The sequence below is a fragment of the Leptonychotes weddellii genome, chromosome 10, assembly GCF_054177405.1.
Source record: "Leptonychotes weddellii isolate Sample4059 chromosome 10, ASM5417740v2, whole genome shotgun sequence".
Classification (NCBI taxonomy): domain Eukaryota; kingdom Metazoa; phylum Chordata; class Mammalia; order Carnivora; family Phocidae; genus Leptonychotes; species Leptonychotes weddellii.
The window spans coordinates 71,334,230-71,466,084 of record NC_138378.1 but is presented as its reverse complement, the minus strand read 5'-3'; the positions used below and the strand labels follow the sequence as shown (position 1 = coordinate 71,466,084).

The window sequence follows — 131,855 nt, the reverse complement described above, 5'->3', positions numbered from 1 at the left end:
TCGGGGCTCGCCCCCTGGCCCACAGGACGAGACGGAGGCTTCAAGGGCATGCAGCCCCAGACCACGGGTCCGGCCCCCGGGATCCTATCTCCGGGGCTGTTGCTCACAGCGAGGTGGCCTTCGACAGCTCCCTTCACCTCTCTGGCCTCAGTTTCTCCTGTGTAAAGCACCTGGCCTCGAGGGGCATGGTTTCTGAGGTCCCTTCCCGCTGTCCAGGGCTCTGACTGGCCACCTGGACCGTGCAAGTGGGTGAGGGGGCGATGGGGTCCGCAGGGGGGCGGAGAACAGGGCTTGAGGCTGGGCAGGGAGCTGTGCAGTGGGGGAGAGAAGGAGGATGAGGCAGGAGGCTGGCCTCCTGGCCTCCAAAAGGGGAGGTCCCTGTGGGAATCCCCTCACCATCTGGGTGCCTGGTTTACAGTTACGTGTTTGCGGGGGGACGAGAGAAGGAACAGGAAGGAACGTGCCGACGTGACTGGAAAATCCAGCTGGACAGGAGACAGCTCCTCGCTGTCCCTCCCGCTGAGGCCGAAGCCGGGCCTGCCCCTGCCCCTGCATCACAGGCAGGCAGGCCCTGCGGGTCCGGGAGCCCCATCCAGGGCTGCTGCTGCCACCGGGCTGGGAGCTCCTGAACACAGAGTCTGGGAGCCTTTAGCTTTGAGGCTTCGCACGTGCTCCCAAGACTGGGTGGAAATGACACTATTTTCAACTTAAATCCATTTTCCTCTAGATTTACTGAAGGAGTTTAAAGACACTAGTTCTTAATTTATAAGCGTGGCAGCAGCTTCCAACACGTTAACCCAGAGGCCTTCATGGGCTCCCCAGCCCACCCCTACCCTCCTCTGCAAGAAGGGAGGCTCTTACGAAATGTCCAGATGGCTCAGAGAAGAATAGAACACAGTCTGGTTGCAAGTGGCAAAAATGCCCCTGCAAGGAGCTTAAAGATATATGTACAGGGGCGCCTGGGTGGCTCAGTCGTTAAGCGTCTGCTTTCGGCTCAGGTCATGATCCCAGGGTTCTGGGATCGAGCCCCGCATCGGGCTCCCTGCTCCGCGGGAAGCCTGCTTCTCCCTCTCCCACTCCCCCTGCTTGTGATCCCGCTCTCGCTGTGTCTCTGTCAAAAAAAAAAAAAGATATATATACATATAGAATGTATAAATACGTGTACTATTTTGTATGTATATTTGTCTCACAGAATCTAGATAAAGGTCAAATGTTGGAAGGGCAGGGATGTGATGGGTCTTGAATGCAGAGGGACTCGGAGGGCAGCTCCCAAGCTTCGCGACTTGAGGTCTCACTGCTGCTCTTCTCCGAACATCTAGAGCAAGGGAATCCTTAGCAAACCACACAGAACATTTGAGAAAGGTCTGCCGGGGGCCCCTCCGGCTTCAGCCAGGCCTCTCCTGCAGAACTGTAAATAGGTACCCGGTCAGCGGAAGTGCGACAGCGGCCCGAGGAGGAGGGTTGAAGCGGGGGCAGGCTGGGGAGGCTTGTGCATCTCTCTCTCCCCATGGAAGGCACTCCTGGGAAGACCCTGCGCGGAAGAAGGAGCGAGAGGGGGTGTTAACCTTGACCCTGGGGCCCCACCTCACAAGTCATCTCTTCCAGGCTGGGGGCTCTGGAAGGAGGGAAAGCGATGGGGCCAGGGCGAGGAGCCCTGCCTGGTGGCCCCCAGGAGCTGTCCTGGAGGCACCCTCAGCGAGCTGGACGGCCTTCCAGTGTCCCATTGTTCCGTGCCCAATCTTCCCCCGGTCACCCCTGCCCAGAGTGACCTCTCGCCCCTTGGAATTTCTCTGACTTTCTTTTTGGCTCTTGGCCCTCCCAGCAGGAGGTCTGGAAAGCGTAAGGTGACGTCTGGCAAGTTACCCAACCTCAGTGTTCTCACCTGTGGAATGGAGATCATCATCGTAGATACTTCAAGGGGGTGGTGGGGCGGCTCAGAGGAGATCAGAGCTTGAGCAACGGCGCATGCACTCTAAACTCCAGGTTTCAATCCAGTCTGCTGTGCGCCTTGGGCAAGTTACTTGAGCTTTCTGGGCCTCAGTTTTACGGTCTGTAAGGTGAGATGAGAAGCGTGGCACCTATTTCCCAGGACTGCTGGGAGAGTAAGTGAGCGAACGCACGGAGGGCACTTTGAGCGGTGCCTGGCCCTTACCGCGTGCTAGGTGGGCGCCCGCTGTAGAGAGGGGAGCCCTGTGCTGGGCGCATGGCAGACCCGCAGGAAATGAGCCCTGACGCCCCAACCCCACTCCTCGCTCGGGGGCCTTCTCTCCCGGTTAGCTTGTGCTCCTGGGTGGGAGGGGCATGCGGTGGGAGTTTGACACAACTTTGTTGATTCACCATCCAGAAAGCTGCCAGATGCCCTCCTGTGTTTTTCTTACCTTTTTTTTTTTTCCCTTTTTCGGTGGAAGTGGAGGTTGGGGCCGTGTCACAAACTCTGCTGGGAAACTGATGAAAGCTCTGGACCATCTCCCCAGAAAGGTGCTCAGAAGCGAGTAGTCACAATATGTTGCACAGGGTTTTAGGGGATTTGCGGAGCCCTTGAAGGCCAGGGTGAGAAGCCCCTCTTAATTTTTTTTTCAAAAGATTTTTATTTGACAGAGTGAGAGAGCACAGCAGGGGGGAGCAGTAGAAGGAGAGGGAGAAGCAGGCTCCCTGCCAAGTAGGGAGCCCGATGCGGGGCTCCATCCCAGGACCCTGGGATCATGACCTGAGCCGAAGGCAGACGCTTAACGACTGAGCCACCCAGGCGCCCTGGGAAGCCCCTCTTTAGATGAGACACCCTCCACGTCTTGTTTGTTGGTTTTACTTCAACAAAACAAAGCTGCCCCTCTTCCTTTACTCATCAGTGGGAGGCACCTCGGCTTCCACCCTGGCTCCCATGCCCCCCCAATCCCTCTCCCCAGGCCCCCTGGATCACTGAGTGCCTACTCCAAGCCTCGACCCTTGGCTAGGAGTTAAAAACAGCACCTGTTCAGCATTTGAGGGCAAAGAAGAAAAAGAAGGAGAAGACTCAACTTTGACAGAGAAACAGAAGGAATCGTCCTCCAAGCCAAACGCCATAATTCATCACGCTTTTATTCGCTGAGTGGGACTAAATAGTATTTATGACCAACAGGCCCTGGACTCACCCTGAGTTGAGCGATTCAGGAGTTGCCCAAACTCTGGCAGCAGGGAGGAAAGACACGGGAGTAGGGAGATCAGACAACTTGCAGGGGAGATTTTATTGTTCACGATTGGTGTGATTTTTTTTTTTTATCTACTTACGGTTAAGTGTAGTTTCGAAATTTTCGTACAAGTTTCTGGGAAGATGATAACCTCAAACAAGATCTGTTAACTTGAGGTCAGTTGTGGGCTTGGAATAGGGCTGTGTGCTGTAGAGCCCAATTCATTCAGTCATTCAAGATTTATTAGGTGCCTTCCACACATGAGAGCTGTTCTAGGCACTGGAGTTAGAGCAGTGCACAAGGCAACAAAGGTCCCCGTCCTAATGAAGTTTTTGGTCTTGGCAGGAGAGCTAGATAACCAAATAAACAGTAAATATATGTCGGATGGTAATGTGTACTGAGAAGAAAAACACGGCCCCCAGTGGCTAGACAGGGTCGCGGGACACTATTTTAGCTGGTGCTCAGGAAAGGCTTCTTTGAGCTGAGGCCTAAAGGAAAAGACCTGGAGCCATGCAGAGGTCTGGGGAGGTCCCAGGGAGGAAGGAAGGCCATCCACCAGGTGGCCAATCCTGGTTGGGTTGGGACAGCCCAGCACGACTGAGGTCCCAAGGGCCAGTTCCCACAGCTGGGGGTTTCTGGATGGCCCCCCACCCTCTGCTGGAACCTTTCCTGGGGCACATAGGTCCTTCCTGGCTGTGTGCTTGGGTCTCTCTGCCATGCTGAGAGCATGTTTCTTCCAGAGCCTTACCTTCCCTATTGTACCTACACTTTGCAGAGCCCAAAGATTTCTACTGAAAGCTGGATGGAGTTGGTGATATTTCAAGATGTTGACCTTAAGAAAGACTACACTGTTTGCTATAGACTGAACGTTTTCGGTTTGTGTCCTCTCAAAATCCCTTTGTTGAACTTCTAAGCCCCAGTGTGATGGTATTCGGAGGTGGGGCCTTTGGGAGGTGATTAGGCCTTCGGGATGAGATTAGTGCCCCTCTAAGACACCCCAGAAAGCTCCCTCACCCCTTCTGCCATGTGAGGATGAGGTAAAAGTCAGCTGTCTATGAATCAGGATGCAGGCTCTCGCCAGAACCTAGCCAAGCTGGTGTCTTGATCTTGGACTTCCCAGCTTCCAGAACTGTAAGAAATAAATTCCCGATGTTACAAACACCCCCATCTATGGTATTTTTGTTTAAGCAGCCTGAAAGGACTCAGATGCTGATAGAGGATATATGGGGGACAGAGAAACCAACAAGCTACATGACACCAGGAAGAAACAGGTGCATCCAGAATGTGGGACATTCTGCAACACAACTGGCCTGGTCCCTTAAAAAAAAAAAAAAAAAAGTAAAAAAAATAAGAGGATGGGAGAACTGTTCTAGATTAAAAGGAACATATAGTCAAATGGGATGCATCCTCCTTGAGCAGACCCTGGTTTGAACAGGCAAGCTATGACAGACATTTTAGGGATGATTTGGGGAATTGAAATAGACTGGTTTTCAAACGGTGTTCAGATATTATTGTTCGTTTTTGTAGGTGTGGTAATAGTATTGCAGTTAGATGAGAATATCTCTGTATTTTGATATGACGGTGTGTGGGAGAGGGACATGGGATGATACCCACAATTTATTCTGAAATTGTTCAGCTAAGTAAGTAAATAAAATCTAAGCTATCGAAGGTTTAGGATGGCTCAAGGAGGGAGAATGCAATGTCCCACGGGCCCTGGCTCACCTTCCTGGAGTTGGCTGGGCCCTCCATGCTTGACAGACCCCTACCTGTGCACTTCCCATGTGTCCGGGAAGGGACTGGGCACCAGCACCTGGCGTTCACTTGCTTAATCGAAGATGAATGAGTGCGTGGATAGCCTCTGTGGGACTGAACGCCCCGCCTCCTTCACATTTACCTCACACCTGCCCTTGAAGCCCACCACAGGACATGGGCAGACTTCCACTTGTCACTTTTGATGGAAACGCCCTATGAGTTCTCTCTGGATGATTCTAGGCCCTGCTGCCCTCTGCCCTCCCCTGGAGCCCCTCTGGCATCTCCCGGAGGCCTGCTCATGGAGCCCAGTTATTTCTGGAGCCTCCCTGTTCAGGTGGAGAGGAGGTTGCTCAGAATCACCGGGACGTAGAATGGCCTGCTGGTCCCTCATGATTTCTTTGAACCAGGGGCTGCATCCTACCTAGCAGCCTGGGTCCCAAGTCAGGCAGGGCACCCAGCAGGCGCCCAAGAGAACTTGGCATCCTCAATAATAATACTAAAGATACCTAACATTTATTGAGCACTTAGTATTTCCAAGGGTCATGCTAAGTGTTTAACATTAACATTAACAGAATTAATGTCTTTAATTCTCCTAAGAAGCCTGGGTTGGTATTTTTTACTCGAGTTCCCATCCGCAGTTTACACACGGGTTCATGGTCTCACAATTAGGAAGTGCCAGAGCGGGATTCAGACTCTCAAACTCTGGTTGCCTGCTTGCTGCTTGTCTCCCGGGAGGAATGTGCGGGCCGCCTCTTTGGTGGCCCTGGAAGCCGGAGGAGTCCCGTGCCGTGAGGCTGGTGACCGCGTGGAGACAGCTAGCGAAGAAGGGCGCCAGCCCCCAGGGCCCCGGGGCTGCAACTCGCAAGCTCCGAGCTGCACCGATGAGCTGGAATGGTACAGCTCGTGCCCCTTCCAAGCCCTGCGGGAGCCGCCACAAGGCAAGGTCATCGGGCAGACGGACAAGTGTCACCTTCTATGGAAGTGTCTGGGGGGACCCTCTCCGCGGACGTCGGCCGCTGCAGATACGAACCCGTGGTGGCGGCCTCTCCCCTTCCGCTGGGAAAACAGCCATGTTTCAAGCACCCTGGGCTTTCTTGTCTGTCACGAGGGCAAGGCATTCCTGCCGGGTCCCCAGGAGCACCGGAGCGGGGACCGAGCACTGTGTTTCATCCTTGCTCCTCTCCTGGGGCCGGCTGGTGGGCTGAGGCCGATATTAGATAAATACCAGTTGTCACCGGTGGGCTCTGCCCTGATTTGCTACCCTTGGATGCGTCCTTTCAATAGGTGTTTGGTGACGCAGGCCCATGAGGTCCTGCCTGCCTCACAGATGTTAGGTTCCAGCCACAAAACCAGAATAAAAAAAAAAAATCTGGGGTGGGAAAGAAGAGTCCAGATTTCACTGAAAATGAAGCTCTCCAGAGCTGCTGACTAAGGAGTTTTCTTTCCAAACATCTGAAACAGCAAACAGATTGTAAATTAAGAGGGAGTTACAAGATAGTAGCTGCAGGCAAACAAGGCCTCCCTGTTCTCTGGGTCGGAGCTGGGGCCGCGCTGCGGGGCCGGGCGCCCAGGGACGGGATCGGAGCGCAGGGGGGCCCGCCACTGGTCAGAGGTGGCTGCAGAGGGTGTTCTGGCCTCTTCTCGGACCCAGGGAGAGCAGTTTCCTCTGACAAGAGGCAGAACGCTGGTCTGGGTCATTCTCTGGAGCCGATCAATTAGTGACTCCCGCCCAGATCAAAGTTCAGGCTCCCAAGGCAACTCAGCAAAAATAAAGTGAAACAAATTGTAACCCATCAAACAGATGCTTCCCATGAACAGGGCCTGAAGGGGGCAGTTGGACGGTCCTTGTCCACTTCTCTCCTCCCGAAGAGTAAAAGTACTGATTTCAGTGAAACGTCTGCTTTTCGTGGAGGCTCGAGTTTCTAATGAAAGGCGGGCCCCTGGGGTAGCTTGCTCTGGCGGCAATCCTGCTGGATTTGGGGTCCTGGGGCCATGATGGGAGCCTGGGCCCAGAACCACATGGTCAGAAGCAAGGCCCACACTGCCCACCAGGCCCGCGTGGCCGCCAGCTCCGGAATGGAAGTCCTGCTCTGGATGACAGGACAGAAGAAAAGGGGTGGGGTAAGTGGGAAAGTGGGTGGCCCTCCCAGCAGGTTTCATCATGGAGGATGCCTGAAGGCATCCTCGTTGTGTCCCTCGTGGGTAATGACTATCAGTGTGACATCCGCTTTCAGGGCTATCCAGCTTTGTCTGAGCACCCAGCACCCAACGGTGTGGTCATGTGAGCCCCTCTGAGTCATGTCAGGCCTTGCTCAGAGACTGAGAGACATCTTTACTGATTTCCCATGTCCCAGATAACCATCTGCTCAGGGCACCCTCCGGGAAGTGGTCAGGATGATTCTAGGTTTGGGAGTCTCCTAGAGAGCCGTGTACTTCTCAGCCAGGGGCCGCTGGTGGTGTAGGCCACAGAGCTGTGCTCCAGGAGTGGCCCGGATCCTCATATGTCCAGCCCTTACTTGCTGCTCGCCCAAGGCAGGGATGGAGGCAAAACCAAACCCAAACAAATAGCTTTTGGCAAAATGGAAGCCCCAGGGGGTTGGGGTAGTGTTTGGGGGTTGCTTCAGAGATTGAAGGATTGAGTCAGTGATCAATAGAATAGGGTGTGTTTTGGAAAAAACTCAGATGGGGCTTGAGGTGGGGTTTACAATATTTGCAGGCAAAGGCAAAACACAGATTCTGGAAGGATCCCCATCCATTTCACTGAGAGGCTTATGCATAAACTGGTTTAGGAAGCAAACCAGGTGAGAGTTTGCCTATGTGTCAGGCACTGTGCCAGGGGCCAGGGGGACAAATCTGGGCCAAACACTGACCCTGCCCTCAAGGACCTCACAGCCTGGAGGAGAAAGAAGAGCACATCGGTCATTATAAAGCAAGGTGACGGGTGCCCTAACGGCCCTCATCATGCCAAGAGGCTGATACCCTGCGGGGAAGCATTCAGCCTTTGGGATCAGACAGACTTGGGTTCTAGACTTCCTCTTCCTGGCTGAGTGACCTTGGGGACGTGACATCATGTTCCAAGTCTTGGTTTCCTCACCAGTACACTGGAGTCAGGGACTTCTTAGGTTCCTGGGAGGATTCGGGGAGAGAATGTGTGCGAAGCCCCCGTGTCTGGCACTCAGGGCTGCTCGGAATCAATGTATACTAGGTTTAGTACGAGTGTTACATCATCAGCGGGGCTTGCTGAGCACTCTGGGAGGCCGTAGAGCAGCTGTGTGGGGTGAGGTGGGGCCTGGGGTGGGGCCCGGGGTGGGGGGCGTCCAGAAAGGCTCCCAGAGGGAGGGGTGCTGGCCGGCTGGTGAGGAGGCGCATTCCCGGCAGAGGCGCGAGCCCGGATCGGTCCCCAGGAGCCTGGGGGCAGAGAGGGTGGTCTCAGATGCTGTGCTGCACTCACACATATTGCGTGATGTGATGGGAAATGCTCTTTTCCGCGACAGCCCGGGCCCAACGGATAACCGACGCGGAAGGCTCTGGAGGTCAGGCTGACTTACCGCCAGGAACACAACCGCAGGAGGCTGTGGGGACCCTGGCGTCCGCTCAGTAGGAGTCCTACCGGCCAGTGCTGGTCATCCAAGCAAGCGAGCTTCGGAGCTCGCTCGAGGTCCCCGCGAATGTTCACGGGCTGGCCTGGCCACCCCTTCGGAGGGGAGACGCAGGAGAGGCAGGAAAACTGCGGTCAGGTCCTGCCTCTCTGGTTATAGATGCACGATGCTGTGCAAATCGGTTTCCTGTGTAGGCTTCCCACTGCCTCAGCTTGCAGAAGGGAATCGTCCTTGGCTTTGTCAGATTTGTGATCTGCAATACCCCTGTCCCCCAACACAGAGGCCCAGGGAGTTAGTAGTGGCCATCCTCATCACTGCGGGGCCAGCGCTGCGGGGCTCCTGGGGGTGGTTTGCGGGCGCCCGACTGGCTCATCTTCCGGCTCTAGAATTCTATGATTCTCTAAGGTTTCTTCCTACCTTAGTTTTCAGTTCTGTAGACTCTGAAGTACCGGAGCCTTAGAAAAGGGATTTATTCAACATCTTCCAGCTGATTAGTGGAGAACTGTATTTAGAAGACACAACTCCCAGCCTAATCCGGTGTCCCTTCTACCTCCCCCGGCTGCTCCCTACCACCATCCACGATTTGTCTTAGCACAGGTTCCTCCCAGGGCCCAGGAAACCTGTGCGGCCCTCCATAGATTCCTTCCCCTCTTATTAGAAACCACCAGGAAGTCAGATCCAGCCCTGAGACAACAATCCCGGAATTCATTTCTCTAGGTATGACTTGAGCTCAATGAAATACTGTGTGTATGCAATGCAAAGTGAAAAGTGAGGCCCAGCTTTGCAGTGGTCCTACAGTGTCTGTCCACTCCTTCTTACTACGAGAACGCCGGTTAGATGGCTGCCCACAACACAGGTACTTCCCTGCCTCTTTTGTAGCCAGATAGGGCGCTGCAACGAAGTTCTGGCCGCGAGGTAGTAATTAGAAATATTTTGTATACCTTATGGAAAGTGTTCTTAATGAGAGGGAGAATGCTCTTCTTTGCTCTTCCTTCATAGATGGCTGGAACGTAGGCATGGTGGCTGAACCATCAGCAGCCCCCTTGGACCATGAGGTAGACACCATGTGTGGGTCCTGGTGGAACGAGGTAAGTCAAGAGCTTCAGTCACCGATGATCTTATGAAGCCCCTTCACCAGCCCTAGACTGCAAGAGAAACGAACTTCTATGGCTTAAGCCACCATTGCTACGTTGCATCAATTCTGGTCACTGCTGTAAGGCAGCACTATTTTCAGCACTAACAGAAAACCCACTGCGGGTGAAATGGAGCCCCTCCGATTGTGGGGCACATTCCAATCTCAGAGAAGTTCAGATGTGACGGAAGTATGAATCTTATTCCATGGAATGCAGTATTTTGGGTTTTTGTTACTCACAGCCAAACCTAATCCTAACTGATTCAAGAAACACGAGGGAACGAAAAGTGGCAAGTTCTAAATAAAGAACATGATAATCATGTAGAGGGAGGAACAAGTTTCTATATAAAAGAATGACTCACAAAAATAGTAGCGACACATGACTCAATTTAGGGACATTTCTCCTATACTTCCCAGTCTGGATTGGGCCATCAAGTGAGAGGAGACTCTAGGGGATGAGTTGAGCTGGCTTTAAGGTGTCGAGGACACAAAGCTGACTGCTAAACCAGTCTCCACTGCGCGTGACTGGCTTTTAGGGTCTCTGCCGCTTTGATGTCTTCTCCCCAACTCTGCAGGGCCCACCGGGTTGACTTTCAGCAGGACAAATGGGCAGCTGCTGTGTGCAGCCAACGGGCTCTCCCTTAGCTGAGATCCAGAGAGACGCTTGAGGCTCTTCCCTCACCAGCCACTGCTCCTGCTTTCGGGTGCAACCTGAGCCCTGGTTTGGGGCGAGCACTTCTTGTCCTTAAGGCGAGTACTGACTTTAACCCGTGATAATCCAATACTGATGTGCCTGTTGTGATTAAAACATCAAAGGCCAATAGGACAAGCAAGAGGGAAATCTGGCTCATCTAAACGTGGTTCTAAGATGAAATATCCATCCTGTGTGTCATTAAAGCAGGGTCACTTTCACGAGGAAGACCCACTTGACCATGTCTAAATAATGCAATCACTTATTTTACGGGATCCTTTCTCCCATGATTGCTTCTTGAATCCCCTGGGACTCCGGGGGCCATCACAGGTTTTGCTGACTCTACGTTCCTGCTACCATTTATTGATTCTTTCCTCACGTGACAAGTGTTTTACATTTATTATTTAATACATCAACCCCACAGGAAGGCAGTATCATTCCCATTTTCAAATTAAGGCTCAGAGAAGTTGATTAACTTTCTCTCAGTAATGCAGCTAATAGATGGGCTCTGAACTTTCGTTGGTAAAGGCTGCCATCATAGTCTAGTCGTACGGCAGAAGCAGCCCTTTCAGCCTCAATTACCGAAACGTGTAAAGTTCTGCTGAGGAATACTTTTATCCTTCCATTCGGAAGGGTCACGGGACACTGGGGGACTTGGGACTATTCTGAAAGAGAGCCTTCTCTGAAATCACGATGACAACAAAAAGGTCGGACAGGCACGGTCACTCCAGGCCATACTTCTAGTACGTTCACCAGCGGTTCCCACGGCCTGTGTGATAAGCTGGCAGCACAGGGATGTCCGTGCGGGAGGGGCAGGGGGTTCCCACAGCGCAGGAGGCCGGCAGGGACTACTGTCGGGCCGGCTGCCTGTTTCTAATGAACTATGTCTTGTGACTCTGCTGACGCAATAGCCGATAGCAATATTTAAAAATTACCTCGTAGAAATTTCTTGCTCACCTTAGTACCATGCATATATTTACTGGCAAAGAAAAAAATTCCCTAGAAATGCTTATTTAACTTTGCCAGTTCTGATGAAGATACATTATAGTGAATCATGGGAAATTCTTTTATGATCTCATGTTCTACATAAAAATAGCTCCGCCTCAGTACTGATCCAGTTCCTATGGGCCAGATCCCAATTCTTTCTGCTTTCAAAAAAGTGGAAGCCCGACCTACCAAATGATTTCCTCTGGATTGAAATACATTAAAATGGAATAAACCTTCCCATCCAAACTCATCATATTTTTCCCTCAGATACCAAAGTACAAAAACACCAGGCTAAATTTCTTTTAAATTATTTTATTTTTGTGTAAGCTAAAAGGAAATTTACACACTGAAATCTCAAAAGACCTTGGGCATGCACATTAACCTTGTCAGAGGTTCTTCTACGTGTCTTTCTTTTTTCCATAGGAATTTCCCCAAACATTTAAAACCCATAGTTTTTACTGTATATACAGCCTAAACCATAGCAATCTATGATTATGTCATTTTACACTGTGCAAAATCCTCAAAAAATAGTGGTACGATAAAACAAAAAATCATTAACAAGTGAATTTCATTGTAAGACATTCACGTAATTTGGTCCTTCTCCAAACCAAACTGATTTAAAACAGACACAATCTCTTTAAACCCCTCCAATCAAGTTCTGACAATGATCCACACCCTGTAACAAAAGAGCAATCGATAAAGTACCTTGCAAAAGGTCAAACAGCAATATGCCAGATTGAAAAGATTAAAAAAGAGCGCAAAAATGTTAAAAGCCAGATCTTAAACCCACTACACATAAAATTGAAAAAAAAAAAAATGGGGACTTTGGAGCTTATTTATGATAGCAAAAATTAATTCAACATACGGTATGAAAAATTAATAGGACATTCAATGCAATCTGAAAAAGACTGAAGGGGATTTCACAGACAGTGGAGATTTGAGTTTTTAATTTTCTTTTTTTTATTTCAAAAGTTTTGTAAGAAGGACACCACCAGTGTATTTCACAAAGACATAAATGTATACACCCCAGCAACACAAAAAGAATAAATCTTCAAAAATGTTCATCCCCGGTTATTTACATTTTTTTCTAATATAAATTTAGGACTTCAGTATGTAAATAAATATACATTACTATGTATACCTTTCTAGTGCGGCTTACCAACAAATCAGCTGAACTTTTTTTTTTTTAATTAGAGCAGGTATGCTTTTGATGGAAGGGAGAGAAGGGCTGGAGGTAAGGGAAAGCAATTGAAATTGTCCAATTCACATCAGTTATCAGTCTGCTTTCTCTTGGGACCTTGTGGAAGGTGTTAACGTGGCCGGGAACATCAACACCTTGGCATGCATGAACGTTAAGTCCGGAAGGCTAGCGATCACCTTGATGGCTTCGTCACTCAGGTGCTCTTCTCTTTTCGGTTTCCTATTGACAAATGAAAAAAGAGAACTGTGTTAATGTGACTTTGTTGTAGGTCAAATGGGAGAAAATCCACTCTCAAGGTAGAGAGTTAGAGATCTGTGGGGACTTCTCTGCCAGGTCCTGAACCTCATAATCCCTGTGTGTGTGCTTCCGTGCCAGATGCCGAATCTCTCACAGAGATGCATGCCCGAGTCGTGTGTGCTCATTACGGCCAGGCTCGGACCTACAGACATTCCTGTGTACCCATGTACAGCTCACAGACCTGCCGAAGGCTCGCAGCATCTACCTGGGCACACTTTTAAAATGTTACTAAGCAGAAATAGAATGCTGGAGCCCTAATAAAAGTTCACCCAACCAGATTTCTCCCTGACCCCCGTGAAACTACCAAAATTACTTCAACATAAAGCAATGTTTATGTCTGGCACAAGATCTTGTAAGTCATTTTAACCCGGGCTTTCTTCATTCCCCATGGGGAATTCCAGGAGAGAAAGCCCTCGGCTCAAAAACCCCCAGTCTCGGCCCCGCTGGGACACAGGCGGCAGGTCCAAGAGGGGCAGCACGGGAGCTGGTTCTGGATGCTGAGAATGGACACAGGCTGGAGTGCTCGGGGAGAGGGGAAATCTCAAAATCCTAGGGGTTCTGCAGATGAAGTCCATTTTACTCACTGCCCCGGTATCAGAAGTGAGCAGGTTAGCGCCTAACACAGACAGGAAGAACTCCTTTTCATCCAGGGCTTCCCAGGAGGTGAGCTGCAGAAATGTCAAGTGAGCCTCAAATGTGGCTCAAATTGAGCACATGACTGTAACCCAACCCTGATTTTTTCCAAGATGTTAAATATATTGAAAGAATAGTTGCGGTCATACAGATATTAATTTTAGACCAAAGTTCACTTAAAATTGCTGATTCTAAAAAGCCCAATTCTCTTTTATGGTAAAATAGTTGGTACTATATTAGGTGTGACACAAGTTATTTCTTCCACCTAATTATTCTCTTTGTCGTTGTGATGGGGAACGGAACGTCAGGAGAAGAAGCGAGAGGGGAAAGACAATATTTCATACCTAGATTTTCTGTTATCACTTTTGAATTCAGGCTGAAATGAAAAGATTTAATAGAATGACGGAAAAATCAAACATCAGAATTGTAAGACCGAAGTTCTTCCACAAGGGATGGGCTTTAGGCACACCGAAGCCATCAGATCAACCAGTACTCAGTTCTAGGGTTCTCAGAAGAATGGAATAGCAATCCAGTATTTTCTGCTTAAAATCTACAATTTTAATTACATTTAAATGGTGGCAAAATTATTAGGTGGGTGTTTGATGAAGAAAAACCAGACAATGGGGGCACCTGGGTGGCTCAGATGGTTAAGCGTCTGCCTTCATCTCAGGTCATGATCCCAGGGTCCTGGGATCAAGCCCCGCATTGGGCTCCTGGCTCAGCGTGGTGTCTGCTTCTCCCTCTCCCTCTGCCTCTCCCCCTGCTCATGCTCTCTCTCTAGATCTCTGTGTCTCGAATGAATAAATAAAAATACTAAAAAAAAAAAAAAGAAAAGAAAAACCAGAGAGTAAAGTGAAACACTGTAAGTGTCTGTATGATGGAAAAGGCCAGCCTCTCACCAGTGGTCCATTTTAGCATCACTAATGATGGAGTCAACCAGATTATTATGCAACTTCTGATGCAGTACAACACCTGTGCTGGAATCCAGCCAAAACGTTTCACCCGAATTCATTAAACTTGTGGATATAATTCCTAGCTTACAGGAAATAAGGGGAAAAGAGAAATATATTAACTACTACTTGAAGGAAGCCAACATATAAATGCCGAGGTTGGGATGTTCTGCAGGACATCTGGACTGATCTTTTTAATAAGCTGTTAAAACTGAAAACAAACAAAAGGGTTGGGGGTAGATAAGCTGGATTAAAGGAAGTTGAGGAGCCGTAACAGCCAGGTACAACAGTTCTCTACTTTGCTGAAACCAATATTGAGTTGAGGGGACATCTGAACATAGCTTCGGTATTAGATGGAATAAAAATGCACTGAAGTTGACAGATGGAGATCACAAACTGCAGAGGTAAGTTCAATTTGGCATGGACCATAAAATCTCATTTTTGGTTAAAACAACACACATACATATATTATTTACATAGAAAATGATCTGAAAGGAGTTATACTGATCTGAGTGGTAAGAATGTGAAGCTAAGTTTTAATTTTCTGTATTTTCTAACTTTCTATAATATATCTATCTTACTGCTTCTGTAATGATAGAAGGTTATTAAAAACAGTAACAGAGAGACTCTGGACTCCGGGAAACAAAAGGTTGTGGATGGGGAGGTGGGTGGGGGGATGGGGTAACTGGGTGATGGGCCTTAAGGAGGGCACATGATGTGATGAGCACTGGGTGTTATACACAACTAATGAATCACTGAACATTATATCAAAAACTAATGATTGTTGGCTAATTGAATTAAAGAAAAAAAAAACAGTAACAAATAGGGGCGCCTGGGTGGCTCAGTCGGTTAAGTGTCTGCCTTTGGCTCAGGTCATGATTCCGGGGTCCTGGGATCGAGCCCGCATCGGGCTCCCTGCTTAGCGGAGAGTCTCTTTGTCCCTCCCTGCTGACTCGGGCTCTCTCAAATAAATAAAATCTTAAAACAAAACAAAACCCAATAACAAAATCGCACCTTAATGAACTTTCTCATTTGTGAAACACAGTTGGGGTGTGGGAAAGGAGAGCAAGGTAGAAGCTTTTACCCAAGAAATGGTTGGTAAAGATTACTCTATAGACTTTCTACTAATGCCCTTACTTCAGAGGCACTACTTAGAGGCAACAGGAAATTGAAAAAGATTAGAGTTGACAGTTTGTGTATTTATCTGTAGTCACTGTGCATTGATGTGATCTAGTTTTCTTGGAATATAAGAAGAAAATGCTTGAGGAGAACCTGAAAATAAAAAGTTGTATCATGAACTTTTCTCAAATACAAAAGCAGGGACCTAATTTTGATTTACATTCTCGTTAGCTAACATGTATCCTTTTTGTCAGTGCAATACAACTGAGAGTCCAGAAACAAACCCATATATTAATGGAAAACTGATTTTCCATAAGGGTGCCAAGACCACCGATGAGGAAAAAGAGTCTTTTCATCAAACAGTGTGGGATATCTGCATGTAAAAGAATGAAGCTGGACCCCTCACAACACATTCAAATATTAAATCAAAATGGATCAAAGACCTAAATGTAAGAGTTGAAGCTATAAAACTCTCAGAAAAAAACATAGGTGTAAATCTTCCTGACCTTGAAGTAGGCAATGGTTTCTGGGATGGCTATAACCAAAAAGTCAGACAAAAACAAGCCTCAATGAGAATGTGGAGAAACTAGAATCCTTAACATATTATTGGAAGAATGTAAAATGGTGGCATTACTTTGAAAAACAGTTCAGCAGTTGCTCAAGAAGTTAAACATACTGTTACCATATGACCTGGTGGTTTCACTCTGAGTATGGAAAACATCTGTCCACACAAGAACCTGTACATGAATGTTCATAGCAGCATTAGTCAGAAGAGTCAAAAAGCGAAAACCACCCAAGTACCCATCAACTGATTAATGGAGAAGTAAAATGTGGTATAATTACACAAAGGAATATTATATTATGCAGCCATAAAAAGGTATTAGAAATACTGATACACACAATATCGTGGCTGAACTTGAAAACACGCTAAGAGAAAGAAGCCAGGAACAAAAGGTCACATACTGTATGATTCCACTTATATGAAATAACCAGAACAGGCAAATTCCTAGAGAAAGAAAGCAGATTAGTGTATGTCAGGGGCTGGGAACAGTGGCAGACAGGGAGTAACTGCTACTAAGTATGGAGTTTCTCTCTGGGGTGATAAAAATGTTCTGGAATTAGGTAGTGGTAATGGTTGTACAATGCTGTGAACATACTAAAAACCACTCAACTGTATACTTGAGAAGGGTGGATTGTATGGTATGTGGTTATATCCCAACTGAAAGGTCAAAGGAAAAAAAGAGAAAAAAAAGACGTATGTATCCCTTTTGGCAAATAGTCGTTTGGCTTGTATAAACTTGAGTTAGAGGTCTGCCGTTACTAACTAGGTGGTCACCCACTGATTAAGGTGAGGAAGTAATTTTTCTCTGTATTAGAAAAGGTAAAGCAAGAAGGAACTATTTTACAACTAAGATCTTGCGGGCGCCTGGGTGGCTCAGATGGTTAAGCGTCTGCCTTCGGCTCAGGTCATGATCCCAGGGTCCTGGGATGGAGTCCCGAGTCGGACTCCTTGCTCCTTCCTTGGGAGCCTGTTTCTCCCTCTGCTTCTCTCTCTCTCTCTGTCTCTCATGAATAAATAAATAAAATCTTTAAAAAAAAAAAACAACAAAAAAAACAAAAAACAAAACTAAGATCTTGCATTTCTTTAAAAAGTGAGAAGTTACTTTAACAAACTGGGTACGGAAAGAGATGAGCACATTCATTTCTTCCTACATATGCAGCAAAGGCATTCAGAAAACAGTATGTGTTTGTTACACGTCAACTTCCTCTCCCTACTCCTCCGTTTCTTAACCTTGTGGTACCCTACAGTCACTCTACCTTTTGTGTACAGTTGTCAACAGTCAAGAAGATTTTGTTGAGCTTTACTTTCTGTAGTTTTAATTCAAAAACAAAAAGAAAAATAGAACAAAATGTAAAAACAACAAAGACTCTGAAATTTTCTGAAATGATGCATGCCATCCACCTTTCATCCACCCTGTACAACCGAGAATCATTCATGGGGACACCTTATGGTATTACCTTCTAATTGTAAGACGTGAATATTTGCATTTCTTACCATTTTCAAATAATTCCTCAAAACAAAAGACAGAGTTGGCAACTTGGTGGTTTTATTCCACCCCACCCCCCGCCCCGCCCCAATGTGTTGTGTTTTAAACACGAAGCTGGACAGATACTAGAGAGCAATTCAATGCAGTTACGACACTCACCTTAGGATACACACAATGGTTCTAGTTCATTCCATAATAGTACAGAATAAGGGAAACAATGAAAATAATTTCTTAAAGTGATAGGAGTTGTTCAAGTTCCCTGGTGTAGATGGGATGTTTCAAGGATGAGTTACAAAGTTAGGAGAGCAAGCAAGCTAACAATGTGGTGTAGAGCTCCTCCTAATGGCACAAAGACTGAATTCTCATCATGGGACTTGCAAAGTTCTACCACAGTTCCTTCAGTGAGACTGCAGAAGTAAAAAAGTTAACAAAATGGTAGGACTGTCCTTAGAAAAGGTTGCCCTAAAAACGGCAGGGGAAAGCCCAAACAATAAAAGCATCAGTATTTTTTTTTTTTAAAGTCAAATGTGCAGCAGCTTTTGGCTAACATATATAGAAAAAATGGACGAGAAACTTGTATGAGAAGAATTTCAATTTGAAAATATGATTTGGGGAGAGGAAAAATTAGAAGGTGAGCAAAAAGAATCCACAGAGGATTCATTTACAAATAGGTTCACTAAAGAGGAGGCTTTACCAGTGGCAGCAGGTGTTACCACAAAGACACGGGAACAATGAGAACAGGAGAATCTGTGGTGCGTGCATGTTGTAAATTATTCTAAGGAAAAGCTAAGGATATCCACAATTATAAGATAATAATGCCTTTTCATAATTATAAATATTAATAATAATACATATCTGTTGAATGAATGGATATTTAAGTACACAATACAGTTTGAAAGGCAATGGGATAATTCAAATCAAAGTTTTAAGACTGGTAAGCATTTATTCTTCGTAAGAAAAAAAGACTTTTAATAAATGGCTTTTTTTCTACAGAAGAATTGATTCAAAAGATAAACCTGAATCTGACATGGAAACAATGTATTTATTTAGGAGTAAGGGCTATAATACTTCTGCCAAAGTGGGCCACTAGCAGGTAAGTATTTCCACTTGAAAATGCTGATGACAATTGGTTTGGAACAGTGAAGCTGGCGCTCCTATCAACCAGTATTTGCTCCCGTGGCAGTGATTTCCTGGTTCACAATGACTACCTCTTATTAGGAACTGGCCTATTCTTACGGCTAACATGTCAAAGCAATGGCTTACTGTTCTGGTGCCTAGTTATGTAAAACTAAAGGTTTATCGAATCCTGAGCACAGGGCCCAAGTGACATTCCTTCTGTCTGGCTCCAACACTGCTTTTCTAAAGGCCACGTCCCTGAAGGGCCTCCCAGAAAGCTTGGCAAAGCAAGGCTTCACATCCCAACTCAGAGATGTTGTACATCAGCAAAAATGCAGAAAATAAAATAGTAGCCATCGCCTATTCCAGCTTAGGTCAGGAGTAGAAAGATTAGCCTAAGTGACTCTGGGGGTGTGAAAGTGGGTTCCCACAGATGATCATCTCAGGGTTATGAAGGGAAGAAGGGATTGTTTCTGCAGTGGCTTATGATCTCAATACTTGATCAGAATTCTTCTCCACAAAGTTTGGCGGGGCGGGGGGGAAGAGGGGGTAAGAGGAGAAAACCACATCTGTCAGCCCTTTCCAGCCTCTTATGAAATAGCTCCGCTCTAATAAAGTTCATAATTGAACATAATTTGATAACTGTTTTCTGGAATTAGGCATCATCTATTGATTTTTATAAATACAAAGTGAATTTTAATACAATTTATTGAAATACTGTCAACTTATTTGCTTTCCCATTTGGACTGTTTTCTTTAACACAGAATTCAAAACAGGGTGTAATGAACACTATCTGCTTACCTGGTAGATGTGCTTGTCTTCTCTACTGTGGACATGAGTCTTGCAAATGCATCAGTCACTTTGAGGCTTGAGGTGGAGATTTCCAGCTTAGAAGTTGTTAACTCATACAACTCTGGATCCACACCTTATAGTATAAAATGACAGTCAGTGAGGGCAAGCTGCAGTGCGTTACTCAGTCAGCCACGATCCAAGATGCAAAAGGCACTCGTTCTGTAAACATCTGAGTCTTTTACGAGCACAACACGTCTGTAGACTACTGTAATATTGCATTTATTTTTTAAATTACAGATTCCACCTTTCAGAATTTTTATAAAGAAGGAAAATACTTTTAAAATCTCACTCTGGTATAAATACAGCCTTAATTCATCTAACATTTATGTAGTAGATATCATGCAAATATTTCTAAAATTTCTATCTGCTGTAGAAAATTCTCTCAATTTTGGATTAGTGACATGAAAGTTATCAGTGTTTTATAGAGAGTGCACATAATTTGTTATATGATACCTCAATGTTTAAATGGACTGATTAACCTCATTTTTGATATTTTCTCTCCCTCTACACCTCTCTAACCATTCTATCTCCATTACACTCTCTTCCACACCCAAAGATTTAGAAGCTAAAGTCTCAAATATGGTAAATGACTTGGTTAAATATATTCTGGCCACCTGAGGACATGAAATATTCCTCAAAGCATCACATTATTACTAAAGATAAATTATATACCACATTGTTCTTTCTTCCAAGTAGGGAGGGTAAAATATTCCCAGAAAAACTAATAAAAGCACTACTTTTAGACAAAATGAAAATTGTCTCAGGGGTTAATTATATTTCTATGGTCTCATATCCAAGCTGGTTTTAAGGAATTCAAAATGAAGCTGAGTTAGATTTATTTGACTTCACTAAAACATACATATATATTTTTATATTTCCCTTGAATATAAATTTATATTAAATAACAATGACTATAAAAACACTTAAAAGAACAATTAAATATTTTCAACTCAGGCTCAGTTTTGGGTAATAGAGACTCAGATAAAAAAAAATTAATCCTCTGCTCTCTATGGTACCAGCAAATTACTTGAGGTAAAAAGTTTAGTAGTTTCAGAGTATAGCAGAAAAGCAGACTGTAAGGAAGAATGTCTTATAGTTTCATCAATTTTTTTTTTTAAAGATTTTATTTATTTATTTGAGAGAGAATGAGAGACAGAGAGCATGAGAGGGCAGAGGGAGAAGCAGACCCCCCGCTGAGCAGGGAGCCCGATGCGGGACTCTATCCTGGGACTCCAGGATCTTGACCCGAGCCGAAGGCAGTCGCTTAACCAACTGAGCCACCCAGGCGCCCAGTTTCATCAATTTTTATTTATTATTTCTAAAAAAGCTCTGAAGATCAGCAGAGAAAATTACACATATATGTAAATACTAATGTTATTAACAAGTTTCCTCCTTTTAAGATATTTTAAGGTTAAGAAAAAAATCAGGAACTGCCTTCTATTAACCAACTTTGCAGATGCCTGGCAGATGTAAATACAGACTCAGATGTTTACAGAAATCAAACAAGCAAAAGCAGCTTCCACAGTTATCACGTCCAACAAGGAAGGAAGGCTATAGAAAATGTTCGTTGACTCTCCCAAGTTCTTAATATTTCATTAAGGTACAGTTTCGAAAAATACTTAATGAGACCCTTTCTTTGTATCTCTGTAAGGATATACGTTTCAATTAAAATCTAAAAAATTGTAGATACCTGTAGGGGACCAAATGAACCCAAAGTACCTCCTTCCTCCACTGTGAAAGGTTAGATTCCAAGTAACCACAAAATTTAAGCTGATGTCTAACATACAGCACAGAATAAATAACTGCATTCTGACTGGCAACAAAAAGTGGTAGTAAAAATTTGGTCAGGTTTGTAAAATACTGGCCACTTGGCTGTCAAAGAATAAAGTGGGAGATCAAAAAAAAACAAAACAAAAACACAAAAAACCCAACCCCCCTTGCCCAAAACAAAACCACCACCATCACAAAAAAACCAAACCAAAAGAAAACAAAGAACCCCAGGAAAGTACCATGACTATATTTTATATTTTTCAAAAACAAGATAACTACTTACTCTACACTAATAATTGGAGAGTAATTCTTTTTTAATGGAAGAGTCTGCTTGTGTTTTTTTTTTGGTTTTTTGTTTGTTTGTTTTTTACATAACCTCAATGAGGCACAGTTTAGTTACATAACTAAAGCTAGCCAACCAAGTTCTATGCCAACCTCCTAAGTCTCACACACAAATAATTAAATAACCGCAAGCTAAGACAAAATGACTTTCCCAGAAACAAGTCAGAAAAAGTGCAAGCAAGTGGTGAAATGGAACACTGAGAAAGGTGCTGATACCTGTAGGTTGATGGTAAGTTTTAACAAAACCCAATAGCAATAAAAAGAAGCCACAGCAAATTTATAGTGATCAAGTTTATAGAGCAGCTAGAGCATATTAATGAAAATACGGAACAAAAATATTTAAAAGGTTCCAAAGTAAGGAGGACTGCATTTGAGCATGCTAATTTCACTTCCATTACAGCTCTAAGCTTCTGAAACCACTTGCTCTTCTTGAAGCTGTGTATACTGAGCCTGGTTATCACGTAATTTCTGTACTTCATTTGTGTTCTTAACTGAGTTTGAGATGTAACCAAAAATTAAACTTGAACCAGGTTTCAGGTGTCTAAAAATAGTGACCTCATGTAAATTATAGTACAGTTCATGACAAAACAAATCTGAGAGCAAATTTAAAATGGGAGTTTGGTAGTTCATTCTTGGGAATACAGTAATAAGGAAACTGATACACAAGTTTTTGTTGTCTTTTTTTCCCCCAATTAAGTATTAAAAACAGCTAATTAGACTTACCCCGGTCATTCCATAGCTCAAACATATTTAGAAGTAATTTGGGTAAATAGTAAAATATCATTTTGAAGTCAAAACCAGACAGAGATTGGTTTTTCATATGCTTGCAAAATCTTGGAAATAATGAAAATGATAACCAGGGGCTTAGATTTGAGAAATCCAGTCATTCTACCAAATGGCCTTGGAACTTCCTTACAGCAGAATCAGATTTCCATAACCAGATTTTGGAGAAGGATGTTCTGGGCTCCAGGCTCACCCTTATCTGACTCTTATGGTCTCCCCCATTTCCCACCATGGCTCCTGAACTGCTGGAAGTGGATGACAGGGTATCAAGCGGAATAGAATAAAACCAGCAAATTCTCAGGAACCAGGCTGGCTGTTAACTGGCTGCTAGTGGGGATAGACAGGGATCCTCGCTATGCATTCTGGGCATCAGCATCTATATAGTACCCCGACAGCTGTCCGGTGATCAATGGGCATGATGACCAGATCACAAGAAGGGATGACAGGGACTCATTAAAATCATATCAAATAAAATGTAAACATATAAATGCCATTATATTTTAATCTTTTATTCAGTTAAAAAATGACAAAGTACATTAGTCCTTTGGTCAATAAACTGAACTTCGCAGGGCTGAACATGAATTTAACAGGCACTCCAGGAAGTTTTAATTTCTAGCTTTTAATCTCATAGCAATTATTTTCTACTATTCTGTAACATTTCTTTTTTCTCCATGGAAATCTAACAGAATACTTTCTATTTGAGAGCTACATAAAAACTACATAGTAAGTTCTATGTGGGATCTATATAGAACTAAGTGCTAGACTCTAACGTTTTGGAACCCAATTATACACTTAGCATTAATAAACAACTAACTGAATGCTAGAATTTGTAGAGGTTCTATTACCACAGGCACTACAATGTAAAGTCATCTTTGTATACTAAAATATTCTTACATCTCTAAACCTGTATTTTTTCAAATGGCTTTATAGGATATGCTTTCAAAAATAAGCATATAAAATATCACATTTTGCATTTACAGGAGCCCCCCCCCCCCAAACCTTGCCTTTAATTGTCTAAGGACATTAGGGCTACTTTATTCCTAGAAACTACTTTCAGCTCTGACTGGTACACTGAGAAAGCTTTCCTTAAAACACATTTCACAGAAGTCATTTGTTATAGTCAGATACTAGAAAATAACAATAGATAGATAAAAGAAAAGTATCAGAAAGATATTATAGCGAATACAACTACTTGTTTCCTTGTTTATAGGAAAGTCAAGTGATGTGGTCATGCTTTTAGTAATTAAACTAGAATTGTGGTTTTAACACTCTGCTGACCTGGGATTGTGGTGCTGCTGCTAGAGCTACTGTCATCCACGGGCCCAAAGAAATCAAGGTTCAGAAGAGTGGAACCTCCACTAGCTTGAAATTCAGTGACCGTGTTGGTAGGCAGCCACACAGAAGGTAAGCCAAGGGAGGAGGGGTTATGTGTAAAAAGGGGTAAGACACACACTTGAACATGCAGGTTATAATTAGTAGTCATTACATATTTTAAAATCAACATTAAAACAATGTGTACAGTATTAGTTTTTCATTACTAAGGACATTTCTAAAGTAACAATTTAATAATTCAATGTACATTTTCTCATGTACAAAGTAAATAAAATTTAACACTTAGTAAGGTTTTAGTTAAGAGTTCAGTTCTTTCAATCAAAACTCAAAGCCATACCAGAAAGACCAAGGGGAAAGTGTACCCGTTAAAGGGAAACAATACTTTAATCTCAACCCAACAGTAAATCACTGTACATGCCCAAATCAATCTTCTGTGTTAGTAATGTTGGTTTCGAATTAATGATTTTTAAAAAGTGACAAAGTTGTCAGTTTCAGGACACACACCAATACATTAACTTGGTTTAAATTAAAATAACATTAATAAGGACTGTCATAACTGCCCTACCCTGATGTGCAACCTCAAGCTGTACTGTTCCCCTTTAACTCTGAAACAGTAATCAGAAATAGCATACAGTTTTAAAGAAGTTGTTTGTTAATAAAAAGCATGATGATTTGACTGAATATTCGAGACACCAGACAACAGCAAAAGGTGCATCCAGGCTTTCCTTCAGCACTGCTATTCAATTGGATGCTTTCCAGATGTCCTAGGACCCCCAGTCTAAGGCAAAGCTGATAGAATGACAGGTGTTTTAGACAATGGCTCAAATAACTTATGAAGTATAAAGAATAAGAATAATTCTATCTTAGGGTCCAATTAAAATTTGTGGTGTCAACACACGGGAAAACTAGCATTTTGTGTCATTTATTTTAAAGACCCACATTACTAGGATAAGTTATTCCTTTTCAGGATTTTCTCTTAAAGCCTTCAGAGAAACCAATTATTTCTGGAACTACCTACTAGTATTTTGAGACAAGTTTTAGAAAAGGATCATGAAAATCATTCATTTTCCATTTGCATAATAAGTGCTCTATAAAATATTATTAAATCTGAAAACTACTTTAAGTCAATAAATATGGATCTATTTGCACATTGTTTTTGGTTATATAATTGTGCTTTGTGCTTTTTTTAAGCAGCCTCTAGCCACAAGACTTTGCATCCAAGAAAATTCCATAAATTAAATCTACAGAAACAAATTTCAAGTAAACTGGTCCTACCTAAAATATCATTTCAACTACTTAGATACTTGTAAAACATAAAGGAGCTTGTTTTTGACTTAAGATAAAGAAATTAAAATTTTACCTAGCTACTGCTACCTACTTATGGACATTAATACTGTTAATAATAGTAACAGCTGTTGTTTTTGAGCAATTACTGTTCAGAAAGAAAGCCTGAATTTCCAAAGATAAGAATAAGAAGTTATGTTCAAACAAAAAAGGAAATCAGCAGAGAGAAGTTTGTCTGAACTTTGTAGCTTTCTTAACTCTAGCTCTGGTGCTAGAGGCTCTACGGAGAGACGTACCATCTAAAGGGTTAGTAAGGCCACTGCTACTCCAGTCAAACTGGACGGGTGGTAGAGACTCCTAGAGTTGAAAACCAAAAAATCAAAATTAATCAGTACAGGCTGTAGCAACATAAAGAATCCTTAAAACAAAAACAAAAACAAAAACAAAAACTATTATAGCAAGATCATTAGGCAATAAAGTACCTAAAAGACAAAATTGGGATAATTTACAATTTCAGAAGGTTACCTAAAAATATGAACACAAACCGAAACTGAAAAATTGACAAACAATACAGTTTATTGATATTAAAAAACTGTCTTTGAGAAATGGAATTCACTTTACATTTTCAAACAGATTTTTATGGACTGATTCTATGTCAAGATTTCAATCTAGTCTCAAGTTATGACTTAAACTATTGGCTAGATTATAATTCAAATATTAAAAAAATCACTGACTTTAATCACTAAAGAGTGATCTACTTTATATTAAATGACTAGCCACATAAAATTTCTCAGTGGACAGTCTAATGCAATAGAGAAGGTACCATATTGAAAATGAGATTTGAGTTATTCAAGACCAAATAACTACTAAATAACTAGTTGTATGACCAGGTGTAGCTTAATTTAGTTGGTCTCTTTGTATATAAAATGAGAAGGTTTAAAGTCCAAGGTCTCTGGTTCTTTACAATTTCCCAAAGTAAAAGTATGGGCCAGTAAATAGGAACTAAATTTAAAATTAAAAAAAAAAAATTTAAATCTTCTCTAGTTTTAGAAATTACTTATAATCAGTATCAGAATTTAATTTTTAAAATAATGTACTTAAAAGTATACTCAGAGCTCATCTGAATATTCTAGGTTTTAAATTTTGTTGACTGCCAAACACATAAAGATAAATTGAGTAAATGATACATGTAAGACGTAAAATAATACAAAACATTTAAAAAATGATCATTGCTTTAAGAACAAATTTTACAAGAAAAAATTGGGATTCCTGATTTTCTTCTTTTATTTTGGGGTGGTGTTGACAACACTTACTGAAATAGCCTGTGTTCTGACAGACTCTTAATACCAACATGTTGCTGTCCTTTTTTTTTTTTCCCGGTATTGCTTACCACTATGCTTTATTGTAAGGTAGGTACTATTAAAACTTTACATTCGTTTTTTGGTGTGTAGATAAAGACTTGTTCCCTGTAGGAAAGGAGCATGAACTGATTATTTTTGAAAGTCTAATTCCGTTATAATACAATTGTCTTGATAACTGGGTATCAATGACAGGCATGTTACTATTATGGATTTAGTCTTTCCTAAATCAGGTCAGGCCTGGAGGTTGAGGAGGGAGGTATAAACAAAGCAAAATCCTCACATTAGTGGTTGCCAGGGCGTTATAGGATAGTGGGGGTGGGGACGGCCATTAAGACAGTTCTTTATGGTGATGGAAGAGTCATATATCTAGATTGTGGTGGTGGTTACACAAATCTACCCATATGATAAAATGACATAGAGCTATACACACATATTGTAATACTCAAGTCACATCCCTTGTTTTAATATTATGCTATAATTAAGATGTAATTAGGGGGAGAAACTGCTGAAGGGTACAAAGCATCTCCTCTGTACGATCTTTGCAACTTCCTGTGAATCTATAATTATTGATTAAAATTGAATCAAATTAAAAGTGAATAAAATTAAAAATAATGCTGGTGAAAATCTAGTTTATAACTTACCTGCAAGACTAATAAGCATTTGGAAAATATCTTCCTTAGCTGATCTCAAAAACAAACAAACAAAAACCTCTAAGCATTCCCACAGATTCAACTCCTATTATTCTCCTTAGAGATCAGTGAAACCTTTAGTCCTACTGAATACTGTCAGGATGGACAACACCCAGGTTTATGCAATAACAAAACTTCTGGTTAAATGGAGCAAAGCTCTTTCATTAACATGTTTTATCTAAACGATGTCAAGTAGCTGGTTGCTTAGAAATATTTCAGTGATTTGCTGGAATTTAAGATTCTTATACAGGTGTACGGCATTTTGAAGACATAGCCAATATTGTAATAATGAGGTGCTAAAACACGAATCAACATTTAATGGAAATAAGACAGAAGTAAAACAGAAGACCATAGCAATTATAAGCTAACAAATGGCACTGGTGAGGAAGGCTACTTAAAGAGAAAGCACTAAATGAAGCATTTTAAAACAACCTCAAGCAATGTGGTATGAATGATTACTACAGCGACTAAAAGCACTAAGGAAGACAAGGTCATAATAAAAAAGAGCAAAAACGCTATATGTTAACTAACTGGAATTTAAATTAAAACTTGAAATAAAAAAAATGAAAGGAGAAACATTAAGTACATTTAGATTTATCCCTAAGTATTTCATGGTTTTGTCGCTTTAGAAAATAACATGCTTTTAATCACTTGTTTTTAGTATATATAGAAATATAGGTTCATTTTTATATATTGATCTGATATCCTGAAATTTTGCTAAATTCACTTATTGGCATTACCATCTTTTTTTTGGTAAATTCACTGGGATTTTCTATGTAGATGATCATGTCATTTATGAATAAAGACAAAGAATGCCTACTAAAAAAAAAAAAGAGCTGCCCCGCCCCTGCCCCCCCAAACCAATGGGGACTAGAGATCATAGACTTGGGTTCTAGTCTTAGATGTACCACTGATTAATGATTTTGGGTACATCATGTAGCCTTTCCAAATATGTTGTCTTAATGTAAAAAGAGAGCACAATGTTACATAATCATTTTTTTCTTTCTTCTAACTTTAAAATTCTGATTCACAAATGAAAGAACCACATCAAGTAGCAGGAAACTGGATAAGTAGTGACTAGCCAGATAACTGCTAGCCAGAGAGCTGACTCTACTCAGCCGTGGATAAAGTCTGGTTAACATACTGATCTTACCAAGAGGGGAATCAGTAATGGCACCATGAATGATGTGACCTTGAAATTCAGTGAATAAAGATTTTTTAAAGAACAAAACAACAGAAGTATCACTACTGCTTTTTGCCCATAAGCTGTCTTTCCAAGTAAGAGTATCCTGGAAAAAACACCGGAACAGTTGTTAGTAAGTCATCCAGCTCCTAAACAAGAGATGCAATGGTTATAAGAATAATGAGTACAAACAAATTTGGAAGAAATAATAAAAATCCAATGGGTACCAAAACAGACAGAACAGACAGATCAGAAAGCAGTTAGTCATAATGAGAATTAAACAATGATGCTAAGTTTGAAAGTCACAGTGGTGCCAATATAAAAACATAAAAGCAAGGTTATGGCTATTTCCTCTGGATATTATGACTAGGGGGAAGATGTAATAGTATTACTGCATGGCCAAAATGTAAAGTAAAAATAATATACACACTGACTGCCAAAGAATAGTGGTAAGAAATATTGCTTTAAGAGAATCTTACAATGCATTTTAGAGGTTTTAAAAATATTTTAACCTGATTCAGGGGTACGGAGCCAAGCAAAGATCATATAATTTAGTGAAGAAGGTCAGGCATCTCAGCACAAAATTCTGATATGGATACTGAAATGTTCAGTTTAATTGTGTGTACGTTACAATGAAGTCCTAGAGTGGCTCAAGTTGATTCAGAATCAGTTTGAACAACAACTTCCACTGGGAAATACTATTTTCATTGGTTCCCAAAAAAGCCTAAAAGTGAAAGCTAATGAGGATCACAAACTACCACAAAAAAGTACAGAATAAACTTTTAAAATTACACATAAGTATTGGATTAACAAGAGAGATGTGTGCACTAAACAGAATAAAAGGATGTGATTAAAAAGTTTTTTTTTTTTTTTTTTTTTTAAAGATTTTATTTATTTATTTGAGAGAGAGAGAGAATGAGAGACAGAGAGCATGAGAGGGAGGAGGGTCAGAGGGAGAAGCAGACCCCCTGCCAAGCAGGGAGCCCAATGCGGGACTCGATCCCGGGACTCCAGGATCATGACCTGAGCCGAAGGCAGTCGCTTAACCAACTGAGCCACCCAGGCGCCCTAAAAAGTTTTTTTTAATATAATTATTGGCAAGAGACCAAAGTTTCATCTTCCAGCAAAAGTTAGATATGCTTGCCTATGAATAGGGGGACAGTAGTCCTTTGATTATAAATCTAGAGGCGTGTGTGTACATGTAAAGAGATAGCAGCAGCTAAACACATATTATGGAGCTATGACTAACCTCCATTAAATTAATACACATTAATTTCCATTAAAAGTTCCACTAAATTAACATTTTTTTATTAGATCTAGACTTTTAGTCATTTATAATTAAATTCTGTAAGAAAGGTGATATAAATATGACGTGTGACTAGAATAAAATATATGAGATTGATTAAATCAGCTGGGGCAAAAATGACAGGTGAGAGCTAACAATGATAAAACAAGCAATAGCTTATGGGGCCGTAACACAGAGAAGTGCTTGGATGGGGGAGAAGAGGAGGCGTCGGCATCGGCAAGCAAAACTAGCAACAAGTGGCCTCAAATAAAGAGCGGCTTCATTTTCAGTAAACATACCGGGTAGCTTGAACCAGGTAGTTCAAATTACTTTCCTAACATCCAGTACTGCTGCAAGAAAAATGTTGCTTAAGGCTGAAGTAGGAATGTGCTATGGGAGAAGTAATTTTGGAATCTGCTTATGTAGGGCAGGCTTGGGAGGGAAGCTGATAGCTGGAGAACATACAAGGGCAATTAAAGGAAGATAACAAAGGACAGTCTACCTATGGAGACAAATTTGCCCAAACCTCCTTGCCTGCTGCCCAACTATCAACAAGGCCAGGCATTTTATGCTTCAGGCCTCCCTGCCCACTATTTCAGTGCTAGTAATAAATTGGCTTCAAAGGGATGTTTAAGCTATGCTCAAGTATAAACCACAGTGGTACACAGCAGTAATATTAGATGTTCCTTGAAACACACGTGAAAGGGTAGGACTTTGCTTTATATCATTATTTTCTAAAGTATATTCTTTAAAATACTAGTTCTATGGGTGTTATGACTCTTTTCCCCTGGTCCCTGTAGAGAAGGGTCCTGTGGCCAAGTAAATTTAAGAAATAATTAAAATTAAATAGGGTTATTCACTGCTGGATTCTCCAGAGTCCTTAATGTGTGCTGAGAATCTCCAAGGGTGGTTACAGGGTATGATGTGACAAATTCTCCAAACTTACTTCCCCCTGGAACCCTTCTTTAGTGGAGTATCTCTGGGGATTAGCATTCAATGGAACACTTTCTAGGCCCTAGTTTCTTTCAATGGAACACACATTTTGGGAACGGCTGTCCAAATATACATTTTTGTGTTAGATAAAACAAGATGATATTGAAGGTAAGAAGTGACAAACACAGAAAATGTTTTACAAATGGTAACGTTCACTTAAAAATATTAATCTTCTAAAAAGAATGCTTAACTAGCACTGAGTCAGTTTCTAATTTGATGTGGGAAGAGTAAGCAAATTTTTTCCCAGATAAAAAAGTGAGGGGCATAGCTTTGATAATAAACATACTAGACTGAAAAAAAAATTTGTGCTTAATGGTGCCAAGGTGGTGAAGAATAAGAAAGGTAAGACAGCTTTCTTTTTTTCTTAATCCAAATAATGTTTTGTAAAAGGCCACATCATTTTCAACTTAAGTAACTCTTCTATTCAAACTCTCAAAACAACAGTTTTGATGTAATAAACACACCTAATTTTATTACTTTATAAAATTTGCAGGCTTCAGGAAAAACACACATTAGCAGATTTGAAGAGCTGGTGTAAATGCAGTGTTTCCCAATTATTTTGAAAATCAGTACTTACCAGATTGGTGTGTCAGTAATTATGATTATACAATGTTCAAGTTGTAAGGGACTTTTAGAGATGCCTGCTTCAAAGTCTTCATTTTATAGGTAAAGAAACTAGGGCCTAGAAAGGTTTTAAGGACTTAACCGGTAACCAGCCAGTTCTCATATTGTGCCTTTTTTGAAAATTAAAGATGGCTTGTTTATTGTAGTCCAAGGGATGTTAATAAGTAATCAAAATAATGTCCATCATTAAATCAATTTTTAAAATATTTAAACTAAAAGTTACATATTATGGGAAACACTGTGTCTGGACATATGTGTGTATACATGCATAAATATATCAATACATGTACAGATATTTTTACCTGGAATTGGTCAGATGTACATGTGCTCATTTCTGGTGACATGGTGTTTGTCTGACCAATGGAAGCGATTTTTTCTGCAGCAGATAGTGGTTTCAATGGTTCCTTGGTGGGCTCTAACATACCCTGAAAAAGGCATATTAGCCATTAGTGGAAGGGGGTGAGAAACCAACTCAAACTTTATGAGAAAGTCAATCTAGCAGAAAGTTAAAAACCAAGTCATTTGGAAAGTACTAAAGACAAAAAGGAACTATTCTTAAATTTTGTTAAGAGACGATCTAGCACTATAATGGAAAATGTTTAAAGAGACAATCTTCTAGCACTATAATGGAAAATGTTTAAAGAGACAATCTTCTAGCACTATAATGGAAAATGTTTTACAATAGTACCTTTGGAATCCAAACTTTTTGAAGACCGTGTATTTTAAATCTGATTGGTTTTAAAGTACCTAGTTATCACTGTTACACAAAAACATAAGCAATTTGGGATGGCAGGGGTGGGGAAGAGGCAAGCACCACAGATTATATCCAGGCCCTAAGACTCCAACAATTTTATGATAGTCCAGACACGGAAACTGCAGAAAAGGACACCCTTTGTACCCTTTACACCATGGTGGTGCTTGGAGAAGTGAGAATTCTAAAACATGCCATCTAATGTGATGCTGTCTACATGCTTCAATGTAAATTTAGTATTTGATCCTATCTCCACTAAAGGATGGGAGCCTTAACACTTAGTTCCTGGGACTAGCAAAGCAGAGACACAGCCATTTCAGAGGGGGGAAAACATCTTACATGTTCCTCTAGGTGTGTTACAAATCTAATGCACTTTCTGAGTAAGAAAGGAAGGCATTCAGGGAAAGAAGGAAAAAAAAAAAAACAACCCAGCATTTTGTATCAATATTTTACCAAACACTAATAATAATGGGTAATCATCAATTAATGGTCTGAAAGAAAGCTAAGCTTTAATACATTTTAAAATAATACTCAATAAACTCTTGAATATTTATCAACCAGACCACACAAAAGTCTCCCTTTACTGGGGGAAAAATATTAAAGTGGCTAAGACAGTAAGGTCAGAATCTGTATATTCCCAAAAACAAGTTTTCAGGACAATCCTCCCTCTTCTCATAAAATAGGGCAAATGCTAACTAAAGCAGTTTACAGACTGCATTCTTAACAATGGTATTTGTGAAAGGCTTTACTCTAGCAGCTTGTATGAAAATAAATTCATGGTCTAACTCAGTAGCTTATATATTATACAGGCTTTCCATCTAGTGCACCTTACATAAAGAGACAACGCATTCAGCAAACAATTCCCAGCCTTAGCCAACTTCTCTAATGTGAACTATCCCTTAAATCAGTGGTTCTCAAAGGGGTTCCCAATCAGCAGCTTTTGCATCACCTGGGAACTTCTCAGATGAACAGCCTCACCCCTACTGAATAAGAAACTCTGGGGGTGGTGCCCAACATTCTGTTTTAACATGTCTTCCAAGCAATTCTGATGCATATTAAGGTCTGAGACCCGTGACTTAAGTGATCATTTCAGGTCTTATTCCTCCAGACGAGACCAAAGGATACTGAATACCTCATCTGTGTGAAGCACCATGGGAAAAATTCAGGTATAATTAAATTTTGAAACCAGATATGAAAAAGAATAAGTTTCTAAATGTAAGGCATCATAAAGACGGAGTAGGAGAGGTATAGTCACTAAATCAACTTTGGTATTAAAAGCTTATAAAAATGGTGAAATGATTACTAATAGATTATAATTAAGATAGGAAAATAAAGCAAAAATATTAGTCTCTAACTCCTCACTAAATTTAAAGAACTGGCTAATGTGCTAAGCCTACAAATAAGGATTAAGTAGTTATTGCTCCCAATGTGCTGAATGAAAACCCCTACAAATTCATACTTCCTACTCAGAATGTGACAGTAACACCAACAATCTCTAGAATGCTACTCCTTGAGGAAAAAAGAAATACAAATAACCAAAAAGTTAAAGAATGTTCTTCATTATATTACCACAACAGAAAAAAGTATAAGGATAATCAAGGTGTTTTGAAAATACCAGATAAGTTACATTTATAAAGGAGCAGAAACTGAATAAAAGGCTGAAGCACAGAAAAGTTTTTGTCTAATTCCATAAAACAAAACTACAAGAATGAAACAAAGTAAAACATTCCAATTCAGTATCAATAATTAGAGCTTATTCAGGGAAAAAGTTTGTAAATTAAAGAAGGTCAAGTTCCACAGCAAATTCATTTTCGCATGCACATAAAGGGTTGTATGATTTAAATTCCACACCAAGTTAGTTATTTTTTTCTTAATCATTGTATTTTTACCTTATTTTCAAGTTATTGGTGAAAAAATTTAAAAATATTTTTAGTTTAATAGACAGAGCATTTTTGTTCACCAATAACTCAAAGACATACCAAAAACACAAATACATCAAACTTTAAAGTGTGACTGAGTCTTGATAAGGTACAGAAAGAAAATTCCTCAGTTATCCTGGACTACCTGCCATATTTGAAAAAACAAAATTCAACACATTTAAAAAATTAATGGAAAAACTGAGGACCAATTATGGGTCCCGGCCCATTTTCAATTACTATCATATGGTATTCCCAAGCTTTTATACATATCCGTAGTTTCACTAATGCAACATTTAAAATTTATCACAACTGGATTAAAACATATGATATCTAAGCCTTCAGATACTTCAGCTTCCACTTTTTAAAAGCAAATTTAGAAAGGAAAAAAAAAAAAAGAAGAGCAAGACCTCCAAAGGTACATATTACAGAGTTAAGAGCACTATGTTACTAGGATAAAAATAATCTTCAATGTAAAACAAAAGTATTTTTAATTAATAGAATATAGAAAAATGTCTTTAAATCAAGACTTGAAGGGATTTATGACATCAAAAAGGAAATTAATAGTTATTCATTTAATGTTCCCACACTAAGTGCCCCTTAAAATATACTTTCCATGTCATGCCATGTAAGATAATTTAACAGAATGCAGCAGTGATAAATTTGCACAGAGACATTTTTGCACTTACCAATCCTGCTGCATACATGGGCACTATAACAGGCTGCTTCTTATTACCCGTGAAGAGCTACATACATGTGTTAGAGAAAAAGAACACATATTTAGAGAATGCTATGGCATATAATGAAACAGTTAAAATATGCTCGCAATGCTTTATTATATACACTGTGAAACATAAGTATAACAAATTATTAAATTGCCCATATGAGATTATGTTTTTGATCTCTTAGTCCAATCCCTTCATTTTATAATTAACAAAAAACACTGAAACAACTTTTTCTTAAAATAAGAAATATTGACTGGAGAAAAATTTAGATAGATTTATGTTTAAAAATTGGCATATTCAAAATACATGAGCATTTAAGACAACTAATAATTATTTTTCTGAGCTACTAGCTTATCACAGCTTGATTAGAAGTTGTAACAGTATTTAAAAACACTCATAGGCCCACTAAAGGATTTTCCAAGGTACTAACAAAACTCACAATGTTTCGGGTGTCTATACCCAAGGAGCACAAAAGCTTCTTGTTGCTATGGGAGCCGCCCCACTGATATCTCAAGCCATGTGCATCGTGGATATCCTGTAGCTCGGTCCACACATCCAGCAGTTCCCTGCAAAGGTCATGACAAAGCCACCAACAATGGGTTACTGAATCGCTTTCACCATGAATTCTAGTTTTAATGTGATGGTGAAATGTTATACATTCCAATTAATCTTGCATTTAACATGAGTATACAACTATTATCTGAATAAAATCAACAGCCACTGCTTAGTCATTAAAGTGGCTAAGTTAAACTCATTTGGAACAATATGCAAGTAATCAACCAAAATTTAGTATGTTTTTTTAACCGTAAAACAAAAATATTTAAAAGGAGAAAAGAAATCACTCAACCTTCCACCATATTACTGCAGCCATTTAATATTTGTGCTTTTTTCCTCTTTGAGTCTTGACCCACAAACACAGCTGCAATTATATAGAGAATTTTGTGTTTTTTCAGATTTTAAGCATTTCTTCATCTACATGTATGCCTTTTTCAATGGCTGTGTAACGTTCTATTAGACAGAATGCATCATTATTTATTTGGCCACAACCCTACAGTTTAAATAAGTTGTTTTACTATTCAGCTCCTATTGTTGGTTAAGGCAAAAATATCTTCCTGTATTTTATGGTGTGTTTTGTTGTAGAGTTGTGTTATATCCCAAAAATGAATCTCTTAGAGAGATTCCTGGGTCTATTTGGACAACTAGCATATTTTTAAATAACACATCTAAATGGTTTTAAGATGGTAAAGCATAAACGTTTTTGTCCCCTTTTCTTCTCAGAAATCACCCCCCAAAAAACCAAGAAGCAAATCATAATCTTCATCTTTAAAGAAATTAAGAGGTACTTAAAACCTTGCACCACAAGCATTGAGGTTACAAAGAGAGATGAAGGAAAGACTTGCACAGAATGTGTCCAGAGGTGGAGAGTAATGAAATGCAAGAGAAGAGTACAGGAATAAGAGTAACTCTGAAATTAAAATTAGAAAATCAATCTAGAGCCTCTAACATCTAATAATTAATAGGAGTTCCAGAAAGAAAACAGACAATGGAGGGAAGGTAATGTCAATATAAGAGAACTGCCCAATACTGAAGAACAGAAGTCTCCAGATTGAAAGACTGTACACCTTGTGCTCAGTCCAATGAATGAAAAGATTTATCAAGACACTTCATTGTGAATTTTCAGAATACCAACAACAAAAAATCCTAAATTATAAATTTAATGTGAGGGTAGAATAAAATAAAATTTTACCACCCGTGTACTTTATTTCTCAGGAGGCTATTAGAAGATGTGCTCCACCAAAATGGGCTCTAAGTGAAGGGAAGTCCCAAGACAACGTGTGTTTCTAGATCGAATCCATTCCAGATTGGAATAGGACAATGGAGGACTCAGGAAAAAAAATGGAATGGCTAGCCTGCCAGGTTTGATCACAAGTAAAATTGTATTAATAGGCTGCTGGGGGGTAGGAAAAGACTTAGTAAACGAAAAAGAGAGGCAACTATATGTCCAGGAAGAAGCTCTAATAATGGACAGTGAACACTATTTACATGATTATAATCATGAAAATACCAAATATCAACTTAATGAAAAACTATGATATAAATATAATGATGTACTACATGTTGGTTAATTGAATTTAAATAAAAAAATTAAAAAAAATATATAGGGACGACGAAGGGAGGAGGACAGCAGATGTAAAGTCTAAATTCTCATCTATCATACTAGAAGTCAAAAGATAATTTATAAAATTGATGAGAATATTGACTTAGAAATATTTTTAAAAGCGTTAAAAAATGGAGCAGGGAGTTTTTTTTTTTTTATAGCACAATCTTACTTTTTAAACTTCAACACAATGTTATAAGAACATTTCAGAACCTTGATGCTTTAAGATAACCTTGTAAGTTAAAATAGTTGAAAGTAACAAATATACATGCTGTCTAAAAACTGTCTACTACTTACCCACTTTCAGCTAAGGCCTCTCTTGTTTTTATTGGGAAGGTGCTTGTTTCCAGCAAGTGCTTCAGGGAAGTAACTTCCTCTTCAGTATCAGGGATAAATATTGAAGGAAAACATGCTTCAAAAATTCGCTCCAGGCGGTTTAGTAAAGCTGTCTGCATCAAAACACACCCCAAAAGTTTATTTTCATTTCTCTGATTTTAATGATGTGTTTTATCATCAACACACACACACACCTCTAACCCCACACCCTGTCCACTACTATGAGAGAGGTTAACTACCAGTCAGGTACAGGAAACACTAAGTGAAAGGTGCATAACTAACTCAATGAAACTGTTCTAAATGATTACATTAAGTAATCATAGTTACAGTGGTGACAAATGTAGTTCTATACCAAACAACATATCTGGTACTTTACAAACAGTACCTTACGTAATCTACTACAGAATTCCCAAAGAAGAAATTCTTACTCAATTGTACAGTGAGAAAGCAATCTCAAAGTGTGAATAATCTACCCAAAGCGAAAATAAAAACAAAGAGAAACATTCAGAAAAACAAGCAGCATTCATCTTCTTTCTATCACTAGATGTTCCCTACTACCACTCCTGTACTCTAGATTTAAGAATAATTAAATTGAATATTTATGAAAAGTATTATGCTATTATAGTTGAACAGAACCTTTTTCTTGAATATAAACATTTGAATTTTAAAAGCCTTTTAGAAATATCTCTGCTGCTAATAGAACAAACCAAAGTAGGAAAGAATGTCTCAGTTTTTACTAAGAAATTCAATAGCTCATTTAACATTTTGATGATCTGTGTTATCTTTTAAAAATTCCATTTCTCTATTCTTCTATCTATGGTGTGTATATTTTTGAATAGAACACTGCCTTTCCTCCAAGCAAAGACTGGATATTCCCTAGAGCATTTTCACTGAGAACATCGGCATTTTGGAGTATTTTCATTAATTAAAACTTGTTGAATTGAGATTAACTTACATTTTTGGGGGGTACTACTATATTATTCTACATGTGCAGCCTACAATAACATTTATTCCCACTTTCCTAACTGTATGTCAGATACATGTAAAATATTTGCAACTTAGCTCAATTTACTACTTAAACATCAAAGGCGAATACAGACTGTTAAGTTAAAGATTGTTGGAAGTGTACACCTGAAATGATACTCAGTGTGTAAGAAAATGCCACATCATGGTGGTATTTCTTGCCAAGTAACAAAAACAAGTTAACGCCTGATTTCTGTTGTTTAGCATAGTCAGCAAACAGGAAAATGAAAAACAAAAGGAAAAATCTTCACAAACATGTTTTCCAAACCAAAATCTCTCTTTTGGAAGCAGTATCAGAGCAAAAAACTTAACACTGAATAATTAGTCTCAGGGTACTCTTCTGCTATCTCTACAAAAGTTACTCTAACACCTTCATTATATTCGTGTGTGTGATATGGGAAAAGGTTCTCAGTATCAATTATGAAACCTACAGTAAAGAGTAGACTCAAGATCCCAAGGCTTGTGAAACTTGAGTGTGTCAAGGGGACCCGCACTTACTTGCTTCAACAGAGGGAATGGACAGACATGACTTTTAAAGGGATCAGATAACCATCTAATTGGAAACATGATGAGCGCTGGCTCCTTCTGGGCAGGGAAGGTAAACAAAAACTCACATATGACCAAATTTTACTTCTCTGTAAATTAAAACCGAATCTCGTTCGTATCCCCTTTGTTATCCTTTTAATGGGAAAGAAAAAATATTTATCAAAGGAAGGAAGAAATGACCCCAAAACACATTTAGTCAATTGGGCAATATTATACCTAACTACCAGTCTTAGGCTCACCAGTGAGCAAATTCTCAAATCAGTGGAATGTACGTGAACAAACAGAACATCACATTCACCTCAAGTTTTTACTTCTTACCTAACCTTTTCTCATACAGAATGTAAATTACATGAAAAATTTATAAGAAAGTTCCATTTATCTTTACAGTTAGATATTACACTCAATTGCTTCAATGAAATATTTTGTTGAATGAAGTAGAGCAGGGGTCAGCAATTCTTTCTTTTCTTTTAACAATTTTTTCAATATCGGGCCAGCTACTAAGTATTTTCAGTTTTGTGCCACCTATAAACAAGTAAGTGTGGTGTGTTCCAATGAAACTTTATTTACTAAAACAGGCGGCAGGATAGATTTGTCTCATAGCCACAGTTTGCTGACCCCTGAGGTAGAGCAATAAAAAAGATTCAAATAATCAGAATCCACTAACTGAACAGCACACCACCCACCACAAGGAGGAACTCTAACAATTCAAAAAGAAAGCAGCTAACAATTAACAAAGATTGTGATGCAAATTAAATTTCCTGACATTTTCCTTTAAAAGTACACCAATTTCCAGCTATCCACAAATCCACAAGGCTAGTCTGATGGTAAAAGGGAATCCTCTAAAAAGAGTTTCTTACTAATATGTTGTTCATGGTAATACATGCCAAATTTCATTTGCTACTAGTTAATTCCAGGAAGTAAGTGGCTGATAAACTAGAATACTTCAACGGAGGACTTGTGGACCCAGAGGTGAGACTCAGTTTCTGGATTTATAAACTGGAAATATCAGGGGCAATCTCACAGGGTGGGTGATGAATTACAGGATTAAATACTTGGCACCCAGTGTGTGCCTAAGAAGTGGTAACTTTATCACTACTATTGTTATTATACAGATGGCACACAAAAACACAGTGGCCTACCAAGGAATAAAATAAATGTCAAAACTAGGTTCAAATCTCACTAGGGATGTTTCTCTGCCACGATTTAACATTCTAAATTATTATGAAAATACTTGTTTCAATCTATCAATTTCTACCATAAGAAGAAATTAAATAATCCAAATTCTTGCACCCTCCCTAAGATCCTCCTGCTGAATTGGAAAATAAGTACCAATTTAAAAATGTCTATCATTAAGAGCCACTTACATAAATAGAACCTCTTACTGCTACTCTTTGTGGATTTTATTTTTTTATTAAAAAAATTTTTCTTGAGGGAGAGTAAGGGAGGGGGGCGGGTAGAGGGAGAGGGAGAATCTTAAGCAGGCTCCATGCCCAGTGCCCAGTTTAATACATACAACAGCCTTAAACCAAATTAGTAACAAAATTAATGTTACATCAACACTAGGGTCAACAAAGTGATATATTATTTAAACTTGGACTTACTCTACTGTGTGTAAGTGAAAAGGAACTTATTATTACCCTGCTTATAAGAATTCTTATTTCTATATAATAGAGTATATCTAGCCATAAGAGGCAATCTACTGGTTTTGATTAAATGGGGACACTACACATTTTTAAACTCCTTGTAGCTGATTAACTCAGAAAAAGATGTGAATTAAATAGTAATATTTAATAATATAATATAAAGATATAATATATAATAACAGTAATATTTAATAATAAATAGTAATATTTATTAACATGTACATGTGGACTTCTATTAGATATAAAATTCTAAAAGACTGTATTTTATTATGTGGAATTAGAGGTAAGGTCAGACTGGCTAATTGAGTTTCCCTAGGCAGACAGGGCAGCATATAGCAAACAGTATCAGTATAACCCTAATCCGTTCAAGAAAGTGAGGGCCTAAATTCAGTAAAATATCACAAGATGTTCCCTGAAACATAGTTAAAACTGCAAAAGCCTGATAAAGCACATTATGTTTTTTATTTAATGCTTACACAGTGCTCACCACATGCCAGGCATTATTCTAGATGCTTTACAAATATTAGCTCACAGAAGAACACAGAGGAACCACAGGAGGGAGGTAACAGTCATATTATTATCCCCATTTTCTAGATGAGAAAAAGAGAGCACTAAGAGGTTAACTTGCCCACAGTCAGATGAATATTACATGCTGAATCCTAATCTAGTATAGTTTCAGTCTGTGTTCTTAAACACTGTATTAAGCTGTCATCAAAGCAGTTCTAAGTTCAATTTCTAAAAATTATAGGAGCTTTGAGGGCAGGGAATGTCTCATCTTGAATCTCCAGTACTTAGGTTCCTGTACATAGTTGATACAGAAATGTTAGCTAGTTCACTGTGCACTAGATTTAAGAAAAAAAAACAAATAACACTTCACTTTTATTTAAGACTGCAGGGGGCATATTTGTTCTACTTACAAAAGTATATCTTACTATAAACCATCTAAACCATTTTTGTACATAGGTTGGATATATTTACATAATCCTAACAAGTATAATAACTGAATCCCTTACATACTAGGTACTATTCTTGATGCTTACATATATTACTTTATGAATCTTTTTCAAAAAACCCCAACTGTTTCCAATATTACAGATGAAACTAAAGCGCAGGGAGATTAATTAACCACAGTCTCATGCTGGTACGGTGCACAGCAAGGATTTGATCCCAAGTCTGACTCCAAAGCCTCTACTCTTTTCACCAAATCATGCTTTTATCCAACTTTGGTAGTCTTTCAAACATTTGTAGCCATTAGATAAGGGATTCAGCTGTTAACTGCTGAGGTGATGACTGTACTTAAGAAAGCAATGATTCATCTAACGCTACAATTCATAGTTTTCAACAAAGCAAATTATAAATTTTTACTAAAGAGTACTACACTGTAAATTAATGAGAAGGTGCTGAGGGCCCACACACTTAGCACAGTAGTTAGCTGAGGTTACAGTAGTAACTAAATAGCAAACAATGAAATAATATTCACAATAATTACTTGACTTTTATTTTATTTTTTTTAAGATTTATTTATTTATTTGAGAGAGCGAGAATGAGAGAGAGAGAGAGAGTACATGACAGCGGGGAGGGTTAGAAGGAGAAGCAGGCTCCTCGCCGAGCAGGGAGCCCGATGCGGGACTCGATCCCGGGACTCCAGGATCATGACCTGAGCCGAAGGCAGTCGCTTAACCAACTGAGCCACCCAGGCGCCCCGGTATAATTACTTGACTTTTAAATGCCTTTAACTCCAAAGTCAAAGAAGAAAAGTAGTCATCAGTTCTCCCTTGAATTTGGACTTAGAGAACTGGTGACTGGTTAGCCGAATACCAGTTATGTAACCAGTTCACACGTGCATCAAATTCTCCGCCTGGCAAATTGCAGCACCTCTAGCCATTACACATTGTAAGAACTGAGGGCTCTGATAAATGCAGAGTTGAAAGTCAAATGCTATTCAAGGCGGATGCCAGAGTCCATTTTCTCTATTCACGTCGTGCTAGGACAAAGGACGAGGGCACTAGTACTCAGAAGAGGTCCTAATCTGTCAAAACTACTCTGCGAATGGAAACCAGCCCAAAGCAGCAGCTTTCCTCTCAAAATAGTTTGACAGGTGAGTATACAGCCAGAACTAGATGTTACTCCCACACAAATTCTCATTTGCCCCCCTACTATTACTTTCTGCCATTCACCAAAAAAATTCAGTTGCCAACACTATTTCTTTGCACCTTTACAGACCATTTTCCAAGTTCATTTCTGAGATTATTCAGTAACTAACATTTATTGAGCACTTATTATGTGCAAGACAATGTGGTAAGCACATTTACACACATAATTTCATTTTACCTTCAGAATGAGAGATTTTAAATAACTGCTATTATTATTCTCTAAATCTAAGGTTCAGGGAAGTGACTAATACAAGTTAGTGCTGAAACCTGGATCTCAATCTAGCAGTGTGACTCCAGAGCGTTGCTTTTAAGCACTATACTATTGCCAGGGCCAGGGCTTAAGGCCCACAATAAATTTAGGGATTTATGAAAATGTTTTTTTTTTTTTTTTTTAAGATTTTATTTATTTATTTATTTGACAGAGAGAGACATAGCGAGAGAGGGAACACAGGCAGGGGAAGTGGGAGAGGGAGAAGTAGGCTTCCTGCGGAGCCCGATGTGGGGCTTGATCCCAGGACCCTGGGATTATGACCTGAGCCGAAGGCAGACGCTTAACGACTGAGCCACCCAGGCGCCCCTGGAATGCATGAAAATGTTTTAAGAGCTAATTTTTTAAGATTTTATTTATTTATTTGAGAGAGAGAATGAGAGAGAGAGAGCATGAGAGGGGGGAGGGTCAGAGGGAGAAGCAGACCCCCGCCGAGCAGGGAGCCTGATGGGGGACTCGATCCCGGGACTCCAGGATCATGACCTGAGCTGAAGGCAGTCGCTTAACCAACTGAGCCAACCAGGCGCCCCTAATTTTTTTTTTTTTTTAAAGATTTTATTTATTTATTTGACAGAGAGAGGTACAGCGAGAGAGGGAAAACAAGCAGGGGGAGTGGGAGAGGGAGAAGCAGGCTTCCCACGGAGCAGGGAGCCCGATGTGGGGCTCAATCCCAGGACCCTGAGATCATGACCTGAGCCGAAGGCAGACGCTTAACGACTGAGCCACCCAGGCGCCCCAAGAGCTAATTTTAACAAACTCATCTTTATACCAAGTTATAAAATAGAATTTTAAATATCTTTTATGGGTAAGACACATAAAAGTCATATGCGGCCCTGGCTACATTACTCGCAAAGGTACACTGGCTTTTATCTTTCCCAATTTTCTCATTTCTCATATATTTGTTTTCCTATCAGGGTCCTTTATTACCTTGAATGTCTCTATAATAATAGTTATTACTTTTTCAAACCTGATATGATTTCTGGGAAAGCACAAATGATCAACTATCCAATGGTTTTAATTCATCAATGAGGGCAAAGCATCATGTATGAATTCACTCTCATTCTGAGTTCTGTCATATCTCCATGTTTAGGGTAGGAGGTATATAAGCAGCCATTTCATTTCACCCACTGATGCAAACAAGTCATATTATCGAATGCAGAGTTTCCCAATTGGTAGGCCCCAGTCACAAACAGGCTACAAGTCTCTCCCAAATCTTGAAAGCTATACAGGGACAAATGGCACTCCCTGTTCTGATGGCTAGTTTTACATGTCAACTTGACTGGGCCATGAAGTGCCCGGACAACTGGTCAAACGTTATTCTGGGTATATGTGTGCGGGTGGTTCTGGATGAGTTTAACGTTTGAATTGGTAGACTGGGTAAAGCAGACTGTCTTTCCGAATATGGGTGGGTCTCACCCAATCAATTGAAGACAGCTTTAGGACTGTATTTGGGACTTCTCTGCCTCCATAAAGACCTGAGCCAATCCCTTATAATAAGTCTCTCTTTCTACCCCCACCCCCCATCTCCCAAGCCCTCCCTCCCTCCCTCCTCCTGGTTCTGTTTCTCTGGAGAACCCTAATATATCTCTATTTTATAAATTAACTATTCTGGAGTATAAAAAGTGTATTGAAAATCTCATTCAGTTTTTCAAAGGGGTGTGTAAGACCAGCACCTAGGATCCTACACTGGTTCTTATGCCACTCAAATGCATTATCTTCTTGAAAGTATCTTGTATTTAAGGTAATTCCTAAAGTTCCTTCAACGTATTTCTAGTTAAGTTTTCTTTTCTTCCTTCGGAACAAAAGTTGATTAATGTTAATAGTTTTAACATTGATAGCATTAGGTCTTGCTCGTAAGTGGAAGTTTAGAAGAAACATAAAATCCACTGGGTAATTTAATCTTCCATTTAAGAGGTTACCTTATGCCTTGCCACCATTAAATATTAAGTAAGATATCAAGTACGATCTACAATTGTACACTTTATCAATTCCCAATTTCAAGCTATAATGTAAGAAGAGTGACCAATTGTAATATTCACCATGTTCTAAAAAGATGGTTTGGCCCTTCTGTACAATTTGTGGATAAATCTAACAAAGTACTTCTACCTATTTGAAATTAAAGAGCAGAATTTCCTGAGGGAAAAATAACAAAAGAAATTGCTATGCAGATACTTCAAGTAAGCAAAGAGCTATAAAGCCAAAATCTCAATTTCTTTCTTTAAAAAAAAACCTGAGATATAACTGACATACATTATATTAGTTTTAGGTGTACAACATAATGATCTGGTATGTATATATTGCAAAATGACACTACAATAAGTCTAGTTAACAGCCATCACCACACAGTTACAAATTTCTCATTTCTTGTGATGAGAACTTTTAAGATCTATTTTCTTAGAGATTTTCAAATATACAATATAGTATTATTAACTATAGTCACCATGCTATACATTCCATCTCCAGGACTTACTTATTTTATAACTGGAAGTCTGTATCTTTTGACCACTTAATTTCTTTATTTGGTTGCTTACTTCTGTTTTCAATAAGTTCAGGTGTTCATCCACAGAAAGGAAAACTTGCACAAATCTCAGGCAGATGATTAAATAAACAAAGGTGAAAATGTGGGGTTTGTTAGAGTCAGTTTGAGAATGCTGACTTTCTGGTGAACAAATCAAAATTTAATTTAAAAGTAAAAATAGGCCAAAGTATTCATAATTCTCTTCCTTTTTCTCTTTGTGATACTCTTAATTTTTAAGGCTCTCAAAACCAATCTTCATCTAGTAACACTTTCCCAGTAGCATTATCAAGTAGATGGCTAATAAGAAAAAAATTCCTCATAGCTTCATTTTCTATAGTCAGTTAATATAAAGAGATTACTTACCAATTACCTAAATTCTCAAATAACATCCACAGTAATATTTAAAAAATTTTATAAAAGCTCAGAGTACTTAACAATATTAACCTCCTTTACCATATACCTAAGAAAAAAGTCATCTTGGCTATTTCAATCAAATTTCCTTTCTGGAATATTAACAGGTTAAAAAAAGAAATAAAGAAATCTGGAAAAAAGGACTGCTTTGAAAGTAAGGAGGATTTTTTTTGTTATTATCATTTTTCTTTGAACCTTAGCCCAAAAAACAAAGAACAGTCTGGACCTCTTTTCCAATTTGTACAATAGAAATACCACTATTTGATTTCTGCAATTTATAAGAATGTTAACAGGAAAATGAAATATACTGAGCTCTGGGTTCTTTTTATTTTTTTAAAGATTTTATTTATTTGACAAAGAGAGACACAGCGAGAGAGGAAACACAAGCAGGGGGAGTGGGAGAGGGAGAAGCAGACTTCCCGCCGAGCAGGGAGACCGATGCGGGGCTCAATCCCAGGACCCCGGAACCACGACCTGAGCTGAAGGCAGACGCTTAACGACCGAGCCACCCATGCGCCCCAAGCTCTGGGTTCTCAGAAAAAAATATTCACTGAAAGGGAAGAATATTTCTCAATAAATGGTCATCTATGGCTTTTACATCAAGGCTTGAACCTCTGAGTTTCACTAGACCCACATCTGAGAATTAGTTTGACTTGTCTGAACATTTTATACATTTGAAAGATGTCTTCTTGGTTGACTTTTCCCTAAGTAATAAATTATTACAATAAACCTGCAACAATTGACTGTCTCTTGACCCAAGGAAGATATATTTTATTAAAATATTTTTTTTAATTTTTATTTTATTTTATTTTTTTATTTTATTAAAATATTAAGATATCTTTTTGGTAGCCTGAAAAAAGGAAAGTACTAAAAAATAGGGACCCAGACAATGTCACAGTGAAAATTAGAAATTTGAAATGACAACTGCACCATATGTTTCATTTCTCAAAACAAAGAATTGCTCCCCATGTTTGTTTAATTGAGTTAACTGAGCTATGAATTCTAAAGACTCACAACATTCTGTCAAAGCAGAATTTGGACAAAATGACTTAAAGGCACTGCACTCTGTTCAGGGCAGAATTGTTGCATCCAGGTAAGATTCAAGAGGAATAAATCATTCTAAATTTTACCATTAAAAACCTAATGTTCACTGTCATTTGGGGCTCCTGGGTAGCTCAGTCGGTTAGGTGTCCAACTCTTGATTTCAGCTCAGGAGTGCTGCGTCAGGCTCTGCACTCAGCAGAGAGTCTGCTTCTCTCTCTCTCTCTCTCCCTTTCCCTCTGCCCCTCCCCACACTTGTGTGTGCTAATTAAAAAAAAAAAAAAAAAGAACTCAGTGTTCACTGTCCTTAGTATGTGAGGATTTCAGTGCTGTCCTCAACACTGTAGCAAGTAGGAGAAACATTTTAGGAAAAATACCAGTAAATCTAATCCTCTCCTAGGGGACTTAGATTAATGTACTTTTCCAGCATATTCTGGAAAAGGAAGAAACTGCAGGCCACAACTGCCTTCACAACACAAGATAAGAATGAAAATCACTTCCAATTCAGTCATTTACTCAGCAGGGCTTACCCATTTCCCCACCTCAACTTTCTTCTAAACTTATCTTCCAGCCCCTTCCAACAATTTCTCCTTTCCAAAATCCATCATTTTCCAAACCTATTCAGCAAAAATAAAAGTCTGAGGACCGAGCCAAACAAATCTCAGGAAGTCTTAAATGTATCTTGCCACATCTACACAGTTTTTGCTCTATCTTTATAAAATAGAATCATACTACAAAATTTTTACTTTTCAGTGAATTTTTTTCATTCACTTTAAAATTTACTGTCATTTTATCTTCACAAAAGTCCCTTGAAGTGGATATTACCTCTCTCTCTCTCTTTTCTTTTTTTTACAAACAACTGAGCTCAGAAGTAACTCATCCAAAAAGCTATATAAGAGGCTGAGTCAAGATTCAAACTCAGATTTGTAAGATTATATAAAGCTTATATACTTTATTACCTCTTATATCCAGTTATCAAGTTATAAATAACTTCAATCAACTTGTGTAATGCAAAATTTCCTTTTTGAAGTGGTCATACTTTAAAAAATTCATTATCTCATGATGTTACAAGTTCTAGGGCTATAAAGATTATTCAATACCAGTGTCACTTTACAGTAAGATGAAACTAAATAGGAAAGGATTAGGTCAAAATCAACAGTCTTGGCTTTGCATTATATAATTAGTTTACTCCTTTTTAAAATGGAAACCTTCTACTTCAATAATAAATTAATCAACAGGAATAATACACATTAGCCAAATCGTATAATAACTGAATTAGCAAATTAAGCTATTCAGACACTCAAAGTCAAATGAAAAGTGATTAGCTGTTTCCACCACCTGGTAATACCATAATAATATCTTCATGTATCAAAGCAATGATGTATAACCATTTCAATTAACACTCAAACTTCGGAAATACTTCTAATTGAAAATGGTTTGCTTAGCAAAAGATAACTGGAAGAATTTGCAGATTCTGATCTTGTTCTTAGTACCTTTAAAAGAAGCTGGTGAGACAAGTGTTCCCTATATCAATTGTCACTACAAAGCAGTGATTTTCTAGGGAGTGCTCTTCAACACCTCTGGGGTTGAAGAAAGGTTAGGTTTAACACAGGGTATAACTCAGGACTGGGGAACAACCTGGATATCAAACTGCGTCTCTAGGAGCTATTTTAGGTCAAAACAAATCTTAGTGAATCTTCTCTGAAATAGTCTGCAACAGGAAAGGATAAAGTACAGGCGCTGGGGGCTAAAAATATTCTCCCCAACACACCTACTCCCCAAGAAGTGTAAACATAAATGTACGTTTGCAGGAAATTATAAGCAAATAAATACGGCCACAGTAAGTCAACCTATGACTATTTCTTGTTCTAGGTCTAACCCTTAATTCTTCTCATACTCTCATCCCAGGTCTTTAGTCGCTGTCAAATTATGAAGTCCAAATCCGCTTTGTTCAAATTCTCTATCCTTCAATTCCCTACAGCCTTCAGCAGACGCTGGGGTTTCAAATTCTGCTTGCTCTCTCATGCACTCAAAACTGTACTTCAGGGGCACCTGGGTGGCTCAGTTGGTTAAGCAGTTGGCTTCTTGATTTCGGCACAGGTCATGATCTCAGGGTCCTGGGATCAAGCCCCTCTTCCGATGGGTTCTGCAGGGAGTCTGTTTGAGGGTTCTCTCTCTCCCTCATCCTCTGACCCTCCCCCAGCTCGTGCAAATGCATGGGCTCTCTCTCACATAAATAAATAAATCTTTAAAAACAAAAACAAAAACAAAAACTGTACCTCAATTACCTAGGTCTTCTGGTGGGCAAAATTAAGAGACATTATTTCTGACACTTAAAAAAAAAAATCTTCTATACCTCAGTTTAGCCTTCTTTTTTTTAAGTTTATTTTATTTTTTTAAAGATTTATTTATTTGACAGAGAGAGACACAGCGAGAGAGGGAACACAAGCAGGGGGGAGTGGGAGAGGGAGAAGCAGAATCGCTGCTGAGCAGGGAGCCCAATGTGGGGCTCGATCCCAGGACCCTGGGATCATGACCTGAGCCGAAGGCAGACCTTTAATGACTGAGCCAGCCAGGCGCCCCTAACCTTCTTCTAAAAATCACTGTAAAGGTAAAAACTGAAGGATTCATTGGATAATTAGCTAATTAATGAATTTTGACATAAGTGGTATTTATGTTAATAAAAAAACCAAGCTGATGAATTTCTGTAAATATTAAATTCATTGAGATAAAGAAAAAGCTTACCAAGCATTACTTCTTATAGGACTGTCTATGTAAATTTTACCACCAAAGGGTTGTGAAAAATTTAACTCATCTACAAATCAAGCAAGCATTACGTATCGTAAGAGACTCTTCAACAGGTACCCAGTCTAAAAATACTTTCTGTAAAGCCTCCACAGCAATTAATGTATCATACAAAATAGAGAAAATCAGTAAATACCTGAGCTGAAGTGGCTGTTTCCTGTAAATGGCCACCAGCAACTGCTCCTTTGGAAGTTGCTGAAGGGACACTGTGCATTTTGGGGGTTCCTGGAGTATCAATCTTTTCATCTGTCCTATGTGACTGCCAGGCTTCCTTTCGATGGTGAGATTCAGTAGCCTGCTGGTCTCCAAAAGCAGCCCAAGAGCAACTATCTTTCTGTCCATCCTCAAAAGCATTCCAATCTACAACTTGGCTAGGCCCAGCTGAGCTGAAGTCCGCAAAATCATCGGAGTCTTGAAAAGCACTGCAGTTATCTCGAATATTTGGCACAGAATCAAAATCTCCAAATTCACCTTCTTGCCCAATTTCCAATTTTGAAACAGCATCAGTGCCTGTCCCAGCAGACTCTCCTCCCAACTTACATTCCTCTGATAAACTATCAGAAGTCTGTTTTAGGTCGGACTCAGTAAATATAATTTCATCTTGGCAAGAAACAGCATTCGTATCCCCAAATTCTCCAAAGTCATCACCTGGCTCACTAAAATGTGGAAAGTGCTCTGAGGACTCTTCAAAAGTGATATCGCTCATTGAATCTTGAGTACCAGTAACAAAAGGGGGGGTTGTGCCACTGGCTGTGCCGAAGTCACCAAACTCATCCTCGTTAGTATCATTGCAAGTCACAAAGTCGTGACTACTATCACCATTTTTTACACTTAGAGAATCATCCAGAACATTTTCTTCGGTAGGATCAATGCTGGCGCTTTGGGAATAAGTGAACTTTCTACTTTCTTCTTTGGAAGAAGCAACTTCATCATCAGCATCAGAAGTGTTAACAGAATCCATACACAGGTCAGCACACTTCGAAGTAAACAAATCAAGTTGTTCCTCAGTTTTACACTCTTCTCTCATACTGGCTTCTGAATTATCAGCTGAGTCTGCCAAACTCCAAGGCTTTGACTGAACACTGGATTTTAAAAATTCATCCTGTTGCAATGCTGGAAGGCCTTGTTTTTCGGTACTGAAACCTCTGGTACTCATGACGCTAATTTCTGAAACACAAACCTGATCCTCTCCATCCATGTCTCCTTTATCATCAAAACTTCTACCCAAAGACACTGCTTTTACAGAATTCAGTTCACTGACTCTATTAATTTTACTGTTTTCCTGAATGGTTAATGCTTCTCCATCATTTAAAACTTCACATCCTATTTCTTCTAGTTGTATTCTTTCCTTTTTGGAAAATGTGGCAAAATCTGCAAATTCCTCAGCAGGACTAGGTGCACAGTCTAAGTTATACTCAGTACTATGAGTGTTAAGAGGCTTTCTTCCTTTTGAATTGGCTACAGTGTCCAGATCATCTGTTCCCTGAGGATTTCCAGTTTCCAGTACTGCAAACCCATTTGTCAGAATCTCCAGACAAGGAGGCTTTTCACCATTGCAGCTCTCTAACTGCCTGTTCTGATGAACAACATTCATATCAGTTCTAAAATCTCCTGGAGAGAAACTTTCAGGTGTTCCAACATTCTGTCTTTGCTTCACTACAGTATTTAAATCTCTGGGACTTTCTATGTCATCAGTGGAAGTATCTAAAGTTTTCGATGAAATTATTTCTTTGCTGGTGGTAGAAAGTAAAACATCAGACTGTCCTTTTACAGGAGAAGAAAGTTCAGCTGTGATGTCTTTATCATTACCATTTTTAATGGACTTAAAGCTAGTAAGGCTATCTACATTTTCTGAGAAATCATGAATTGGCATAAAATGGTTTGAAGGAACAAACTCTTCCTTGGGATGAGTATAATCCGGTGTATCAAAATCAACAAACCCTACACCAGAAGGGCTAACTTCTGAAAACCCACCAAATTCCCCAAATTCATCATCATCGTCATCCTCAGCTCCATTGTCTAGTGGTGGTGGGGATGAAGAGTACATTCGAATGATGTCTGGCTCCATTGCTCAATTGCTTTCAAATAATTAATTTACACCTGAAAAAAAAAAAGAGAACAGTTTTTTTTTTTTTTGGAGGGAACAGATTACATATAAGGTCTTCCAAAATTCTCTCAAAGCTATTTCAAAACAATGCAAATTTACAGTGCTCTGTTTTGTATCTTTTAAATTATTTTTCCCTTACGTTAGATTACTTTACACAGCTCTAATGGCAAAAGAAAAAAAAAATTCTTCTAGTGCATGTTTCCAAGAACACTGGCATTACATTACTGAATTTGAGGTTTCCAAAAAAGTTGGAATAAACACAAAAGTATATCTACAAAATTCTCTCTCGGGGAACTTGCTTATTCTCTTAAGTTCTCTTTCCAGTCCATTGAGGATTCAGGTCCTGCCTTACGCATTTGTATGACTTCTTTATAAATAAGACATGAAAATTTTATCTCTAATAATTGCTACAAATATATTCCTCACTTTGCTTTTCAATGTTTATTTCTGACCCAAGTTAATTTTTTTTTTAAATAGACTTTTTAAAGCAGTTGTTTTAGAGCAGTTTTAGGTTCATTGCAAAATTGAGCAGAAGGTACACTGAATTCCTATACATTCCCTACCCCTATTAATGCATAGCCTCCTCTATTATGAACATCCTACAGAGTGGTGTATCTGTTACAACTGATGAACCTACACTGACACACATCATTATCACCCAAAGTCCATAGTTTATATTAGGGTTTGTTCTTGGTGGTGCACATTCTATGGGTTAGGACAAATGCATAAATATGTATCCACCATTATAGTATCACACAGAGTAATTTCAATGCCTTAAAAATCCTCTGTTCCACCCATTCATCTCTCCCTCTCCCCTGCCCCTGGCAACCACTGATCTTTTTACTGTCTCCATAGTTTTGCCTCTTTTGGGATATCATATAGTTGGAATTGTACAGTATGTCACATCGTATGTAGCCTGAACATACTGTGTGACTGGTTCTTTCACTTAGTAACATGCATCTAAGCCTCCTCCATGTCTTTTCATGGCTGATAGCTCATTTCTTTTTAGCGCTGAATAATATTCCATTGTCTAGATGTATCCCAGTTTATTTAAGTCAATTTTTTTTTATAACTTTCAATACTGAAATCATTTCTGACTTAAAGGATTGCAAAAACAATACAGAGTTCTCATGTATATCCCACCCAATTTCCCACAATGATAGTATAGTAAATAATGATAGCACATGACCAAATCAGAAAACTGAAAGGAAGTTGCAAAAAGAAGAGTTCTCATGTATATCCCACCCAATTTCCCACAATGATAGTAGGGTAAATAATGAGAGTACATGACCAAACCAGAAAACTGACATCAGTAAAACACTATGAACTCAGCTACAGACCTTATTTAGATTTCACCAGTTTTGTGTATGTGGTTGTGAAATTTTATCACACGTGCAGATTAGATTGAAATAACCACCACTATAATTGGGATAAGAACTGCTGTAAAATAGTTCAAAAATATTCATCAATATAAAGAAACTCCCTTGTGTTACCTCTCAATATTCATACCCTCCCCGAAGCCCTAACTCCTGCCAGCCACTGATCTATTCTCCATCATTATAATTTTGCTACTTCACAAGTATTATGTACATGGAATTATACAATATGTAATTCTTTGAAGTTGTTTTTTTTTCACTGCGCTTAATGGCCCTGAGATCCATCCATGTTGTTGCATGTCAAGAATTCATTCTTTTTTATTGCCAAGTAGTCCTCCGTTGTATAGTTGCACCACAGTTTGTTTCTCCGTTCACTCAATGCAGGACATTTGGATTATTTCTAATCACAAATAATTACAAATACAGCTGCTATGAATATTTATGTACAGACTGTTATCTAACCATGAGTTTTTAATTCTCTAAGATAAATTCTCAGGAGTGCAAATGCTGGGTTACAATAGGTGTAAGTTTAACTTTATAAGAAACTGCCAAACTGTTTTCCAAAGTTAATTTTTAAAGGGACAAATCGATCAACTTTTCATTAGTAATTTTCATTATTTTGCTTTCCTATAAGCTTGAGATTTAATAAGTATTCACTTTTTTTTCTTTGCATTTAGTTTTTTTTAATTTAAATTCAATTAGCCAACAAATAATACCTCATTAGTTTCTGATGTAACGTTCAGTGATTCATCTGTTGCTGCATTTAGTTTTTAATACATCTAGAATTTATTTTGGTATATGATCTAAGGCAAAGGTCTAAGCAATTTTTTTTCTAAATAGCCAAGCAATTATCATAATCCCATTTACTGAATAATCCTTCCCATACCCATTAGTTTATGGTATCTTCTTTCCATATACATTTAACTCTTATGTGGAATCTATGTCTGGGTTATCCTGTTCCTTTGTAATAAAAAGTCCAAAGGGCCACAAGACAGATTTACATTAAAAGCAAAGGGAGAATTAATAACAAAAGTCCTAGAATAAAACCAGTCCATAAATTGATACTTTCAATGAACTGAAGCCCAAGGAATATTCCCTGTAATTCACAGTTTCAAAATTAGATACATGAAGAAAATATTTTACTACAAAATTCAACCAGTTTTATAAATTCAAAAAAAAACAAAACAAAACACCAAAACAAAACAACCACTTTCTTCCAACTCTCAGAATAAAAATTCATAAGATCTTCCAGCTATAGGGAGAAGGTACCTTAGAAACCACTTAATTTAATTAGACATGAGGAAAATGAGGCCTATTGGTAAGCAACTTTCCCAAAGGTCATACAGCTGGTTAGTAGAGAATGGCTTCAGAATTTTGAAAAGGTTCTTTGAGGTCAATGACTGGTCAGTCATTGAGAGTTATTTGAAAGAAATTGAACAAATCAAAAGAAAAAGTCTCCATTGCAATATATCTATTTTAAACTGCCTTCCTTACAAAATCAGCATCATAAAGAAGAAAATGATGGCTTTACTTCTGAGATAACTTTTCCGCTGATTTAAAGAGAAAAGGAAAATAACAGTAAAAGTTACATATAAACCCTATTTTCCTCCTCCTTTGATAACCCCTTCCAATGCTTAGGTGTACAGAGTAATTTGACCTCTAACAGTTTCCCTGTGATTATGAAGTTCCTATTTTTAAAAGTACTCTGATTGTTAATGAGTATGTGGAGAAAAGGACATTTGCACACACATACTGCTGGTGGGTGTGTAAATAGTTAGAAGGCTTCCAGAAGGCAATCTGGCTATACTATACGAACTTTTTTTTTTCCTTAAAAGTAAAACAAAATGCTCCAAAGGGATTAGTTAAGGAAATCATGCTTTGTCCTTCCAATAGGATACTATGTAGCCATTAATATCATGATTTCCCCCCCTTTTTTTAATTTTAAAAGCATTCATAATGTTGGCAACATATCAAAAGGACACAAAAGCCAGCTTGAAGGGATTCTTGGTGGTAAAATCAGTGACAACTTGAGCATCAAAATAAAGATAATACTGGATTATAATCCACTGAATAAAAGAATCAACTATTAGTCCTCTGATATAAACATTTAAGATACTGCAGTTTCAAAATATCTCCCCACAACATACTCAATTACAAAGGAAAAAAATGTAACTTTACAGTGGTGGAGGCTGACACTTCATCAAATGATCAAAGTGAGCATCATTAGTAATGGGAATATTGAAATCATGTATCACCTGACAAGATGCAACAAGAATAGAGGATCACTCCTGGAATATTCCTGCCCAAAATACACAACCTGAATCTCTTCATGAAACTTCAGACAAATTCAAATTGAGAGTTAGTCTACAAGACAACTGGCCTGTAATCTTCAAAAGTATCAATGTCATGAAAGTTAAGGAAAAACTCAAGAATTCTTCCAAACTAAAGATGACTAAAGAGACATGACAAGTAAATTCAACACCTGATTTTCAACTGGCTTCCCTTTCTATACAGGTCATTATTGGGATGACTGTGAAACCTGAATAAAGTCCAAAGAGCAATGTGTTGATGCTAATTTCTTGATTTTTTTTTTTTTTAAGATTTTATTTATTTATTTAACAGAGAGAGAGACAGTGAGAGAGGGAACACAAGCAGGGGGAGTGGGAGAGGGAGAAGCAGGCTTCCCGCGGAGCAGGGAGCCCGATGCGGGGCTTGATCCCAGGACCCGGGGACCATGACCTGAGCCGAAGGCAGACGCTTAACGACTGAGCCACTCAGGTGCCCCTAATTTCTTGATTTTGAGGGTAGTATTGTGGTTATGTAAGAGAATGTCTTTGGTTGTTGGAAATGCACCCTAACATACTTGGGAGAGATGGGATATCAGGTTGGCAACAGTCTCAAATCATTCTGGAAAAAGACTTATTTGTACTGAACTTGCAACTTTTTCTATGTGATCATCTCAAAATGAAAATGAAAAAATTAAAAGCATTCAAGGAGATTTATGTTTGCATTTAAATGTGCACAGTGTATAATAAATGTGTTACTTATATAGTATTTTATTTTAAAAACTGGCACAATATACATAAAATTTACTATTTAAAAATATAAAAAAATTACTATTTTAATCATTTTTAAGTGTACAGTTCAGTGGCATTAAGTACAAACTGTTGTGCAACCACCACCACCACCCATCTTTAGAACTCTTTTTATCTTCCAAAATATTAAAATGTTTTCTGTACTCATTTTTTAAAGAGATTTTATTTTTCATTTATTTGAGAGAAAGAGCGAGAGAAAGAGAGAAGCAAACTCCACACTGAGCATGGAGACCGACGTGGGGCTTGATTCCATGACCACGAGATCATGACCTGAGCCGAAACCAAGAGTCAGATGCTTAACCAACTGAACCACCCAGGTGTCCCCGTTTTTTGGATTCATTAAACAATAACTCCCCATTCTCCCTCCTCCCAGCTCCTGCAACCAGCATTCTATTTTGTCTCCATGAATTGGACCACTCTAGGTACCTCACATAAGTGGAATTACACATTTGTCCTTCTGTGACTGGCTTATTTCACTTAGTATAATGTCCTCAAGGTTCATGCATTTTGTGTAGCATGTGTCAGAATCCATCCTTTTCAAGGCTGAATATTATTCCATTGTATGTATATACTACCATCTGCTGGCAGACTGCTGGGTTGCTTCTACCTTTTGGCCATTGCGAATAATCTGCTATAAACGTAGGTGTACAACATACTTTTTTTTTTTTTAACTTTTTGTTTTGAAACAGTAATAGATTAATATAAAGTTGCAAAAATAGAAGACACTTGCACACCCTTCACCTAGCTCCCCCTAACGGTGAATCTTATACAGTTCTAGTACAATAGCAAACCTGGAAATTGACCATGTTGGCACAGTACTATTAACTAGACTACAAACCTTCTTCAGTCCTCACCTTTATAAAAAACAAAACAAAAACAAAAAAACTTGCATCCACCTGTATTTGTGTGTAGTTCTGTTTAATTTTATCCCATGTACACATCGGTAACTACCCAACTATCAAGATACAGAACTGCTCCCTCCCTCGCACCCCATCCCTGGGAAACCACTGATCTGTGTTCTGTCTCCATAGTTCTGTCATTTCAAAAGTGTTATGTAATTATATAGTATATAACCTCTTGAAGGTGACTTTTTCACTAAGTATAATGCCCTTAAGGTCCAACCTGGTTATTGCATGTATCAGTAGGTCAATTATTTTCATTGCTAAGTAGTATTCTATGGTACAGATATACCAGTTTGTTCAACTACTCATCAACTGAATGACATATGGGTTAGTTCTATATTTTATTTTATTTTTTCAAAGATTCTATTTATTTATTTGACAGAGAGAGATAGCAAGAGCAGGAACACAAGCAGGGGAAGTGGGGGAGGGAGAAGCAGGCTTCCAGCCGAGCAGGGAGCCCGATGTGGGACTCTTGATCCCAGGACCCTGGGATCATGACCTGAGCCAAAGGCAGACGCCCAACGACTGAGCCACCCAAGCGCCCCTCCTATATTTTATTCTTATAAGTAGTACATAAACTACATTAATAATATATGTACCAGTAGCATATTTAAATAGTATACATATTAAAGATGCTAACAACATTTATGTACAGGTTTTTGTGTTAACCTAAGTTCTTATTTTCTGGGATAAATGCCCAAAAGTGTGATTACTGGGTTCTATGGTAAGTACAAGTTTAGTTTTGTAAAAGCCTGCCAAACTATTTTTCAGAGTGCTGTACCATTTTACCTTCCATAATACCTTTTATTTTTTTAAGATTTTATTTATTTATTTGTCAGAGAGAGAGAGAGAGAGAGCACATGAGCGCACAAGCAGGGGGAACGGCAGGCAGAGGGAGAAGCAGACTTCCCATTGAGCAAGAAGCCCGATGTGGGATTTGATCCCAGGACCCTGGGATCATGACCTGAGCCAAACGCAGATGCTTAACTGACTAAGCCACCCAGGCGCCCCCATAATACTTTACTTTTTAAAGAACCACCTGTGATGTTTCTTATTGGTAGAATCTGTTCATGGTTAACCTACTGTTTTTCCTAAAACTTTTCACTGTTTGAAAAATGAAATATTTTACTTGGTTCAGGCTTATTTCAAACTCAGATGTTAAGGAAATAGCAATCTGAATCAGAAACTTTGTAATCAAACCAACAACACAGAAAATAGTTCTTCTTGTCACATCTTGAAAAAGTACTCTTTCTCCTTCTTGATGCAACAAGCTCTGTCAGCCTCCCAGACTATGAACATTTCCTTCTTTCTCAAAACGGTGTCACCTACTGATGGGAAGAACTTGGGCTACATATTCCCCTTCAGCAGGTTTTGGCTTTGGTCCAATTCATCCTTCAAAAATCTAAGAGAATGCTACTCTCAAGTTTCAGTCAAGAATGCCAACCAGCCAGCGTGGAGGAGGCTTGAAACTTTCCAGAATTTTCCAACTCAGTAAAATTTGTTAGTTGAAGTACTATTTGTTAATTGAAGTATTTGTATGATGAATTAACTTATTAAGTTTGACTTTGACAAATCCTTTTTTTTTTTTTTTACACAGAAAATATGGACCTAAAATAGCTATTCCTACTTAACAGGAAAAAGGGATAGATGAGCTACTTTAATACTGTGCCTGGCACACAGCAACCTTAATAACTGTTTCTTCATCCTTCTTAATGGACTACTTACTCCACACCACAAGGAGTTCTAATCAGTTTTCTAATTTCTTTATCATCTGAACAAGCACATGCACACACGTGTGTGTGTGTGTGTGTGTGTGTAGAAGGGCATGTTCAAATTCCCATTTTTATGCCTGCTTATTCCAAGACCTCTTGAACAAGTAACTGTTCAAACAAGTAATGGGGGTATCTAGGAAAGAGTCAAGCTATAGTACACACAAAAAGTAGACATGGGGCTTTCATGCTTGGGTAATAAATGGGGTATCCTGAAGCTAGTTAGAGCATGCAGATAAGAGAATTTGGCAGACCTCCTGCACTTTGGAGATCTGTCCATGGGAAATCACATCCTTAATACAGAGCCTAGGGGACAACATAAGTGAAAAATAGTAAATAAAAATGCAAGCCAAAGACGACCTTCAGGGATACAAACCATGAAAATCAAAGGATCTTGGGTTTGGTAATTCTATTATAGGAGTTGAATACAGAGGGGCCAGGGGGATAATCCACAATCCTAGTAGCAATCAGCAGTGGAACCCTGAGTCCTGTGCCAGATCAGTTGCCAGGGCAACAAGGCATACAATGGGTGAAAGTGATTCAGTATGAATCTCTCATAAGAAAAGAAGTTGCACCTGCTCAAGGAGTTCTAGCCTCAGGTCTGAAATGGTCATGGAAAAGAAGAGGTGGTATGTCTGTAGGTTGAAAGCTCTGGGGTCAAGTGGAAAGGTGGGCCTGGGAACACAGAGGAATAAAAGGAAGAATGGGGCTAACTATCACCTAAGACTATCTGGCAATTTAAAAATAGTTTCCCAAAAGAAAGAAAGTTGGAGCACTTAAGTTACCAGATATCAAGACCTGGTTTAAAGCTACATGTCATGTGATAACAAAGATGCCATTGCAGTGTGGAGGGGGAAAGGACAAGCCTTTTCTTTGAACAAACAGTGCCGGATCAAGTAAATACCTACACAGGGGGAATCAATCTTTGATTCTACCTAATAACTCACACAAAAATCAGCTCCAGACAGACTGTAGGCTTAAATGTGAAAGGTAAAAACAATCAACCTTCTACAAGATAAATTAAGAGATTTTTCATGACCTTAGGGAAGGCAAGGTGTTTTAAATAGGACATAGAAAGCAGTAATCATAAAAGAGAAAATGATACACCGGATTTCACGAAGATCTAAAACTTCTGTTCACCTAAAGAACAACATTAAGAGAGTGAAAAGGCAAGCCACTGCCTGGGAGAAGAAAGCTGTGGTACATATAACTGTCAAAGAACTCAGAGCCAGGGCACCTGGGTGGCTCAGTTGGTTAAGCGACTGCCTTCGGCTCAGGTCATGATCCTGGAGTCCTGGGATCGAGTCCCGCATCGGGCTCCCTGCTCGGCGGGGAGTCTGCTTCTCCCTCTGACCTTCCTCCTTCTCATGCTCTCTGTCTCTCATTCTCTCTCTCTCAAATAAATAAATAAAATCTTTAAAAAAAAAAAAAAAAAAGAACTCAGAGCCAGAATATATACAGAATTCCTACAAATCAATGTGAGACAACCCAACAGAAAAATGGCCAAAATACCTGAACAGGTAAATCACAAAACAGATTATCCAAATAGCCAGTGAGCACATGAAAAGTCGTCAGGGAAATGCATATTAAAACACAGCAAGACACTACTATACACCCACCAGAACAGCTAAAATTAAAACAAAACAATTTTAGGGACGCCTGGGTGGCTCAGTCGTTAAGCATCTGCCTCCGGCTCAGGTCATGGTCCCTGGGTCCTGGGATCGAGCCCCGCATCGGGCTCCCTGCTCCACGGGAAGCCTGCTTCTCTCTCTCCCACTCCCCCTGCTTGTGTTCCCTCTCTTGCGCTCTGTCAAATAAATAAATAAAATCTTTAAAACAAAACAAAACAATTTTAATCATAGCTACCAATGGCAACAATATGGAACTGGTGTTCTCATACTTTAATGGTTCGAGTGTAAACTAGTATACACATGTGGAAAACTGTTTGTCAGTATATACTAAAACTGTACCAGGTACATACTCCACAAAAGTGAGTACATTCATGCACTGAAGGCATGTACAAGACTGTTCATGAAAACTTTATTCTTTTTTTTTTTAAAAGATTTTATTTATTTATTTGAGAGAGAGAATGAGATAGAGAGAGAGAGCATGAGAGGGTCAGAGGGAGAAGCAGACTCCCTGCTGAGCAGGGAGCCCAATGCGGGACTCGATCCCGGGACTCCAGGATCATGACCTGAGCCGAAGGCAGTCGCTTAACCAACTGAGCCACCCAGGCGCCCATGACAACTTTATTCTTAATTAAAACAACCCAAGTGTTCATCAGCAGAATGGTTAAAATGAATCATGGTGTGTGTATATATATATATACACACACACACACACAATGGGGTACATTATGAATTATTATTACATGCAACAACATGGATGACTATCACTGACATGATTTGTGAAAGAAACCAGATATATACACACAAAATGTATATTGTGTGATTCCATTTCTGGGAAGTCTAAAACAGGCAAAACTAAACTATGGTGATAATTCAGAATAGGGGTACCTATAGCAGGTACAGTATTGACTGGAAGGGGGTATAAAAGAGCCTGGTGCGTGCGAATGTTATTTTCTTTTGATCAGAGTACTAGTTACACAGGCACATATATTTGTAAAAATTCATCCCACTGTACACTTAGGACTTGTACGCTTTGCTGTATGTATGCAACAATAAAAAACAAAAAGTATTTCTCAGAAAATCAATATACTTAGACTAACAACAACTACATTACAAGTGAATGCATATAGGACCATAATAATAAGCATATCATTCTAATAAAAAAAAAGTTTGCTTATTTATACTTTGCCTAATTGGGATTTAAGGTAATATACGTATGTCTCAAAAGGTAGCATGGTATAGGAGAAAGATCTTGGACTTGGAGTCAGATAGATCCTAGGTTCAGATTCCAGTTTCCTCATTTACTAACTATGTGAGTTTGCCCTCCTTGAGCTTTAGTTTCCTATCTATAAAAAAGGGCCAGCAGTTCCTCCCTTTCAATGCTGTTGTGAGGATTACAGATAACAGACCTTCAGTACCTGGCACATTCTATGCCTCAGCAAGTTATCAACTACCATTACATTTTAACTTACACCGAGTCTGTGGTTGAAACCATAATCTACCCTTAACAAAAATCTAAGCCAATGTTTGCTTGGTTGCCAAAAACATTCACATGACTCTGCATATACTTTAAAAGGTCACTGAAAGAATAAGTCACTTAAAAATATTACTAACACTAAAGATACATGACATTGACTTTATTGCCAATTTCTATAACCCATCCCTGGAAAATATGAAACAATGCCCAAGGTTGAAGGACTGAGACCACAGAGGTTAATAGCAGTCTATTAAAAGAATGGAGGTTTTGATGAGGAACAGGACAATACAACCCAGATGTCCTCAGTAGTAACTTGAAGTAAACTGGCTGTAGATACTATCCATTTAGAGAAAAGACCACAAGAATAAAAGCTTCTAAGAAGGTACCTGGTTGGGATGGAAAGGATTCTACATATTCCTCTAAGATAGTTAATCCTTGACCACCCCTCTATCCTCCATCATTCACACAGTGTATTAACTATCTTAAGGGTCTTTGGGCTCACATTTGGTGGTAGTGGTGGGGTCTCTAAGAGGCCCTTTAGGAATTTCCCAGATTCAAACACTGAGAGAACCTTCCAGACAAGCTAAAAACTCACCAGAAAGAAACTCCCATGTTTTATAGGGCTCCAGCCAAGCTGCATCAATGTGTACATCAACTTTCAAGGCCAGATAAGCACACCCAGATAATACAATCCCCAGCTTTACTGAGGACCTTTCACTCCAAACTTAGTTTTACTGGACTGAAATGGGGGTGGGGTAATGGAGAACACAAACAAGCAGAAGGATGGTGGTAAGAAATGAGAAAAGAAAAGACAAACAACCATATCTGAAGTTGTGCTATAAACTTTAAGTAGCACAAACTACACCAGCAAGGTTTAGTTAATGGATCATACACACAAAAACCGCTACCTTCTTACCATGATGTCTGAGGTTTTTAATGAGTCACTTGTCAAATCATTTGGGTGAGTGATGGGGAAAAAAATGTGTATTTTCTTTAGAAAAATGAGCGAAAATGTTACATTAGTAATTAACAACATCGATGTGCATTACAAATGTTGCCTGCTATTGCGGTAGTTCAAATTATTCAAATCTTTTTTTTTTTTTTTAAAGATTTTATTTATTTATCTGACAGAGAGAGACAGTGAGAGAGGGAATGCAAGTAGGGGGAGCGGGAGAGGGAGAAGCAGGCTTCCCGCAGAGCAGGGAGCCCGATGCGGGGCTCGATCCCAGGACCCTGGGATCATGACCTGAGCCGAAGGCAGACGCTTAACGACTAAGCCACCCAGGCACCCCTAAATTATTCAAATCTTTACTTGTAATATCCTCACGGGAGTTTTAAGATACTATCAAAATATAGTCTCACTGAATCTGCCCAGCTTACATTCTGCTTAAGAGTCACCTCATCGTCTTGTCTCAGAAAGAGCCCTTCTTCTGAGCAATGTTTTAGTTAACTTTCTGGTTTTCCATACAACTAGAAATGACTGGACCATGCATGATGTCACAAAAGTTTTCATGCTTCTAAAATTGAAAATCTACAAGAATGATAATTTTCATTTTCTCTTTTTGAGTGGTTTGTCCTCAGCCTATTATATTAGCTCTATGATAACAAAACAAGGAGAGCCCCTAGAAATAGATGCTTTTTAGTAAAGAATTGAGAAAAGTTTTGTTGTTGTTATTTGTTTGTAGAACTCCCTTCAAAACAGGCTGCAAACTTCAAGGCTATTTAATCAAACTTCCATAATCCCCAAGCTGAATACTTTATTTTTTTTAAAGATTTTATTTATTTTTTTGACAGAGAGAGACATAGCGAGAGCAGGAACACAAGCAGGGGGAGTGGGAGAGGGAGAAGCAGGCTTCCCGCAGAGCAGGGAGCCCGATGTGGGACTCGATCCCAGGACCCTGGGATCATGACCTGAGCCGAAGGCAGATGCTTAACGACTGAGCCACCCAGGCGCCCAAGCTGAATACTTTTTTAATAAAGATTTTATTTATTTGAGAGAGAATGAGATAGAGAGAGAGAGTATGAGAGTGGGGAGAGTCAGAGGGAGAAGCAGACTCCCTGCTGAGCAGGGAGCCCAATGAAGGACTCGATCCCGGGACTCCAAGATCATGACCTGAGCCGAAGGAAGTCGCTTAACCACCTGAGCCACCAAGGTGCCCCGAAGCTGAATATCTTTAAGAGATCCCATAATTCCTTCGAACTTGCCGATTTAAAAACAAAAACCCAAGACATCATAGACATCAACTGCATAACATGCAGTATTATTTAAAACATTTGTTGAGGGGCATCTGGGTGGTTCAGCTGGTTAAGCATCTGGTCTTTGGCTCAGGTCATGATCCCAAGGTCCTAGGACTGAGCCCCTCGTCGGGCTCCCTGCTTGGCGGGGAGTCTGCTTCTCCCTCTCCCTCTGCCCCTCCACCCTGCTCATGCTCTCTCGCTCACTCTCTCTCAAATAAAAACTTAAAAAAAAATTTTTTTTTGAACAAATAGTATATTCCCAGTGCTCATACCAATATCAAGTTAACATTTATTCAACGCTTACTATGTGTTGATACTATGTGAAAAGTACTCATGAATTATCTCATTTAGTCCTCATACTATGCTATGAGGTAGAGATTATCATCTTCATTTTACAAATAAAAGCTTACAGAGGTTAAATAATCCCTCATGGTAGTGTAACTACTAAGCAGTGAATCAGTCACAAGCTAATAAAACACTCGAAAAATGTCTTATTGCAGAAATAATTGACAGCAAATACTAGAATTACAAGAATCACCTTAAAGGTTTCTGAAACTTCCACAATAATTTGGAAGTAGAAAAAAAGATGCTTACAACCTAATAACCAACAAAAATGCCAAGAGGTGAATGTCTTCTTTTAATATTAATGTACACAGTATTAAAAATGTGGTGAAGAATGAAACAAGCGGCAAAATATCTTTATAACTAAGTTGATCACCCTCAAAAGGCCAGACTGCCAAAAATGACAACCAAATTTTCTGTCTTCCTGATTTTGATGGGGAAGGATGATTCACAAATAAGGATGTCAATAAGGATGATGATTCACAAAAGTACAAATATCATACATATAACGTAAATGATGACATAAGCAGCAACTCACATTCACTCTTCAATGAATGTTGCTAAATAGCAATAAGAGTTAATAATTTTACAGAAGGTAGTTTTCAAAAATTCCTAAGAAAGAGCTCTCCTTTTACTGTGTATTTTAACTTTCTACGTAAATCTGTAAGACGTTTTATTTGTGTTTGCATGGCTGCACAGTAAAAATTAAACAAGATAAATAAAAACATTTGAAATTGCTTTACCTTGAATTCATCATATCAACTGACCATATTTGAGAGATTACTAGCTATTATTCCCCAAAAGGCACTTCAATTTGAAGTTGAATAAATGATACTGGATAACTGTTGATAACAAAGACAACAAAACAGAAGCAGCAGTGAGAGGATGGATGCATTAGCCCTGGGAAAGTTTTTTCCCTAGTACTCTCTGCTCTTATTACAGTTACAGAATAAATTAGCCACTCTAATTTTCCCTCTAATATCCCTGAAACTTTGCGACGAAAACAGAATCTAAAAGCAGGAACTACTTCAGGTTTCATGTCCTTTCACTAAAATCTTGCTTACATCTACAATATTGTCTACAGATAACCCCTGGACCTTCTGTTCTCTATCTGAATTGCTTGCTCCAGAGGACCCTTTGAATTTCTCCATTACTACTGATGCTTTCTCATCAAGCTTGTAAATGTTCAAGAGTCTTCCAACCTCAGACAAATCAGAGCAAAACAAAACAAACTCCTCCCTTCTGTGTCCTTCTAGCTCTCCACCTCCTCACCACCAAGCTTCTTCAAAGGGCCCTATCTATTCGCTATCTCTACTTCCTAACCTCCCACTCACTCCTCAACCCAGCACAATCTGGCTTCTATCCTACCACTCCACTGAAACTGCTCTTGCAAGAGGTACTTTACTTGAGCTCAAAAGACTGGAAATGTTGTTCAGGAATAGGCAGGCCTCTGTTGTTGGCCATTGCATCCTCAGGGCCTGGTGCACAGGAGGAACTGAATACACTATTATTGTTTTTGCTGGGGCATTTACTCCACTGACTACTCGTGAACTGTCTCCTCCTCCACCTCCCACTAGGTTTCTATAACCCTAGCTCTGGTGCTCCACCAATTAAGTTAGGAAACACTGAAGTTCAGTTAAGGTAAGTAAGTGTGATCTGAGAGAGGCTGGTCTGAAATGTAATACATGTAAAAGAAAGCAAATCCAATCATTTGTGCTGCAACTGTCTGAAAAAAGAGTATGTTGAGAGGGGCAGTATTTATATGCAAGCTAGGGGAAAAAAAAAACAAAACAGCTAAAGGACAAATTTTTGTCCATGTGTTTTTAACAGACCAGCTAGTATGACTCTCTGCTTTGATTTGAGGCAGTTTCTCACCATAAGTGGAGGTGTCAGCTGGTTTCTCCAGAGCGTGATGCGACTCTGGATGGCCCAACTAATTTCCCCTGCTCTTGTTCTCTGCTCCCAGCAACTTTAATACTCCATGTAAAATTTCCCACAGATTTGCAATCAGCCGACATGAATAGCTGACATGTTTTGAAAGAAATTTCTTACTGTAAAGCTTTAGATTTAAATTCTGGTCAAGACTGATGAGTTAAACCTCAAGATCCCATGGTATTCTGAAAAAAATAAAAACCAAAAACACAAAACCTACTTTGTGGACTTTCAAAATGGAAACCCCCCCTCTAGTCTGTAACTAAAATACATATATGTTGGCAGGCCTTTGGCAGCTGCCCTTCCTGATAGTGCTACTCTCTATATCATAAATATCTACCATGAGAGCAACTCACCTTTTAGAGAAAAAATCATCTAGTAAAAGTTCTAAAACTGCAACCAAATGCAGTTAGAATTCAATTATCTGAGCTAATGAGAAAGGATGCAGTGTCCTACATAATCTATAACTCACAAATTTGGCTTTAAAATATGACCTATGTAACAGCAGATTTACCTCACAAATTGTCTTTGCTAAGTGATATTTGTTACTTTAATTTGTTCCCTGACCACCCATCAACTGAGAAAAAGATAACCTAGAAACCTGTGAGAAGGAAACCAGATGATGAACCACACTTAAAAACAGTCATAAATCATCCACAAATAATAACATATAATGACCTTCTTGGGATGAGTTATTATAAAACAAAAGCTTTGTATATGTGAAAAACCAAATATAAACAAATTACAAAACAGTGCTCAAGAGTGTATGTGTGTGTGGTATACACAGGTAATGCCACAAGTAGGTCCCCCTGTACTGATAACCTTTATGGAAACTATGGAAGGAATTCCCATAGCAAACAAATTCTAGGTGGTTGACCTTTTGATAGTGGTGTTCCTTGGTTTAAAGTTTTACTTTCTCCTGAGAGGTAGAAAGGCTAAAGGGTAAAAAGAATTTCACCAAAGAGTACTTACCCTTACTCTCTGGGTACTCTTGATAGTTTCATTTTTTCTTAAAAGCTGGTCAGGATCCCCTAAATTGATTTTACAAACCTAAATTTATAAACCAGAAATAGGTCATAACCCAAAGTTTAAAAAAAAAAAAAAGACAAAAAGGACACTGAAGAATTTAAAGAAAATGACCAAAATTAACAGTCAATTTCCCCTAAATACTATTAGTACCACTGAGGTTAGGGAAATGCAGGTCCTTCTATATAGATGTTATGAACAATGTCAAGTAATCAATAAAAAAATTTGAAAGTTGTCCATATATTTACCTTTAAACTATGTAAGCGGCACGGTTTAAGGTGATTTAAAACTTCTGCAGTATTTCTATTCTGGGTATTTTCTAAGACATCAATTCTCCTATGATCAGTTTTATAGGAATAACTCATTTTACAGTCTTGTAGCCATTGCTTAAAGTCTGCTACAACAAGAAAAAAATTCAAAATTATCTCTGCAAAATCTTAGCACAGAATTTGTGTTAATAATGTATGTCTACCATAACAAGAACTGTTTGCACGCATCAATTTTGTTCAAGGTTTAATCCCCCTCACAATAATACTATCATTCTCTTTCCTTCTGATCCACTTCCTCTAAATCCAATTATTGCTTCCAGCATATAAGAGGAGGGAACAGAGCTTCTTTCAAAACAAAGAACTCCTCCTTGATCTGGTGCTTACAAGGACAAAATGCATTCTTAAATTACATTATTTGAATGAACCAAGTAATTTGATAAAATGAAAGTATTCCTTTTCTCTTCACAGAATTTTACATATAGTAATAAAAAATACTATTTATTTTTCAAATTCATACTACCCCCAATCTAGGAAGCAAGTCACTTTAAGAATAAAATTAAAGATACTATTGGTGGGAGTAAATGTTGGTTCATACTCCAGGCAATTCTGCAATATACCAAAAAATTTAATGCATATTTTTTGGACTAAACAATTTCATCCACAAGAATGTAGCCTAAAGAAGCATTCATACAAGTACACAAAGATCATTCCACATAAATGTTAATTCCTACAGTTTGTTTAAAAAGCAACTGAAAATAACTTAAATATTTATCAATAAGGAATAGGGTAAATAAAAAATATAGCCATTAAAAAAAAGATAAAGCTACATTACTAATCAGGAAATGTGTCTAAAACACATTTTTAAGTGAAAAAAGCATTTCTGAAAGGCATTCTCTCTTGATTCTCTTACTTACCATAGCCTTTCTCCTCCTTCAACGGATCTGCTTCTTCTGCTTGCCTCTTAAATTTCAGTGTTTCCCAGGCCTTGGCCTCCCCATATTCTTATCCTGGAGAGAGCTCATCCACCTTTTGTTTTTATATGTTCATAATGCCAAAACCCCTATCTATCTACAGGCTGCCCAACCTCCAGAGCTGTCTACCCAAATGCCTTTCTGAATATCTCTACTTGGATGTCCCAAAGAGATCTCATATTCTCCAATTCCAAAACTGAAGTCAACCTCTACTCAAAGAACAGAAACCACTTCTTCCTATACAACATTCTGAATTCTAAGTCCAGAAATCTGAGTGTTAGCCCTGACCGTTCCCCCTTCGCCACCCCCATACCACAAATTAAATCAACCACAAATTAAATTTTCTATATTGCTTACTATATTTGTTTTAACATCCCACAACCAATAGCTTATTTCAGGGCCTCATTATTTTTGGCCAGGATTACTACAGTCTACTTGAAACTCCTATTTTATCCAACATGGCTAAGACACTCTCTCTTTGCTTCAGCCAAACAAAAGTACCCCCTGGTTCCTCCACCCACTGTTACCTCTAGGTTGTCACATGTCATTTCTTCTACTATCCTTACCTATTTGGAGAACCCATTTACTATACCTTCAAACCCTATTCAGTCATGAAGTTTTCTGTGAAGTGAGATCACCAATACTTATCAAGTTATTATGTCATAGGTACTATGCTAGGTGCTATTCAGACACTATCCAATTTAATCTTAACCACTCATTTTTATGGAGGAAAAACCAGGCTTAGAGAGGTCAAATAATCTGCTCACGGTCTCATACAGACTAAGTATGGAAAGTAAGGCTCTAACATTACAGCCAGTGTTTTCATTATGTTAGGTTGCCTTTCTGAATTAATTAATCCTTCTTTATATCTACCTCTTTTATTACATTTGACAAAATAAATCAAATTTGTTTCCATGTTTTTCTCCTCTAGTAGCCTATAAACCAATGTTACTCAATCTTAGCTTCGTATTAAGTTTTCCTTTTTTTTAAATAAATAGTTTTCTTTTTTTTTTTCCTAAAGATTTTTATTTATTTAACAGAGAGAGAGGGAGCACAAGTAGGCAGAGCGGCACACAGAGGGAGAGGGAGAAGCAGGCTCTCTGCCGAGCAGGGAGCCCGATGCGGGGCTTGATCCCAGGACCCTGGGATCATGACCTGAGCCAAAGGTAGCCGCTTAACGACTGAACCACCCAGGCGCCCCTAAAGTTTTCCTTTTTTAATAGAACAGATGGACCTAAAGATCGGTATTTTTTTTAAAGTTTCAAAGATGATGCTGATTGTCAGCAAAGCTTGAGAGCCACTGAGTTAAGTTTCCAGAGGATAAGAATATCACCAGACTTTATAACTTTGGGGATGACATAAATGTCTGTAAACTTCGCTGCTGAACTCACTGATACAGGTAAATCAATGAAATTGTAATTTTTCTTATAAAAAGTTTTCCCCTACTTACAATGATTTAATCGTACAAACATTTCTTAAAGTTCTGTCATACACATTTATCTGAGAATATCATAAAGAAATTTCACACAAAGGATTTAAAAAGAGTTTACAACATAAAATTTTTGATATTTTTCTTAAATGAAACTTGGAAGATTTCCTTAAAGGATCAAATTTAAATTACTGCAATAATCCTTGAAACAGATGCAATTATGTATATAATTTAAATGTTATAGAATCCTTGTAAAAAATAAAATCATGTTTAAAAAATTAATCAGTTTCACTTGCAGTTGAATATTAAGAAACGAATGTGAACAGCAACAACAAACTTTTCTCTACTTCCAGAAACCAAGGTCACTGGTAATTTGATTAAAATCTGTACTTTTTATTTAGGTGCGAAACTTGCACTGTGTGTCAGGTAAACTTCTGAAACCTAATGAGATGGACAGCTGTCATCTCCTGGCTCATTATGATATAGAGGAATGCGTCTGAAATATGAAAGGAGTAAGAAGAAATGACAACTTAACTATAGGTAAAAAGTCATGAATATTCTCTTTTTTTTAAGTAATGAATAGTCAAACATTCCAGTTTGGGCTTCAGGAAAGAGAAAATTTGAATGAGATTCCTGAAACTCTTGGTGTTTTTTGTTTTTTGTTTTTTTAAGGAACAAAGATGCTATTAAAAATATCCAGTGCAAAAAGAGTTAATTTATCTCTTAATGTAGGTCCATGACTTTTTAAAAATAGCTACTACAAGCAAAAGTCTTAAGAAATCAATGCCTCAGATTTTGAGTGTCACTGTAGCAAAAGTGTTTTACCTGAAAATAGTCCAGGTCAGCATTTCTGCATCCAAATAACAAGATGAGAGATGATTAACTATAGCAAAACAGAAAATACTACAAAACATAAGCAATGACTAAGAAGAAAATACCCCAAAAACACCCACCTTGGAGGGCGGGTGAGGCAGAAATATTATTCATTTTATCTCTTTAAATAACTGTGGTCTCATTAAGATATATGCAAGTATTAAAGATCCTACTCCTAGAAGTCTTGCTTTGAAAAGTATCATTTAAAAGAATAAGGTGTGAATTAAGAATGACATCCTCTATTACCTAAACATGGAATTGTTATTTAACATAAAAATTCAATGTTAGCAATGTAGAATTTTTACATTTGTTGTTAAAACTTGTTAGGTATTTTATTTTTTTTGCTGCTCATGTAAAATGGGGTCTCCACTTCCATCCTATTTTCTTTTTTTTTTTTTAAAGATTTTATTTTTTTATTTGAGAGAGTTAGCAAGAGCAGGAACACAAGCAGGGGGAGTGGGAGAGGGAAAAGCAGGCTTCCCGCTGAGCAGGGAGTCCGATGCGGGGCTCGATCCCAGGACCCTGGGATCATGACCTGAGCTGAAGGCAGACGCTTAACAACTGAGCCACCCAGGCGCCCCTCCATCCTATTTTCTAACTGCTAAGTACTATTTATAAAATTGAAAGCTCCTGTTACTTGTAAAGTTTACCATCACATCATAAGCAAACTGGAGTAGTTTGACCATTTCCTTTCCAATTCTTATGTCTTTTTCTTTATTGATTGTGCTGGCTAATGCCTCCAATACCAAATCTAATAGTAGTGGTGATAGTAGGCATTAGTATCCCCCCTAAATTAAGATACCGATTTTTTTATCTGAGGCATACATACATTTTATCATATTATAGAACTATCCAATAATTCTTATTTTAAATTGCTTTGTTAAAAAAATTAAAAATGAGTTTCAAAATTTATGGAGCGAGTTACAGTATTTAAGGAGAGAATTACATAATTTTTCCTTAAATCTGTTAAATCAACAAAAAACCCAATACTTATTCATAATTGTTTTCAATGTGTTCGTGAGGGAAGAAGCCCAGTTTGTTTTCTGCTGCTGGAAAAAGGTATGTTTCCAAGTAACCAAATAAGCATTGTGTTAGATTACTTGCCTGACTACACATGTCAAACAGAAATATTTAACTTAATTGATCCAATTTACTCCTTACTTTCACTTTTACAAATAAGTCTCAAAACAAACTTAAATTTTCTTGTTAAGTATGAAACATACTCAAATTAGTATAAGTTCTAACAGGTTTCATCCAGGCTCTTTTCTTATTCAACTTCCCCCCAAACAATCTCATCCACCTAAGGCTTTAATTACCACATTCTAGGACTGCCAGATTTATCCCTACAGCCCAGCTCTCAAACCTGAGCTCCAGACCTGCCAGGCCAACACTCTACTAGTTCTCTCCACTTGAATTCCTCAACTCAAACCTAGCTTAACAGGAAGAGAACTCAAGCTTTTCTTCCTCAGATCTGGTCCTCTTCCAGGGCTCTCTAACTCAGGGAATGGCCCCTCTACCCACCTAGTTACTAAGTCAGAAACATGAGGGCCACCTTTGAGGAAGCTCCTCACCTTCCCCTATCTTCTAAATAACCATTTTCATCTCATAAATCCCTCAATTCTAGAATATCTGTACCTCCTTTCACCTCCTGTGACTTGTTCTGGTCTAAGCTGCCATTATCATTTAAACAGCCCCTTCTTGACTGGTTTCAATCATGCCCAACCCAAGTAATCTTTTAAAAAGTCAATCTGATCACCCTGATTCCCTGATTGTGATAAAGATTTTTAAAAAATCTTTAATAAAATTTATATAAGCCATTCCCATCTCTCCAGTCACCTTCTCTTCCCTTCCCCTATTGTTTCCAATGCTCTAAACTAGGCCCTCTTTGATTTATTGAAAGGCAAACATTCTTTTGTGCCACAGGGCCTTTGCACCTGTAGCCTATTGCCTAAAACATTCCCACACATCCTTCAATTCTTAGATGAGGGATCAATTTCTCAGGTAAATTTCCTAACACCCTCCCCCAAGTCCTATATTTCATTCAGAGCATAAGAACTGCAGTAAGTTATAGTCTGTAATTAAACACTTATAATTTGAAAAATGACTATGCATACTGTGCATCTTATGAAAAACATACTGACAAACTGAAATATAAGAAGTGATTTTTAAAAACTTATTTACTGCTTTCCAGAGTAGTGAAGTTAATCTTATATTTCTTTTCCATAGATAAAAAGTCAGTGTCATGCTCCAGAGCAGCACTGTCCAAATGAAATACAACTCGAGCCACATATACAATTTTAACTCTTCCAACGGTCAATTAAAAAAGCAGATGAAATTATATGCTTAACCCAAAGCATTTAAATTATTTTAATATACGATCAACCTAAAATATATATCTTAACATTAGTTTTGAAATCTGGTGTGTTTTTTACACTTAGAGCACATCTACTTTGGACTGGCTTTATTAAAAGTGTGACACGTGGCCAGTGGTTATTATGCTGCACAACATAGTTCCAGAAGATAATGTCTTTTTTTTTCTTTTAAATATTTTATTTATTTGACAGAGAGAGACACAGCAAGAGAGGGAACACAGCAAGGGGAGTGGGAGAGGGAGAAGCAGTCTTCCCGCAGAGCAGGGAGCCCGATGTAGGGCTCGATCCCAGGACCCTGGGACCATGACCTGAGCCGAAGGCAGACACTTAACAACTGAGCCACCCAGGCGCCCCTAATGTTGTCTTTCTTGTACTTAAATAGCTTGCTAACATAATCAGAGTTATTTTAAAAAGAACATGGCAGGGGTGCCTGGGTGGCTCAGCTGGTTAAGCATCTGTCTTCGGCTCAGGTCATGATCCCAGGGTCCTGGGATCGAGCCCCGCATCGGGCTCCCTGCTCTGCGGGAAGACTGCTTCTCCCTCTCCCACTCCCCCTGCTGTGTTCCCTCTCTTGCTGTGTCTCTCTCTGTCAAATAAATAAATAAATCTTAAAAAAAGAAAAAAAAAGAACATGTCATTAAGCCATTTTAAATTCATATCAAATAAGGACACATCTCCCTTTAAACCCCTCAAAAATGTTTAAATTACGCAAATATTCCATACTGCTGAAAAGCCTAAATCCAAAATAAAAATTCAGGTAAACAGTTTAAAAACTGCATTTTTACTGATCACCTGAGGAGATTAAAGGAAGATGGGTACTCTCAAACACTGCTTGTAGATAAGTGATTTTATTATAACCTCTTGGAAAGCAACTGGTTTTCCCTTTGATTTAGTAACTCCACTTCTAAGACTCAGTCCTATGGAAATAACCAAAAACAAAGTCAAAGATCACAAACTTTTTCACCAAGATATAATATGATTCATACATACATGTGTATGTGACACTCATATACCCATGGCGGGGCGGGGCAGGGGGGAGGCGGGAAAACTGAATGCAATCCAAAACATTTGGTTATCTCTTTGTAGTGTGATGACTAATATTCCTTTTAACACATATTATTCCTTTTAACATATATTTACTGAGTGTTACTCTGCGCTAGGCATTAAAACAGATGAGTCCCTGCCATCAAGGGGCATACCAGTTTTCTTTATGCTTTTCCACATCTTCCAACTATTCTATAATAAACATATTATCCTTTCGTAATTTTAATAACCAGAAAAAATATAATATGGATTTGATTTGGACAAATCAACTGAAAAGAGATATCCACCTGGGGAAGAATTTGAATATAGCCTTGAATATTAGTTTAGATGAAAATTTTCTGAAATGGCAAGGGAAGTTTAGTTGACTAACACAAAACAAAACAGTCTGTATGATAAGACTTCAGTTTGTTAAAAGGGCATACACACACACACATATATAATGTGGGGAAAGTTATACATTAAACTGTTAACGGGATATTTCTGAATAGCAGGAATGTGATTTTCTTTTTTTTTTTTTTGCTTGCCAATTTTCTACAATGCCCCTGTAATAAAAGACTATTTTCAAAAATTAAAATATATATATACAGCCACTATTTCTGAGCATCTACTACATACAAAACTGTGCTAGGTTCTATAAGAGGTAGAAATGAGTAAAAGGAGTCACAATCTTAAAGAAAACTACAACTAATTAGGGGGAACAGAAGAGAAAAATAAAATCAACACAAGCCAGAATATAAACATCAAATGAAGTAAAATGTAGTTACAAGGATTCGAAGAAAAAGATCTTACTTGACTGCAAAGAGGAAGAATGGTGAAAATGAGAAAAAGCTTAGTAGAGATAGAATCTGAAATGAAAAGGGTTTTAACTGACAGAGGTAACAGCAGGCACTAAAAATAAAGTATGGGGCAAGTGTCAAAGAACAGTAAGTCACATAATAGGAGTTTGGCTAGAATGTAGGATATATGAAGGAAGTAGGCAGTATGCTGGAAAAGTGGGCTGTGAGGGCCTTGAATTTTCATAAGGGAGTACCTCTAAGTATTTCGAATTTAGCAATGGGGAAATTACTAGAGGTTCCAATTCAAGAAACTGTCCATATCACTGTAACCACCTCCTAATGGAATCTTCCTGCTTCCACTCCTGCACTCTATAGCCTATTTTTTGTACAGCAGCCAGCCAGATCCTTTTTTTTCCCCCTAGCCAGAACCTTTTAAAACAGATTATGTCACGTCTCTACTCAAAAATCCTACAATGGCTTCCCATTTCACACAGTAAAAAGCCAAAGTCATTAGAATTTCTACAAAGCCCTGCAATACTGCCCTCTTACCCTCTAACTCTGGGATCACATATACTACTTTTCCCCTTGCAATTCTTTGACTATTCCAGGCATACTTCCGCTTCTATCACTCTTCCCTTGTATTTTCCTCACCAACTTCAGGTCTTCAGCTTTCTCTGAGCCCATCCTATATAAAAAAGCAAGCCCCAACAAAAACAACCTCCTATTCCTATCTCTAAGACAAAAAGTCTGAACTCCCGTATCCTTCCAAATGGACTGTTTTCCTTTGTGATACTTAACATCATCTGCCACCTCTATATTTTATTTTTTTAATCCCCACACACATATATATACACACACAAATGCAAGAAAATGAAGCTCAATAAGGGCAATTTTTTTTTTCTTATTCATTTCAGTACAGCATCTAGAACAGGGCCTCACATACTGCAGCAAGAATGAAAGAGAATACCATAGTGTTAGTTGAAATGGCTTATGGCATTTTTTAAAGTATTTACATCAATAGAGCCTACAGTAAATTTATTCTAATTTACTACTTTATTTTCTTTGGGAACTATTCACCAAAACAGTGCTTATAAATTAAGCTCTGAGCATACAGACAACCTTTAATTTACTAGCAATTTATCTCTGCAAGGTTTACTTAAGATTGAAGAAGAAAGGAGAGAGTATTAATCCTATTTTCCTTCTTTTTTCATTTCTCCCAAACTAATGAGCAATGATTCCCCACCTCTCTGCTTCCTCCCCAGTGTATAGTTTCTGACTTTTTCCTTTTCCCAGGGAATAGGTCTAATCCAGACCTACGAGCCCCAACCGCAGGGTAAGGCCAGAAATAGAAACTAGAGTTTGAGTGTGATACAGGGCTGTTGAGATGGCTGGCAGGAGTAAGAGGAGAGCCCAGGCAAGGGAGGTTACTGCAGAGGAACCTCGGAAGGGGAACAATTCTTTAAATATTTTCAAGTTAGAACCTCCTTATATTTTAAAGGAAAGTCAATACAAAATGACACTTAACTACTTCCCTGTCCTCTTTTTAAATATACAATGCTAAAAGACAAAGTGACACTTTATTTTAAAATGAAAAACCTGACCTTTTTTTTTTATTATGATTTCAAGCACACAAGTTTAGGAAAAAAATATAATGAATGATCAAGTACCCACCACTTAGCTGTGTTAAATCTTAACCTTTTACGAAATTGCTTCAGATTTATATTAAAAACAGTAAAGCTATGGTTGAAAAACACAGGCCCTTCCTAGATCCTTTATCCCTCTTCAGTTTTTCAGAGGTAACTTTTATTCTCATTTGGTATTTATCATTCCAGTGAATGTTTTTATACTTTTGCTACATATTCCATGATTCCCAGAAAATATACTGTATAGTTTTGCATGTTTTAAAAACTATATTAAAATTACATAAATATAGGCAAAACTATCATATTATATCCTGGCTCTGTTACCAGCTGTTTGACCTTAGGCAAGTTGCTTAACATCTGTACCTCAGTTTCTTTTCTGAAAAATGGGGATACCACTATGAGTTTATAGGGTTGTTATGAGGATTAAATGAGTTAATATACCCTAAATAAATCACTTAGATATCTCACTCATCAGTGTTAGTAATTATCATAAAGTTGCAAAAGGACGTGTGATTGTATTATATATACACACTCTGAGAAAAGACTAATTATTGAATTGATAGATATATATAACCCATATAATGCCAGACATTTTTCAAATTGTGTAAAAAGTATAAATACTGACGAAGTTCAGGCTGGAAAGATTCACTAGCCTAAATAAAGAGGAACTGAAACTGCTAAGAAAGGAACTGAAACTGCTAAGAGAGAATAAAGTCCTTATTTTTTAACTTATGAATTGTAGGTAACATTAAATTACAATATAAACATTTGATTTAAATAATTTATGACAGTTTAAAAATACCTAAATACGTAATGGCCTCCTTTATGAGTTTTGGTGGGTAGGGTTATGAGAGAAGGGGTAATTCCTCAATGGGAAGCTATGCAAAGACTTTTTATTTCCTTTTTTTTTTTTTTTTTAAGATTTTGTTTATTTGAGAGAGAGAGAGACAGCGAGAGAGGGAACACAAGCAGGGGGAGTGGGAGAGGGAGAAGCAGGCTTCCCGCTGAGCAGGGAGCCTGATGCGGGGCTTGATCCCAGGACCCTGGGATCATGACCTGAGCCGAAGGCAGACACTTAACGACTGAGCCACCCAGGCGCCCCTCAAAGACTTTTTAGACTGTTAATTTAGCTCTCACAGAAAAATAAAACATTTGGCACTCAAATTTCACTTGTTTTCTGAACTCTTAACTAACTGCAAGTAAAACAAATTAAAATTTTAAATGATGTTTCATAATAGGATTCATCTAGATTACAAAATTTTCATAAAGACAACTGGATTCTGCAAAATTTATCCATGCAATTATGGACTCAGTATCTAATTATGGAAACCTTTGATATAGGATTATTTTTTAATAGTCTCTAGGTTAAAAATCCGAAAACAAAAACAAATGCCCTACATATTGTGTGAATTCTAGTGAATTTCTTACAAGAGCTTTTTAAAGGTTTTAAAAATAAATCTATACTTTGAAGATCAATTAATGTATCTGATTGATACATAAAGGAATTCGATCTAATAAGCATTTACTAGGTGTCATTTACTGGGCTAAATATTTTATACAAGATCTTTAAATCCATGTTCTGTATCTGCATGGACAAAATTTACAAGGCTACCATAGGTATTCTGTATAGACACATATACTTCTGCAAACAGTTAAAAATGACTACTACAAAAGCCAACATTTAAGCAGGCAAAGCATATAAAATGTAGATAAACTGTGCAAATTATATCCATGGAACAGTGCTGAAACATTTGTTTCCCCTAGAGTTTGGCATATATTTCAATGTCTAAAAGGTTAACAGTAACAATTAAATGTAACATCAAGGATCTGTCTCCCCCTCCCACCCTCAAAATAAAAAACAAACAAAACCCAAACAACCCAATTCGGAGTATGAGAAAATACTCCGTGAAAGCCAGTGAAGAGGGAAGATTAAAGTTCAAAAGTAAAGTTTTACTTTTCTTCTCCTAAAGTGAGAACTCTGAAACGGAACCACTGCTTTTAATTTGCCCCCTTCCCATGCCCCCACTAAAACATTTACAAATATGAGTTAGTCCTTTCCTCGGCCCCCAAGAGAAGATTCAGTGGGAAACCAAGCTAAAACTTGCTAAACCACTAAGAGAAAAACCTAGCCACTCTCAGTACTTTCCTAATGGAGAAAAGACCCTACCACTGTTCACCCTATACTCTTGTCCTCTGCCTAAGCAAGACACTGCACCTGCCAAACTGGGAGCGTAAAGAATAATGGTCCAACTTTGCGAACACAATCTGGGGAGGAGACAGATTTCTTTAGGAGTGCAAGAAAGGAGCAGAAAAGATCCTTTCAGGAGCGGATGCATGAGCTTTGGGGCTCTCCTCTGCCTGTTGGAGGACTCAAAATCCGCTTGCTTCAGAGACCCTTGGAAGCAGCCGCACTCCGGTCGCAGCCGGCCTCGGGCCTGGGAGAAGCAGGCAGTGTTTACACCTGTCACGAGGAAGGGGGAGGGAAAAAGAGGAAGCCCGAGCAAAGCCCCAAACTTCACAGCCCCCGGGAGGGAGCGGCCGGCCGGAGCTGTGGGCAGGTGGAAGCGGAGGGGCAGGGCAAGTCGGCGGTGGCCGGGGATGTGGGAACCGCTCACACTTCCCCGGCCGGTGCCCGGGATGGCGGGGAGGGATCTGTGCGGTTTGGACGCTGCCGCCGGCGTCCCCGCACCCGCCGCGGAAGAGAGCAGAGCCCAAGTCCGGAGCCCGCAGGCCCGCAGAGCCGGCACCGTCCCTGTCCCCGCAGTCCCAGGCTCCGCGGCAGGCAGGTGCTCCCGGCCCGGGCAAGGATCCGGCCAGTGGGCCGGGCCGGGTCCCAGCACCCTGTTTCCCCCGCGCGGCCGGGGAAGCGGAGCGGTGGCGCTTACCTGGCTCGTTCGGGGCGGCCGCGATGGGCATGGCTCAGGGGCCCGGGGAGTAACTGGCTCCCCGGGGAAGGACCGGCTAGTCCGACGCAGAGCTGGTGAGAGCGGAAGGCAGGCTGCTCACAGCCCTGTCAGCAAAGCAGCGCCATGGGCGCCCACCCGGAGTTTCAGCGCTGTCGCGGGACCCCCATCCCATCACCCTCCGCCCTCTTCCGCCGCCGCCGCCGCCGCCGCCGCCGCCTCCTCCACCTCCTCCTCCGCCGAGACCCCCCGCCCACTCCACACACTCTCCCATCATGCAGCGGGGGAACCGCTGCCGCCGACACGTCACTTCCGGGCGCAGGTGGCTAGGTCGGGGCCGGGCGCTGGTGGGTACGGCGGGGGGTGGGGTGGGGGAGGACACTCCAGGGGAATTAGTGTCACAGAACGCTTACCCCTGCGCAGGCGCGGTCGTGCAGAGTGCCGGCCGCCATTTTGGGTGTGGGCAAGCTGCCCTTTTTCTTTACTTCCTTGCGAGTCATCAAGCTGTTGCGGGGAAAGACGTCTTTCCGCATTTCGCCTGCCGCTGAAGCTGCGCTCCAGGCGAGGGACAGGTGCTTTTCAGCCGGTTAACGATATCGTTCAGTCAAGACCGAGTTAAGTCTCTTGCTCTCCAAATAAAATTGCCAAGATTTTGAAATACAGAACCATATCTTCTCCACCAAAAACCTACCGGAGAGCCCTTATCGGCTTGCCCCTTTCGCCCCGAAAAACGACTTTTCATTCAGTCCAAGTCCCTTCCTCTTTTTAATTTAAACTGACAGAAGAGGAAGCTGGTGGTTGATACATAACAAAGAGATTGTTATAAATCAGTCTTAAGAGGGAAAGCACCCGCCGAAGACTGACAAATCGGCTTTGAGACCAACACCAAAAAAAAAAAAAAAAGGAATTTTGCTAACAGATGGAGACGGTGGTAATTTTTCATAGATGCTGCGGGAGAATATCCAATGAAGCTAAAGATAGCAAATCAACTTATGCATTTCTCTAGCAGGGGTTATAACGGATTTTTTTTCTATCATCAGTCTTGAGCAGTTGATCATTTGCGTTTTTATAACCTTTCCCTCTTTTTTTATCATCACAAATATCTGTTAGAACACCGACCACTGTAAAAATCAAACTATAAGGCTTTAAGGATTATTGTTATCGTCCGGGATGATGAGCCCGGGGTACCTACCCTGCAAATCATGAGCCCTGAGTGCTCATTCTGCTCACTTTTGCTAAACCTGCACCGGTAATAGTTCCAAGACAACAAAGCTCAACAGCTACGCAAAGAAACAAGGACGGAAAACACCCCCTCAGCCACAGAGAAGTGTCCACCCCCTTGAGTGGAGAAATTATACAAATCAGGGGAAGGATAAGGACAAAAGCAGTTCATCACGGTTTATCCCGCCTCTGCAATGTTCTAGACAAATTAACTTGGAGCACTAAAATAGACTCGCATTTGTCTTTTTACAACTCAGTCGCTGTAAGAAATACGGAGACTGCATCACTTTAAATTGGAGTACCAATTGCTTTGTGGTGGTACTCGATTTTTTGTTATTGCTCAGTCACTAAAGAAAAATCTATATGACTTGTCAAATTCCTATTGTATTTCGCCCCCTGCTGGTGTAGCTCGCGTGCAAGCGTGAAAAAAATATATGTATATGTCACTATAAATGTTTATTGACCAAGGAAAGAAAAAAAAAATATGTGTGTGTTTGTGTAGAGACTGGAAATGAATTGACTTTAGGTGAACACATGCTTGTTTTAATTTGATCACTCTACTAAACAGAAATATCGGAATAAGAAGAACATATGATAAAATCCTAAAGCAGACCCTACACCAAGAAAATGTTTAAATTGAAATAATGAATTTAAACATCAAAACGTTAAAAAGAAAACCCTGCTTTAGGAAAAATATCTCCCTGATCCATACATAACATATGATTATAAAATGATGATTCTTGTCAGATAAATGTAGAAGCCAACTGTATTCACTTAAGGACAACAATTTAGAAATCCGTGTCCAACTTTGAATATGGAAATTGTTGACAGATGACTTGTGAGTGCAACCAACCAACTTGTAATTGGTAATCTTACACAGGATTCTGAAGACAGCATTCCAAAGCCTATGAAAATGTAGTACAAAAGGACAGTCAGTCTTGTTTCTGAATGTTTTTAAGATGATGAATCTGTAGGAAACATAATTATTAAAATTCATTGCATTTGGAAAAAAGTCATTGCATTTGGATCTAATGATGGTATTATTTTTGTTTACTTTTTAGAAATTATGACCATAGAATTCTTATGACCTAAGAATTTGCATCAAGAAAAGAAAAAGTAAATGATCATTTATCATGTGTTGTATTTACTTCTAGTTTTTTCTCCTGTGCGGATTTTTTACGAAGTTGTAATCATAACTTAATAAAGTTATGTAAACATAACTTTCCACTTAATATTATGTTGTAAGCATTTCCTTCTATTGCTTAACATTTTATAAAATTTTAACTTTAATTGCCTACATGGTATTCAATGGAGTGGACATACTGTGATCCATCCATTATCCTATTAGTAGATATTTTCCACTACTGCAAATAATACTCTGATGAACATTTTGTGCATGTGGCTTTGTCCAATTGTAGGACTTTTTTCTCAATATAAAAATGATGGAGCCAAAAACTATTAATGTTTTATTGGCACTTTATCATCTCACATTATTTTCCAAAAGACTATGCCAATTTACAATGCCACCAGGATGTAGGAATGTACCAATTTTACCACCTCCCTACCAGCAGTGGATAATAATTAAAACAAAAAAAAGATGGAATTATACTTTATAGACTAAAAGTTGAAAGGAACTTAACTCACATTGTATAAGAAATCAACAAGCACAAAACCCCAGCAATGTGATGTTCTGGAAAAGCAATAACATAGACCTGGATCTATGAACAGGGTCTATCATCACTATGATTTTGTATAAATTACTTAACCTCTCTGGGCTTCAGTCTTCTTATATGTCAAATGAGAGTGCAACTAGATCACAGGTTCTCAACTCCTTTAGGACAAGTAACTAGCACATACATCTCTTTGAGAATATGGTCAAAGCTTTGGCCCATCCTGCAGAAAATACTCATCCCACAGAGGTTCAGATTTCTTAGACCTCCTAAAGCTCATTGATGGAAGAGGTAAGTCTATGAACCGCAGCTTCAGAAACCCTGCATCAGATGACTTCCAAGGTCCTTTGCATCTACACATTTTCCTAGGATTTCATTTTATGACCCAGTAAACACTTTCTGGCTAAGTAATACTTTTTAGTGGACAAACAAATGATAATATATTCATAGATGGATTACTTTTCAGCACTTAAATAAACTAGGGCTATAGGTATCAATACGGTTAGATTATAAAAACAAGAGTGAATGAAGTTTCAGAATGGGTAAAATGTGATATGAATTTTATAGTATCTGTGAGTTTTAAAAAGAAAGCAATACTTTATGGATATAAATTTTATATAATAAAATATAAAAATATGGATTAGGGGCTAGTATGGAACGGGCCAGGTGGAGGGTACATGGGTATGTGTTATATAATTCTCTGACATGCTCTGTATTCACTTTTTCATGGTTAAAAAATAGTTTTTCCAGAGCTAGTTAGTTTAAAACCATGCATTGTGAACAGCATTCTAGAGAGAGTTTCTGACATATTGTGCTAATGCTAGTATCTGAGATTTGTACAACTTTTCAAAATGCTTTTCAGTATATTATCCCTCCTGATTCTCACAGTACCTGTAGAGTCTCTAGGGTCCCTCCCTCAAGTGTCTGTTACTGCTCCCCCAAACTTAAAAAATCACTCCCGGAGCCAGACTGCCACACTGGTTTTCTGGAGAGCTTCCTACTGGCATTTTGGGCCTCTACTGGTATGTTAGAACTGACAGAGACAATAATTCAGGTGTTCTGGCCTCTGGGTCAGAGCCTAAATTCTTATAGCTTGTAGACCCCCTGAAGTAAATGTTGCTGTGGTGCTTTTCCTAACAGGAAATCAGGCCAGACATCTCCCAGAACAAGGCAAGAGAGACTTGAGCAGGAGCTATGCTGGGACCTTACTCTTCTCTAGGGTAGAGGGGTACTTATTCTCAGACTCCAGGCAGGATCTTTGCCTCCCTTCATTAATACCATCAAGATGAGTGTCTCTCCCCTCAGGTAATCGAGTCATCCCTAGGCTAAGGGCTCAGAAGCAGAGAGCAACCCCAGGGGGCTGGCAATCACTTCTCTCCACACCTTTAGTCCTGCTATAATCCTGTCTTAGACTATTTTATCTCACTCAACCTGTGTACATTATTTCTGTTTGTCCCTCCCCAAACTGAAAAACAAAGGCAATTGGACACAATGAGCCCCCGATGTGATATAGATCATAGCTAAACTACACAGGTCACAGAAAGCATGGAGATGGCAGAAGTACGCAGTATTCTTGCCAAATATATTTAATCTGAATCTTACTAAGCCTTTAAAACTACCTTCCAGTTTATAGGAAATACCGGAGGAACAAGTTAAGCAGGACTACTAAGAAACAATTGCACCAGTCCAGTACGTGGATTATTCTACAAACAACTCATTCTCTTCAAAAGGGATAGTCTAGGTTAAAAGAGACTTAAGAGAAATTACAACCTAATGCAATTTGTGGTTCATCGATAGAATCGTTATTTGACATTTTTTTTTTTTAAAGATTTTATTTATTTGACAGAGAGAGATACAGCGAGAGAGGGAACACAAGCAGCGGGAGTGGGAGAGGGAGAAGCAGGCCTCCCGCGGAGCAGGGAGCCCGATGCGGGGCTCGATCCCAGGACCCTAGGATCATGACCTGAGCCGAAGGCAGACGCTTAACGACTGAGCCACCCAGGCGCCCCTAGAATCATTATTTGAATAAATTGGTTATAAAAGACATTTTGGGGATAGTTGAGGAAATCTGACTATGTACTGACTTAAATGTCTTGAGGAATTATTAATACTTTTTAATAATATAGTAATTAAGTTATGGATATGTATGAGAATGTCCTTACTTTTTGGAGATGCCTGACATGAAATGATGTATATAATTTATTTTAAAATGGTTCAGAAAGGGGTGCCTGGGTGGCTCAGTTGGTTAAGCATCCGACTCTTGATTTTGGCTAGGGTCATGATCTCAGGGTCCTGGAATCAGCCCCATGGCAGGTTCCCTGCTGTGCAGGGAGTCTGCTTGTCTCCCTCTCCCTTTGCCCCTCCCCCTGCTTGCTCTGTCTCTCTCAAATAAATAAATCTTTATAAATAAAGAAATAAAAATAAGACGGTTCAGGAAAAAACCCCAAATACATAGAGATAAAGCAAACATGGCAAAATGCTAGAAATTATTAAATTGAATCTAGGTGATGGATGTCTTAGTGTTTATTATGTTATTATTTTTACTTTTCTGCTATTTTGAGTATTGCATAATAAGAAGTAAGAGAAAAGGCTATTAAAAAATACCCAAGTATACAGATGAGGTCTGGGTTTCCCTTACATTTATTTCCAAATTACTGCAATCCCTAGGCAATCATTGTTAAACACGCATTTCTGATTCTGGAGCAGACCTTGTAAACAGTGATCTTGTAAAGGGGTTTAAAGATGTAGAAAGGAGAAAACAAGCAAGGACTGCAACTTCCAAATCAATTGTAATTAGTTTAAATCCTCTAATATGCACAAATACAGTAGAATTACAGCTCTGCTCAACAAGGAGCAGTTCTAATGCAGTGTTAGCAAGAGAACAGCAGGAATTATATTATCAAGAGTAGTGCACTATTTAAGCAGCAGTCTCAGCTGAAGCCCTCTCTGACTTTCCAAGACCGGTCCTTCTGCTTGAAATGCCTTTCTTCCTGCTTCTTACAGTGGATGACTGTCCTTTTTTCTTCTCCTCCTCCTCCTCCTCTTCCTCCTCCTCCTCTTCCTCTTCTTTCTTCTTCTTCTTCTTCTTCTTCCTTTTTCTTCTTCTTCTTCTTCTTCCTTCTTCTCCTTCTCCTTCTTCTTCTTCTTCTCTTCCTCCTTCTCCTCCTTCTCCTCTTTCTCCTTCTCCTCCTTCTCCTACTCCTCCTTCTCCTTCTCCTTCTCTTTCTTCTCCTTCTCCTCCTTCTCCTTTTCCTTCTTCTTCTCTTCATCTCCATCTCCTTCTCTTTCTTCTTCTTCGAAGAGCTCAGAATCTGAACCCCTTTCCTATGTTTGGGAAAATCACCAATTTATGAGTCTAGGTGGGAGGCAAACCCTTCCTCCCAGTATAAAGGCTGAAAGGGCCAATGTGGGGAATTAAAGACAGCTGCAGATTTTGCCACTTTGCAATTTTGAGATGGCGTCTATCGCTCTTCTTGAGTGTGTGCTAGCCTGTGGCTTAATTTGACCCACAGCATGGGTGGACGTGGTGCTGTGTAACTTTTCAGGCTGAGCATTAAGAGATTGGAAGCTTCTGACTTTGCTGCTTGGCATGCTCATCCTGGAAGAGAGACATCACATAAAATGTACAACTCCCTGAGCGCAGCATGCTGTGGGAAGCCCAATCTACTTGAAGACAGAAGTGACCTATGCTAAGCTCCCAGCCAACAGCCAGCCATGCAAGTGAACCATCTTGGTCATTCCAGGCAGATGAGCCTTCAGACGATTTTTTAGACCCAGGAGGCACCGCTTAGAGCAGAAGAACTAACCAGCTGAGCCCAGTCATTCTACAGAATCTTGAGATATAATAATGGTCATTGCTGTTTTAAGCCACCAAGTTCTGGGGTGGTTTGTTACTCAGCAACTGGCAACGAAAACAGGCAGAAACTTCTTTTCTCAGCTTCCTTTGCTGCTAGGTGGAGCATGCAAACGAGGCTTTGCTGAACAGATGCCCCTCCCCAGACTTCAAATTAGGAGCTAATTAACAAATAGAAGCAAGAACCACAGAGAACTTTTTCTGATGGTGATGGGAGCTGGCTTGGCGACACAGAGCTTCTGAGGCAGCAGCGGCTGGTGGCTGTTTCATGTTCAAGGCTCAATACCAGTTTCGGCAGCCTCCTCACTGGACCAGATCTCTGGCATGTTTGGGGAGATGTTTCTGGCTGTTTGGGTTCTGAGCTTGGTTCTTGAATCATGTAGGAAATTCTGTGAGCTACCTAATATTTTAATAAATTTCCACGTAATCAGTCAATGTCCATTTCTGTTGCTGGTGACTAAGAACCCTGACAGATACTCCCTTAAACTATGTGGCTTCTATTTGTTCCTTAAGATAAAATTCAAACCACAATAATTACCCCTCCTTCACTGACCTCTTCTCTGTACTCCCTGCCCCCCCTTAAATTTCTTTCTTCTCTTCTAAGCCCCTGTCATGCCTTGTGTGTATCTATAATATTGCTCTTACCACATCCAGTGTAATTTCCAATTTCCCAAACTGCCTCCCTCACTAAACACATAACTTTAAAGGAAAGAACTGGGTTCTTCATCTCTGTATCTCTAGTGCCTAGTATAGTGTTTATCTAACATTTGTTGGATGAATGAGTAATTGAATGAATGAAATTGATGGTATGAAATTTAGTATGTTTATAACAGCTCTGGACATAAATAGTTATCATTTCTAAGGTTTTTTTTTTTTTTTTACCATTTACATTCTTGTCATAATAGAACATCGATAAGGTTCCCTTGACAAGAAAAATAGAGCAAATTTTAGAGTATTGCTTTTATAAAATACCACTGTAAATTCTTTGGATACTACTGATATCCATAATATTAATGGATTCCTTCTTAACCTAGCAACTATCTCCCTTTTGTGCACTGCCAGAGACATTTTCATTGTTATTCCAATGATTACTTTTATTCTTTTTTGATGTAAAAATGTTGAAAGTGTGGGTTTAAAAAATCCTTTTAGTGATATTCCCTAGAGTACTTTAATTTAGGCATTTGAGATAAAGCGTTGTGTAAAAAAGTCATCTTAGGGGGCGCCTGGGTGGCTCAGTTGGTTAAGCAACTGCCTTCGGCTCAGGTCATGATCCTGGAGTCCCGGGATCGAGTCCCGCATCGGGCTCCCTGCTCAGCGGGGAGTCTGCTTCTCCCTCTGACCCTCCCCCCTCTCGTGCTCTCTCTCTCTCATTCTCTCTCTCAAATTAAAAAAAAAATAAAAAAAATAAAAAAAAAGTCATCTTAGAAGTAAAGTGATGGCAGATACACATTATGAAGCTTCTAGCCATGATTTAGTGAAGTCATAACAAACATGTTCTCATTTGAGAACAGCATCAGGTTAAAGGTTAATGAAAATATTTGTATGGCCAAAAATCCAGCTACTGAATCAGGATTCTCCCACTGTATCCCCGGGCTTGAAGCATAGACAGCTATGTCTTTCAGAGTTCCACAGGTGATAGTGATGAGCCAAAAGTTGATAACAATTAAGACAAGGGACCATTTATTTACTTTTGGCTATGAGCTTATTATTTAGCCATGTAAGAACATTAACTACTATGTTAAGGCTCTGTCCCAGGTTCTGTGAAGACAAATATGAACAAGATACTCCTTGTCCCTCAGGGGTCTGCAGCCTGGTATCAGGTACATGCAAAGATTTTACATGTTTTGTGCACTTTTCTGTATGTTTTATACTTCAATAAAACAATCATTAATAGTTTCTACCTCATCGATTTATCTGAGGTTGAAATGAGATGCTGTAAATATGGTACTGAACACAGAGCTTGGAACATACTAAGTACCAGTCAATGTCAGTTATCACTGATGTGGTTATTCCACGAGTGTTGCATCTCTACTGACTGGGACATAGAATCGATTTCTCCTTACTGTATCAGGTGCATGGAGTTTCAGATAGACCCCCGAGGACTCCCGAGCATGAGTTCAAGTGGATCAGTGTTTCAGGATCAGTGTTCCAAGACCCTTCCTTCCATGTTGTTCTCAAAGCAGTTCCTGGACTGGGACGAGGTAGGGCTGAATCCTGGGTAGTACTTGGGTATAAAAGAGAGCATGTAAAGAGACATGAACTAAGGAAATGGTGTTGGTGGTTCCCAGCCCCTGAGAGGTTTTATAAGCTTACTATGGTGCTTTTATCCTTCCATCAGTATTATGTACATATGATACTCACATGTTTATTGAATGAATGAGCAAAAATGTTTAGAGTGCATCGGTGTTAAGTCTGTGTTACCTTCTACAGAAATGTGTCCACTCTGAATCCTTGAGCACTGATATGCTCCTGCTGAGAGAATCCAAGTTACCCATCTTTTGTAACACCCAACCTGGAGAAATGTTATTGAAGTTCACTCAGTATGCCAGCTTCATCAGAGATTAGCAATCTAGATCTACATTTATGCAAATTCTAAATCTTTCGGCCATGTAGGGCAACCGCTTTCTGGTGGGGTATTTCTCAAGACTCCCTTTACTATAGACAACATGGTTGTTTACATTGAAAACTCTTAAAATCTATGAAAAAAACACTAAAACTGAAAAGTGAATTTAAAAACATTGCATATTACAAGGCTAGTATACAAAAATCAACTCTATTTGTATATGCTACCAACAAACAATTGAAAAAATGAACTTTAAAAATACCACTTATAATAGCATTCAAAAACAAAATATTTGGGAATAAACTTGATAAAAATCTGCAAGACATTTATTCTGCTAACAATAAAGCATTGTGAGAAACTTTAGCAAAGACCTAATTGAATGGAAATACATAATGTTCATGCAGCAGAAAACTTGACATTGTTAAGGTGGCAGTTTCCCCCAATTTAACCTATAGATTCAACATAATCCTAATCAAAATTCCAAGCAGCGATTTTTTCCCAGAATTTCTTTTTAACTGAGATATAATTGACACACAATATAACATTATACTATTAGTTTCAGGTGTACAATGTAACGATTTGATATTTGCATATATTGAGAAATGATCACCCCAATAAGTCTAGTTAACATCCATGACCATATTTAAATTTGAAACAAAAACCAGAAGTGTATTTTTCCTTAAGAAGAGAATCAGTTTTGGGGCACCTGGGTGGCTCAGTCAGTTAAGTGTCCGGCTCTTGATTTTGGCTCAGGTCATGATCTCAGGGTTGTGAATTTAGCCCCGTGTGGGACTCCGTGCTTAGCTCAGCGGGTGAGTCTGCTTGAGATTCTCTCTCTCCCTCTCCCTCTGCCCCTCCCCCTGCTCGTGCACATGCATGCTCTCTCTCTAAAATAAATAAATAAATCTTTTTTAAAAAAGAGGAGAATCAGTTTTTATTCAATGGAATCTATGAAACAAATCATTTGGATCTAAAATATATTATTTATTCAATGTTGTGTTGAAAATGGCCTGCCCTTTTGATGAAGAAGCTGAAATGAGCTAATGAACTAAACAAAAAGCCTTTGTTAGCTGGCTACTGGGATAGTGATGAAGGTCTCAGATTAGCATAAATTTGTCTGTGCCCTGATATCCATCAAAGTACAGCTTTCTCTGTTGTCATTGATTATAGGGGGATAAAATCACCATTGCTGTCAAATGGTTTTTCTACAGAGCCTTATCCTTATCAAATATAAACTTATCACATCTATATGGACAGAAAGGCTTGTGATAAAGGCTCATACAGTCTTGGAAGGTAGTAAAACAAAGATAGGAAATGATGATGGTTGACAAATTACCTTAGTATTAATCACAGGGAGATACATATATGAAATTCCATTACACTCGAAGCATTTTTTTCTTCTACTTTCTCGCTTTTCTCTGGGTTTTTCTTCCTCAAGACCATATAGTGTGATTTCTGGTGTTTGAGGCAGCAAGAACCAGCTCCATTATCTTCCTTTTGCAGGGGTTTAAAAATAAATAAATAAAAGTTCTTCTGACAATTTATAAACCTACAACTCAATGAGGAGCTTTGTCTCTTCCACAGTGTGCTTTAAAAAATATTCTGAGCTGTGCAATTGGCTCTGGCAAGTGCCTATCACACCACAACCCCACATGACTTTCAGAATAGCTAGAAGGACAGCCTCAAGGTCGTTCTCTCTCTGGGATCTCTCTCGCCCTTTGTTTTCTCCTGCCCATCCTTCTCCTAAACCTGCTTCCTCCCAGCCTCCCTGGTCGAGAACTGGCACTCGTCCTCTACCACTATCACCTCTAGATGCGCTCAGTGTGTGTACATTCAACCCAACCCAGCAAGGCAAGAGTCTTTGGCCTTAGCCAAGCAGATCACCGTTGTTCCTCAATCCTACCTTTGGGATCTCAAGACATCTATGTAGTTTTGTTGTGTTTCATTTATTTTACAAAGATGGAATCATCTGACTCCCGATACAGTTTTGAGCTAATTACTTAAAAAAAAAAATAGTATATTATGGACGTTTCCCCCATCAGTTCATACAGCACTTTTCTCTCCTTTTTTATGGCTGCATAGTTCTCCATAATGTGGCCAACTATGTATTTAAAAAAAAAACAAACTAATTCCACATTCTCTACTATGTTTAACTGTGACAAATAATGCCATGATTTCTTAATCAGGGGAGTGGGATAGAAAGTGGAAGTAGGTTTGGAGCATGTCAAAGGGCTGGCTGCAAGTCTGGTTTGGAATATGATGATGACTACAATAAGTCTGAACTCACCTCCAGAGTGCAACTGGATGCCTTGGAAATGGGGTGAGGGTGAAGGAAGGAGGAAGTGGAGAGGGCAGCAGAAGAGCTGGGACAATGCCTGGATCAGTGGGTAGGTCTTGTTCTTCCCAGTATCCCAGTCCTTTTTAGGCAACTGGTGAATTCATTCAATTACCAACATGGTGTTAGCCCAGTGTTAACTCATCTCTTCTCAACTGAATGCTCTAACGACTGGCTCCTCTATACCTTAGTTTGGGAAGGCAGGCTGAGCCCAATTTTTGCAGGATTTTAAATTGTGCACCAAGGAGTTAAAGCAATAGGGAAGCTGTTAATGGATTGTGCTTGAGTTGAGACTTCAGATCTCAGCTCAGAAGTTTGCTTTGCGACCACTCAAGTGTTCTTAGGAGATAAACAGCACTATTAAAGAACAGCCAACTGTGGGAAAGAACACAATACATCACCTGTCTGGTTGTGTTTCAAGTCAATTGTTTACTTTTATCTCCAGGGTTAGCCCCATTCTACTCATTTAACTTCATATTATTTGTACTCTTTTACTGTATATAACTATGTTCCCATGATGTCCCCCATCCTCATAGCCCTGTTGGTTTCTTCTCTTTTTGACTACTGGTGGATTTATAATGCACACTTGCAGCATTTTCTAGCATAACTTTTAAAGGTAAATACACTTGCGCCACCCCCCCCCCCGCCGCCTCCCCGCCAAGCCTGACTTTTCTAAAGCATTTGACTTTACAGTTATATCCCCCCCACAACAGAATCACTTTTTCAGTCATCATGTATTTGGGGAGATGGTCATTTCCTATAAGGCATATTTTGCAAAGAGCAAAGTAACTCTAATAATTATAGCAATATGTAAAATGATATGATCTGCATATGTTAAACTATGTAATATGATACGATCTATATGCTAAACTACTCATCTAACTACAATCTAACACAAGCCCTCAAATAACAAAATGCTGCAAATTCTCAATTTTGTAGAGTATATTTGAATCTCTTGATGTTATGTATTTATTATTATTATTTAACTCTTAATTCCATTTCCTCTGCAGGCGTAACTTCACAGGAGACTCTTATCCTCTTTCCTTCTCTTGTTGATCACCTTTTGGTTGAAGCATGCCTCTGCTTCCCAAACCTCCTCCAGTGTCCACTCTGTTCTTGGGTTCTGCTTTGGACAACCTGTCATGGGGCTTCCGTTTGATCTGGGGTTTCCTAGGCTGCGTTCCTCAGTTGTTTTGCTCAAGACCAAGAGAGGACAGCTCTCCTCACTGCTTTCTGCAAGCTGCCTTTTGCTGAAAGCTAGAGCTCACAAAGAACCCCTTTAGGGCTTGAAAGAAGGTGCTGTCAACATTCGGTACCTTGCTTCTGGCATCAGTCCCTTCCATCTTTCTCCCTGCCAACCTCTTTCTATCCCTCTCTGGAGATCTGTCTCCTTCCCTGCCAGGGCTCTCAGACTTCATCTCCCCAGGAAATGATTTTCTCAGTCTCTCCACAAAAGCCCAGGAGGAAAGAAACTGGCCTTTCATTCATAATTGGCCACTGTGTGCTATGGGATGTAGTGGGAGTAGGAGTAAATGTTCTCCATAGTTGACATAAATGCATCTTCTAACAAAAACCAGCTGCGGCTGTCACTGGAGTGGGTAGAAAGCTTACTGTGTTTGGAATGATCAATGATGAGATTACCAGAAAGTCAATGTGTCAAGGAGTGACTTAGAGTATCCTACTGGATGAGGAAATGAAGATCAATTTATTTTACTCATGGTGTGTATGAATGGGTACTTTTGTGTGTGTGTGTGTTTGTGTGTGTGTGTGTGTGTGTGATTTCCTTCCTTTGTAAAGGAGCTAGTTTCTGAAATTGAGAGGACCAGGCTCCAAGAGGATAATTAGGATTTTAACAGCTTACTGTGAGTGGAAAATTTCATTTCTCTAAGTATTGAGAAGTGCATGCTAATAGTTATTCCAACCATTGGTTAGTCTGCCAAAGATTCCTATCAGACTTAGACATTCAGATAGATGACCCAACAAGCACTACAATCAGCAGAGACCTGTAAAGACTTTTCTGGAGAAAATCAATCTGTACCCACTGCATTATCCAGGTATGTTTGTTTTTCAGATTCATAAGTATTTTGCTGTCAGAGCACCCTTTTTTTTTTTTTTTTTAAAGATTTTATTTATTTATTTGACAGAGAGAGACACAGCGAGAGAGGGAACACAAGCAGGGGGAGTGGGAGAGGGAGAAGCAGGCTTCCCGGAGAGCAGGGAGCCCGATGCGGGACTCGATCCCGGGTCTCCAGGATCATGACCTGAGCCGAAGGCAGTCGCTTAACCGACTGAGCCACCCAGGCGCCCGAGCACCCTTTTTATTTGTCTTAACTTTCTATTGAATTCTTCGAGGTAGCTCTTCCAAATTCTTCTCAATCTTCTTTCAAAACTTCTGACCTCCCCCTACTGCCACAGGTACCTCTACCCCTAATTACTGAGAAGGTCAAGGCCTCAGCTCTTCTCTCTACTATCTCAGTTTTGTCTGCATCACCATCCATCCTTTGTCCCCCCCCCCCCCGCCGCCCCAATTCTTTCTATCTGTTTCCAGAGAAGCCACATCCTATTTTTCATCCCAAAGCTAACCTTTCCTGGGGGTCTTTTACCAATGATTCTCCACTTAATCCCCATTGTTCATTATCTCCCTCTTTCTGGCATCTTCAAGTTCTTGTTCTCTAGCTTCTCGAAAGCAGGCCCTGTCGTCTTGACTGCAAAAACCTATACCACAGCTAGGCTTTCCTGTCAGATTGTTAGCTAACCTGTCTTTCTGGAAAGTGTAGGCTATAGCCAATGTATCTGGAATGATCACAATTTTTATTAAAACTGGCCTCTTATAGGTCATCAATGCACTGCTTAAACACCACACCTAATGACCTCATGCTGCTGATTTCTGTAACCCTTGATACTCCTGACTGTGGGCCATGCTTAGGAAAGGAGGACAATGGGGGTTGGAGTGGGAGAAGGAGGTAAATGAGATTCCAGAGGGGAGGTGCAGTTTTTACAAGCTGCCGTTACAGAGGTAAAGCTGAGTCAGACACCCCAGGACCTTGGGCTCGGTTCCTTTTTGTGGAGGCTGGAGGGGGCAGAGTTGCCTCCCAGGCCCTATCCTCAGAGCCCAAACAGCAGGCCCTGTACATCCTGGTGGACTTGAGCACAGCACTGCTTGGGCAGAGGACTGGCTGTATGACTTTTGTTTTAGAGAAAGGAGTTGGACAGACATCCCAGGGCCTACGGGGAGGTTCCTGCTTACTTTATGGAGTCAGGCATATTGAAAATGTTCAACCTGAGTGTTTCTAATCGAAAGCACCCGAGTCACTCCAAATCCAACACTATACTCAGGAGCGGAAGATAACCTTGGATGCTTTCTTTCTTCAGATTCTTACCATGGTTTCCATAACACCATGCTATTCCTCCCTCTCTGGTCTTCCTCTCTCACTGGCTCATCTGTTGCATGAGCTGTAATAGTCAAAACACCCCAAGTTCCCCTTCATACTGATTCCTCTTCTCTCAGTACATCCACCCTTGATTTCTCTTTCATTCCCATGCTCTTGGAAAGCCTGGTGAAGCACCCTCCTCCTCTGATGTGACCAAGAGTATACTGGTCCTAGGAGGCACAGTTTATCTTAGATTAATTTGAAAGATATGCAAACATGCACCAGGCTACCCCACCCTAATTCACCAGTTTGGAAGGTTGTGGGTGGTGATGGTGGCCACATTCATTCATGCTGGAAATTACAAGTTCCTATAGAAACAACAGTGCTCATTCCACAAGTCCTTTGATGTTGCCACATCCTTTCATTGTTCACAATCTTTAATTTAATGGCACATTTTGTAGTCTCATACTAGAGGGCCCATTCCTTTGAGAGGCTCAAGACGCATTGATATGTAATGATAACTAATGAGGAATGTAGAAGAAATGCCAGCATTAGAAAATTGCTATTTCGCCACCACCACAGTAATAACTGCTTCAGGCAAGATTCATCAAGGAAAGCTAAAAAAATTTTTTTAAGTTTATTTATTTAGTTTAGTAATCTCTACACCCAACATGGGGCTCAAACTCACAAGCCTAAGATCAAGAGTCAAATGCTCTTTCCAACTGAGCCAGCCAGGTACCCCAAGAAAAGCTAAAAATTAATGAGCAAATGAAGGAGGAGAAATAGGATAGTAATATAATCTCAAAGTATCTCCCCATAAAATACTTATTACAAAGCTAAAATTAGTCATTTTACAATGGAGAAACCTGGCAGATACCACTTTAACCAAGTGATCAAAGGTAACACCATCATTAATGGGACAAAAAGGCATCATGTGCTTCTTGACGTGAACCTCTGAGAAGGCTACTACATGGCTTTTGGAATATTCCTGACAAAAATGCATAACCTCGATCTAATCATGAAGAAACATTAGACAAACCCAAACTGAGGACTATTCTGCAAAAGAACTAGCCTGTTTTCTTAAAATCTGTCAAGGTCATGAAAGAACTATTTCAAATTAGAAGGGATTAAAGAAACACGACAACTAAACACGACATGTGGTTCAGAATCTAATCCTGGACCAGAAAAAGGACTTTAGTGGGGCAACTGGCAAAATCTGAATAAAGTTTGTAGATTAAATATCATTGTTTCTTTCTTTTTTTTTTTTTTAAAGATTTTATTTATTTATTTGACAGAGAGAGACACAGTGAGAGAGGGAATACAAGCAGGGGGAGTGGGAGAGGGAGAAGCAGGCTTCCCGCGGAGCAGGGAGCCCGATGTGGGGCTCGATCCCAGGACCCTGGGATCATGACCTGGGCTGAAGGCAGACGCTTAACAATTGAGCCACCCAGGCACCCCAATATTATTGTTTCAATGCCAGTTTCTTGATTTTGGCAATCATACTATGGTTATGTAAGAAAACGTCCTTGTTTTTTAGAAAATACACAGTGAGATATTTAGAGGTAAAGGGGTATCATGTTTGTGATTTACTCTCAAATAGTTCAGAAAAAATTGCATGTGTGTAGAGATAGGCTGAGAATAATAAAGTGTGATAATATATTAACATTTGGGGAATTTGAAAAAGTATATGGAAATTCTTTGTACTACTTTTGCAATTTATCAGTCTCCAATTACTTCACAATATAAAGTTTAAAAATATCTCATAATAAAAATACCAACTTTTATTGAAGACTTGATGAATACTTACTAAATACTCTTCAAACACTTTGTATGTGTAGTACCTTTTAATCTTCACAGTAACCGCATGTGGCAAGTACTCTTACTATCTGCAAGTTAAAGATGAGGAAACAGGTTTAGAGAGGTTAAAAGACTCGGCCAAAGTCCCACTGTTAGAAATGTTTGAGCCATAATTTAGAGAGGCTGTCTGATTCCAGAGCTCATGCACTTCACCTCTGTGTCATGTATAATTTACCAAAGATTGCTTAGATTAATCAGCCATCTGGCTGGCTAGCTCAGCTCTCTGGAAAATTCTCAGCGACATCACATCATGTAGATATAACCAGGTGGCTCTGGTTGGGACTACATTCACAGTTTTTAAGCAGTTTTCTTTTTTCTTTTCTCCTTTAAAAAAAGATTTATTTATTTATTTTGGAGAGAGAGCGTGCGCATGCGAGTGGGGGGAAGGGCAGAGGGAGAGAATCTCAAGCAGACTCCCTGCCCAACAGGGAGCCCAATGCAGGGCTGGATCCCATGACCCCGAGGCCATGACCTGAGCTGAAACCAAAAGTCGGATGCTTAACAGACTGAGCCACCCAGACGCCCCTTTAAACGGTTTTAAACAGGGGTAGGGAAGAGACCGATACTTCTTACCTCTACCCAGTTCTTTCTCCTTCCCTGGACACTGAAGGCTACACTGCTCATCTTCCCTGCAGTTAGGAAAGGCCACGTGATTAGTTCTAGCCAATAAAATGTGAGCAGGAGAGATGTGTATCATTTCCAATGGGAAGTATTTAAGGGCAAGTGTATCCCCTCCATGCTCTCTCTTTACTGTCCGTGGTGACTGTGAAACCGACAAGTTGAAATGGTAGAGCCACAAGATGGAAATGATCTGGATCCTGGAGTCACTGCATGAAGGACAGATGCCTAGAAGAATTACCCCACCCCTGTTGGATTTTGTGTAAACAAGAAATAAATCTATGAAATTAATCACTAAGCTGTCAGGGCTTACTTATGACCACAGCCTAGCCTAGCCTAATATGCAGACTACAAGGGCTTAAATGCTTGCAGGGGCTTGACTAGCAGACCATTAAAATGAATAAAGTAGCTATCAGTGAACTAGGAATGGGAGGGGAACTTTGTTGAATAGGAGGTGCTTGTCCCGTTATAGAAGAGCAGGGCTCAGATCTAGCTCTTTCTCTTATGAGATATTTTGGGGCCAGCATTGCTGGGTCTTAACCGAATTTTTATTTTTTCAAGAGAAGCTGGAAATCTGGATGTTAATGTGAACTCCCTCAAAATTTAAATGTTGGCAGCTCATACAAATTTAAAACAAAATGAAGTCAAAACCAAAAATAGACATCCTTGCTATTTCCTAAACATCATAGGAATGTCTCTGCCTCAAGGTCTCTGCCTGCTGGTCCTTCTGGGATGTTCTTCCTCTTAGACACCTGCAAGACCTGGTCCTTCTTCTCTTCAGGTCTTTGTCCAAATATCACCTTCTCAGCAAAGCCTTTCCTGACCACCGTCTTTAAAATTGCAACACCCTCTCCCTCCCGCCTATTTTCTCTCCCCTTTCCCTGTTTTTCCCCCTCCCCCATACTATCTATCACCTTCTAAATTAATAATAATTAAAAAAAGCGTTTTGATTGGTCTGCCCATTTCCTATCACTATACTCAAAGTATATGAGGGCAAGAAGTGTTTGTCTTGGTTTGTCAGCTTTTGTATGCCAAGTGCCTAGAATAGTACCTGGCAAATAGTGCTCAACATTTATTTGTTAAGTGAATGATTTTAAAAAAACACTCCACTATGTGAATCAGACCAAGCACACCTGGAGATATGATTCGGTTCAAGAGCCATCAGTTTACAATTTTGCTTTTAGACACTGAGCAGTCCTTGGAGAAAAGTGCCACTTAGGGTTGTGAGCAGTCCTCTGCCTCCCACAGAGTAGACATTTGATTTATTTTGTTCTGGGAAATAGACCACAATGCGTTTTGAGAAAAGTCTTGTCTATTTCAGGGAGCCTCATGCCTGCTTTCGTCTTCCCAGAATACTGGGACAGCAGTCTACTTTTCATCTTGTCTCTGCTGTAAAGCCTGGATTTCATTCCTAAATTTCTGTCTAGATCCTGGCGTGTGGACCAGTCCTGGTCTTCCCAGTTACAGGAGCCAGTGCTGTCCCTTTGGGTTTGAGTTGGGTTTGAGTTGGGTTTGAGCTGGGTTTGAGTTGGGTTTGAGTTGGGTTTGAGCTGGGTTTGAGCTGGGTTTGAGTTGGGTTTGAGCTGGGTTTCAGCTGGGTCTGAGTTGGGTCTGAGTTGGGTCTGAGCTGGGTTTGAGCTGGGTTTGAGCTGGGTTTCTGTCACTGTGAATGACAGAGTGCTGACAAGTTAAATGTGACTTTGGGCAAGTTGTTTCATGTTTCTGAGTCTCGGTTCCTTTGCTTATAAAAAGGAGTGGGTCACATTAGAAAAGCACCAAAGCCTTTTCGAGGATTTCAACACTTTATAGAATTCTAACACAATTAAGGTTCTCAATCTATGGAGCCCAAACATTTTCCACTGTGGGTGAACTTGCTTCCCCAGAGTCACATGCCACTCTGCCCCTATAACTGATGTAGGAAATGTTGGGGTTTGGAGCCCCAGAGAGAATTCTTGAGATGTCTTCAGTGCAAAAAGATGGTGTTGTTAATGCACAGGGACAGGACCCGTGGGCAGAAACGGATTGTGAGGAGCAACTGATTATATACCGTGGAGTTGGGGGAGGTAAAGACAGGGAAGTTTCCAAAAGAACTTCATGTGCTAAAGACTCACAGGATCCTGGAGGCCTAACTATTGTCAAGCTAAGGTTGTTTTTTCCTCTAGCAAAGCATTAACGTTAGGATAGTTGGGAGTTTCTTGGAGGAATGGCCTACTCTGTCTGCCTCCAGTATTTGCCCACGGGCTGCAGGTTATAAGGAAATTCATCTGTATCCACCGTTCTTTTGCCTTTGTTCCCCACCTCGTCGCCACCAGCCCCTCTGACGTAGGCTCTCCCCCTGTCCCTGCTGGTAGAACCATGCGTAGGTCATTTCTAGTATCTCCGGGTATGCCCTACAACAGGATCCTCGTCGGCGCATTTTGTTCTTTTGGACCCGGCTCTTGCTTGCTGCGGTTCAGGGCATGACGGTAACTGTGGATATGCTCCTTTTCCACGCCCACATGGTACCCTGGTGTCTGGTAGCTGCTGGGCCACACTTGGGCATCAGAATAATAATAACAACTAGCATTTATGGAATGTTACTAAAGTGCTAGGGACTCAGTAGTGCTTTACGTGAATAATTTCATATGGGGCAACTACTCTTTGGTCTAGAACATACTCTTCCCAGAAAACTCACGGTTCTCCCTCATCCCCTCCAAGTCTTTGCCCAATTATTGCCTCCCCAGTGAGGCCTATTCTGACTCCTTGCATCTGGGCCTCACCCCCCACAGCTACCCATCTCATTCCCTTGCAGGACTTTTTTTCCCAGAGCACTTTCTTCTAACATACTCTGCTTTATGATTTCCATACTAGCAGTGTTTCCTGTCTGCCTCCCTTACCGGAATGTAAGCTCTGTAAGGCTAGGATCTTTATTTTGTTCACTTCTGTCTCTCAAGCCCCTAGGACAGTACCTGGCATATAGCTCAATAAATGCTTGTGGAATACATACATATTTTTCATTTTGCAGGCAAGAGAACTGAGACACACAAAGGGAAGTAGCTATCCCACGTCACATACCCAGCAAGTGACAGAGCTTGGGTTGAAATCCAGGCCATCTGATTTCTATTAACCACGACACGATCTCTGTGTGAACTGGGTAGTCCCCAGATGTAGATGTATCCTCCCTGGACACATTGTTCCTCCTCGAGGCCCTGCCGTAGCCCTGGAGCACGAACAGGGCACTGAGAGTGGGTCCCAATCCACCAGTGAACCCATGAATCTTCCTCTTCCTTCAGCTCAACCCCATCCCATCCCCAGACACTGCCCACTTCCAGAATAATATAGTACCCTCAATGAGATTAAACTTTCATTTAAGCCAGGGAAAGAGTTCATCTTCTAGAAACATCAGTTTTCCACCTAGCAAGTGCTCCTGAGGTTAAGAAACAGAAGGATTGGCCACTTTCTTGCAATGAAGTAGGATATCCAGAAAACAAAACAGAATCAGCTGTAAGTGCGTAAGTGTGTAAGTGTGTGTGTGTGTGTGTGTGTGTGTGAGAGAGAGAGAGAGAGAGAGAGAGAGAGAGAGATGAGCAAGACTTTTATACCGTGAGCTCCCCTTACCAAGTTCCTCTCCCTCTCTTCTGCTGGAGGGAGGGCAGCTCCCCACTGCAAGTATGAGAAAGTGTTGTCCTATTACTGGAGGATTCCCCCCAGCGCCTCCTCAATCCCGCAACGTCCAATTAAAGCCTCCTGTGAGAGTGACTCCTCCACACTCGGTGAGAAACGATAGCTTTTCCTTTGTATGCAGTTCCTTCTGCTCCCTGCCCTGCCCCCTGGGCAAGCGATGGAAGTGTGTATGTGGTGTTGTTTTGAAACAAAGGAACACTGGATGGATTGCACGGGCCATAAAAGGCGGAGAGGTACAGAAAGACCGTCTGGGGCTGAGCGCAGTTCTACGCAGAGGGTGCTTAGAAAAGGGGCTGATCATCTTTCTGCTCTTGGAGAGAAAGCTGTGTCTTAAAAGCACAACCTCCCCTTTGTGGCCCTATGCTTCTGATGATACCAACAAAGATACTAATATTAATAAAGATGCTATTCTTCTCTCCTTTTCTCCTCCCCCCACCCCCCTTCTAGAAAATCAACACCTGTGAATTCTGTGGGGGCCCAGGGGGCGGAGCATTCTCCTAACGTCAGCCTGCCAAAAGGACCCTGGCACTTATCTGAAAAGACATCTGTGCCATAGGACCAGGCTAAGGGGGATGCGTTTCCATCCTCAAACATTTCCTGTCTTTCTAGTGACTTCCCATCTGTCCATGATTGACAAGTAGTTTTAGCTGCTGGGATGGATAAAAACAAAACCAAATCCTGTTGTGATCTTTCCACAGCTGGGCCCTTTGTGTTCATCTCTGAGTGAGTGGCAGGCAGGACCAGTGTGACCAAAGAGGGGAAAGCTGAACGCAACGTCGCCCCAGAGGAGAGAAGAGGACAAGGTGGGGTGCCACATAGCCTGGGCCTGGGCCCAGGGCTCTGAGGTACACAGCAAGGCCTGGGAGAGGCAGACCACCATGAGCGGTTAGGTCTGAGGAACCCCAGACAGTCATTTTTACTGGCCTCCCTTTTCCTCTCTTGTAATTTGGGAGGCTTGGGGGAAGATTCCTTGACAGGATGGCCTCCGGCAAACCACACATCCTCCTACCTCACTGTTCTCCATTTGTAAGGGAAGGGTAAGCAGCAGGTACCTCTGAATTGTTGTGGTTCTGAGGCTGAGAGGAGGCAGGAGGGGCCACATCTCATGAAGCCGAGCTAGCAAGCAGGGATGCCAGATGTGGCCATGCCAGGGGGTCTCAAACTTGAGGGTTCATCAGAATCCCCTAGACGGGACTGTGGACCTGCCCCCCCCCCCCCCGCCTCCAGTTGCCTTTCAGTAGGACTGGGTGGGGCCTGAGAATTTACATTTCTGACAAGTTCCCAGGTGATGGGAATCACTGGTTGAGAACCACTGCTTTCCCACTCGCCCAGGCAGGGAAGCCCTCAGAGATGAAGATCACCCGGAGGAGGCACAGCGCCCCCGCCCGGCCCAGGGTTGCAGCCTCCAGGATGTCTACCTTTCCTTTCCCTCCCACCTGTAGGGGGCAGCTTGGTTCTGTCTCAGCCTAGAGTAAGGACTTCCCCCCCCCCGCCTCCCCAATAACTTGGAGGTTAACTGCTGATAAAATACTCCTATTTCCTGAAAATCCTAGACAGATGCTATCTATCTGGGCCCTTGGCTGGGGAGCCCCTTCAGTCTGAGTGTTCTCAACGTTGGCTGACTGGGGCTTTAGTACCGAAAGAGGTCAGTTTTGCTAATGGGGGCCTCCTAAAGGCAGGGAGGGAGTGGGTCGCATTCGCCTTAGTGTTCCCACTGCTAGCAGAGGGCTGGCTCAGCCTCAGGGCCCAATAAATGGTCCACAAACGAACAAAATAAGGCCCTGAAATGAGTATTTGTGCAAGAGCCAGTGAAAGAGAAGGGCAGAAAGGGTTGGAAAGAGTTTTTGTTGTTGTTGTTGTTGTTTTTTGAGAGAGGGAGAGAGCACACAAGGGGGGAAGGGGCAGAGGGAGAGGGAGAAGTAGATTCTTCAGACTCCCCATGGAGCAGGGATTCCCATCGACAGGGCCGGATCCCAGAACTCCGAGACCATGACCCCAGCCAAAGGCAGGCACCCAATCAACTGAGCCACCCAGGCGCCCAGGGATGGAAAGAGTTTTAAACACTGTCAGTCTACCAGGGACACCAACCCCTGTTTGTGAAAGCAAGAGTGTCCTCTGAAGCTGAGTGATTCCTTCTCCCCTGTGAGGAGACATAGGACTTCACCAAGGCCAGCACGTTCAGACAGAGGGCTGCAGGAGCAAAACCAGCCAGCAGGGGGAGCCTGCACATGCGCTCTGTAGGTTCTTAGCGCCTGCAAGGGGCAAGGCATCCCCCCAGTCCTTCTGTTCTTATTTGGAAAAAAAAAATGTGATACTGCAAAATGCCTCAAACGTTTATTTAAAACAAGATGAGAATAAATGAGCAATACACAAGAAACTCCCAAGCTGAATGGCAGTATTCTATTTGTACTACAAACAGTCTACCAAATCCAGAGGTGGTGTTGCTCCAACAAATAACAATCCTCCCACTCAGGAGGCTGGCCAGCCTATAGATTTGTCCAGTGTGGAAAGGCAAGGCATTCTGGGGACATGCAAGGAGCAGCAGAGGCTCTGAGATGGGAAGAAGGCGTTTTGGGCAAAAGAGAAAACTAAGCTAATTTGAAAGGGCTCCTCTCTCCAGTCTATCCCTTAGGCTAGGAGGTCAGATTTGCATAGAGACTCAAGAGGGGGATATGAGAAAAATCACAACAGTCACATTATCTACCCACCTGTACTCACTTTTCCATGATGTGCTGATTTCTATGTGAAAGTGGTACCCTGTGGGGCCCACTCTCAGTAGGAGAGGCCTTCTGGCTGGGTCTCTGAGAGTGGCCCGAGGCTTGTAGTACCGTTCCATTCCCTCGCTCTCTCAAAGTTTCCCTAGTGCCCAGAGTGACCATGCCATGGGACATGATCAGCACATAAGACAAGCTATGGATGGAGGACAGAGCAACATCAAGTGACCAACCCATGACGGACTGCCAGAGTCATGACTGACCCTCAGGAACAATGTTATCTGTCCCCCACACTGGTAATGGGCACATCATTTGGTGGCACTTTGCACTAAAGCAGTTCCTTGAGCTTTCTATGTCCCCTTCTCCAAAGCTGGGCCCCCTCCCGTATTGTCCATCTGCTATTTTATCGTCAGCATTTACAAATTCATCTAAACAAGAAACTTTTTATTTTCTACTCTCTCTGCCATCCACGTTGAGGCAACAAAGAATCCTGATGATTCTCTGTCCTTTCCCTTCCACAGCCACTAATGAGGACTCATCTGGATGGTTCCTAGCCTCTGTCTCCTCAAATTCCACTCTCAACACTGATTCCAGATGATCTAAAAGTCACATTTGATTATGGAGTTCACCTGTTTAAAAACCACAGCTAGCTCCCCAGTGCCCATAGAGGATGAGGCTGCGTTACTTTCAGGAACCAGGCAGGGTAGGAATAGATGAATGAGGGAATGAATAGAAACAGACAGATGGGGAAGAGGAATTGGGAATAGGAGAGTTTTATTGTACTCCTGTCCTGTGATAGGAGACCCCACCACTGCAATCCTGTAAGCCCTCAAGTTGAATTCCAATCAAGACAGGGGAATACAAATTGTATTTAAAATCTTTTATTCGATTGTTTATGCCACGCCAGCCAGGCAGGCTTCTCATTTCCTCCTCTACTCTCCTTATAGATTCCGAAAGCACTTTGGACTGCTTCCCTAGGATTTGCACTAATGAGAAATAAGGTGCCACACGGTCAGGCCCGTGTAGCCTAGCAGACTATACTCCAGAGGGCCTCTCTGTACTCAGTTGGGTGGGCACTTCCAACAAAAGGTCCCTTCTAGTCCTCCCCAGCCTCTAGCTGGACAAAAGAATATGTTCCCAAAAGTAGAACAATACTTCCTCTTTTAACACAGGCCCTTGTTCTCTACTTTCCTTAGAAAGATATCTTTTTCTGAACACTCACACTCACACACACACACACACACACACACAGAGTATTTAGCTTCTGATAAAAATTGCTGTTACTCTGTTTTTGTCCTTAATATCTGTCTCCTGGGGCTGGTTGGCCCCTGTTGCTGCACTTGACGGGAGCTGACAAGTAACCACTCGTTGGTGTCACTGATGCTGCGACTGGAGTGGCCCCAGGATGAGGCGCTGAGACAGTGGTTTGTGTTTCTGCACCCGGGCAGCCGTCATGTTGACTCACAGTCTCTTTGGTCAGCTTCTAAACCAGCAGTACTGCACCCGTTAACACTGGGCTCCCCACCAGTGGCTGATGGGCTGGCCTCTTAGTTGTAAGGAATTGTTACTTTTAACTTGAGCAACTGGTGGTTTCATTTGAGAAGCACTTTTACAAACACACATCAGAGTTTCGCCTGACAACAACCCTTCATGCCCAATGAGGCGGTGAAACCAAAAGGTGTGGCCATGTACTAATCAGCCCATCTGTTCCTCTTCTTGAGAGACTCATTGTGTCTATCAATCCACTTGGATTTGTTGAGGTTCCACTGTGTGTTTGGCATTGATCTAGCCTTCAGGGACCCAAAGATAACTAAGACATGGTCTGCCAGGAGTGGTAAGTATGTGAGCAGGGAAACGTAGGGCGGGGTCCTAGGGCTAGAAAAGCAGGCAGAGGCCAAGTGCTATGGGAGTACAGAGGAGGTGGAGGGCGATTGGGGAAGGTTTGTGGAAGAGTTGACATTTGAGCTGGGTGCAAAAGGCAAGGAAGAAGCTTTTTAAGAACAGCCATGCCAAATACTGTGCTTGGTGCTTTACTGGCATTGATGGACATGCAAGGTTCATAACAGCCCTGTGAGAAAGAAATTGTTATTAGGCCCATTTTACAGATGAGGAAGCAGAGGCTTATGGAAGGTTAAGTCACTTGCCTAAGGTTACATACCTAGTAAGTCAAGGAGCTGGGACATGAGACATTGCCAGGTACACAGTAAGCACTCAGTAAACATTAGCTAATAAAGCCCATGCCCCTTATGCCATGTTATTATGGCTTCAGAAGCATGTGAAAGGAGCATATGTCTGGGTTTTACTCTGGATCACTAGAGGCATGAGTCCTTTTCGGTGGCATTCTTAAAGCTCTGAGTTACATCTTGGAGCCTTGCCTACATTATGAAGAAGGCAGACTCGGTCTATGGCTCCCATTGGTCACAGGCATGCCCCTGTTCCCCTCTCATGCACTCCTCTTTCTTCAAGCTGCTCCTCCTGCTCTTTCTCCACTTTTAAACAACCTATTTCTTAATAAAGAATCAGGCCATTTAAGTTTGAATCTGAGAACTCGAAATATGGGGGAAAACATGGAGATCATTTAGTTCAGCTTCTTGATTTACAGACGCAAAAACTGAAGCTGAGTTAACCAAGATTCTTTTTGCTTCAAGAAACAACACAATTTAAGCTATCCCAAGTAAAAAAGAGAGATTGAGATATCAGAGATATATTAGCTTTCAGGGAATTTTTTTTAAATGTCACTGGTTGATTTGTGCTCTCTTTTTAATCTCAAATCTTTTGTCTCTACTTCAAAATGTCATGGCTTCAATTGTTCTTATTACAGTTCGAGTTCCTTTATATGGCTGGTAGAAGGTATGGTGACAGGAAACCCCAGGCTATATCATTTCATGCTAGTGATTTTAGATAAAAGAGAGAACTTCTGTCTCCTTGTTTCAGTGTATATAAATCCCAGGGAAAGACTGACTGGCCAAACTTGGGTCACATCGATACTTCTTGGACCAAGCATTGTGGCTGTCTGGTTGTGTTAGGATGATTGACCAGACCTGGGTCTCATGCTATCGCAATGTGGGGGTATGGTAGAGATGGCAGGTATAATGGAGAGCAGCCCTACCAGAATCATATGTGCCTTTATAGAGGAAGGAAGGTGCTCTTATCAGAAGAGCAGTGAGGTAGTAAGCCATCTAAGATGGTCCCAGATGATCCCCACCACCTCCAGTATCCAGGTCTTCTGTAATCCCCTCCCCTTGAGTGTGAGCTTGACCTAGTGACTCATTTCTAATGAACAGAATATGGCAAAATTGATGGGATATCCCTTCTGACATTGCTTAGCCAAAGTCTGGGACCCCTGCCCCCTCCTTTTTCCTTACTCATTCTGATGAAATCAGTTCCCATGTTGTAAGTTGCCCTGTGAAAAGACTTATGTGGCAAGGAACTGAGGGTTGCCTCTGACCAAGAGCCAACAAGAGACTGAGTCCTGCCGGCAATCACTGAGTGGCCTTGGGAGTGATGCTTCCCCACCTGAGACTTGAGTAGAGGGCAGCCCAGGCCAACTGTTTGATTGCAGCTGTGAGAGATTCTGAGCTGGATGATCCAGCAAAGCTACCCTCCCATTCCCCACTCATAGACACTGAGAGATAATAAATGCGCATTGCTTTAGGCTGCTAAGTTTGGGGGTAATTTGTTACACAGCAATAGAAAACCAACACAAGAAGGAATGACATTGAGCAGATAGGAAAAACAGAGAGATATCCATCACAGAACTTACTAGGACACAAAATACCATCATTGTTCTCGTTTCTGAATGTCCTGAACTTTCCTTTTGAGACTTTTCCTTCCAGTTTTGTATTCTTCCCTGCCTGGATTATCCTTTTATTCTGCATGCCTTTTCTTTATTTATTTTCCCATTCTCCATGCTTTTATAAGAGCCAGGAGGAAAGGGAAGGGAACAAGGAAGAGAAATATGTTAGGAGACTCACAAAAATGAGGGCCTACGATGTGTCAAGCACTTTGCAGGCCACTTTCCATGACTGGTCTAATTTAGTCATTCCCCCACACCCTATTTTTGTGTTTATTAGTTTTGTTCTACAGGTAAGAAGCCTGGAGAGTTGACATGACTTGCTCAAGATCACTTATCAGGGAAGGGACAGTGCTGGGACACAAGCAAAGCATGGTCATTCCCTGGCAGCCTGCTGCCTCCTGGCATGCAGGTAATTGTTTTTATCCAATAATAGACTCACTTGTTCGTGCTCATGGGGCATGGACTCCAACATCAGGCCTTCACTCAGAGAGGGCTGCCCAGTTTGATTGTATAGCTTCCACAGAATTCCTCTCTTCTTTTCTTTCTGTGCCAACAGGTAAATTTCTAACCAGATCTGCTGCCAGGTGAACAAATCCCCTGGGAAGGAATCCCTTCTTCACTCTCCAAGTCAAATTGTTTCTGTGTTAAATCAAAGACTGAGTGTGCTAGGGAGGACGCAGGGCCACCTGCTCCCACAGGCGCCGGCAACAGCCCTTGTTTATTGAGGACAGCTGCCCATCCTGGCAGGAAAGGGGAACCAGGAATTTCAGGGCCCAGAGAGGATGTCCCAGGCCTCCACACCACAAAGTGGAAAACCTCCGCCTTAGCTTCTCCTGCCACACCAAATGGAGACAGGCGATGGAGTGGAGAGGTTCTATGTGCAGATACAACTCTGATTCCATCACTAAGATGGTCCCGTGAAGTCCCATCAGCCCAGCAAGAGAAACCTACAACAGTGACTAGACCATGAGCCTGGTTTCAGAGACAGAGAAAAAATAATTTCCCTGATATGCTCTTCTATGCCGTATGAGTCATAGCTGAACTGCCCAGAGAAGCATTTTTAGAACATCACCGAGGGGACAGTCATAGGTCTAAACCTTAAGGACTACATTTTTTAAAGGTCAACTGCTTTCTCCCTGGAGAGGGTGCTTCTAATAGGGACCACAGAGTTGGATAATTAATAATTGTGATGTTGGGAAAGTAGCGTGGAAAAGGGAAAAATTGCTTGGAAGAGGCTCCACATCTGATTTGCGCCTCCCACCTCCCTGCATTGCTCTCATCGAGGGATACACCGAAACTCAGCTCCGCTTTCCAGAGCAGAGCTCTCACGGACCTTAGTGATTTGCAGTTGCATTGCAGTATTAATTGCATTTATAGAGCCGACAATCGCATTTCGGCAGAGACCGCTACCACGGAAATGTGTCACACATTCTTTCCCCCCATTTATATTCTCAATAGCCTATGGTAATTGCCACAATCGTTTCTTCATGACAGATCTGTGCTGTATTTGTACACACGCCAATATTCAGCACATACCTGGTGTGTGCTCGTAGCCTAATTCAAGAAATGGGAGAAGGAATAGGATGTATGAGGGTTGAAGGCTGAACTGACTTCTTCCCATTTCTGGGACAAGTCACTCATATTCAGTTTCCATCCTCACCGTCAGGATTTCTCTCTGCCTCGTCTTCAATCCCCACTGCTCCCCCGAATTCCAAGCTTTTCGTCCCTGCTCCTTGGGCTGTTCTGCTGCCTCCTCCCAGATTCTCCAAGGCTCCTCTCTGCCGGAACTCTGACATGCTGTGGCCACGTCTCCCCCATATTGTGGCTGGCCCTGGAATGGACTAGCTACTTTTTACCTACTTCCTGCCGCCAGGGCTGTTCTTGGAAGGCTGGCCCTTCTCTGAGGATTGTTAATAATGAACACCCTTGCCGAGCACTTAGTATCAGCAAGACTAGTGCTGAGCTCTTCATGTGTGTTGTTTTAATTAATCCTCACGAGAAGCTTGTTCTCCTTGTCATCCTGCTTTACAAATGAGGACACTGATGAACAGAGACGCTAAGTGACACGCACGGAGTCACCAGTCTAGTGTTGGTCCTGGAATTTGAACTCAGTCAACTTGGCTCCAGAGCTGATGTTCTTCACCATGACACTGTTATTGGCTGGTGCCAGATCTTAGCCTGTTTCCTGCAGGGTCCTTTAGGCCCTTGTTATTTGCAGGCCAGGTGTAGCTCTATCATGAGATAAGACAGGTATTCAATAAATTCTATTCAAGAATCATGTGTTGAATATCTGCTGGGTGCAAAGCACTGCTAGCTAGTAAACCTGAGCTGTAGGTTTTGGTGTGGAGATGACCCACGCTAATCTTTCACTTAAAGATTGGAAAGAGAATCCTTTTGCTCGTAAGAAGAGCAGATCTGACTTGAGGCAAAACTGGCAGGTTTCTGTGTCCCATCGTGGGGCACTTCTTAAGTGTTCTGTTCTTTCTTCAACTTCAGAAGCTTCTCCTTCTCCAGCAGGATCTCCTCTCTGTGCTTCTGCACCCAGCATTGCACTCAGAAATAGTTATAGGCACATCCATGCATCTGTAATGTAAGTTTTATCTTCTGCTTATCCAGGAGGGCCCTTCAACATTTATTCACTTGCCTAGCTCTGGAGAGGCCACAGCGGATCACGGTATCCCCAACCTCACTGAGCTTATACTTTGGTAGATGAGGGCAGACATGAGTCCCTCTAAAGTGTGAAATGAAATAAGAACCCTAAAGGGGAATATGTGAAGTGAGGTAAGACCCCAAGTTGATTTTAAAGGGCATTATTTTCTGGGGTGATGGAAATATTATAAATCTTGATGGGCATTTTGGTTGCATAGGGAATATATTTTTCAAACCTTGTGTGCATTGAAGACCTGACATTTCTCTGTGTGTAAACTTTACCTAAATAAAAGCTCTTTTGTCTAGGAAATAATGAAAGGCGTAGTTCTAAAGGAACACAAGTAAGTAGACACAGAGTCATTCCCAAGTGTCATATAGGTAAATCATCTATCTAAGGGCCACTCATTCAACAAATATTTACTGAGCACCTAATATGTACTAGGCTGTTTGAGGATCCATCAGTGAAGAGACAAAGAGCACTGTGTTCATGGAGCTTACATTCTAGTAGGACCCTTTGGGGGATGAAGGAAGGATTTTAGCAGGAGAGCAGCAGATTTCAGGCCATTGAGATGGCCTCAGTGATCCGCAAAAAGGGGGGGATTAGTGAAAAAGGCCCAGAAAGCAGAAAGCCCAAGTTCCTGAGATGCTTTGTAGGCTACAGCTACTCTTTCAGGTGGGGCCCAGAGAGAGAGCCTTCAAATCTTCCGGCCCTAACCCCACCCAGAGTCTCCCTACAGCTTGGGAGGGCAGCCTCCATACCCCCTCCTCACCAGTGACTCCGTGGGATGAGAGGACAATGCCTCTGTCAGAGGGCCCAGCCTCCCTTCTGCAAACAGGGGAACAGGGCGTGGGCTCTGGCCAAAGCCAGCAAACTAGGAGGTTGGAAACTTATTTTCTGAGTGCTGGGAGAGGCAGGGAGGTGTCGGTGCTTCTTGAAATCAAACCTATGTCCTTAGAAACACCGCAGAAGGGCTTGGCAAAGCCCCTGGGAGTGGGATGGTGCTGCTGTGAATCACAGGAACCCCAGGCGAGAAGAGGCCATCTGAGCAGGATGCAGCTTCTTTTGAAGTACCAAAATCTTTATTAAATAAAGGATCCGGGAAGCCTTGATCATACAGCACAGTTTAATAACATTGTCTATGATGAAGGACAACGAGGCAACATATGGTCATTGTTAACTAAAAATGATGGAAGTGCCATATAATCTCTGAATTTACAAAGATAGCACGACTTACGTGATACATCATATTCTGCGGTTGGTCTTTTTCAGTAAAAATAAGAAGACGCAAGAGGAGAAGAGTTGGCGTTGCAGTCTGTGAGACTTGTCTTAATATCTCTCATCTCTTCCCAATTTTTGTTCCTCCTAGAACCCATTTTTTTGTCCTTTAGTTGATCATACTCAGATTGTTTACTTTCTGTTCCATTAGTTGAAAATATATATAAAACTTCCAGGTGGTATGGGAACTTTCTCTTAGAGGGTGCATAAGAGAAAGAAATTAAGTTTAGGAAGAATTTCCTTAAGCCTAAACAACATAAAAAACTTCATTTTTGTTACAAAATGACCAAAATGCCTCCGATGAACCCTGAAAGTAAACAAGCATCCAAGTTCTTCTCCAACACGTTGGAACTCTTCTCTAGAGGTTGTCTCATCCTGTGGTTTGCCCAATGTACCACGCTGACCCACAAGGGGGAAAGAAACAGGAGAAAAGACACAGTCAAGAGAGGTCAACACACTCTTGGAATTTGGAAAGCTGATGTATTTTTGCACAAGTTGTCGAATTTTTTCTGTAAAAGTCCAGGTAGCAAATAGTTTAGGTTTTGGGGGGCTACATGGTCTGTGTCAAAACTATTTAACTCTCTTATGATAGCATGAGAATAGCCGTAGACAGTAAGTAAACAAATAGGTATGGCTGTGTTCCAATAAAACTTTATCTACAAAAACAGCCATGGGTTGGATATGGCCCACAGGCCATTCATTGTTGGCCAGTCCTTGTATTACTGGTTAAACAACAGGCCAGAGACAACAAAAAGAGAAGTGGGGGAAATGGGGCTGGAAAATGGAGTCAAGGACAGTTATGTGTTCACCAAACCCCATTTTTGTACAGACATGTATTCGCTTGGGTTTTTCCAGCCTCCCTCAGAGTTAGGTGGGGCCACGTGACTGAGCTCTGAAGAGCAAAATACGGGCAGAAATAAGGCATGCTACTTTCAGGCCTGGCCTTTGTGTTCTCACTTGCTCTTTCTTTATCTGCTGGCTGGTACAGCAGGAGACAGGGGAGAACTCTGAGGCCCCAGAAATTGCAGTCACGTGGTTGGAGGAACTTGGGTTCCCAGATAATAGGGTTGGGCAGCGCTTCCCTGCCAACGCTGTCAGACCTAGACAGGAAGTAGCTATTAATTCTTCATTTTGCTAACTGGCTGAGAATTGGGGGTTTGTTTGTTACAGCAGCCAAGGTTACTTCTTTGAACCAGTGCAGAATCCAAGGATCATGTTACTTCGTGCCACAGACCCCTGGAAAGCCCAGGAATTGGATGCAACATAAACTTTTTTTTTTTTTAGGATTTTATTTATTTATTTCAGAGAGAGAGAGTGTGTGTGCAAGAGAGTGCGAGCCCCTCAGGTGGAGGGGCAGAGGGAGAAGGAGAGAATCTCAAGCGGGCTCCGTAATGCGCGTGGAACCAATGCACCAACGTGGGGCTGGATCTCACGACCCCAAAATCATGACCTGAGCCCAAACCAAGAGTCGGATGCTCAACCGACTGAGCCATCCAGATGCCCGGCAACAGATACTTTTGAATGTGGGGTAAGGGTGGGGTTGCAATTAGCAGAATTGCTTGAATTTTCAGATTAAGAAAACACTCAGACCCTGAGATCCCACCTTAACTCTGCAAAGTCAGCAGACAGCCTTTCCAGAGGAGTTTTCAAATCCTTCACCTAAAACGAGTCTGTTTGATTCTAACAGAAGCTTTGTTAGAACCTGTTAATTATGAGAAGCAGAGACCATTTAAGCTAGTTTAACAAAACTGGGGAATTTATGATAAAGCTATTGGGGCATTGCCACAGATTTGAAGATCAGCATAAAGGCCAGCCTGAGGTCAGGTCAGGGTTCCAGAACTGGAAATCCATCAGGACTGTCAGCTCTGCTTCTCAGCCAGCCACTGGTTCTTCTGTAACCCAGCTTCCTCTATCAGGGGGTGGCCAAGCTCAGAAACGGAGGTTTTTATTTTTCCCTCTCAAAAAACCCAGCCCAGACTGAACCTGAGTCTCCTGGTACCCATTCTAAGATCGCAGCATGGCAAGTCTGGTTGGCACTGTGTGCGACTGGTGTCCACTCCTGGTCCAGTCAGCGGTGGCCACATGCTACAGACACTCTGCTGAGGCCCAGCCTGGGGTGAGGTTGGCTCTGCAGAGGGTCAGTGTGAACTGAACCGACCCCCCATGCAGGTAGGCGGGGCAGGTGTTTTTTCCCTCATTTCATGTAGGTGGTGACACAGGCAGGGCAGACGTCATTGTTCCCATTTTTCCCACAAGGGAAGCGTGGCCCAGGGAGGTTAATGAATTTCTGTAAGCCACCTAGACGCCTCAGCAGGGCTGGCCCCACGGCCAGCCTGGCTCTTCCTCCCGCTGCTCATCTCTTACACAGTGTCCCTCTGTGTCCCACGTAAATCGGTAATTGTCTGTTATATTTACCAAAAGGATAACCTTCTCAAAAACAAGTTTGGTTTTCCCTATTGCCCTTCCAAAGGTTTTGCTTGATTTTGCCATGGCAAGAGGGATGAGGGTGTGAAAGAAAGACCCAGGAGATCCATGGGTTTTTAGCACTAGAAGCTGGTTTGAAGACTGGAACTATCTGAGAGCCTCTGCTATAACTCACCTCCTGGACTCTGGCCTGAAAAAGCACTAAATCGTATGATTGCTACCATTACTACTATAGTACTGAATAGTCTGATCAAAAAAAAATTTTAAAAAACTGCACAAGTAGCCCTAGACCAGAAAATTCTGGTGGACCGGAATCCTCTCTCTCAGGACCAACCTAGCCCTGCCCTTGGTACCTAGTAGGCACTCAATATATATTTGTTGAAAGACTGAACGCCCTTGTTTCCTGCAGAAAAATTGGGAAGTACTGAGCAGCATAAGGAAGAAATAAGATTCACACATAATTCCACCACTACCTCTTGAAATGTGTCCTTCATACATTTTTATAAAAATAGGATTTTACTCTACACACTGTTTTATCTTCTTTCCTCCCTCTCTTCCTCCCTCATTTCTTTCTTCTTTTTTTTTTTTAAAGATTTTATTTATTTATTTGAGAGAGAGAGAATGAGAGAGAGCGAGTACATGAGAGGGGGGAGGGTCAGAGGGAGAAGCAGACCCCCCGCCGAGCAGGGAGCCCGATGCGGGACTCGATCCGGGGACTCCAGGATCACGACCTGAGCCAAAGGCAGTCGCTTAACCAACTGAGCCACCCAGGCGCCCTCATTTCTTTCTTCTTTCTTCCTTTCATTTTACAGTATTTTAGGACATCATTTGTAGTGACAGTCTAGGATTTCATCCCATGATCACATTTATTTGTTGACGATGCTCTCCCTTTTAGGTTGTTTCCAGATCTTTCCCTACACTAAGCAGGCTGTAATGAATCCCCTGGCATCTCAATCTTTAGGTCTATCTTAGGCTGTTTCCATGAGGTAAGTTCCTAGAAGCGGAATTCCTGGCTCAAATGGCGGACGCACTTTGGATGCTTTCTGCTCACTGGCCTGCCAACAAGCTTGCTCCAATGTCTGCTTCTACCTGTGCTGTTTGAGAATGTCTATTTTCAAAGGTCTGATTTTTTTAAAAAGTGTCCTTTGGCTTTAGCAAGTGCTTTTAGAAGGCCTGTTGGTTTTTCCTGTCCAGGTGAGACTCCTGAAAGACAGGAAACATTGGCCTGGGTGTTCTAGTGCTTCAGGAGGTGAGGAGGTGATGTGCTGACAGCAGGGGTAGGGGGTGGGGTTTGGTCTGGAACAGCCTCTTGGCCCGTAAGCTGCCCTTTGCAGTCAAACAAGGAGCAGAAAAAAAGAAAGTCTCAGTGTTCATACACTCCGCAGCCCATAAAGTGTATGACAAGCACAGGGACTTCTTTCTACAATTTGTTCACCAGAATTGGAGCCCTTTTGAGACCATGGGCCACAGGATAAGACGGCTGCAGGGACGTGACATCTACTAAGCGTGGTGTGAGTCTGAGGACCGCACAAGGCTGCTGCCGGCTCCCTCCCACCCAGGAATGGAGATGGGCCCGAGTCCTGCATGGGCCAAAGCCCTAGATGACTAGGCTTGTTATCAATGACCAGAGCACCAAAAGGTATCATGCATGATGATAAAACTACATCGTAAAGCATATTCACATGAGGTTAATTTACTCATCACAATGACCAACATCAAGGCCACAGAAACTGTTCATAGCATATATGAATTGTTCCAGGTCACACAGCTAGTAACTGGCAGTTGGGAAATTGAGAATAAGTTTCTGGAGTCTTTATGGTTTGGCCTTTCCACTCTCCTGTGATGAACATTCGTATCCTGTCCATCCTGGGTTACACCCTCTTCAACAGAACCATACTGTGGGGAGAGAACAGACTCTAGAATAAAAACGTTAGGCCCATTTAGTAAGTGCTTCCTGCCAGGGTGACTGGAGGCCCCATCAGCCTGGATCTTTGAGTGAGGCTGATACGGAATCCAACACTGTCCACCAACCTGAGGTAGATATGTAGCAAGAAGCAAGAAACAAACCTGTGTTGTTTTCAGTCACTAAAATTCAAGGATTGTTTATGACTGCAGCACACTATCTAAAGTGAAGGAAGATGGGGAGGTTGGTGGAGCACGAGAGAGAGAAAGTTACCCAGCAGCAGAGCCAGCCATTTTAGCATCTTCTCTCTCCACACCCAGCTTACACGTGGCCTTTGTGTCTGCTTTCACCTGCAATTCCCACAGGAAGGTACAGGTCAGTTATGGGGAAGAGAAGTGAAAAGCTCATCCTTTTTGGGGGGCAGGGGCTGTGGGTGGTGAAGAAAAGCCCAGAAACTGGAGGGTCTGGCTGTGAGGACTCAAGTGACTGCCTGGCGGAACCACAGACACCCTAGTGGAAGGTATGTGGAAGTGCAGAATCCAGTGCCCTCTCGGTTCTCCTCAGCCCCAGGGACACATGCAGATGCCGCAGACTCCAAGGCTGTCGTGGGCTCGGCAGCTCGGCCTCCTGCCCGCCAGGGAGCCCAGTACATGCACTGTCCCTCACCCACATGGACTACTCAGGACTCTGTTTCAGGATATGAGTGGAGGCCTCAACTTAGGGAACTTAAGGTCTAGCCATCCTTCTTATTGTCCCCACCTCATGTCCTCTCGGTGCTCATACCCCCATTTTCTGACCCAGGTTGGAGGGCCTCTCAGGAACCCTTGCCCTCCCCATTTCTTAGGGATGGACAGGTCTCCACAAGGCGGAGAAGCCCAGGACCCATGAGTGAGCCATCCCGGCGAAGCGATGCCTGTCTGGAGTGTGGGCAGTGGGCATGTCTGGCAAATGTGGCCTTGGCATCTGTCTTTGGATAACGATGTTATTCTTGGGTACCACAGATGATAAAGTTATCACTGTCTCTTTCAACAGACTTTCTGCTGGAAGCATCTCTGTAGATCTGAACTGTCTGCAATGCTTCCAGCAGACGATTGTGTTTGCAGATAGCTTTCCAAGGTCGCCTGAGAGCACTTCATCTCAGCCCTTCTCTTTTGTAGGGCATCTGAGTAAGCGGATGAGGCCCTTCTCTCTTTCTGTATCTGTTTTCCTTACCCTTCTAGCAAAGTTCAATTTCTTGGAGGGCCACCCTCATTACTCTCTAAGCAAGGATAATCCTGGGAAAACATGTGAAGTATTTGGAGTATCCAACTCCTTGCCTTCCAGGGCCTTTCCAGCAGCCTGGAACTCCGCCTCACCCCTACTTTTCACACCACCTCCTCCTGCTCCTGGCTTTGCTCCTGCAGAGCCTCCGGGCCAGAGAGAAGAAGATCTGCATTCCAGCTCCACATCTACCTTGGGCACACTGTGATTTTAAGCAGTTGATGTCATCTCCCTGGACCTCAGTTTTCTCATCTGTAAAATGGCAGTATTGGATCCCCTCAAAAATGAGTTCTATGTCTTCTGTCAGTTCCCTTTCTCACTTTAGACCTAGCCTTCCAAGTCCCAGTCCTGCAGGGCCAATAGCTTCGGCTTTCCAGATCTTTTCTTTGAATTCTTTCCTGGTGACTTCTAGAAGCAGGCCTCATCTCTAGAGCGTAACTCTGCTGGTGGGAACGCTACAGCCTGCATCAGGTGGGTGAGTGGAATTCCGGAGCCTGATTTTGTGGTGTCTCCCACTCGGTGCAAACAGTCAGCCACCCAGAACTTGCTTGTCTAAGGGGTCTTTTTCACCGTGGCCAGACACTTCACTTGCAGCAAACTTCGTGTGTAAGTAGGAGTTTTCTCTCTCTCCTAGGCGGTGGGTGGACTAGGGGGTTCCTTTTAACCTATTGTAGTGTAAGAACACAGATCGACTTCCCGTTTAACTTTCATGGTGATGCTTCATATACAGGGCTTTTCATAAAAGCCTGTGCAGGGTATGACCTCCTGTCCTCCTGACCTAAAAAGGTTGGGTGCTTTTTTCATTGCTTAACCAGGGAGTTACTTTTTGCGGAAAAGAGAAAATCTGATCCTTTTCTCCTCTAGAGCCCTGGGTAGGTTGTGATAGCTTTCTAGATAGGATTAAAAAAAGAAGTGCGTGCTCTTTGGAGTGAAGATGGAAGCCATTCAGGTGGCTTGAAGAGAGCTTGAGACCCAGGCAAATACAAACACAGTCTCATAAGCTCAAATTTGCAAACGACTTAAAATTTGCCAGGAAAGTGTGGATGACTAATCAAAGCAGAAGTCTTCCAATGCGGGGACTTTCTTTCTTCCTTTCTTTCTTTTTCTTTCTTCTTTCTTTCTTTCTTCTTTCAACAGTTTTTTTTTTTTAAGATTTTATTTATTTATTTGACAGACAGAGAGACACAGTGAGAGAAGGAACACAAGCAGGGGGAGTGGGAGAGGGAGAAGCAGGCTCCCTGCTCAGGGAGCCCGATGCGGGGCTCGATCCCAGGACCCTGGGATCATGACCTGAGCTGAAGGCAGACGCTTAACAATTGAGCCACCCAGGCACCCTGTGAGGGAACTTTAAAACAAAAAAACAAAAAATACCGCAAAACCCCATAACAAATAAAAGACAAAACAAGACCCAAATACCCTAAACAACCCCAACAACAAGATGGGATAATTAGTAAGGCTCTTAGGACTCCCCAGAATTACAGCAGAGCAAGCTCGTTAAGGCCTAAGTGGTTGTTTTCCATCTGGCTCTAGCTGCCGGGTGCACTCGGTGGCTTATTGGAATAAGGATGCCCTGTCACTGCTGTTTTACCAGCCACTAAATAATCCCTTCAAACGGTCACTGGGAGGTGGGTCAGGCACATAAGCCTCTCCTGAAGAATCAACCAAGACAGTAACCAGAGTCCCAGCTCACCCCGGAATGGCCCCAAGGAGCCCAGACAGGACATTGCTGTCTCGGGCCCCTCATCACCCTTCCTCAGCTGGTTCGCACTGTGTCTCTGCAGAAAGCCCTGCCCAGGATCCCTCCTCCCAAGTGGCCATGGACAAGTCACTTAAGCTCTCTGGCTTGTTTTTCTCATCTGCCATGTGAGAACCTAGCAAGCTCTGCTACTCAGGTAGCCTCAGAACTGCAAAGTTGAGGTCCAGAATATAAAGTACCAGGTGAGGGAGTCATCATTCTGATGTATTTGAAGAGCCACCCTTTGCTGAACGCTCATTACATGCCAGGCACCATGCTAACTGCTCTATGGACCTTCTTTTGCTTAATCCTTACAATAATCTTGTGAAGAAGATTTTTGCATCCCCACATTACAGAAGAGAAAAATGAGGCTCAGATTGGTCAAAACTTATACAGGGAGATCACAGAGCTGCAAGCAGCAAGATTTGAACCCCGATCTGTCTGTCCTAATGCTCTTCCTTTGCACAGTATTTATTTTTTTTTAATTAACTTCTAAAAAATTCTGGTATAGTTAACACACAGTTTTATATTCGTATCAGGTATAAAATACACCGATTCAACCATCAGTCTGTTCTCTATATTTGAGAGTTTGTTGCTTGGTTTGTCTCTCTCTCTTTTATCCTTTGCCCATTTGTTTTGCTTCTTAAATTCTACATATGAATGAAATCATATGGTATTTGTCTTTCTCTGACTGGCTTATTTCACTTAGCATTGTACCTCCTAGATCCATCCATGTTGTTGCAAATGGTAGGATTTCATTCTTTTTTATGGCTGAATAATATTCCATTGTGTGTGTGTGTGTGTGTGTGTGTGTGTGTGTATGTGTATTGATGGACACTTGGGCTGCTTCCATAATTTGGCTTATTATAAATACTGCAGCAATAAACATAGGGATGCATGTATCCATTTGAATTAGTATTTTTGTATTTTTGGGCTAAATGCCCAGTGGTGTAATTACTGGATCATAGGTTAGTTCCATTTTTAACATTTGAGGAACCTCTATGCCATTTTCCACAGCAGCTGCACCAGTTTGAATTCCCACTAACAGTGCATGAGGGTTCCTATTACTCTACATCCTCACCAACACTTAATTTCTTGTGTTGTTGATTTTAGCCATTCAGACAGGTGTGAGGTGATATCTCATTGTAGTTTTGATTTGCATTTCCCTGATGATGAGTGTCATGTTGAACATCTTTTCATGTGTCCATCTGTATTTCTTTTTTGGAGAAATGTCTGCTCATGTTTTCTGCCCATTTTTAATTAGGTTATTTGTTTTTTGGGTGTTGAGCTGTATAAGTTCTTTATATATTTTGGATACTAATTCTTTATTGGAGATGTCATTTGCAAATATCTTCCCCTATTCAGTAGGTTGTGTTTTAGTCCCAATGGTTTATTTTTGCTTTTGTTTCCCTTGCCTCAGGAGACATATTTAGAAAAAAGTTGCTATAGCCAATGTCTGAGAAATTACTGCCTGTGCTCTCTTCTAGGATTTTTATAGTTTCAGTTCTCACATTTAAGTCCTTAATCCATTTTGAGTTTATTTTTGTGGATGGTGTAGGAAAGTGGTCCAGTTTCATTCTTTTGCATGTAGCTGTCCAGTTTTCCCAACACCATTTGTTGAAGAGGCTGTCTTTTTCCCATTGCATGTTCTTTCCTCCTTTGTCAAAGATTAATTGACCATGTAAATGTGCGTTTATTTCTGGGCTTTCTATACTATTCCATTGATCTATGTCCTTTGCACAGTATTTCTGAGTGGAGAGAAAGTGATTCCTCTCCAAGATTTTGTCAAATACAAAGAAGGCACCCCAATTACAGAGCCCTGGCAAGCCTTCAGATGACTGTAGCCCTGGTTGACCGCTTAATTGTAATATCATGAGAGACCCTGAGTCAGAACCACCCACTTAAGCTGTTCCTAAATTCCTGAACAATAAAAACTGTGTGAGACAATAAGTGTTTACTGTTGTATTAAGCCTCTAAATTTTGGGATAATTTGTTGCAAAGCAATAGATAACATACAACATTTTGGCTACCATGGATTCATCCAACAAACATTTATTTATTATTAATTGTGAGGGCGCCTGGGTGGCTCAGATGGTTAAGCGTCTGCCTTCGGCTCAGGTCATGATCCCAGGGTCCTGGGATCGAGTCCCACGTCGGGCTCCCGGCTCGGTGGGGAGCCTGCTTCTCCCTCTGACCCTCACCCCTCTCATGCTGTTTCTCTCTCGCTCGCTCTCTAAAAAATAAATAAAATCTTAAAAAAAAAAAATATTTATTATTAATTGTGACAAGCACCCTGCTAAATGCTTGAAATGCAGTAGTGAGCAAGATTAATATGGTACCTGCCCTGATGGAAATGATCATCTAGCAGGAGAGACGGATATTAAACGAGCAAAGAGATAAGAGAACATTGAGAAGGAAGCACCGTCTTTAAAATTAAGTTATTGGTAAAGTTGAAGAGGAGACATTAAACCTGAGTCTTGAGGATAGAAAGAATCGGAGGTTCTGGCATTTTCCTCCCCACCTGTCTTGGTGTCCTCACTCTTTGCTGCCTTGAGTTGTTTTGGAAATGAGGCACAGTATTAAAGAAACTAGCAAATGAAATGATAAGAGACTTCTTAGCTTTCTTTGGGCCTGAATCTCCCCTATGGAGAAAATGGCCTTTAAAAAGCTCCCTTGGGGAGCTGCTACAGGCCAAATAGCTCTGCATAAGAAAGGGAATTGGGGAGATGCAGAAGCTGTGTGGGGACAGCTAGAAGTTAAAGAGGGACTTGGGGAGAAAAAAATGTCTAGTAGGGATTTTTATTCCTCTGTTTGTTTAGTGGTATGTGATAAAATGCTCTTTTTCCCACAAAATGGCCAATAAAATCTCTTGCCGCTTAACGCTTTCTGGAGTAGGTTGGCTTTTTGAGGCGATGACAAAGCACTGCGTTCTCCTCCAAGATTGGCTTCAGGTGAACCCAAGACTGTTCACAGGAGACCAGCCACATAGGGGTTGGACAAACACATAAATACAATCGTGTTAGTCATAAAAATAAACAAAAGGCTTCTGATCATCGCAGCCATCTGAAATGGACAGCTGTGCCCCCGACACTGATCGGCGGCCTCCGTGGTGCCGCGGACGGCTGTGCGGCTGTTGCTGAGTTTTGGTGTAGCACGGACATGCGAGGGGCATTCAGGCCCTTGGAAGCCCAGCTGAAGTCTTCTGGACCCAGACACCCTCCGGGGTCACCCCAGCCAGCTCTGGCCTCTGGAACATACAATGTTCCGCCCACTCAGTCTGGCCCTATTTACTGACATTCATCTTTATGTATATTTTATACGTCCATGACCTGTCTTTCCAGTTAGATCATCAATTCTTCAAAGGTAGGTGACATTTGCCTTTTATCTCTTTTTATAAGCCACAGTGCCTAATAGGGTGCCTTCATATAAAAGTGCTCCATTAATATCCAGCTTCACTTCATTCGCATCAGTTACGAGTGATTCTCTGACGGGAGAGAGGAACCGTGGACGTGAATAACTATGCAGACGTGCTTTAAGAGCATAAACCGTATAAACGTATTTGCCCTTTCAACTTAGTGAGCTGAATTTTTAAAAATCATTTACATAATTTCGAAGTTATTGAGGATTGCAAGTGGAATCCCAAGTCAAGAACTTACACTGCTTACAAAAGCAGAGAGAATGTTAGTTGCCTCAAAAAAAATGCCCAAACTGTGAGGTAACTCCAATATTCGACTTTAATCAGAGTCTTATGAGAGCAGGTCTCTTTCCAATCTCCTCAAATAAAGAGACTGGTCTTGTGTTCCATAATGTGAGGTTTTTTTTTTTTTAATTTGAGGATTTTAAAAATATAGGATAAATGAATGGTGAATTAGAATCAGAGTAACAGACCACATTACTCCATGGAGATTCTCATTAAAAGAGAATGTTTTCAATAGTTCCTTATCATTTTGTGCATATCTTCCTTGTTCACTTTTTAATGTAACATGAAAAATCATTTTATGTTGAACTAAAGATTATTTTTACTGCATTAGGAGAAACCCATGTTTCTAATTTTGGAACAGCTGTAATAATTGAGGGTAGAAAAAAAAATCTCTAATTATATTTTACAAACATCATTCTAAATATTGCCTAATACACTGCTAATTTTGGCTAGATTTTATTTTATTTTATTATTTTTTTTAAAGATTTTTTTTTTTTTTAAGATTTTATTTATTTGACAGTGAGAGAGGGAACACAAGTAGGGGGAGTGGGAGAGGGAGAAGCAGGCTTCCTGCTGAGCAGGGAGCCCAACGCAGGGCTCGATCCCAGGACCCTGGGATCATGACCTGAGCCGAAGGCAGACGCTTAACAACTGAGCCACCCAGGCGCCCCCCCCTTTTTTTTAAAGATTTTAGATTTTAAATAAAATAGACTTCAATGAAACAATATTAAAAGCATATTCCAAGGGATTAGACACAGTCTCAAAGATTAGCACTTTTAATACTGTTTTACAATGTTGTGGAGGACTGTTGTAGAAATTGTTACCATGATTCTTATTTTTTTAGAGAGGGAGAGAGGCGGGCAGGGCAAAGGAGGATGGAGAAAGAATCCCAAGCAGCCTCCACACCCAGCGTGGAGCCCGACGTGGGGCTCGGTCTCAGGACCCTGAGATCATGACCTAAGCCAAAATCAAGCCTGTAGCTTAACTGACTGAGCCACCCAGGCGCCCCGGCATCATGATTATTTTAACTCTGGCTTTTTCAGTTGTGATGAATGTTTTACACCTGCACAAGCTGTTGTTAACTCTAGCTCTACAAACACGATGACACAGGGGTCATTATTTCTATTTCTCACGGGAGGGCTAAGAAACCTGGAAGTTTAAAGTGCCCACCTGAAATTGTGACTGATGGTTCGTGGGGTATTTGGAAAGTTCTTTCTTTTTTTAATTAATTAATTAATTTGAGAGAGAGAGAGAGCGTGTGGGGAGGAGGGACAAAAGGAGAGGGAGTCTTAAGCAGATTCCGCACTGATCGAGGGCTCGATCTCACAACTCTGAGATCACGACCTGAGCCAAACCAAGAGTTGGACGCTTAACTGACTGCACCCACCAGGCACCCCTGGAAAGTTCTTAATCTGACCATGACCATGTGTAGCCGCTTTGTACTGCAATGTAGATTATTCAATTTACCAATGTATTTCAACAATTAAAACATTTTTATCCTTCTTTAAAAAAAAAACCTAAATACAATAAAGTGTCCACCTGAGCTTACACAAGGAATCCCCGAGGCCAGGGCGTCCTAGTCCCGCCTCTCACCACGACCTCACCGCTTCTCTTCCTCCTCTTCCCAGACCAGCTATTTAGGCAAGCTTCGATTATGTGCATTTATCATTTTAGAAATAATGACAGAATACTGATGGAAAGGGAGGTGCTGGGGTCATTAGCAAATGTTTGTTATCATTCTTACTCATGAAAGCTTGGAAGGCCCCCAAAACCTCACATCATCCCCAAGGCCTGTGGCCAGCTTGCTGCTTCCCAGGGCCTATTATTTAGGGACTGTCTGTGTTGCCCTATCAAACAATGATGTCTCCTTACCTTCCGGCTTTGCTTGCCTAGTCACCATCTTTCCCTGGGAGATGGAAGGGTGTATCAAAGCAAGAGAAAGCGTCAGTGGCTATTTCTTCCCCTTCTCTCTTGGTTGAGTATTGTTTTGGCATCTTGTGTACACCCATATTAATTAATTATTAAGTATATGTCTTGCAAGGCAGTTCTTTGCCTTGGGCAGGAGACTTTTTTTTTTAGGGAAAAATCATTGTGAAATTAACATGGCGATTAGTAAGCAAGGCAAGCATGCAGTGTCATGTACCAACTCACCAGCGTTTTCTTGTGAAAGGAAGACTCTAAATTCACTTCCAGAATGCCATGAACAGCTCACTGGGGCCATTACCACTTGCCCTCTGACCCCTTTCCAAGTTATAAGCCACTTTGTATATTTGCCTCAGAGAAAAATTGGGCCCCACCCTGGCGATTCTCCAATGAATAACTAATTGAAATGCTTACCAATGAGGAAGGCAGGCTTCTTCCAGAACCTCAATCTTTCTCAGAGCATGCACTGTTTAAAATAGGTGTCAGGGGGTTCCTGAGGTCCTAAGACAACCTAAATGAGGAAGATTTTCATAAAACTTGGTTGAAAGGCACTTTCTTTTACTACAGTGTCTTATATTTGAGGTCGGGGCAGAGTGAAGAGAGGAGAAGGTTAAATCAGGGATAATGTCACATAGCTGTAGGGTTTATAATGACAGTTGCATGATTTTTTGTGGGGAGAGCAGGACCTGCTTGTGTGGAAATGCAGTTTTCACAGGAAGATATCCACAGGTTGGAATATCACAACCCCATACAGTCCAACAGTTTGACAGTGAATGGAATTCACCAAGGCAGAGTTGCTTAATTTAGGATCCAGGACCACTGGTGATATCCAGGATGTTTCTTTTTTTTCTTTAATTTAAATTCAATTAGCCAACATACAGTACCTCATTAGTTTCAGATGTAGAGTTCAGTTATTCATCAGTTGCATATAACACCCAGTGCTCACATATCTCGTGCTCTCCCTAATGCCCATCATCCATCTCCCCTCCAGCAACCCTCAGTTTGCTTCCTACATCTAAGAGTCTCCCATGGCTCGTCTCCCTGATTTCTTCACTTTCAGTTTTCCCTTCTTTCCCCTATGATCCTCTGCACTACTTCTTATATTCCACATATAAGTGAAACCATATAATTGTCTTTCTCTGATTGACTTACTTTGCTCTGCATAATACCCTCCAGTTCCATCTACGTCGATGTAAATGGTAAGATTTCATCCTTTTTGATGGCTGAGCAACATCAGGATGTTTCTTAAAAATACAAATTCCTGGGACTGACTCCAGACCTATTGAAACAATCTCCCAAGGGAGAAGCTGGACTTCTCCCTTTAAGCAGATTTCCTGGGTGATTTTTTTTTTAATCTTTATTTTTTAGAGAGAGGGAGAGAGAGCATGAGCCAGGTGGCGATGTGGGAGAAGAGGGAGGGAGACAGAATCCTAAGCAGGCTCCATGCCCAGTGCAGAGCCCAACATGAGGCTCCGTCTCACAACCCTGAGATCATCACCTGAGCCAAAATCAAGATTTGGACACCTAACTGACTAAGCCATTGCTGGGTGATTCTTAAAGCACACTAAATTTTAAATCCACCAGAGAGCTTTGTCAGTTTATTCACTGATGTATCCAAGTGCCTAGAACAGCAACTAACACAGCTCAATAAATACCTGTTGAATGAATGAAGGCCTTACGTGTCTGAGGCACTTGGAGGCTCCAGTTATGGTTATCTTCCACACCATCTAATCCACAGTGCCGTCACGCAGCAAGTATAATGTCATATTCCACAAGGGATCTCCTAGCTAGGCTGTGGGGGAGGGGAAGCTCTCCCATCCCCGCCCAACAGCATCAACAAATTGTCCCCACCTTAACAGGTGCCACCCTGCCTCTCTACTTAACTGCAAAAGCCTGACAGAGACCAGTCTCCTAGCTTTGCATCCTTAAAAAATAAAAATGGAAAAAAAGGGGAATAAAAATAATTAAGACATAAGTAGGACAGCCTGTGAGTAACTCTCTACTCATCTCCCGTAACTGAAGCTAGGCAAACTTCAATAAGCCACAGTTTTACTTGTAGGCAGAATAGCCAAGGAATCAAGTTCCCTTCCTAATCATTCCAACCACAGGAAAGAGAAGATGGGGGAAATGCAATCTTGCTTTTGTATATACAACGTGCTAAGACTATATTTAATGATTTATTAGGAAACCACTGTATCCTTAACAGGTAGATGGATTAAGAAATTGGTACATCTGTACAATGGAACACTACTCAGCAATAAAAACTATTGATACACACACCACATGGAACTCAAATGCATTATGTAAATGGAAAAAAGCTAACCTCAAAAGATTAGGTACTGTATGATATTCTTTATAGGACACTCAGGAAAAGGCAAAACTATAGGGAGGGGGCAGAGAACAGTGGTTACCTGATTAGGGTGAGGAATGGGGGACAAGTTTAACTACAAAAGGATAGCACAAGGGAATTTTTGGGGGTGATGGAACAATTCTCTGTCCTGATTGAGGTGGTAATTACAGGAATCTATGCATGTGTTAAAATCCATTGCACACCAAATAAAGCTAACTTACTGTATATAAACTGTATTAAAAAAAACCCCATTGGAGGCGCCTGGGTGGCTCAGTCGTTAAGGGTCTGCCTTTGGCTCAGGTCATGATCCCAGGGTCCTGGGATCGAGTCCCACATCGGGCTCCCTGCTCAGCGGGAAGCCTGCTTCTCCCTCTCCCACTCCCCCTGCTTGTGTTCCCTCTCTGTCTTGCTCTCTGTCAAATAAATAAATAAATAAAATCTTTAAACAACAACAGCAAAAAAAACCCATTGCACATACAACATAAACTCGTTAGGTCTCTGAGACACTCTCCTTTCCTTGATCAGTTTATCAAGGTGGGAAACATGAACAACTGGTCTTGGGAGTATACATGAAAGTGAGGGAACACTGCTATTCCATATGGTTGAGGCTAAGTATACCATACCTGGCACCAAATTTAGCATTTTATAAACCGGAAACCATTTTGTAGAAAATTCCTTTATTATAGTGCAAATAACTTTCAGCAGTGACATAATAACGTAAGAACACATTTAGCAACATTTTACACCACGCAGTAAATAAGAAAGTGTTTCTTTGAAAATATGTCATCATAAGAACATTATTCCTACATCAATGCCGGAAAATGCCAAGGCTGTTTCTCTCAAGGCAACAGGGCTCCCTCCCTCTTTTCGGATATTTCCTTCTTAATAGAAATGAAAGGATTTGCCATTTTAACAAGCCACCATCATTTCCCAGAGCGACTTCTTAGGGGGTTTTGAACTGAGGTTGGCAAGATTTGAAACGGGGTTTCAGATTTTAAAAAAATAATAATTTTAAGACAATTCTGGGACAGCCCAGAAAGTAGAAGTCACTTCTATTAGTTTTTAAGTAGATACATACATTCACTCCAATTTTGATGCAGAAATGGACAGATTGTCTAAAGCCTGCCTTTTATTCCCCCAGAGCCTGATTGTTATTCATACTCCTTGGTTTTGGTCATGTTGCAAAATTAGGGCTCTGGTCAGAAATAACTCCTTACATACCGAAATGCTTTCCTGTGAAGCTTTAAATTGCACTTTCCACCCTGAATTCCCACCTTAGACCTCACATGCCAATGAGAGGCAAGAACATTGTTTCCAGTTTACAGCTAATGAGTAACACAGCCCACCCCCTGCTAATTGAGCTGTACCTGAATCAAACCATCACATCATTTAGATTAATTCCAACAGGCTTAACCAAGAGGTTCCTACTGGGCCTCCCAGAGAAAGGAAGGGTTAACCGTGTATCTTTACACTGAGCTGCCCAAGGGCTTGGCAGCTAAGCGGTTAGCTGATAGGTAGAACAGTGTCACTTCCAATTAGCCACAAGCCCAGCTCCTCTGGTTTCTGCTGAATTATGCAGTGTGTGGGGATGGAGGGCCACTCAAAGGAAACCTCCCGTGGGGGGGTCTTCCACCAAAACCCCTACAAATACGGTTCAGGGTACCCTCGAAGTGTCCGCACGAACACGCCTCAAAATCTAGCGGATTTATAAACCACGAGAAGTGAATCACAGGCTTGAAAGTACCTGGAGCCAAAGAACAGCCCTCTTGGCTGAATATGGCTGATTAAGTCAGCTGGTACATAAAGCTTTTCAACGCTCAGCCAGTCTTGTCGGATAAGGTTATCTTCTTCTATAACACAATGGAACTGTGCTAGATAGTTTCAAAGTGGAGAAGTACCCAAATATATCACCTATAAAAAAATTCACGTTTTAGTTTGCTTTTTTCTTAGACTTTGGTACTGAAACACTGTCTACATTCTCGACACATGAAAATGACATGGCCACTTCCGTGCCTCTGCATGTTGTGTAAAAAAACTCAAAAGCAAAGCAGGACAAGGACATGTCATAACATGATGCAGTATGCTGTACCAACAAGACCTAAATTATATATAAATACATCCCCCCCCCAGCTCCCCCTTGTCCCTCCCCACTACCTGACCAAAGCAGTGCCAAGGGTCCTTCTCTCCAGGGCCGGTGCAGTTTGCGAAGCCCGGCACCCAGGACTCCAGCCACCCCTTGCCGTGCGGTGATATTCACACCACTGCCTCCTCCTGGAGATGCTCTGCTGTCCGATCAGCTCCACAAACGCAGGGAAACCCCTACAGCTTAATTTGAAACATTCACACTATGGGCTGGACTCCAGGGACCTGGAGTTCTGGGAGTTAACCTTCCAGATAAACTAACTGGATCATTTCCTAATCTGGATCCCCCCTTATCCTAATGTCTCAGCACAGCTAACACAGTAGGAAGCATCCTCTCCTCTGAAGTTCCAAAGGCACTGCTTAGAGATATTGGTGAGGGTCACATAGTAAAAGTAATACAATGAGCTAACAGCTTAAGTTGATATAAATCATTTCCAAGTAAGTTATTTGGGGCCATTTGCTTCTGCTTTACACTGTATTCCAGAATCATTTTCATAGTACACTTTTGAAAGTTTATCTAATAGTTATTTTAAAAATTGTCTCCACAATCACCTCTTACATGTTTTCAATTAGTTTAATAACAACTTAACAAGCTGTTATAAAGACCTAGGTAAAAGTCGTTAATTAGGCTTAAGGAAGCCAATACTGTGCTAATTCACAGTAAAGAGAAAACGTGATATAAATAGAATTTATGTAATCGTCGATTACTTGAAAAGCAGTTTTATCAAAATGTTGCAAACTTTTCCCAAAAGCACTTACAGCAATTTATATCAAGAGATCCTAAGTTTAGGGGTATGGAAGATACAATTCTTTCATGACTGTAATATGTAATCTTCCCCTTTGGACCTAAGATATCTGTACATTCAAAAGTTCGTAACTTGCTGTTTTTGAGACATTAATCATTCTCTAATACGTACATTGAGTATAAATAAATAACTACGAGAAAGCTTTAAAAATCTGAATTAACGTTATGCTGTGCAAAAACCAAAAACCAAGAATAAATCCAAAACAAAACCAACCAAACCTTGAACAACCTACATTCTATGTAAATACCCTGACTAAAATGTTGGTTGTGCTACACACTTCACTTCAGTGCAGAAATGAGTTGATCTCGGTGTACCATCTTTGTTGGCGGTGGTGGTAAGTCTTAAGCACTTTTGTTTCTAAGTATCCCCTTGCTTTGAAAAGATGAATAACTTGCTACCAAATCACAAATTATCACAAATCCATGTCAGTTTAGTCTGAATAAAATCCAGCATAAATGTATTACTTTGTTCTGGAAATAATGGCTCGGTGTCTTTGTTCTGACAGCTTCCTAAGGGCAAACCACAGTTTGAAGTTGTCGTTTTGGGTTTAAACTGCACAGAAAGAAGAGACAGTGAAGCCTGCTTTTTGTTTTTGTTTTCTTTTTAAGTCTCCAGATCTGGCTAGGACACTTCTTCCAGACCCACAGTCAGACAGTTGTGGCACCTGATCCTATTTGAAACAGAGGTGGTTTAAACAGCATCAACCAAGCTTAGTGATCTGGAGGTCCCCGTTTATCTTTATGGTGTCGATTGCAGATAACGTCTGAATGCGGTGGTAGAAATCAAAAAGTTGGTGTCCATCCACAAACACTCTGAAGCGTGGGTGCTCACAGAGAATTTCCACCTGGAAGAAACAAAGTCATAAGCTCAATTCACAATTTCAGTGAACCCTGATGGGGAGAACAAACACACAATCCTTCAGTTTAGGGAAAGGCAACATCTTCAGTGGTTCTCAAACCCTGGAATCATACAGAAGTACAACACAGGCTGCTGGACGCCACCCCCCCCAAAATTTTTGATTTAGTAGGTCAAGGGTCAGATCTAAGAATCTGCATTTCCATCACGTTCTAACACGATGCTGCTATTGCTGGAATGAGGAACACACCTTGTGAACCATTGTTCTTCACTCTTCAATATCCTTTAAAGATTTTAATTGTTCATGCTTGACCACTTCTCCGTTCTCTTTGTACTCCGGGAAGTAACGTAAAGCAGCACAGATTTATTTATATGGCACTTAAGGCCTCCATGGTCATCCCCTGAACCTACCCCACCCTCAGAGGAGACCCTCGCAGAGATAGACTGGCACCCACTTGGTAGCATGTAATAACAGTCTAGGCACACAACCATGGTAAACACTAAAGCAGAGAGAAGGTTACAAAGTAATTACCATTGGATCAAGGATGTGTAATTAACAAGGCTTTGTTAAGCCAAACACAAAGGCGGATTCCATATGGTAAAAGCTTTTTCTTCCTCTTTTCCTTAAGGAATTCACCATAGATTTTAATCACTGGTTCTGTGCTATGTATTTATTAAAAGCATTGGTGGCCACCATGTAAGAAGAGACTTCATATGTGATATTAGTCACATTTAATTCATATTATTACTAAAATTGTATCACCAAGAAGGGCCGATTTCACTTCAGTTTGGTTGTTGGGGAGCATTATATTCCTCTTGGCAGACAGAAGCTCTGGTTACTCATACTCATGAGCTACGCATTAAGATTCATCATTAAGAAACTGTCACAGTCAAAAAAAAAAAAAAAAAAAGAAAGAAAGAAACTGTCATAGTCAAGAGGAGCCTAAGGGGCCATTATCATTCTAGAGAAGGGCGGAGGGCACGGGTAATATGTACGGGGACCTTCTCCAGACTATGATTAGAAGGGCAACAATCTCAATTCTATCACTGACCAGAAGTCATGGATTCTTATTCCGCCCCCACCACGTTATGATGAGAAGAAAAATTATTACTTCTTCATAAGGCCCTTGTAAATGTCTAGATGAAGAGCAACAGGTTAAGGGCAGTTGTGCTTTATTAGGCTTATATGCAACACGGAGCTTCTCACTGAGCTGTTATTATTGTGATGGATGTTAACAGGTGTAATACAGACAACTTCACCAGGCCTGGTATTTCAATAAATCCTTTCCTAACACATTACCCACATTACCTGCATCTCTTACTTGGCACTGTCCTTCATAAGGAAGGTGCTACTAATGTTGCTTGGCTGGATGGGAAGTTTGGGTTGTGCCTCCTGCCCACTAGATGGTGGAGAGCCAAGTTATACCCATCCGGGCCCAAGGGAAGGAATTTGTCAGCCCCACAGCCGGTGACAATAAAACAGACTGAGGCTTCTTAACCCAGAGGGAGACACAAGGA

At 40.8% G+C, this 131,855-nt stretch overlaps 2 protein-coding genes and 1 long non-coding RNA gene across 10 annotated transcripts in view; all 3 read right to left on the bottom strand.

Annotated features, from left to right (window-relative positions):
• Positions 1–11,621: 11,621 nt before the first annotated feature.
• Positions 11,622–79,903, bottom strand: AFTPH (aftiphilin). 8 transcript variants are annotated; one of them, XM_081833599.1, is made up of 13 exons: positions 79,636–79,869; positions 67,622–67,770; positions 67,320–67,397; positions 65,159–65,257; positions 49,618–51,581; positions 37,035–37,186; positions 35,019–35,145; positions 34,544–34,600; positions 31,490–31,612; positions 25,349–25,409; positions 23,715–23,798; positions 19,491–19,614; positions 11,622–12,745 (listed from the first exon to the last, which is right to left on the bottom strand). In XM_081833599.1, the coding sequence occupies exons 5-13, from the start codon at positions 51,547–51,549 to the stop codon at positions 12,601–12,603; spliced, it is 2,805 nt and encodes a 934-aa protein (XP_081689725.1). In that variant the 5' UTR covers positions 51,550–51,581; positions 65,159–65,257; positions 67,320–67,397; positions 67,622–67,770; positions 79,636–79,869; the 3' UTR covers positions 11,622–12,600. The 8 variants fall into 8 exon arrangements, with proteins under 8 accessions (XP_081689725.1, XP_030875899.1, XP_030875900.1 ...); XM_031020039.2 differs by lacking the exon at positions 65,159–65,257; XM_031020040.2 differs by lacking the exon at positions 65,159–65,257 and having other exon boundaries at positions 67,622–67,767.
• LOC145723913 (uncharacterized) lies at positions 16,237–19,484 on the bottom strand. Its single transcript, XR_014149312.1, has 2 exons — positions 17,142–19,484; positions 16,237–16,922 (listed from the first exon to the last, which is right to left on the bottom strand). It is a non-coding gene; the product is annotated as an uncharacterized LOC145723913 (long non-coding RNA).
• A 47,291-nt stretch (positions 79,904–127,194) lies between the features above and the next one.
• Positions 127,195–131,855, bottom strand: part of LGALSL (galectin like) — a 7,659-nt gene continuing 2,998 nt past the window's right edge. Inside the window, exon 5 of the mRNA XM_006748944.3 lies at positions 127,195–130,326. Coding sequence (XP_006749007.1) covers positions 130,183–130,326 — 144 coding nt within the window. The 3' untranslated portion in view covers positions 127,195–130,182. The remainder of the gene's footprint in view (positions 130,327–131,855) is intronic.

What these genes read in the sequence shown, in the direction of transcription:
- AFTPH (XM_031020038.2), bottom strand. Translation starts at nt 51,549, where the DNA reads ATGGAGCCAGACATCATTCGAATGTACTCTTCATCCCCACCACCACTA. An exon ending in GTATAGACACCCGAAACATT is followed by an intron (nt 34,601 to 35,018) that starts GTGAGTTTTGTT and finishes ACATGTATGTAG; the next exon opens with CTCTTCACGGGTAATAAGAA. An exon ending in CCTTACTAACCCTTTAGATG is followed by an intron (nt 23,799 to 25,348) that starts GTACGTCTCTCC and finishes CTGAATTTCAAG; the next exon opens with CTAGTGGAGGTTCCACTCTT.